This window comes from Leopardus geoffroyi, chromosome C3, assembly GCF_018350155.1.
Source record: "Leopardus geoffroyi isolate Oge1 chromosome C3, O.geoffroyi_Oge1_pat1.0, whole genome shotgun sequence".
Classification (NCBI taxonomy): Eukaryota; Metazoa; Chordata; class Mammalia; order Carnivora; family Felidae; genus Leopardus; species Leopardus geoffroyi.
Genome location: NC_059338.1, coordinates 125,599,942 through 125,744,120, shown reverse-complemented (window position 1 = coordinate 125,744,120; position 144,179 = coordinate 125,599,942). Strand labels below are relative to the sequence as shown.

Genomic DNA, 144,179 nt, shown 5'->3' with positions numbered 1-144,179 from the left:
CTGTGTTAATTCTGGTCTCACTCTCCCTCCATCTCCCTAGTTCTCTTCCATCTGACTTCTTCAGGGCCATCTGTTGATTGATGCCATTTCTTTTTTTTTTTAATATTTATTTATTTTGTGGAGCGTGAAAGTAGGAGAGGGGCAGAGAGTGGGGGACAGAGGACCTGCACTGACAGGTTGACAGCAGCAAGCCCAATATGGGGCTCGAACTCACAAACCCTGAGATCATGACCTGAGCTGAAGTCAGATGATCAACCTATTGAGCCTTTCAGGTGCCCCGATGCCATTTCTAAACTAAAAACTTCTTTGTATCAGAGCTGATATACCAGCTGCAAAAATTTCCCTCATGTGCCTACCATGACTCAAATTTAAGTCCTGTAGTTCATCACCTATCCACTTTTAAGAAGGAGACAATATGAAGTAGAGGTTAAGAGCACGGACTTTGGAGTCAGTTCCCTGGGCCTGAATCCATGTGACTGTGTGTTGTGGAGCACATTAATATAGCTCTGCCTCGGTTCTATTTAGTCTGTAAAATAAAATGATAATAGTCACTTTAGAGCTTATTGTGAGGATTGAATGAAATGGCTACTATCTTTAGCTAATCGCTAGCACTCATTAGTTCTAAGCTAACGTTTCTTTCCCTATGTGCTACCACCCAGATTCATGTAAATGTGAATGCTTGAGTAGGGGCTGCAAGAGACACAATACACGTTTATAAACGTACATTTTGGAGTTCAGGGAGGAAGTCTAAAGACTAAAAGATGAAGGTTATGTATTTTCTATGAAGTGGCCCCTTCATATTACAGTTTGTATTTGAAAACTGGCATTTGAAATTTGCAACCTTGACATTGCTTATTACAATTTTAGAAGATTCATTTAAGCCAAGAATATTATAATCATGTAGGCAGACAAAATAATTAGGCTATACCACTTCTTTATTTTTTTTTAACGTTTATTTATTTTTGAGACAGAGAGACAGAGCATGAACGGGGGAGGGTCAGAGAGAGAGGGAGACACAGAATCCAAAATAGGCTCCAGGCTCTGAGCAGTCAGCACAGAGCCGGATGCAGGGCTCGAACTCACACACCTCGAGATCGTGACCTGAGCCGAAGTCGGACGCCCAACCGACTGAGCCACCCAGGCGCCCCCCACTTCTTTAATTCTAAGATGGAGTGAAAAAACTGGTCCAACCAGAATTGGAGAAGTGGAATGGTCACAGTGAAGCATCATCCATTGCAAACACATTATATATACAAGCAAAATTAGAAAGTAATCAAAACCCAGCCCTGGACACCACTGCACCATATAAAGTTTCTCATCTTTTTTAGTGCCAATCATCACGAAACCAGGTCATGTATGTGCTTTTGAGTACAGGTTCTGCGAGGAAGCCATTTCCAGGAGGGTAAGAGATGTTGGTTTATTTCAACAAGCAGGGATCCTTTAAAAAATTAGGTGTCAAGCTACGTTGTGCCCCCATTTTACCAAAACAGTGACAAAAGGCAAATGAAGAAGAATAAAAGCATGTCCATATTTGCCAAGGAGGTGGAAAAAGAAATCAGAAAGGAATTTTTTTCTCTCCAGTCCCCTTAAAAAATAAATTAGGAAAAATAGAGAAAGAGAATTTTTGTTTCTTTGTTTACTTCACTGAAAGCCAGAGGCGTGTTCCCAGTCATTTGACAATGAATCTAGAGAGAAATCTAGAGATGGGTTGAATCCATAGGTAACCCTTATATTGGACAAAGTGCAAACTCAAATCCTGTTAGTCATCAGTCATGTGAGGTACGTGAGTGAAAGTGCTGGATCTGAGTCTACAGGAGTGATGGGGACTGTAGGCTGGAGAAGGCATGCTCCATCTGAAGGTGGCAATCACCCTTTAGCTCCAACTCTTCATTGCTTTGTTATGATACTTTATAAGTATCTCCTGACATTCAAAGTGTTTTAAGAGAAGCTAGAAATCTAGATTTCCATTGAAATTCTCTGACATTTTTTAATGATGGCACCACTGATATCTTTTTAGAATATTGTAAGGGCCGAGATACTGAAAGACAAATAAAAGGCCTGTGGGTCATGAGTTCACGACCTGTGGTGCCTATGCTAAATAACCTCAAAATTAATTGACATTTATGCATAAAAAATCAGTTATAAAGGGTTACTTTCTTTTCTTCTTTGCAAATATAACAGAAATGGTTATTCTAGATATGTTTAAATATAACAATTTTCAGCAATAAACCAGGGTGCCTCTCTACCTTGCAATGATAGTGAAGAAAAGGTATGTAAGAAAGTTATTTAAATAAGTACCTAAATAGGAGTTCCTGCATGGCTCAGTAAGTTAAGCATCCAACTCTTAATTTCGGCTCGGATCACGATCTCACGGTTCGTGGGATGGAGCCCCGTGTTGGGCTCCGTGCTGACAGCACAAAACCTGCTTGGGATTCTCTCTCTCGTCCTCTCTGCCCCTCTTCCCCTTTTCCTCAAAATAAATAAATAAACTTTAAAAATAAGTAACTAAATAGATTTTCTTTCCAAACAAATAATTTTCAAAATGTGCATGCATTTCTTCATGTCACCATATATATAACATTTTTTTAAATTATGAATAAAAATAACAACTAAACTATCAAAATTAGCTTATATGAGAATTTCTCCTTCTAGTCATGATGGAGTAACAGGGACAGAATTTTCCATCTTGCCTGAAAAAACTTAAAATACTGACAAATTATATGAAACAGTGGTTTTTCAAGTCAGTGAACAGCAGGCAATGGAAAACAGTGATTTCTGAGAGATAGAAGAAAAAAATGAGTTACAGCTCTACTACCTAGAGAGAGTTACCAGGTCACAAAACACAGAGAAGAAACCCGGGAAGAGCCCAGGGAATTCTGAAAGGTGAAGAGATGGAACCAGAAGTCATGAGAATCCAAGATATATCAACCGTGACATACAATATAAATAACCTAATACCCCAGTTAAAAGGCAAAGACTGTCAGATTGCATACAAAAGCAACATCGAACTATATGCTGCCGAAAACAAACCCACTTTAAATATAAACATACAAATAGATTTAAAGTAAACCATGCCCTATCTGTATACGATAGAATGTAGCCAGCAATAAAAAAGAATGAAATCTTGCCATTTGCAACAACATGGATGGAGCTAAGGAGCATGATACTAAGTGAAATAAATCAGTCAGAAAAAGACAAATTCATGGAGCACCTGGGTGGCTCAGTCGGTTAAGCATCGGGCTCCTGATTTCAGCTCAGGTCATGATTGCATGGTTCATGAGATCAAGCCCTGTGTTGGGCTCTGTGCTGACAGCAGAGAACCTGCTTGAGATTCTCTCTCTCTCTCCCCCTCTCTCTGCCCCTCATCTGCCCATGTACACATGCTCTCTGTCCCTCTCAAAATAAATAAATAAACATTAAAAAAGAAAGAAAAAAACAAATACCATATGATTTCACTCATGTGTGGAATTTAAGAAACAAAACAAATGAGCAAAGGAAAACAAAAAAGAGAGACATGAAAACCAAGAAACAGACTCTTAACTATAGAGAGCAAAGTGATGGTTACCAGAGGGCAGGTGGGTAGGGATATGAGTGAAATAAGTGATAGTGATTAAAGAGTGCACCTACCATGATGAGTACGAAGTAATGTATAGAACTGTTGAATCACCATATTGTACACCGGAAACTAATATAACACTCTATGTTAACTATATTGGAATCAAAATTTTTAAATAAATAAACTATGCTCACACTAATCAAAACAAAGCAGAAGTAGCTATATTAATATCATAGTATATATTAGTATATCATTACCCAGTCGGGATAAATAATATCCTAAATACTAACATCTTACATCTTACTAATGTAATATGGATATGTTAAGATGAAAAATATAAACTTTAGAACACAGAATATTATCAGTGTTTAAAAGGGCCATTTCACAATATAAAGGTGTCAATTCATCTGAGCAACATAACAATTGTGAACATCTATCTACCTAATAACAAGATTTCAAAATACCTTATACAGGGGCACCTGGGTGGCTCAGTCAGTTATGCATCCAACTCTTGGATCTCAGCATCCAACTCTTGATTTTGATCTCATCTTGAAATCACGGTTTGTAAGTTCTAGCCCGACATCAGGCTCTGTGCTGATGGCACAGAACCTGCTTTGGATTCTGTCTCTCCTTCTCTTTGCCCCTCCTGTTTGTGCTCTCTCTCTCTCAAAAAATAAATAAATAAACTTAAAAAGTGCATTATAGAAATGCAAGTAGATAAATGCAAAATAATAGTATGAGATTTCAACATTCCTGTCTCAATAATTGATGTAAGTAGACAGAACATCAATAAGGAGATAGAAGTCCTGACCAATACTGTCAACTAACTTGACCTAAATAACATTTATAGAACACTCACTGAACAACAGGATATATTCTTTCCAAGTACACACAAAGCATTAACCTATATATACCATAAACTGTGACACAAAACATGTTTGAATACACTTAAAAGCAATTAAATCATGTAAAGTATATAATTGATCACAGTAAAATTTCATTTCATTTTATTTTTTTTAATGTTTTATTTATTTTTGAGAGAGAGAGAGCATGAGCAGGCAGAGGGCGGAGGAGAGGGAGACACAGAATCTGAAGCAGGCTCCAGGCTCTGAGCTGTCAGCACAGATTCTGACACGGGGCTTGAACCCATGAACAGTGAGATCATGATGTGAGCCTAAGTCAGACACTTAACCGACAGAGCCACCCAGGCACTGTAAAATTTCATTTTAAATCAATAATAGAAATATACTGAAAGATCCCCAAATATTTGTAACTAAATTGCACATTTCCAAATTTACATTTAGAAAGTATCTTGAACTGAATGAAAATAAAAATATAACATATCAAAATTTGTGGGATACAGCTAAAGCAAAAGGGAAAGGGAAATAGAGATTTAAAAAAAACCCATATTAGAAAAAAAAAGATCTCAAATCAACTACTTCAGTTTTAATCACAAGAAACTAGAAGAAAAAAAAAGGACAAATGAAAATTGAAGCAGAAGAAAGGAAATAATAAAGATTATAGCAGAAACAAATAAAATAGAAAACAAAACCAATATGATTTTCTTCCAGAAGACTGAAGAGGAGGGAATACTTACCAACTTGGTATATGATGCCATTACTTTTATACCAAAACCTGAGAAAGACATTCCAAGAAAATAAAACTATAGACAAATATCCCTTGACAACCTTAAAATAAAATAAGCAGTTGGTTTACTAGCAAATGAGTTTATTCAGAAATAGCAGAGAAATTGCAATTCAGAACATGCAAATTATGCCAAGCTACAAGCAAGTCCAGAGAACAAAGAGGAGTGTTCTTTTAAGAGGAAAAGAGGCAGATGAAGGAGCTGTTTAGAATGACATGTTATTAGAAGAGAACTAGATTTCAGGGTTATGGCAACTTCTCATTGGCTGAGTTACGATGGTTCTTATTGGCTGGGTTGTTGCTGGTCAAGAAGAAAATCTCTTTTCCTCCTGCTGGGGTAGTAAAGTAAGCTTTTTCCTGCTGGGGTATGTAAAAGAAGCTGCAAATGTGGTACATGCATGAAAATACCCCATTCAGACTTCCTGACTCCATTTTGAAGGAGGTTTCCCTTTACTAATTTTCACACCCTCTTAAACCTAGATGGTAATTCCTTAACAAAATTTTGTCAAATGGCTGAGGTAGATTTATTTCAGGAATGAAAGTTGGTGTAACATTAAAAAATCAATCAATATAATATAATGTATTAACAGATTAAAAAAGAAAAACCATATGACTATCTCAATAAATGTGGAAAAATATTTGACGAAATTGGAGATCAATTCCTAACAAAAACTCTCTGCAAACTAAGAATAGGACTTCCTCAAATAAAAATACCTACACAGAGATTATAGCTCACATCGTACACAGTGGTAAAACACTACATGCAAAAATGAAGGAAAGAGCAAAGATGTCAGCTCTCACCATTCCACTCAACCATGTGCTAGATATTGTCATCAGTGTAATCAATCAAAATAAAGAATATGTTTTGATAAAAAAATTAAAACTGTATTTGTTCACAGACAGGTACATAAGAAAACTTTTGGGAGATAGATATGTTCATTATATTGATTGTGTGATTTCACATTAGGTGCAAATGCCAAAACTTCCCAAACTGTACACCTTAAAGTACAGTTTATTGTATGTTAATAATACTTTAATAATGTTTTAAATTTTTTGTATATAATAAGGTAAATTTATTAACTCACATAATAGGAAGTCCCAAAGTAGAGCATCCATTAAATCAGCTTTTCTGATATCAAGATTGCTCTATTTCAACAACTGTAGGCTTCACCTGTCATTGTATTAGGATGACTACAGTATCTATAGCCATTGTGTTCCTACATAACAAAATCCAAATGTAAAACAAAACAAAACAAAACAAAACAAAACAAAATCAGGGAGGGACATGTGTTGTCCTAAGTATCTTTTTAAGAGTGGAGATCATTTTTCTAAGAAACTGCTCTTCACCTGTGAATCAGCCAGAATTTCATAAATGCCCAATCTAGCAAGGACAACGGAAATATATATATTGGCTTAAAGTATTTATTTCATCTCCTAAAATATATGGATCCTCCAATTTCTGAATAAAATCAGAGTTCTGATAACAAGAAGATGAATACAAATGTCTTTTAAGAGAGCTATATCATCAGTGACTGACAATCATTAAGTGGCTACTTAGGATATTGCATCATCTCGTTGGTTGGGCTAAAAGAATTCTTGCTAACAAAAGATATATGCATTTTTGAAACTCTGGGGGAAAATGTTAGAATGGCACAGTTTTTGAGAATTCCTAATTTATTCAAAATTATTTTTAGTGGGGATCTAATGAATTTTGAGCAGCTTTTTTCCACACTCCAAAGATGAATCACTGCTTACATACTATTTGTATATCCTCCTGATGTCTAATATTAATTGGAATTATGGGATGTCTCAAAAATATAAATATGCACTAACCCAAAATAGTTGAAAATAGAAACAATGGAAACTCACGTTTAGAATATTCTTTTGTGCATCGAATGCATCTATTAGATCAAATGTCATAACCAGGAAAAATACAAAGAGTCAAGAGAATTTGATGAGTATGCTTTGGAGGGTATTCATAAATTACAAAAGGTTCCCACTAAGCAAATTTGAAGAAAATACAGAGATATTTATCAGACAAACTTTAGGAAGCAAATAAATTCCCAAAGTGGAAGGTCTGAGAATTAGTAATAACATTAATGGATATACTGTCAAATATGGGACAATTTCCAGTTTTCAGCACAAATCCTAGATTAGAAACTGGCAAATGTTTAATCCAGCTTCCATCTCTGACCTCAACAAAGCAGAAAAAAATCAGGCGACAAAATCTCTGTGTTAAATCCAGTGGGCAGGGCCAGGCAGTTGGGATCTCACCAACCTGTGGAGATAAGAGCCATTCCCATCTCATCCTCCTTCATTTCCCCCATGAGACAAATATCTTGGAAGATCCAGAAACCATCAGGTGACAAGAGGATCTAACGAGACCGATGTCAACACCTTTTCCTCAATTAGCAAGTATGAAAACCTCAACAGACCCTCCTGACTCTTTCTTTTCAAAATAAGGACTACTAAGTCTCAGAGCTGGAGAACAAGAGAACGTATTGCATGTCTTGTTTTGATCATAGTAACCCAAACAAGTGAGTTTCTCTTCTTTCATACTCTTTTACTTCTTCAAATATAAACTGCTCTTTTAATTTCAAAAAGAAGCTGTTGATTTGGAATGAATATATCTGAATAATTGCTCTGATTCTGCACTTCTCTTTGCTCTGCATTCTTCATGCTATTTGATTGAGTACCTATCTCTGCAGAGTGCTATGATTGGTGAGACAGGTTAGGCAGCGGGTAGAGGAGAGCAGGTAATACATAGTGTCTATCTTTAGGAAGCTTCACATAATGAGAAATGATGCTTTAAGTTTCTGCTAATAGAAAGCATTCCACAGAGAGGAAAATATCTGAATATCTCTAGTTTAACCTCAGATGACCTTGAATGAGGGGTTCCATGGCCTCCTTTGTTCAAATAAACATGTTATTCCTGGGTTTGACATGGTAGAGATTCTTTTTCCAGATTTGCTACTTTATCCCCTTCTTTTGAAAAGGAGTTGAAAAGGACTATAATATATCCAAATTTTAAGAAGTTTGCACTGAGACCCACTGAATTCATATGTCCTTCAGAGGTATAAGTACTTTAATTTGCTTTTAAATTACCACACAGCACTCTGAAATCACTGCGTGGACAGGAACCAACAGCTCTTGGCTGGTTAGAGCCTGAAACCATCTGCTTCCCTAGTTCTCCCATGTTGCTATCCTCGACACTTTCTAGTTTCCTGGTCAGAGGGGACAAATTCTTCTTTATATTCCAATATTCCTCCCACATACTCCACACGTCTTCAAAATGCCTTCTGTCAAATGCAGGCATTATTGAAATGACTTATCAAGTGAGGTGGGCAGGGGAAGCTAGTATCCCAACTCTCGTGCCTGGCTAATGGGAATGTGCTCACCAATTCCACTCACTGGTTTAATAATAGACGTTACAATGCTCCCTCCCCTCATGCTAAATCCCCATCTTCTCCATCTTGAGTTCACAGTTATTGAAGAGACGTCTATTTCCCTTTCACTCACTTACCCCTCCTCTTCAAAAATTTCACCTCCCTAACATATATGTGTTTGTGACAAAAAGTCTTCAAATCAGTCCTTGATTCTCATTCATTTTTCTAAAGGATGCACCATATAGTATAATGCATGGATACTTATTATTAAACAATAAACACTTAAGCAATTCTAAGCATTCTATGGTTCAAAATATAACTTTGTGTAATAAAAATTTAGCTTGTAATTTGTTTGGGAATTCACCATTTAACTGTCTGGGAATGACATCCATTCTCCAGATGTCCTCATCCCCATTGGTCACAGCTTATTATAAATGACCATCAGTGGAATACTCATCAAGGCAGTTCTCCTCCAGCTTTGTAAAAATTTTAAATAAATAAATAAATAAATAAGAATTATTCTCCCTCTTCTGGGAGATTGTAAAGAATGGAATATTTCAGTTGCACATGTCTTCAGCATTAAATTCTTCCCCCAAAAAGTGTCATGATATAAATCAACCCACAATAGTAAGAAACTTCTGACTACTCCTAGAAACTACAAGATAATAACTTTTTTTAATTTTATTTTTTTTAATTTACATCCAAATTAGTTAGCATATAGTGCAACAATGATTTCAGGAGTAGATTTATTAGTGCCCCTTACCCATTTATCCCATCCCCCCTCCCACACCCCCTCCAGTAACCTTCTGTTTGTTCTCCATTTTTATGAGTCTCTTATGTTTTGTCCCCCTCCCTGTTTTTATATAATTTTTGTTTCCCTTCCCTTATGTTCATCTGTTTTGTCTCTTAAAGTCCTCATATGAGTGAAGTCATATGATATTTGTCTTTCTCTGACTAATTTCACTTAGCATAATACCATCCAGTTCCATCCATGTAATTGCAAATGGCAAGATTTCATTCTTTTTGATTGCCAAGTAATACTCCATTGTGTGTGTGTGTGTGTGTGTGTGTGTGTGTGTGTGTGTGTGTATATATATATATATATATATATATCACATCTTCTTTATCCATTCAAGATAATAACTTTTATAAATGTATTCATTCAAGAGAGCTAGAGTAGGTGAGAACCCACCATTTGCTGTCCATTAGACAATGTCCATAAAGCTGTTTTTTGTTACTGTTTTTATGAAAGCATAGGAAAATGCAAAAGACAACATGCATTAGGAGACAACGTACATTTGACATCATACCATGTATTGTGAAGAATATTTTTCTTATGTTATATATATTATACACATATATTCTATTACTTATATTTTACTTATGGTTATCTTATTTAGTCTTTATAAGAAGCCTGAGAGGTTGGTAATAATGCACACTTTACAGAAAGGAAACAAGCTCAGCAAGCTCAGGTAACCTACCAACATCACACAACCAGGGGTGACTCCAGTCTATCTATTCCACAGTGCACATGCTTTCCACTGTATGGTGGAAGAGGACATGATCCCTGGAGAAATTTATCTAGTGAAGATCAGTTAAACATGTTCTACTAGAGTCATTTCATTGGCCACATCTGAGTTGACTCAGACTCTGGGGGTGTTCGAAAGACTTTAGCTCTCTGCCAACTATGGTTGAGTCAGAAACAAACAAGCAAACAAAGGAGGAAAAGTCTCAAGTATGGGGAGTGAATTAACATCCAGCAGCTCTAAGAATGGGTTAACATGACTACACATCAGTCTGTCCGATACAAGATATTTGCAAAAATAATTAGCCTAACCTCCAAATTAAAGGAGGAACATCACCATTACTTAAGTGTGCCTATAAAAGATCCAGTACGGTGTTTTCCTTGCAAAAGAAAATCTTAGCAACCTCTGCAGTATCCTGGGTGTTTACCCACAATATGTTGAGGAAAGTAGGAGCTTAACTAAATGTAAATATCTATAAATCATCTCCTCCAAATGACAAACAACAAAGATAATTTACTCTATTTTTCTGCTGAAGTGGAATGTCCACCAACAATAAAATATCAAGTAGTACAGAAAAACTCTGAAAGAAAGATATCTTAGAACATAGTTACTGCTAAAGCCGTAAGAAAAGCAACGGCAATCAATGCAAAGCGATAATTATAGCATTCTTTCAAATCACCCTTAATGACAGAAAACACAGCCTAGCCTCATTAGTAAACCACGAGCTACAGTCCAACTAATGGAACCCACTGGCAATCTCAATAGATATTCCATTTCTGAGAGCCTTTGTAGAGAAAATGGTTTAAAGGAGAGGAAGGGGAGAAATAATCAATGTTCTTTAAAGACTCTTGCTGCTTATAAAATTATAAATCAATCATCTATGTGTTGCTTAAGAGGCTAAGACAATGGAAACAAATGGAAGAAAATACTGTTTCGAAGACATACGTCTATTGTTGACTTAAGACAACAGATCATTTAAGTAATCTGAACCACTGCAATTTTTCCCAAATGCATAAAAACATCAGAGCTAATCAACTGTCATATTGTCAAGCTCAATCATACACAATCCTATCTTCACTACTTAAGCCATTTTCTTTCTCTCCTGTTATTTCAAACATTTCCTTTGAAGTTAAAAAAGGAATAAAATCATTTTTGAAGGGTGCCGAATGTATGGGCCTTTTAACAGAAGGACATTTGCAAAAGGGAAAAAAGCATGTGGCACATCGAAGGAGAAATAACTGACTCACAATCTCTTACCAAGTTAGAATTTTTAGGAAAAAAAAAAAGTTTTAAATTAAAGTCACAGTAACATGGTTCAGATAGAAAGGGCCTCCATTACATTTCCAGGATATTTCTTTTCTGAATCATCTGAAATCTAGTATACTTTCATCTTACCCTATGGCCTTCTTCTGGAAAAGACATAAAATAAAACCCTGCAATTAGCTTAAAAAATATGACAAACTCAATATCATGAAATATAAATAAGAACTAACTGGCAGAGCATGACAAAACAAAAAGCTTCAAAGACAAAAACTCAGCAGAAAGATAGAAATTTATCTTCTTATGTGGTCAGACATTAATTAGTTTTACTTATTTCAATGCCTCTCTGAAAATATCTATGATCTAGGTTGAAATAGACTATGCAATTAACTCATCAAAAAGAAATGTACATCTTATTCTTTTTAGGCTTCCACTGATTCTGATTTACATATGCTTAGTACATAAAAAGTGTTGCAAAAGTATTTTTTCCTAATACATATAACATATTCTGAAATGCTCAATACCTAGCAGGCTAGATAGCTCAGAATTCTGTTCCAGTGTTTTGCAAACATAAGACATATGGTCCATGAAGTTTCTTCCGCACATTTTGGACCAAAGCTGTTAAAGAAAGCAACTTAAATAAATTCTCTAAAATAACTTTTCAAGTGATTCCGAAATTTGTGAAAAATAACCCAATGCAACTGGTTTCAGATTTCAGAATTAATTTTAAATTGAAGAGTTTGATCAGGTATGGAATTATCTCTCATTAAACTTTTTAATCCTGATTAAAGTTAGCTAAACCTATAGACATAAAACCAATAATTTACATTTGGTTTCAAACTGGCTTCAAATTCCATTAGATTTAAAATTCATAGTAAAACTTGTTTAGTAGATGCATTAATTTTCTGTTGCTATATAGCAAACTACTACAAATTCAGTAGCTTATAACAATATCCACTTCCTATCTCAGTTTCAGAAGACTTAGAATCTCTGGGTTCTCTGCTCAGGGTCTCCCTAGACTGAAATCCAGGTGGTGAATGGGGGTGTAGACTCATCTGTATCTCAAGATCCTCCTCCAAATTCATTCAAGTTTTGGCCAGCATTGGGATCCTTGCAATTGTAGGAATGAGGTTCCTGTGTTCTTGCTGCTATCAACTGGAGGCTATTCTCAATTCCTGGAGTCTACCAGCTGTTCCCAACCACACAGCTACCTTCACAACACAGAGGTTTGCTCCTTCAAGGCCAGCATAAGAATCTCCTTTACTTATGGGACACCTGGGTGTCTCAGTCGGTTAAGCATCTGACTTCAACTCAGGTCGTGATCTCACAGTTTGTGGGTTTGAGCTCCAAATCGGGCTCTGTGCTGACAGCTCAGAGCCTGGAGCCTGCTTCAGATTCTGTCTCCCTCTCTCTCTCTCTCCCTCCCCACTTGCATTCCCTCTCTCTCTCTCTCTCTCTCTCTCTCTCTCTCTCACTCTCTCTCAAAAATAAATAAACATTAAAAAGATATTTTTAAAAAGAAAAGAATCTCCCTTACTTTTCATATCTTTACCTCTTTGAAGGACCCACCTTATTAGATCAGGTCCACTCCAATAATCTTTTCGGTAATTCAAAGCCATTAGAGACCTTAATTATATCTGCAAAATTCATTCTGCTATATAACATAATATAATCATGGGAATGACATTCTATCATATTCACAAGTCCCAATAATAGTCAGTGGGGGAGAATTTTATACATTGTATACACAGGGGGTGGGTATATTCGAATTCTGTTTACCATAGATGCTTGTAAAAATAACACTACCATAAAATGCTACTATTTTTATGAGAAGTTAGATTGTTTTTGTTTCTTGAAACAACAAGGTTATTTCAATAGAATTTACTCATACATACAAACAGTACAAATCGTTGCAGTTCATTTCCACAAGCCTTTGGATGTCACAGAATTTGGTGAAGCTTCTGTAGCCTTCCTGCTATGAAAATGTTTTTAATGTATAGAATGTTACTCCACCAGGACAAAAAGAAATCAGCTGTGGTTAGGTTAGCCTTTCCCTCCCAGGCTAGCTCAACCACAGGTTCTAAAGCTGCACACTCAAAATATCTAGGTCCTTCGTTAGTCTGGAATAGATGGGGAAATCAGTGGGAGACTTAGTCCATCATAGGGTGGAAACGGGGATTCAGTTCGGATCCTATATATAGATCCAATACCTGGTGTGGATTGGATCCACAATGCCTACTCTCTTCCCAACGCTTCTACATGTGCTTGGTCCATTTAACTGGATTTCTGACACATTTCTTTGGTAAGATCTATGTTTTGCCTTCGAACAAGCTTATTGGCGTGAGTGTCTGACCACCTGTCTCAGATTCTGCCAGGCCCTCACTGGGCCTTGTCCTCCATGTCCTTGGCTGCTGGACACATGCTCTTTCCCTGGTGGTAGAAAAACTAGAACCCCTCTTTAACTATCACCTCTTATCTGAGGATTTCTGTTATCTTACTCTTCTCCTGGAACTGAACCTTAGTTAAAAATACCAATCAGAATAGCAAAGTAGCCACGATTCATTTAGTGTCTGCCATATGCCAGGTTTTCAGATGGCTACTTTACATTTATATAAGCTTTTCAACAACTTTCAAATGAATTATTATTTCCACTTACTGATAAAGACCACAGCTCAAAGGGATTATGTAATTTGCACTAGGTCATCGATCTGGTAAACATCAAAGTTGGGATTAAAACCAAGATCTCTCTAGTCCCAAACCCCATATTCTTGCTCTTCACATTTTTTTTAACGTTTATTCATTCCTGAGAGAGAGAGAGAGAGAGAGAGAGAGAGAGAGAATGAGCGGGGGAGGAGCAGAGAGAGAGGGAGACATAGAATCCTAAGCAGGCTCCAGGTTCCAAGCCGGCAGCCCAGAGCCTGATGCGGGGCCCAAACTCACTGGCGAGATCATGACCTGAGCTGAAGTCGGATGCCCAACCGACTGAACCACCCAGGCGCCCCATATTCTTTCCTCTTTAAATAGAGGAGAATATTATTTATTTTACAAACTAGGTCACTTCTGAGACTAAAAGAGAGTCCTATTAATAATTACAATTAATAAAAATTATCGAAATTAATAATTATTATTACAATAATAATAATAATCAACAACATAGACACAAGCCAAGCCTGTACCAGACACATCAAAAGGTAAAATTTCTTTAACTTTAGCTTTCATATCCTTTACATCTTAAGGCCTGATTTTATGGTAAGTTGCCTCTTAGTAGCCAGTCCAACAATGGGAGTGACTTCTCCAAGTGGTATCAGCTTTCTCCCCTTCCCTGTTGATCAGTGATGCACACAGGTCAGAGCATGCTTCAAGGCTATGCCTACCAAGCTATTTCCTGTTAGTCTAACAAAAAGAGGAGTCTGAACTTCCGGGTTGTAAAGCCTGACAAGTCGATTTCACATTCTTCAATTCGTTTACATGTAACTCCTCTTCCTGATCATTAACAAGATTTCTCAGTTGTATCTTTAGAGACCAAAGAAGCCTCAAAGTAACTGAGATTTTTCTCAATTAAATCTATATACTCAGTTCCCAGAACAGTAATAAACACAAAAGAGGTTTTCAAAATGTTTACTGATTATGATAAATATGGATATCTACACAACTACAATATTTTGGAATATGCAGATGAGGGCATGTACATGTAGGTGGTTTTTACACAGACTCTCTCCTATCTCATTCATCTGTAGCGTGTATCTTTCTATATTTCCTTTTTAAAATCCTCCAGTATTGAATAGAAGCCTCATGAATGGAGGCTCTGGTACAATCTACACAAAGCTCAGTATGTAGTGAGAACACAATGAAGCATACTAAAAAACTGATTTCAATTAACATGGTGTCCCAAAGTCTACAGTTTTCCACAAAACCCATAATTATATCCACAATTAATTTTTAACTTTCATATTCATTAAATAACTTTAGAAAGGAATTCTGTGGATCCCTAATCCTTTCAGATTCTCTTCAGAAGAAGTGTTATGTAGCCTTTTAACTTAGATAATTCTCATTCAAGTCTTTGCACTTTCAGACTCCTGTGCGGACACATACAAATGACTCTGAGACACTTCTTATTGATCTGGCCCTGCCTTCCTGAGAGGGCAAGAACAAGGTGATCGAATTGTCTTCATAAACTCTGGCGTGAAAATATAAATTTGCCATACCATTTCCCAACATATTATTGTAAGTAAGTGTTGCTTAAAATTCTCCCATGAGAAGATAACCTATATTTAAATAAATTTGAGAAACACTATACTTTCCATTTCATCTCTCAATACTTATTAGCATCTCAAAGACTGTAGCCTGTGGCTATGTCTCCTACCATGAACAAGGAGACCTAAAGACAAAGACATGCCCAGGTACATTTATAACTAAAGATCTCCTCCTAGCTAACCCCTAAGGGGGAAAGTTGGGCCACAGACTATAGACTGAGGAGCAAGTTACTAACTACCCTGAAGTCTCCTTACATTGAAAACTCCTTTCTGGTGAAGTATGGGTAATCCCATAAAGATATTTTCCAGCTCTTCTGGGGACTGGCATCCTCAAGTAGACACTTTAATATCAATTCCCCATTCTTTGAAAGTAGAGCTAGAACCAGAAGCCCTGTGTGGACTTTCCCACTTCTCTAAAAGGCAATCAGAAACAATTCAGCAAAATGGCTATGGTAATATTAATTTATGTAAACATTATGGGGGAATATGGAGAAGTTTGTTTTCAGTATAATACTGAAAGAGAAACTTTGTGCCAACCAGTAGTGATAGTGATGAAGCAAACATAGGTTGGTAAAAGACATATTAAGTGGGTCAGAACTTCTAGCTCTGTCCATTCATTGACATGTACCTTAGCCAGGAAACCCAGCAGCCAAGAAGTGAGCATTCATAAGTCAAAATAGAAATAAGTCATCAGAAAGATAGATAAGAAGTTCACAAAGGACGTTTCTAGGCTTAACCACAATGTGTCATTTGGTACTGAATCTATTTAGAACCAAGAGAAATCAACATCCTCTCTTTCCGAGAATCCACCTTGAGGAGGGACTTGCCAAACTGTAAACAATAGGCTACGTTTTCCATGCTTGGCACTTGGCGGCCACTTGCATTTGAATTGGACTTCCAAACGTGGTGCCTCTGTTCATTTAAAAGAGAAAGGTCTAGAGCAGGACTTCTGAACCTCAGCACTTCTGTGGGCTCTATCATGGGTTCTATATAAGAGCAGTGGCAGTTCTATCTTAACCTCTGTCCCATGGGAATCCCAGTTAATGTCCAGGTGACATTCCACACATTTGTAGAATCCTGTCTGGCTTCTCTCCTTGGAAGGTATTTGGAGAAGCTATAGTGAGCTGAACTATAGTGAGAACGCACACGTCTGCAGGATCATCCAATCATCACACTCCTTCCCTCCTCATATTCTTAAGGAGAATTTGCAAGTTTCCTAGTGCTCTTTCTTGGCCTGTAAAATGTAATGAACTCTCAGACATTTCAATATTGCAAAAAAAGAATCCAAAAGAAATGGAAAACCTCTTGTGTTTCCCCGATTGATGGACTAACTCTGCTAAATGATACTTTATCAGGTTAATTTTGAGAGACAACCCCTTTATTGATACAAAAAAATCTTCTGTCTCCACTGATTCACTTAATTATTGACTAAATTCAAGATGCTTGGGAATGAGAAGTAGATTTACAAATACTGGAGTCTTTTTCATACAATTAAAAGCACACTTAATGGTACCACGAAAAGTCTTCTCTGTGAGCCAAGTGACCGCATAATGTGCATTAGGTGAAATTCCAGAGGTTTAACGATTGATTTTCCCTACAAATTGTGCAAAGTGAGTGCAACACTAAAAGCAAGGAGTGCTGTCAAGTAAGGACTATAATTAACAAAACAAGCTTATGAAAAAATAAAAAAGATGAAAATGAATCCAGTTCACCTTGAGAGAAGCCCCTGAGTAACAGGTTAAGTAATATATTCAGTAACTTAGTACAGTTGCTAAGGAAACAATTGTTTGCAAAAGAGGATTAATGGTAAGAAGGAACCAGACTCAAATACCAGACTTAATCTCATGTTTTCATTATGCAGGAAAGATCACAACTCGATAAGGGCCTGTCAGTTGAATCTGCAACATCCAAGCAATGCTACACCTAATTGTATAATACGTATAACAGATGTGGATTCCCACTGGAAAACAAAAATACACCAGATACACGTAGAGAAATGTACGGGCTTAAATGGACATTAAATGACATGTTAAGATGACCTGGAAAATGATGCCATATACCCAATATATATAAAATGTAGATAAGACTAAAGTAAACATAAGTTCGTCTAATGAAATTCTTTTTTTTTTTTAATTTTTTTTAACGTTTATTTATTTTTGAGACAGAGAGAGACAGAGCATGAATGGGGGAGGGTCAGAGAGAGGGAGACACAGAATCTGAAACAGGCTCCAGGCTCTGAGCTGTCAGCACAGAACCCGACGCGGGGCTCGAACTCACGGACCGCAAGATCGTGACCTGAGCTGAAGTCGGCCGCTTAACCGACTGAGCCACCCAGGCGCCCCAGTCTAATGAAATTCTAACACCTTGCAGAAAGAGTTTTTATTTTTCTAATTTTATCTTCTTATATTTTGGAATACTTAAAATTCTCATTTAGGAATGTCATTAAAGGGTGAAACTTAGAAAAAAAGCTAATGCTTTAACTTCCAATTCTTTCAAACAACAAGCAACAAAAATTCTGACTTGTAGAATCACCCTGGTCCATCGGACACCTTCATCTTTGGCAAAGACAGTGGAGGGTAGGTTTCTATGAAATACAATGTGCAAGGAATGCCTTTTTACCTTAAAGGATAGATCAATGTGTATCATCAGCCCATTTCTGGAGGGGGAGTTTATGAAATGGGCTTTACCATCTCTCTGGGGTTGTTTGCTGGTCAATATCCTCAGCCTGGTAACCCAGCAGGAGTTAAGAAGGACAAGGAGCCCTGACCTTGACCTCTGACAGAGGTTTGAATAGTCTTACAGAAAGATCAAGTAAGCATCTTAAAAGACTCTAAAATAAGACCAGGAGTGGTAACCTTATTTAATTAACTCATTCCCCTGAACCAAGAAAAAGCATCAGAAAATGCAGCTCTTCCATCCAGGCCTTTGGAGGACCTCTTACCCCATGGGAATTATCTTGTTCCCTAACCCTACATTCCCAGAGGCCCCATTCCTTTCCCACTGTGACACTTTGATCCTTTCTTCCCTTGGAAAACTCACCTTTCCTCGGACTCCCTCCCCTTCGCCCCTAGGAAAATTCTACTTCTCTCCCATGAAAAGTCTATGGATATCTTCATCTCCTTCTGCATTACCGCCAAGTCTGCTACCTCAGACTTCAGCAAACTTGGAATAGATGTTTTTCTTTGCTCAGGCTTTTGCTGGTTCTGAGGGGAACCATCGGCTGTGCACCCATGAGTAGAAGGAGCCAGTAGAAGCTGTTTAGCAATAATGGCTGAGCCATGTCCCTCTAGAACCATCTAAGAAAGGGGAGTATAATCATATAGAAGAAAGCACATTCTTCGCATTCATGGGGTCTTCCTCCTACTCTTTGAGAAATAAGACCTTGGTGTTCAGAGACTCTTGCTTCTTTCCTGCCTTGCAAAGCACTCACCTTTCACATGAAAGAATAATGGCTCTGCCTGAGCCGTCATCATAGATTGTGCAGTTATTGAATGCATTCTGTCTCAGATCCCATTTGCTTCCCTGGTGGTGAGGAGGGCGTAGTGGTTAATTTTTCTATACACAGAGAGTCCTCTTTCTGGGGTCTAAGATCATGTTTTTGGAAATACAAAAATACCTCCACAGAGCTACTTGGCCTACAGTCATTTTTATTGACTAGGTTTTGTCTGACCATCTTAGCTAACTGTTACACAATTTTATGACAATTGGACATTAAAAAAAAAACCTATCAGGACTATAGATGACAAAAAAAAAATAGACAAAATGCTTATCATACCATTATTGCCAATAACTTAATTACTAAAGTAACTGTAGTCAAAACGATTACACCCCCAAATATTTATTCATTCCTTCAACACATATTTAATGGACACCAGCCACATGTTAAGGGTGGGGTATCGGGAAAGAAAAGCCACCAGACAGAGACACAGCAGCCCGCCCTTGGTCGATGGAGCCTTTCCTCTGGTCTCCCACCACTGCCCCACCTCTTTCTCCTTCCTCATCTGTTTTATTGCTCCCCAATGTGGGAAACGCAGCACAGGAGCTCTATCTGTCTGGAGCAGATAAGTACTGAGTTGGCTTCTTCACACAGACAAAGCTGCAGCCTGGGATCCTGAGTAGCACATGCCTCTCCTCCCTCCCTGTGTCCTCCCCGGCACTCGCCACCCACCACTCCACTGTTCTAAGTGGCGCTGGGCTTCAGCTTTCTAGACAAGCATCGACCTTAGACGTAACCAGCCTGGGATGATTTCCTCTCCGAATGCAGGTGGTGCGGAACACTATCCACAGGTCTTCTCCATGACAGCGTGACCACAACGCACCAAGCGCCCATTACCTTCACCGGTAGAATGGCAGCCAGTTCCCATGGTGAACACATGGCCAGCTTGACTGGATGGGAAGCAAGGCACTTTCCACTGAGGGCTTTCGTTTTTGTTTGTGCGTCTGTTTGTTTGTTTTTCACTTGAGTATAGTTGACACAGGTTGCATTAGTTTCAGAGGTACGACCGTTGTAATTCAACTTCTCTGTGTTATCCCATGTTCACCACAATTGTAGCTACCATCTGTCCCCATGCAACGCTATTACACCAGTGATTATACTCCCTAGGCTGTACCTTTTATTCCCATGACTTACGTATTCCATAACTGGAAGCCTGTATCGCCCACTCCCCTTCACCCATTTTGCCCATCCCCTCCCCCTCCTTCCTCTAGCACCCATCAGTTTGTTCTCTGCATTTATAGGTCTGATTCTGCTTTTTGGTTATTCATTTGTTTTGTTTCTTAAATTCTCAATTTAAATTATTAAATGCTTAATTTCTTAAATCCTCAAATTTCGTATAGGTGAAATTGTACGATATTTGCCTTTCTCTGCCCGACTTATTTCACTTAGCATAATACACTCTAGGTACATCCATGTTGTTCAACAATAAAATGGACCAGGAACCTGTTCCACCTTGGAACAGGGAGGGTGGGGCACCCAAAGATAACAGAATGATTCTCTCTTTCATGACAGCAATGACTTCTGTTGCTCTGAGTATAGAAACGGTGCCCTTGTGCTGCCCTCTGGCTAAGCTGCCAGTAACACAGGAGCAGAGCAGCAAGGGTGAGGTTTCCATGTAAAAGAATCTACCTCAACAAAGGAAAAAAAAAAGCTTTTAAAAATCTTACAGAATTCTCAGCTCTCCAGGGAGTTAGACATTGCTCCCGAGTGCTCACAGGTCCACATAAAGCACCTGTATAAGGCATATATTTGACTCAGTACAATCTTCCACGAAACATATTCCCCCTGGCAGGGGAAATGACAGATAAGCAAACTAGTATACATTTTCCACAAGAAAATTGTGGCCACACTTCCACTTTTTCCCTTCTCTCCAACTAAATCCTTAAGTCTTTTCCACCTTTCCTATATTTTCTCCATCCCTTTCCTCTCTCTACGTGTTTGATATCTGTTCACTAAGCTATAAAGACTCTGCATCCTTACCCCCCAGAATAACTTGGGCCACAGAAGACAAGGCAAGTGGTTTTGGGAGCTGACAGAACTTCTGATGCCTTCATAATCCTGTGAGAAATGGGTGTTATCTGACATCTGTCTGAGGGTGTCCGCAGACATATTTCTAGGTTTGGTATTGTCTGCTTTGTCTCTGGGGCAAGCAATAGAGAAGAACGATATTGATGAACAAATTAGGGAAAGATAGAAGTAAACCAGAGGAACAGAAATGCTTCCATCACAGATACCCCGATGTGGTAAGGTAAGAAGGAGAGAGAAGGAGAAAGAAAATCCCCTTCTTCCCTAAAGGTACCTCATCTCCAAACCTGCATCCCACACAAATATTGAGAACGCTACTGTGATGAGCACAAACTTTAGGCAAAAAAATTAATGTGAAGAACTGGGGCGTTATTTTTTCAACTCAGTTTATACTTTGAATCCTCATTCTCCTGAGTTGAAAACCAAATTTTTTATCAGTTCTGCGCCCTTCCTATTCTGAGGTAACACGACAATTCTGGAGCATTGGCGGAGTGCCAGGCTTGGAGCTATGGCCTGGGAGAACAGACATCTGAGTCAGATGAGTCTGTTCCTATCGGCCCACCAGCCAGGTGTCATCCCTGCCTCTCGACTGCAGGTGCCCTTAGTCCAGCTCAGCCTCAGCTGTCTCCAACTGCTCATCCTGCAGCCTCCACACCAGTTTGGGCCATGGAGACTATGCTACCTACAGCATGATCTAACCTCTGTGCCGCCGCAGGCAACCGGAATTGCTCTTTGGCGCTATATCACCCTGGGGAAGTGAAGGTCTCCCTGGCCAACTAAACCTCCTCTGCCTAAATCCACTTGAAGACATTAAGTCCTTCTACGGAGTTCTGCTATCCTCCCAACTCTGTCTGAGAATCACGGCCCAGCCTATCTCTGCTCTGGGTCCCCTAAACGTTATCTGGTCTTTTATTACCCTTCTGAGCCTTGGCCTCTCAGAAGCACAGGAAATAGCCCCTCACCCACTTTATCAAGGGCCCAGTGCTCTTCTCACTTGCCTTCTGACGCTCTGTCCTATGGATCAGAGGACATTTATCCAATCAGATCATCAGGGGAGACAGGTTTGTTTTCTTTATTAGGATCTCCCAAACTTAACGTTCATGCCTTTTCTCCTCTGAAGGTTATGTTTGGTTTTTGAAATTCAAAACCAAAAGGAAAATTCTGGGTTTGTTTCTCTCTCTTTCTACTGCCTTAGCCCTTCTCTAAGGAGGTAATAAACTGGAAATAGCATCAAGAAATACTAGGGGAACACACACCCATACCCACATATATATATATATATATATATATATATATATATATAGACAAATATATATGGGTGTGTGTGTGTATGTTATATATGTATTTCTATGCATCATATAATATATATTTAGTTATGGTTATAATGTTTGCTTGACACACTAGTTTTCTGATATGACACCAGCATATTCTCAATAAACCTAAATTGCCAGACAGGGCACCTGAGTGGTTCCCTTGTCTATTGTCTCTCTGTCATGGGGGCAGGCTAGGAAAGTAGCAGTAGTAGGTAGCAGAGAATACATTTTATTTGTATTTCTTAAAGTTTATTTATTTATTTTGAGAGAGAATGAGTGAGAGAGAGAGGGGAGTCAGGGGAGGAGTAGAGAGAGAAAGGGAGAGAGAGAGTCCCAAGCAGGTTCTGCACTGGCAGCACAGAGCCTGATGTGGGGCTTGATCTCACAACTATGAGATCATGACCTGAGCCAAAATCAAGAGTCACATGCTTAACTGACTGACCCACCCAAGTGCCTCAAAGAAGACATTTTTAAAAACCAAACTACTTCACATGTGTTCATTTCTTCAAATAAAAAATGTTTGGGAGTTCCCTGGGAGACCCTTGAGAGAGAGCCGGTTACAGCTCCCTGCACCAGGGGAGAAGCATGGGCTTCAGTGTATAATTAAACAGTAGGTGCGTCTAAAAGCTTCAGAAAGGAATCTTGAGAAGTCTGGATAATATTTGAATCAAGGTTTCCAAACGCCTCTTCACAAATAACCTACTGCTCTTCTGGATTCGTATGTTTATCTAATCATGGTAAATAATTTTTACAAATCCCACCTGACTGGCCATTGTATTTAAAGCCAGTGCCCCAAGGTTTTGCCGTCCTGCTTTTCTTTGCATCTGCATATTCTAATAATTACACATATTCCGTTAACATCAGAAATTTCTCTCTAACATTTCAAAAGCGCTTTTTTTTTTTTCAACGTTTATTTATTTTTGGGACAGAGAGAGACAGAGCATGAACGGGGGAGGGGCAGAGAGAGAGGGAGACACAGAATCGGAAACAGGCTCCAGGCTCTGAGCCATCAGCCCAGAGCCTGACGTGGGGCTCGAACTCACGGACCACGAGATCGTGACCTGGCTGAAGTCGGACGCTTAACCGACTGCGCCACCCAGGCGCCCCATAACATTTCAAAAGCTTCTAATGTGTGGCCATCTGGCACATGGACTCCAATAGATGGCTCTGCTGTATGTTCTCGTTCTATCGATGTATCTTTCTACGTATCAACTATCTATCATCTCCCAATCTCTCAACTGTCTATCTACCTACCTAACTGCCTATCTATCTTTGTAAGATTCATGCCTCTCTTCCTATAAGATTCATTGGACAGTCATACTTGTTAACGTATGACAGTCATGCTGCCTCCCCTGAGAGCCCGTAGGTTCTGTTGGGACATGGACTGTGTCTGTGGTGGGCACCACTGCTCCCTGGGGTCTAGCCGAGGAGGTAGCATATGCAAGGGATGAGTAAATATGTGTTCAATGAGTACATGGTCCTCTCTGAGAGCAGATACCTGTTACCGTTGGTTATCAATTACCTGGGATTCTGACTCTGCGAGTCAGTCACCTCTCTCAGTCACAAAGCACGTGCCTCCCCCCACGGGATCCCATCACAATCGCTCAGATATTTGCAATGTGGCATTGCACATCCCTATCTCTACAGACCCACCTCGATGCTTCTCCTTTCACTCAGGAAATGCACATGAATTTGAGTGCCGGTACCGTGTGAAATAGTTCACATTTGCTCTTTTTCTTTAAATTGTTCAGCAAAGTGTGTACTTGATCATTACTAATGATGTATTTGCATTCACCTCGCAGCTCATCTTGACCCATCGGCCCGCTGAGACCTAAAAATTGAGGGCAGCTGCTCTAGACCTGTGCTTTCAAACCACTATGCATACAAATCACCCGGGGTTTTGTTAAAATGCAGATTCTAACTCAGTAAACCTAGAGTGGGGCCTGAAAGTCAGCATTTCTAACACACATACCCCAAGAACCTGCCCCTCCCCTGGTCCATGGACCACACTTTGAGCTGGAAGGATATGATTACTGCTCATCCAACCGACTGAAATAAAGCTTAAAAAGTGTACAGCCTAACAAAATATTTACATCTGTCTTAAAGATTTTTTTCTTTTTCACACTTTTGTATTGTTTACTTTTTTTTCTCTCCTCATTTCATACACATCTAGCCGTGGAAAGTAAGTTTGACACAAATGTTTTTAACAATAAAAATAATTTCTAACTAAGTAATTTTTATTGCTTCCAACAATGCTGCAATGAAATGGACATGTCTCCCTGTGCAAACCAGCAAGATTTGCTCTGGGCTTACACCCTGCAGTAGAATCCCTCCTTCGTGGCAGAGCTACATCGCCAACTTCATGCAGCATGGCCAACCTGCTCTACTGAGCCGTTTACCAAGCTGCAAACCTGACGGCGACATATGTAGGATTCTCTTTGCTCATGAAGTTCCCGCATGGGAAACTTAAACATAAAATTCATGAGAACCGTTTTTATCTTTGGGGAGAGAGGGGATGGGATCACAGTAAGGTAGCCAAGAGTCTTAACCTTCTCTGTAATTTATGATTTGAAGAAAAAAGAAGAGAAGGTAAAATGTTAATATTTTAAAATACTGGGTGATGGCTAAGTATCAGTTTCTTATATTATTCTCTGTACTTTTCTGTCAGTTTCATATAGTCCAGAATTTTTGACAGCTTTATTGAAGTGTAATTTATATACCAAAAACAAAAACAAAAACAAAACCCCTGCACATATTTCATGCACTATTTCATGAGTTTGGGCATATGCAAACATTCAGGATACCATCGCCACAATAAAGACAACGGACATATCTATCACCTCCAAAAGTTTCCTTGTGTCCCTTTGTTTTTGTTTTTTTTTTTTAATAGAACTCTAGAATGTATTCATCTTGCATAATTAAAACTTTATTGGACAACAGCTGTCCATTTCTCCCACCCTCCAGCTCCAGCAACCACTATTACATTCTCTGCCTATGTGAGTTTGACTATGTTAGATCCCTCCTAGAAGTAGAATCATGAGGTATTTGTCCTTCTATGACTGGCTTATTTTACTCAGCATAATGTCCTCCGGGTTCATCTATGTTGCCACAAATGGCAGGATTTCTTTCTTTTTTGAGCCTGAATAGCAGTCTATTGAATACATATACTACATTTTCTTTATCCATTCGTCTGTCAGTGGACACTTGAGTTGTTTCCATGTCTTGGCTATTGTGAATAATGCTGCGATGAATGTAGGACTGCAGATATTTCTTCTAGAGTCTGATTTCCCTTGGATTTATGCCTAGAAGGGGGATCACTGGATCATACGGTAGTTCTAATTTTAACTTCTCAAGGAACCTGCACACTGTTTTCCACAGCTGCTGTACCATTTTTCTGGGATATGACACCAAAACCACAGGTAACAAAAGCAAAAATAGACAAGTGGGACGATATTAAACTAAAAGGCTTCTGCACAGAAAAAAATCAACAAAATGAAAAGTCAACCTACTGAATGGGAATAAATATTTGCAAAACCATATGTGTAATAAAGAATCGATTTCCAGGGGTGCCTGGGTGGCTCAGTCGGTTAAGCGTCCGACTTCGGCTCAGGTCCATGATCTTGCAGTCTGTGAATTTGAGCCCCGCCTCGGGCTCTGTGCTGACAGCTCGGAGCCCGGAGCCTGTTTCAGATTCTGTGTCTCCCTCTCTCTCTGACCCTCCCCCTGTTCAAGGTCTGTCTCTCTCTGTCTCAAAAATAAATAAACGTTAAAAAAAAATGTTTAAAAAAAAAGAATTGATTTCCAAAATATATGAAGAACACCAACAACTCAATAATAAAAAAATAATAACTGGATCAAATACTCTATAATATCTTTAAAAGCCTAAAACCATTACCATACTGTAAGTGACGTCTTCTTGTTCTTTTGTTTTTGATCAAATTCCCGTGGTGAAATGAGAAACAAAGGGAAGGAAGAGGCCACAGAAAAACATGAAATATGAAAATTTTACAAGCAAAATAAATTCTATTATCCTTCGGATTTTTACATTTACATTCAATATTTGGGGGGGATTATCTCACATATTTTAGATTTTCTGTTCCCTAAAAACTTACAAGTTCTCTACTCTAGAATGAAAGAAAAAAAAATCAAGAGAGTGGATCCTTTCACAAAGTGCCTTAATCTGGGAATTTTTCTAGAAGGAAATAAAATCAAACCCAAAGGAGGAAGGTGTCTCCTGGCAAACACCATATTTCGAACACATCCTTGGTGCGAAGCTCTAATTATGTTATCACTGACTTGCCCTTGGTACTAAGGGGAAAACTGATTTAATTCTGAGACTCTGAAGTTTACTAGCAAGTGACTCACCTTTCTTAATTCCTTCTGCATATTTCTCCCTTTTTACTTCCTATCCCTAAACTTAGAAAACTGTTTTCTTTTACCTATTTTAAATTCACTAGAGAACAAACTGTGTTTTAGAATAAATTGTTCTAGAGAATGGAACATCTAGAAGTCACATTATATATTCTCGCACTGAACTAAAAAACCCACAAATGAAAGGAAACTGAAATAGCTCCTATTTAGAAGCAATGAGTCACTTTTCCAGCTTTCACTGCTTCAGCCGGTATAGGAACACCCTTTCTTCTATGATATCTGCCTTCCAGTAATCTACGAGCACAGTGTAGTTAGCAGAGTTGTAGCTGGGGAACACACGAAGAATTTTCCTGCTAAATCCACAATATGTCACCTCATCTTCTCCACATTTCTCTTTAACTTAAAATTGTTCATCCTGATTTCTAAGCATTAGAAATCCAATTACGTCTACGTTTAAACTTTGGGAAATCGTTCCCTTGATGTTTTAGAATTTGAAATGGTCTAAAGAGTCAAAAAAGGTCATCAGTGAGCACAATCAGAATCCATTAAACCGTAAAGACATATTCTAATGCAAAAGTAATTTTAAAAATCACATCTGAGGATCAAATTAAATGTTTATTTTCCATTTAATTCCAAACTTTCAATGATATAACCCTCTTGGGCCAATTTCACACTCTTGGTTATACAGTAAGTTAAGCCTTCTGGACGCACTAGTTTTCTTTGCTTTTCATGTAGTTTAGTATTCATCGCCATCCTGCTCTTCCTTTCTACTCATTTATCCATATGGAAAATGTGTTGACATAAAAAAAAATTGTATCATGGAAGAAAAATCTTTGCACGATTCCTTCTTCTCCTGCAGCTATGAGAGGTACATGTTCTATTGTTACACTCCATTTCTCATATGTTCACTCATTGCCTAGGAAACCCCCAGATTATATTTCTTCATTCTGAAGTATCAGAGCCTCTGTTTCCGTTAAAAATTCACAAATGCGGGTGCTCCTGGGTGGCTCAGTTGGTTAAGCGACCAGCTCTTCACTTGGACTCAGGTCATGATCTCACAGTTTGTGGGTTCAAGTCCCACAGAGGGCTCTGCAACAGCAATATGGAGCCTGCTTGGGATTCTCTCTCCGCCCCCCCCCCCCCCGCCCCGTCTCTGCCCCTCCCCCACTTGTGTGTGCACACTTTCTCTCTCTCTTTCAAAACAAATAAACTTTTTTAAAAATTTCACAAATACAGACTGAGTTATAACACTAGTAGAGTAGATTCGAGAAAATTAATAAATTAGATCATGGAGTCATAAGCTGTCCTAAAAAAAGCCTGAAACTTGTTACTCCCTTTTCTTTTTGATTTGTTTTGGCAGCTTTTCATTCCCTCTCCTCTGTACAGAAGTCGCGCCATCGCCACCAGCATTCCAGTTGGACCTCAGGAGCCTAAAGGTATGAGAAATACTTCTTCCTTTCCCGGTATGAGAAATACCTCTCGGCACTCAATGTCAGCCATTGTCTTCCACTGTACTTCGTACCCTGTTTGTCGCTAAATAAAATCTGTGATGTTGCCCTCATATTCTTGACATCCGAATACTATATAGAAAACATGCCCTGCGTCAGGCATTCAGAAAAGAAAACATCACGAAAGCTGCAGCCCTCCAAGTATGTTTGGGTGACTCTTTAATTCACAGCTTTCGAGCTTTCAGATGGAGAGAATGCAGTGCAGCAATGAGAGCATGGGTGGGGGACCAAGAAGGATCTGGATTCAAACCCAGTCTGCACCTAATTTTTTGACCTTGAGAAAGTCATTTACCTTCTTGGGTCCTCTCTATTAACTGAAGATGATTAAATGAGAGGGGATAGGAAAAATACCCAGCATGTACTAGACACATAAGCCACGTTCTATTGCCTTCATGCCTCCATAATGTACTTTATAAGAACGTGTAAATAGTGTTTCCTTTTTTTCTCATTACCCACAACTCTCGTTTCTTCAGTTGCCCTATTCCCCGAAGGCTTTCTATTCACTGTGAAGGCACAGTTTTAAATCCTCTGACATACCTTTTAGCTTGGGTTCTAAATTTACGTTCTGGTAAAAATATGTGTCCAAAGTAAATGAAATACAAAATAACTGAGACAGAGAAGTAGACATGTATGTGTCTCATTTGTGCTCTTGGGATTTAAATTTATGGAAGTGACTGAGTAATAACACCGAGGCCAATGGTACTGAAAGAAGAATTCATTATTTCTATTTCCCTAGAGAAGGAGGCACATCATGTTATGCAGGGCCACGTGGAAAGCACCAGGGTTTGGGCAGGAGGCAGAAGAGGGGAAAGCCTGGGCTGTAGCCTTTTTTCGTGTTTCCACATGAAAGACCAGGCAAGGCTGGGAAACAATTTAAGATTGTCTATTTTGAATAATTCTGGAGGTTTTAAGCTATAGGAGCAGTCTCTAGCTGCCTGGTACCCAACCCTGGGATGATTTAGGGCAGGAGAAATATTGGCTTGATGTGTAAGTTAATAGAATTTGTTGGGTGAATACATTTCCCAGATTGGTTGATTTGCATTTGAAAGGTACACTGCCTGCCAAGCTGTCTCTAAGAATTGGCTAGCCCTGGGAGGGGCAGTCTCTCAGCAGCCAGAAAGATTTTTTAAGATGGCAAAACATCATAAGATAATAAAAATTTAAAAATATGATTAATACAATAGGGAAAAGAAAAAGGATATCAGTTATATGACATTAAAGGGAAACATTTCAAAAATGCAAAAAAATTAACTCCACTTTTAATAGAGAAATATATTTCAGCCGTGAGGCTTTTTTTTTAAGCATAGTGAAAATACTAAATACATATATTTTTAAATTCTAGTGGTTTTTTTTTTTTTTTTTTTTTTAATTTTTTTTTTTTTTTCAACGTTTATTCATTTTTGGGACAGAGAGAGACAGAGCATGAACGGGGGAGGGGCAGAGAGAGAGGGAGACACAGAATCGGAAACAGGCTCCAGGCTCTGAGCCATCAGCCCAGAGCCTGATGCGGGGCTCGAACTCACGGACCGCGAGATCGTGACCTGGCTGAAGTCGGACGCCTAACCGACTGCGCCACCCAGGCGCCCCTCTAGTGGTTTTTTTTAAGGTTATTTATTTTCGAGAGAGTGAGTGTGCATGTGTGAGTGGGGGAGGGGCAGAGAGAGGGAGAGAGAGAATCCCAAACAGGTTCCATACTGTCAGCACAGAGCCTGACATGGGGCTCAATCCCCTGAATCATGAGGTCATGACCTGAGCCAAAATCAAGAGTCCAATGCTTAACCAACTGAGCCACCCAGACCCTCCAAAAATGCTAAATATTTTTAAAGAACGTTTTCATCAGTGGCTCCAAGCAACTTTATTTATACCAATTCCTTGTCTGTGAATATTTGATATAAATATGAGGATGAAAGGAATACTGTTCACTTTTTTTAGTCACATTTGCTTCAATGGGGATAGTCGGAGCTATTCAGTCTCCTAAGTCAGAACTGAGTCAAGCTAAGAAGTATACACCTTTCTTTTCCTTCCCACACATACCTCCACGTCTCAAACGTAAGGACAGGCCCCAAATCAGCATTCTCTGCTTCACCTGTAACAATCATTTTTTTTGAAGACTGAACTTCTGTTAGAAACTCTGCCATGCCCTAGAGCTTTGAACATCAGTAAAACCAGGGCATCTTCCTACGAGTCAAAGTCACTGAAAAGGCTAATATGTTACAATGGAATAAGAAGATTAGGAAAGTTTCTTTAAGTAAGTAGATTAACAAAAGTCGATTAGCAGTAAGTAGATAAGTAAAAGTATACCCAAGTCTGTGCTGTCCAACAGAATAGCCACTGGCTAGCACATGTCACTAATGTGCACTTGAAATATGGCTGGTCCCAACTGAAGTATTCTGTTAAGTATAAAGTACACACTGGCTTCATAGACTTGGATAAGAAAAAAATGAATGAAAGTATCTCGTCAATATTATACTGATTACATGTTGACATTATAACATTTTTGATATTTGACTTAAAAATTATTAAAATTAAACTTACATTTTTCTTTTTTTGTCAATGTGGCTATTAAATTTTTATTGCATATACGGGTTGCATTTATGAGTTTAATTACATATTACATTTCTATTGAATAGTGATGATCTAACTCCTACAAGCGCCCCTTTAGACACCAAGCATCAAAAAACAAAACAAAATTAAAAAAAAAAAACACCTGAGGGCTCCAGGTTATGCCCAAAGTCTTCAATGCCAACCTGCTCCTTATCTCACCCTTCCATATTCACAATGACTGACCTAAGGAAAGCTTCTGTTACCTCCAATATGAATGAACCAGCAGATCCCAAATGAACTCTCTTTTTCTGTTTAAGCAATTCATGCTCGCCATCGTTTCTCGAGTTGTTTATCTTAAACAACAAACTTAAAACCACATCCCCTATATAAGAACTTGAGGGGCGCCTGGGTGGCTCAGTCGGTTGAGCGTCCGACTTCGGCCCAGGTCATGATCTCGCTGTCCGTGGGTTCGAGCCCCGCATTGAGCTCTGTGCTGACTTGGAGCCCGGAGCCTGTTTCGGATTCTGTGTCTCCCTCTCTCTCTCTGACCCTCCCCTGTTCATGCTCTGTCTCTCTCTGTCTCAAAAATAAATAAACATTAAAAAAAAAAAAAAAAAAAGAACACTTGATTCATAGGGCACCTGCATGGTTCCGTCAGTTAAGCATCCAACTCTTGATTTCAGCTCAGGTCATGAGCTCACAATTCCCGAGTTCAAGCCCTACACCTGGCTCTGTGCTGACCGTGTAGAGCCTGCTTGGGGTTCTCTCACTCCCTCTCTCTCTGCCCCGCCCCTGTTCGTGCTCTCTCTCTCTCTCTCAAAATAAATAAATAAACTTTAAAAGAAAAAAGAAAGAAAATCAGTGAAATACATCATTTAAAAACAAGAACATTTGATTTGTCACACAATAATGCCCAAATTTTTGTCTAAACACTAACTCTAACATAAATGCCCAGTGTCCTATAACCATTCAAATCCGACCAGTTCAGATTACTTATCATCCTCCAGAAACTTCTCTCTGCTGCTATGCTTTTACTCTCTATTTTCTTTGCTTGGAAAGCCCTCTCCACAAAATGTACCTATGACTATCCTACTCAGACTACAACATATCACTCCAATTCTCTTCTCTCTTCCGTAATTTCCAGCTCAGAATTAATCTTTCTCACTTTAAGTTCCTTGAGGCCTTTGTTGGCCTCGCTTTTCTGGCACGCACAAGATGATATTTTGTGGTACAGCTGATGGTGTACATTTTCTTTCCCTTCTCCAAACTGTAAGTATCTTGAAGGCAGGATACATTTATACAGCCCTCAGGACAAAATCTTACACCCAGTAAATGTTTGAAAGTAGAAGTAATTTGAAGTTTGCAAGGCTATCAGAAGAGAGAGGGTCATTCTGTGACACCCACAGTTTGACCCAGAGCTCAGAACAACCTGAAATGATTTCCAGGCAACCAGGAGTCTTAGCCAATCCACCTGCAGATGATGTATGGTAACACAGCATTAAGGAACTCACACAGCAGTCATTTTTCATCTTGGCTTTTCAGTGAAAAGCATTCACAGGCTGATCATGAGTGACACAGAAGGTAATACAGAGATCATGACTAGCAGGGCAATCCCAACATCTCTCAACACCTGCTTGTTTATTCGGCTGGACTGTATCACACTTGAAGAAGTGACCCATTCGATACGTACAACAAAGCAAATTGGAGCAATCAATCAATTAAGCAACAACATGTTAGAAAACTAACTCAGAAGAAATATTCTAGAAAAGCTGACTATAAAGAAGGCATTTTGAGGTCATGAATCACAACTAGTTTTAATCATAGAGCAAGGATGCATTGAGTGTTTTTGCGTGTCATGTCTTCAAGCAGACTATCCACTCCAAGAGGCATGAAACCGTGCCTAACATGTCTCTTTGCTTAAGTACCCATCACACGGATGGGTACACAGTAGGGTGTACAAGACTTTTTGAACAGGGAAAATATATTTCCATCCAGCTGGTGGCCATCTGAAATTACTTGAGATGTCACACTTAGGTGTACAGAATAAATGAATTTAAATCAATTTTAGTTGATTTAAATAAACATTTGCCTTAATAGAGTGTGGATTATGAACCATCATAACCTCAGAAATCTTTTTAAGGCAAAGATATTCTTTTATTTGTTGAGATAGGATGAGATGTCAAAGGCCAGCTATGGAAAAGTAGAAAAAAATGTAAAAAGACAGATTGATTTTTATTTTTTTTTTTAATTTTTTTTTCAACGTTTATTTATTTTTGGGACAGAGAGAGACAGAGCATGAACAGGGGAGGGGCAGAGAGAGAGAGGGAGACACAGAATCGGAAACAGGCTCCAGGCTCCGAGCCACCGAGCCACCAGCCCAGAGCCCGACGCGGGGCTCGAACTCACGGACCGCGAGATCGTGACCTGGCTGAAGTCGGACGCTTAGCCGACTGCGCCACCCAGGCGCCCCTGGATTGATTTTTAAAAAGAGGGTCAACTGGTTCAAGTTGCAGTCTCCATAGAGCTGATACAGGTTGGTTTATATTTCTGAGAGTCCAGTCTTATGATGGAGGCATTGCCTCCTGAGTCTGATGGGGATGATAGACAGTTGAAAAAAATAGTCTTGATTCTAGGGCTCTCATGTGTATCTGTCTTTCATGATAGAAGCCAGTGGCTTAATACAGAGGTCAGTGAGGGGAAAGTAACAAAAAGGGTTCACCCAGGTATATGCCTTCACTAAGTATTATTGGATTTGAGGCAGGCTTCTGTCTCGGCAGAAATTTCAAAACAAATCGGGAATGACATAGAACCCTTTCTTATAACCTCAATGAAAAGAGTAAGGGTTAGAGGAGTATCTGCCTCCGTCGGCTGAAAGATAGACAGAGGAAGGATGTGATGAAAGGCTCTCAAAAGAGTATATATTTTAGTGGGAACTCACAAAAGATGGAATAATTCTACATATAAGGATCAGAGAAAGCTTCATAGAAGGAGCACAGCAGGTATCTAGTACAGCAAAGCTGTCTTATTCTTAGCTCTAGTCACTTGTCTGAATAAAGCTTGGCACTCATTAGTCAAGGACAAATCCAGGATTTGGGTAAAGTCTTCAGAGCCAGGGTAGGCCAGTACTCATGATGGGATTCCTTCTTGACAGAGTAAGAAATCTGCCCTCACAAATACGTGAGAAGAAGCACATGTCCTTCAATTCAAGCTTTGCATGGAAATTGCATTTTCTCTTAAAGAAGTAGAAAAAGAGGTTGAAGTTCTTCCCAGTCAACCAGGCAACACTTGTAATGTCTGTCTACCAGGACTGGCTATTGTGAGAAGGGCCTTGAAGGGATTGTTATGCCCTGTAGAACAAAAATACTCTTTACCAAACAAAAAGCATAGAGATTGGAAAAGAAGAAATACAACTGTCTCTATTTGCAGATGACATGATTGGCTATGTAGAAAATACCAATGAATCTACCAAAAAAAAAAAAAAAAAAACCTCCTAAAATAAAATTTGTCAAGGTTACAGAATGCAAGATCAATCATAATTCTATATACAGGCAACAAATAGGTAGAAAGCAAAACTTAAAACACAATGTCATTCACAATCACTCCCCAAAAATGAATTAGGTAAGTGAAGCCTAAAAAGAGGAAATGTAAAAAAGTATATACAAGATCCACATGCTAAAAATTACAATATACTGATTCAATAAATCAAAGCTCTAAATAAATGGACGTGTTGTGTACATGGATTGGAAGATTCAACATAGTAAAGATGAAAACTTTCCCTAAATTGCTATGTAGGTTTAATGCAAGTTCTATGAAATCCCAAGATCTTTACACATATAGAAAGTCTCAAAGTTTATATGGAAAGGCAAACAAGAAAATAGCAAACAATTCTGAAAAAGCTACAGTAGCCAAGACAGTATAGAGGAATGTAGATCGATGGAAATAGACCCACAGAAATATGCCCAACCGAATTTGGACCAAGTGCAAGAAAATTCAGTGAAGGAAGGATACGCTTTTCAGCAAATGGATGTTAGAGGATAAAATGATAAGTTACAGGCTGAGAGAAAATACTTGCAATCCACATATCTGGCAAAAATGTATCTGGAATATATAAAGAACTCTCAAAACTCAACAATTAAAAAAAAAACTTTTCATCTGGCAAATGGCCAAAGACATGAACAGAGATGAATGGCAAATGAGCATATAAAAAGATGGTCATCATCATTAGCCATTAGGGAAATGCAAAAATTAAAACCACAATGAGAAATAACTATACTCCTATTAGAAAGGCTCCAGTGAAAAATGGTGTGGGAGGTTGTGACAGGAGCAAATCAAGACACAAGATGGCAGAAGAGGAATTTCCAGCACTCACCTCTTCCCAGAAACATCAGTCTGAACAACTATTTACTTCTGAAAATATGATTAAGAAGCTAAGGATTCCAGGTGACAGATTACAGGACCTGGGTAGAGCACAGAAGTTAGAAAAGACGCAATCAAATGGGCAGGAGAGAAAGTGTCACATTACCCCTGTCATTCTTCCCCCAACACCCCACACCCCAGCATGGACAGGGAAACCCTCCTTCTGGGGGAGAGGGGGGAAGGAAAATGAAGCAAGTACTGTTTCCCCAGGTGGCTCCTGTGGCCCCAAGCTCAAGGCAGGCTGATGCAGACTCTCTCTCTGGGCCCACTCCAACGCCACCAGTCTCCAGGCAGCTTTCCAGGGCTTTCCCAGCCCACCCAACACCAGGCTAGCCCAGGCAGCCCCAACCTCCTGGCCAGCAGCCATAAACCACATGGCAGGCCCACCCCAGTTGTCCTAGGTCCTCAGCACCTGGGCCTCCCACAGACCCAGAACTCAACCTTGCCCTGTGGACCATTTGGATTCCAGGTAAAATTCCACATAACAATTGACTGTTATGCTGACTTTCTTTGCTAAATATTTCTCTCTGAGACCCTAGAGGGAGGCATTGCTATGTTTGGGATTACATTTATATATTCTGGGCTTCCCTGGTCACAAGACAGACATAACAGCATTGTGATTTCATCCCAATTCTAATGCAATCACTTGTCCTGTTTAAACAAACCCATGTTGAACTGTTCAGAAGAACAATTGTTAGGTGGAATTTTACCTGAAACCCAAGAGAAAGGAACTCTGGTAAACCAGGCTGGGCCATAGAGAGCAGACGGTTTTCCTAAGTCATTTGCATTTTACTTCAGGGCTTCTATCTCCTAAGTATAATTATAACAATTTCTTGGAATATGTCTGTCAAATTAGTGTTTCTCCATCTTGGAAAGAAGCAAGAAAGAATAGAATTAAGAATTTGATAGTATTTGCTCAAGAACCTACAGAATTTTCTATTTGAGATTTTATTTTAAAATGAAAGGAGGGGCGCCTGGGTGGCGCAGTCGGTTAAGCGTCCGACTTCAGCCAGGTCACGATCTCGCGGTCCGTGAGTTCGAGCCCCGCTTCGGGCTCTGGGCTGATGGCTCAGAACCTGGAGCCTGTTTCCGATTCTGTGTCTCCCTCTCTCTCTGCCCCTTCCCCGTTCATGCTCTGTCTCTCTCTGTCCCAAAAATAAATAAACGTTGAAAAAAAAATAAAATAAAATAAAATAAAAGGAAAATAATTACTTGAGAATAGTTTACTCTGCATTATGAACTGTCTTCTTTTACTCTCTGCTCATCAATTGCAGCTAACGATCATTTCTCTCTAAAACTAAGCCCAGTTGGGGTCTGCTTCCTTCTCATCACTCTTGCTCTGAGTCATTGTTTTTGATCTGCTTTTGGGTCCTATGCTGATCTGTGTCCCAAGCTGACCCACGGTGGTTCATTTAAGTGAATCGGTGTTGTGCTTTTTGGAAACACTTCTTGTTTCTTCTTTTCTTCTTGCTCAACATGCAATCCTTAAATTCTCATGTCTTGTTCTGCATTATTCCTTCTGTGTTTCCTATGATCTCTGCAATGTTGCAGTGATGAGGCACATCTACATCACTGCATGTTCCCCTCTGGTAATGTCCACTATGAAATGCTGCATGTCCTGATGGGGGGCAAAGGGGGGATAATTATGAGTCCCTAGATGTAGGGAAAGAAAAATTACTTCGGATGCTACTTAGAAAACTATCCAAGGCCTTTAGATACAATGCCCTCCTCCTACCTGACCCTGACTCATTCACTGGGTAGAGACAAGGGAAGAAAATTAAGGAAGTTTTTTTATTTTATTTGAGACCTATTTTTTATTTGGGACACTCTTACCTCTGTGCAATTCTTAAGTTGTTGAAGACTGACTCTACCTTGTCTCGTCTCCACTCCAGAAGCTGGAGAAATATGTGCTACTCTTAAGACATCAGGTAATTCTATGCACATCATCTGCTCTGGCCCCTATGGTTGGTTGATGTTTGATATTTACCACTAAACTAAGGATAATATTAGTGATATTGACAAAAAAGTGAAATCCTGAATCTAACAGGGATTGAGGTCAAATGAAAGGCAAACACACACGACTTGTAAGTCGGAGATGAATGACAACTATAGTCTTAATCAGAGTTTCAGAAAAGATTTTGTGTGACTTCTGACTCAGTCAATGGAAGGCAATTTACATTTCATGTCTGAGACAGAACAATCTGTCACTTAGAAATATTTGGGTCAGTAATATTGGCTGAGAATGAAATCATGATGAGAATATGAGAATGATCCTGAATAAACTGGATAACCAGAAAAATTCCAAGACCAGAAATACATGTATATTTTGTTGTATTTATATATTTATATATGTATTTATATATTGTATTTATATAATTTTATTGTATTATGTAATATTATTATCATTTATTATATTATATCATACACTGCCACTATGAGACTGACAGATGATTACAAACTGATAGATTGAAGCTTACAAACTTCATCTGGATTAGAAAATAATTAGATTCTCTGCATCTTTACCATATGATGGAGTTTTACTTACAAACATGTAGAATTGTTAGCAGGAAAAAAAATATGGTTTCTTAAGGAAATATATTGTGACAAGGAGAAAAGATAATTTAGGCATATACACGCATGAAGAAAAAGAGAATAAGTTGAAATACCGCATGTTTCAACAAAATGACTACAGATGTGCCTTTCAAAGGATTTTCTGTTTAAACCTATCATTTAAAAAAATAATATACTTTATAGATCTTTGGGCTCAAAAATAATGGTTGTTGCTATATTCAACCATTTTGTGATAAAAATTAAAATCACATGTGTGTAAACATCGAAGCCTGGTTATTGGTGGCACAGCTGTCTCTGCTCACCATAAAGCTCAGACTCAGATTCTTACAAATTCCATTTGTGCTAAAAAAGGATGTCACACTTCAGTTCATTACATCCTTACAGTGTGGCTAACAGAGATTTTTGCCCATGACCTCTGCTGCATTGTCTAAGCAATGCTTTGTTGTATCCTAAAGCATCCCTCCTACAGAAAAAGAAAAAAAAAAAAAAACTGAGCTGCCTCATTTTTCCTCTGGAAACTGCTCAGCGGTCCCGCAGTTTTCTATTTGCACTCTAGGCTGGGGATGTTGCTAAGCAGCAAGTGCTTCTCTGCTCTGAGACCCGCTGTTTCAGGAGCTCTTTGCTCTAGATTTTTTGTTTCATGATAAAGAGAATTCATAAAGCAGTACTGGTCAAGCTGTTGTTTCAAGTCTGTCCAATGTCCTTGATATAGTGACCGTTTTAGTAACAGCACTTCATTTGTGTTAGGATCATAACATGTTAGATTTCCAGTGTTATTCAATAATTATCATCTCCACATTCCCAGCTCACAGATGAAGACACTAGACCTCAGAGAACCAAACTGAAATACTCAATTTGTGGGAAAATACATTTTTCATTCTCTTTAGAACCCAGACTCCAAGTATTAACTCCTCTGTCAGGAAAATTATCAGGGAAAGTGAGTTGCTGAGAGCAGATCAGCAGTGGAGAAAGGGCTCCCTTGGATGTAACCCCAAAAAGCCCTTCTAAACAGCCCTTCTTTTTTTTTCTTGGTCTCAGATCAAGAAAGGGATGAACATCAGAAATACAGGAAAATGCACATAACACATATGCATTTAAATTCATTTACACTCAGAGTGCATAGGTTCTCTGAAGCTCATCTAAAAATACTGTTCATGGGGCACCTGGGTGACTCAGTCAGTTGAGCATCCGACTTCGGCTCAGGTCATGATCTCGCACTCCATGAGTTTGAGCCCCACATCAGGCTCTGTGCTGACAGCTCAGAGCCTGGAGCCTGCTTCCGATTCTGTGTCTCCCTCTCTCTCTGTCCCTCCCCTGCTCACGCTCTGTCTCCCTGTCTCTCAAAAATAAACATTTAAAAAAAAATAAAAAAAATAATAATAATAAAAATACTGTTCGTTAGGAATCCCTATTCTAAGTGGTCTAGATATCAAGACTATTCTAATATATTCTGAACTAATCATTGCTTTGTCCTTGTTAATATTCATGAAGTACTTACTATGTTCTAGAAGCTTTACATATGTTGAGATATTCAATCCTCTTCAAAATCCTATAGATCATTACTATTAAAATCCTCATCTTACAAATAAGAAAATTGAAACACAGAGACAGCAAGTAATTTGACTAAGGTCAAAGAGCTAATAACTGGTAATATCAAGATCCCAAGATTCTAATTCGCATGGTCTGACTCCAGAGCTGGAACATGCTTTTAACCACTGAGTAATGTGATTGATCAAGCATCTATAACATCCCAATCGCTTTTGCTGACTATTTTAAGTTTTCCAAACTTTCGGAAGGAGGTTAACGTTATTTCCATTTTCTAGATGAGGAAACTGCAGTTTATAGATATAAAATCCAATATTGTTAAAGCTAGTAAGTTATAGAATTGAGAAATGGACCCAGCTCTTCTAACATAAGTGCAGTATTACTTTCTTTACAGCAGCACTGTCCAATAGAACTTTCTACATTAATAGAAATGTCCAGTATGGCAGACATACAAACAAAAGACCTGATTTTGTATGAGCAATTGAAGCATGAACTCCAATCATTAAAATAATATCAACTGAGCTGTTACCATAAACATCATTATTCTAAATAAATCAAAAACAAAATAAATCAAAGACAAAAAAAACACAAAAATTTAAAAAAATTAAAAGGGTCAGATCTACTGCTACATTTTCCAAACATAAGAGAAATAAAGTGATGTTCTTTCCTGATTGTATGTGCTCTATACATTTTTTTCTTGGAATCTTTTATTTTCCCCCAAGTTAGACCTCAGGACACCCTAGTTGATACTTTCTTTTAGATCTATTGCTCAGGTCTGCTCTCTCAGCGTTCACAAGTCAGCTATCAGGGCAGCTCAGCTTTGTGATTACCACTGCACAGACTTCTGAATCGGCCATGTTGTATATAAAATGTGTGTGTTCTCCATCTTCAACTGAATGCTGAGACCCTAACCCTCAATGTGCCTGTACTTGGAGATGGAGCCTCCAAGGAGGTAATTAGGGTTAAACGAGGTCATAAGAGTAGGGGCCTGATCTGATAGGGTTACTGTCCTTATAAGAAGAGACAATGGAGAGAGCTTGCTCTCTGTTTCTTCTCTCTCTCTCTCTCTCTCTCTCTCTCCCTCTTTCTCTCTCTGTCACACACACACACACACACACACACACACACACACACACACACAAGCTCAGAGGAAAGATTATGTGAGGACAAAGCAGCCATCTCCTAGCCAGGAAAATGAGCCTCACCGGGAATGGAACACTGTTGGCACCTTGATCTTATACTTCCCAGACTCCAGAACAGTGAGAAAATATATGTCTGTTGTTTTAGCCATGCAGTCTATAGTATTTTGTTATGGTAGCCAGGTAGCATAAGATAGGCCCCTCTCTGGCTTGGGCAGAAAGTGGTTGACATGAACTCTCAAGGAACAGAGATCAGGGACCAGTCCTCTTCACTTTTCACGTCTGGAAGATTGGAAGAAATGGACTGATTGTCAACCAAGCCAACGAACAGAAAGAGGTCACCCACAACTCTGAACCCTTAGAGCAGACGATCAGGAGCGGGCACTCACTGTGCTGCTCACAAAGTTAATAAGCCTCTAGAAAAAGCTCGATGAGGACCAGCACCTGGTGGAGGAGTAAGAAGCTGCAATAAGGGTCCAGGTCATTGGGGTGGACATGGCACATCTAGAGTGGGAAAGGCTCACTACCATATGTCGATATTTGAACCCAGTTTTAACCAGACACAGGTTACCAATATCCCCAAGAGAAATTAAGGAGAATAAGCAATGCTAATTCAATTCCACACATATTTATTGATATTAACCCTGTACCAGAACAGCTCATAGCTACTACAATAATATATATATATATATATATATATATATATATATGCACAGAGTATTTATTATTGGCTCACAGAAGAGAAACAACTATGGTAGTTGTGGAGGAAGGAGTTAAGAGATGCTCTTGAAGGAGGTGACATCAGAATTCAAAATGCAAAGGTATAGAGAGATAGCTACCATACCAGACTGCTATGTTCGTTTCCCTTTTTAAGCTTATCTTCATATTGTCATCTCTGCCTGCCCTTTTTACTTTAACCTCAGGCAAATTGATATCACTGAAGGCTACATCGTAACATGGAGATTAGTGATCTCCATAACATGCAGATCTAGGTAAAAGATCATGAAGAGATGCATGTGTCCTGCTAAGAAAGTTGGATGTTATCTTATTGGTAATGGACATCTTTAAAGAACATTAAGCAGATGAGTTACATATTACATAGAGTTGGTTCCAGTGGGAGTATGAAGAAGGTACTGGTTCAGAGACCTACCCAAAAGTTTTTTACCAAACCAGGCAAGAGATAATGAGTGGTAACTAATAAGAATATTAAAAGTATTGAGAAACAATGTAGTAGTGGTTAGAATAGAGCATAGGGAACAAGTTCAAGAACTATTTATAGAAAGAATGGACAGCATTACATGATTGAATGTGGAAGACAAGAAAGAGAGAAGATCAAAAATAAGGTGACTAGCTTGAGTGACTACATAGGTTATTGCCTCCAGGGGACATGGAATATAGGAGGTGGTCACACATGTAAGTTCAGCTTAGAAATACTGAATTTTAATTGCCTTTTGCATTGGTTGGAGGACATACAAGCAGCAACTGGATATACAAGTTTAAATTTTATTAGACATATTTTGGGCTAGAAGATGTAACTTTTGGGATCAACAAGGTTTAGGAGAATACTGAGATAGATAATAGCAGTCAGGAAGAACATGCAAAGTGGAAAGAATTTTCCCGACATTTTAAAGAGGTTGTGGAGGAAGAAGAGAAGCCTGGCAACGAGCAGCTACAGTACAAGGAGCATGTGGGATCTTACAAGCCAAGAGAGTGGTTTGGAGTGATTGGCAGCATCAGCTGAAACAAAGACGCCAAAAAGACCATTTTAGTTTTGCAATTACTTGGTCACAGAACAGTTTCAATGGAGTGGCTGGGATGGAAACCAGAGGCTGAAGAATAAAAAAGTAAATGAGAAGTAAGGAAATTGGGGCAATGAGTAGAGAGACTCTTCTTTGCCAAGGTTTATATAATTCTACACCAAGTATTACAGATCAAGGAGATTAAGAGAAACAGGCAAACAGCCCAATTAGCCAAGCTCTGTCATCTCCAAGGGAAAAGCAACATTCTACTTATTTGTGAATAGCCCTTGTACTGGCACTGCATGGAAAGGGAGATCAAAACTAAATCAGACCAAAAGCAGCAGGTTTGAACACTGCAGAACAAAGCTGTATCCTGAGTGGTGGATGAGATATAAAGAGATGCCAGATGCAATCTGTGGTCCCCCAGGCTTACCATAACATGTAGGGATAAGACCCAAAATAATCAAGAACTAAATGATCAGAAAGCAGCTGAGAGTCAGATCTTAAACACGAATTAGGCACCAGGGAATGTTTACTTCTTTGTTCATATGGAATTTAACGATTCCCACTTGTATCTCTGTTGGAGGGAGTCACTGAGAGGATGTGACCACCGGTTGACCTGTGAGCTGGACCCCCAGCAATCAGAGGCTTCTTGTCCTTGGAATGTATGATCTGCCCACTGTTCTGACACTAGAAGCCATGGCAAGGATGCAGACTTAAAAGAGTAATGAGTTATTGAGACTACCCCACCTGGACTAGATATATAACTGAATCCCACCTTAATGGGTGGGATTCAATTATATATCCTTAAGATCCTGGTGGACAGGTACTGAGATCTATTCATTTTGTGGCCACCAGAGACAAGCTTTGTATGTAATTTCCTTTGCTTATTCAAACTGCTGTCTACTAGTCTGGGATAGCCTGACTCTTCTTCAGTCTCTTTCTGCCCTCCATGTACAGTGGCCAATTCCAGATTGTATCTGAAGAACTCTCCAGGTTTTGAACCAACACTCATTGTTTGAAAACCTGCCTCTTGACAGCTAAACACCCAGTCACACTCCTTTGCAGCCCCTAAACTACTAGGTAGAATCAATACCATTACCTCTGGCTCCAGGGTTTAGAGGCCCTTTGATCTCCCCAGCAGAGACCACTTAGTACTCCCGCAGGACCTGCTCGTTACCATGACTGGGCACCTAAAGAACCCTAGGGCAACAAGAGAGCATAAAGGTCATGTGACCTCTGACCTGCTCCAGTCTTATGCTCACATTTCACTATGATTTGCTTCTGTGATCAAACCCAACCCAGCATACCAAATCAAACATTAGGGCCCCGGACCATTTCCTTTGCAATACTACTTGAGTCTTCACATTAGCACCCTTCCGGGGGCCTGTTTAATCTGAGTCTAGGCTCCTGTCTTGTGTTCACCACAAGATTAGGTTCAGCCCCAAGAAGTTGGAACCAGGAGTTGGTTTAGCTATGAATGTGCCCTTGGATCCCTTCCTGTAGAGAAGCCAGCCACAGCAAGGGGTATCCACAAACATGGGTGTGCCTGGGTGATCTTGAAGCTGACACAAAGACCTAGCATATGTCAGAGGTTCAAATTGTTGTTTGCTTCATGAAGAATGTACATGTATATATCTTTCTGTAAATCAAGAAGTCAGTAGTGTGCATTCTTACATTGCTAATATTCAGGGATCTTTGTGCTTTCTGCAGAGACACCTGCCTAAAAAGGTCTTTGGAAGAAGAATCTATGCAACGTGCAAATACTAGAAAGTTTTAGATTTTATCCATTATTGATCATAATATCATGGAAGGAAGATTTATCCTTCAAGGCTGTAGGCAAGTCACTTAAGGACTCTTAGGTTTGGTTTCTTTAACTTTAATTGTAGTAACAATACCTGCCTTAGGTCACTATTGCCATAGGGTTGTTGTAAAGTTAAAAGAATATATTACTTATATTACTTAACTTCTCTGTGCCTCACTTTCTTTACCTAAAAAACAGGAATCATAAAAGCACCTACGTCATAAAGTTGTGTTGAAAAAATTACTTGAGGGGCACCTGAGTGGCTCAGTCGGTTAAGCATCCAACTTCGGCTCGGGTCATGATCTCGCGGTTTGTGGGTTTGAGCCCTGTGTCAGGCTCTGTGCTGACAACTCAGAGCCTGGAGCCCGTTTCTGATTCTGTGTCTCCTCCTCTCTCTCTGCCCCCTCCCCCATGCTCATGCTCTATCTCTCTCTGTCTGTCAATAATAAACATTAAAAAAATTAAAATAAATAAATAAATAAACTGCTTGAGTATATAAAATACCAAAATACTTCTAATATCCAAGGATATTTTTCCAAGAAGATATACAAATGGCCATCAAACATATGAAACTAGGTTCAACATACTAACGACCAAAGAAAATACAAATAAAAACACAATGAGATACCTCTTACCTTCCAAAATGGTTACTGTAAAAAGGAAAAAAAAAAAAAGACAACAAGTGTCGGCAGTGGACAAGGACATAGAGAAATTGGAATCCTTGTGCACTGTTGGCAGGAATGTAAAATGGCTCAGCAACTGGAGAAGATAGTTTGGAGGTCTCTCAAAAAGTCAAAAATAGAATGTCTATATGATCCATCAGTCTCACTTAGGGTATATATCCAAAAGAATTGAAAACAAGATGTCCAAGAGATGGTTGCACAACTCTGTTCACTGCAACATTATTCACAGTAGGCAAGAGGTAGAAGAACTTAAATATCCATCGGTGGGTGAGAAGATAAGGAAAATGTGGTATATATGTACAATGTGATACTATTCAGCCTTACAAAAAAAAAGGAAATCCTGTCACATGCTACAACATGGATGAACCTGGAAGACGCTGTGCTAAGTGAAATAAGCCAGTTCCAGAAAGACAAATACTTCATTATTCCACTTATATGAAGCATCTAAAATGATCAGACAGAAAGTTGAATGTGTACCAGAGACCAGGGGCAGGGGCAGGTGGGACATTTTTGTGTTGGGTGAGTGTAGAGTGTCAGTCATGCAGGATGGGAAACGGGGGCAGGTTTCTGGGCATCTCTTGCACAATGTGCATGTGGTCAACAATATTGTATTCTACTCTTGGAAATTGTTGGAAGGGTGAATTTTGTGTTATGTGGAGTTTTTGCCACTTTTTAAAAAGTTGAGAGAAGTAAACTCTGTGGCAGAAATTAACACTTGACTATACCTAAATCTCCAGAGCCTAGTCTGAGATTTGGCAAAGAGCAAAGGTTTAAAACAAATGCTTCTTGGAGGAAGAAAGCCAAATGAATGCAAGAATGACCTGAGACTAAAATTTGAAATATATTCAGCAAGTGGATATTTGCTGAGGATACTTGCCTCTCAACCTTGAGCTTGGTATCCATAGTGGTGACTGGAGGATTAATGGTCACCAGAGAATATCCTTGTGATGGAAAAAAAAAAAAAAAAAAAGATCAGAAGTGTCATTTTCAGATAAAGAGCTATGTGGGAAAGGTAGAAAATTTCAGACTCACTGGATGCCCTTTTCCTCCAAGAAACTTTGTCTAAACTGTCCTACTTTCTCAGCTGTTATTGTCAGCAGTTCTTCCTTCCTCAATTCTTCATTTTTATTATCTTGGCTTTCTGAAAACTGATGTTTCCCTATACTGAGATAATTTCTCTTCCTATTACACATTTGAGTTTAATTCTTGAATTATAAAGTGATTCTGAATGTAGGTCACTTCTGTCACATACTGCAGAAGCTAGAAGGATCTTAAGCAAGAGCAGTCAGAAGCTGAGTCATGCAAAGCTGGCCTCCTCGGTGCAGGAAGGTCTCCCCAGCAAGTTCACCCAGTGTCCTTGGACCAGAAGTCGGGGGAGCTGTCCTCTTCTTGGTCCAATCAAAAGGGGTAGCAAGAGACAAAATATATTTGTTCATTCAAAAAATGCGAAGCAAGCCTCAGCATCAGACACTCAAGTACTAGGATAGGCCAGAGAGACAGAAAAATCAATGATTAGTCCCCGAGGGATAAGCATAGAATCCCATACAGGCTGCAAGATAACAGCAGAGTTGCCACTATCTCCACTAAGAATGGTTGAAATTGCTCAGTAAACGCTTTCCACAGAAGAACTGGTCTAGATAAGGTGACCAAGAGTTAGCCAGGCTGAAGGGGCAAGGAGTTGGGTGGGGGCCAGGGAAGGAAGCAAGAACATTAGAGGGGGAGGCAGCAGCTAGCTCATATCATTTTGCTACAGGAGAATTGCTACGTCCGGAGAAAAGAGTCCAGGTGGAAAGACTGCAGGAGATGACAGGAGAAGGCAAGGGCTTAACGCAAAAATAAGACCAAGAAGGTGCTCGTGTGCTTTCTGATAAATTTGAAACTGCTCTTGAAGCTTATGGGAAATGAAGTGCCACAAAGAGACTGGCTCTTCAGAAAGACAACTTAGCAACTGTGTGCAGGGTGGATTAGAGAGAAGGAGGTACAAATGTGGAGGAAGCTAGTTACATGGCTATTGTTACTCTTCAAGAGAGACGTTATTAAAGTCTGAACTGGGAGAAAGGTAGTGGGAATGAAGAAGGTAGAAAAGATTCAGAAGCCTTTTGTTAGGGAGGTGGTAAAAGGATGCATTTAAGACTATATACTCTCAAGTTAGACTTCCTGAATTTACCACTTACGTGTTTTGTGGAAATGTAACTTCATCGCTATTTTTTATAATTTCATTTAATGTTGTAATGATTATTATTCAAAGCATGAAGGGAAAAATACCTACCTATAAAATACTACCATCCCAAAATAACACACCATTAACATATCACTGAGTATTTTTTTGTACCTTATATGTTTTGTTTTACAAAGTCAACAATGCTCTATGCATTTGTTCTACAACCCCCTGAAATTTTTTAAAGAAATTTCAAAACTACAACTAATTTAATTAAAACTTAAACAAGCACCATTTATGACTGACAATTGTTTTCTTATATGGCTTCAAGTTTCTTTTTTTTTTTTTAATTTTTTTTTTAACGTTTATTTATTTTTGGGACAGAGAGAGACAGAGCATGAACGGGGGAGGGGCAGAGAGAGAGGGAGACACAGAATCGGAAACAGGCTCCAGGCTCTGAGTCATCAGCCCAGAGCCTGACGCGGGGCTCGAACTCACGGACCGCAAGATCGTGACCTGGCTGAAGTCGGACGCCTAACCGACTGCGCCACCCAGGCGCCCCTCAAGTTTCTTTTTTTATAGAACAAAACAGCAAATACGTTCAAAGCCCCACTTGCTTGGCGAGCCTAAGCACCACACCTCTTTGTAGGCATCCACTATCATAAATTTAGTATATATAGTTCCATGTTTCGTACACCTAGAAACATGTATTTTAGCTGTGAATAATATATAACAATGCTCAGTATGTGTGTCTTTAATTTTATAAAAGTGTGAACTATGAGAGCACAGCATAGCTTCATAGCTAATGCTTGGACTCCAAAATCAGACTGCCATTCAACTGAGGAAATATTAAAAGTGATGTATAGGAAAAAAAGTCACAAAATCCTTAAACGTCAAACTCAATAGGGCCTGGCTGTGAGTTAAAGAACTGGAGAAGTGAAAAATGTGGGGAACAAGGGACACGTGGTCTACACGCTCGGAACATGGATGACTTATGTGGTTGGAACATTGTCAAATGAGGTAAAACATTTATAGGAAAACAGTTAGCTTTAGAGAGCAGAATACTGAATTTGGCAGTAATTATTACATTACAGTCATCCAAGAGGCGTGCTGGTTACATTGGCCGATAGGAAACTAGATACTCAAGTCTGAGAGTCCTTAGAACCTTTAGACCCAAGAAATCAATTTGCAAGTTGTCAGTAGGTAAAGCAGTTAAGTCTCTAGGACTAGAGGCGATCACCCAAGAGAGTGTACTGATGGACAGAAGAAACTTGCCCAGATCTAAGGAGAAAAGTGGAAGAAGGAAAACTAGAAGGTGAAGGAAGATACAAGGAAGGTAAATGGCAGCATCAGCTGGGACAGAATGTCCAGAAAAACATCCCTTGGATTTCACAATTTGGAAGCTGAAGGTAATTTACCGACTAAAGTTTGAGCCTAGATGCTAGAATAGAAGCCAGATTGTGATGAGCTACTGAGTGAATGAGACGGAATTGGGACCTGGGTGTAGGCAATCTAATTGAGAAAATAATATCTAAGAGCCACTCAAATGTCTCTTGTCAATGAAGAGACAAAGTCAACAGTCCAACATTAAGGTTCAAACTCCTAGTCCATGAGCTTAGCTTGGTTCACTAGCCTCAGTGCCTCACGGAGTCTTGCACGGACTTTGTGAACTTATTCCCATAGATGACCTCAAGTTCTCACAAATTTGTCATCTTCTGACCACTAAGCACAGAGTGGTTGCCAGGGAGCTTGGAAACTAAGCTCCCCCAACCTTACAACCAAGGAGGCTGAGCACCCCCAACAGGCTTAGTGCTGCCTCCAGTCCTGTGACCATCCTGTTTGTTCTAAATGGATGACTGTTTCCACTAGAGGGTCTGCTAGGACAGTTCTAGCTTCACGCTCACTCTAGCAACTGGGCCCCTTCCATGCTCCTACCGTGGAGCCTTTCCCAAGAGCCAGACGCAATCCTGTTTCCCCATGGTTCCTGCCTGACAGTCTTATGTTAGTAAGTTTCCCAGTCAGGACTTAATGCTCACCAGGCTTCCCAGGGCTTGCCTCTAATCCCTTGAATGATTCTTATAGGAAGTGAGACCATAAAATGTACCTTCTGACCTCTGTAATCTGAAAAGCTGCTTGGATCTGTTTTCTGCCTACATCCCATCTTCCTATCGCTATATTTCTTTATTTCTACCTTCTGGTCTTTCTGCGACCCTCTGCTTGCTCTGACAAAGCTTGTGAAAATGGAGATCTGTGCTCTGGGTCACGCTCATGGCACAGCCACTGAGTTCTGATTGTTCAGGTATTCTCTTAATTAGTGAAGGTGTCTTTTTTCTTTTCTTTTCTTTTCTTTTCTGTTCTTTTCTTTTCTTTTCTTTTCTTTTTTACTGACCACCAAGTCCCAAAGACTATGTATGATTATATTGGTATGGCCACTATCAATTATTTCAAAAGGCAATTAACTAATTAAGATGTATATTGACACACACTATATGTTTGTGTCGTTCTGCCTAATATGAGAGTTACAGAGCCAAGAGAAAAAAGACTTGAAAACATAATGACAAAAAATTGAATAAAACACGTAAGATTTTGTAACAATAGCCAAAGGCTCACCTGAGTCACATATTTCCCAACGAGGGATACAAACTATAATAAAAATTCTTGGCTGTAAACAACTTTAAAGTATGCAAGAGAATTTTAGATCATTTTATTTGAGCTTCACAATGAGAATGCCAGATGGAAATCAGGAATTACCATCAAGGGAATTTTTACAAATGAGGATATTTCAGTGTACATAGTTCAACTCAACTGCAAAATTGCACTTGAACCTTTATGTTGTTTCTAAACCCCAAATGTGATTCCAGTCTGGATAAAGTCCAGGCTGCTAACCTGACGTAAAGGCCCTGTACATTTGTTGGCTGCCCCAAATTCTGCAGCCATGCCCGCTGACCTTTTCAAGCCTTTGTAAACATTATTCTTTATTTCTGCAATGCCCTTCCCTCCTTCCTCCCCAATTAAATGCAATAAATATTAACCTTTCTGTCTTTTTCATCAAAATCTGTTGCACCCTTTTCTGCGCTTAGGCAGCATTTTTGTGATATCTTCATTAAACTATTATGTTTTTGTTGTTTTGTTTTTTCTTTGGTCCTTTTGCTTTTTTTTTTTGTTTGTTTGTTTTTTGGTTTGTTTGTTTTGCTTTGCTTTGTTTTTGCTTTTTCAAATGTACAATTGTCACATGTGACCTTTTTCTCCTCAAAGGAACTTAGTATAAGAACTGGCGAAGAAATGAGCTCAGGGCAATATTTGTTGAATGAGCTAACGTTTAAAGACGAGTCATGAGTGGAAGTTTGTTCAACTACTGGATATTTTCTGGAAAAGTCTTGCACTTCAAAATCAGTCTTCATTCTGTAGAGCTTGGGCCCACTATCTACAGTGAATGAAGAGTTAGTGGCAACGGCGAAATCCTTTATGAGCCCTTGTGCCTGAGACTCTGAGGAAAGAGGGTGGATCATAGACAATATACCTACGCTTGGTGATATTTCATGCTCCTTTTCCTTTCCAGCTGTTTCGAACACAACAGCCCTCCACGTGACATTGGGAGCCTGGGTTAGATGGTGGAGCTACAAGTAGGAAGGAGCCTGCATTCCTGAATCATTACTTGCAGAAACACCCAACCAGAAACATTTCCATTACACCATTGTGTGATCAAAACATTTTATTGAGTTTGGTCACTAAAACTCTGGGGGTTATCTGTCATTGCTACTAAATTACTGTAACTTAGCACAATAACCTAATACTACTTAGATACATTAAAAATACATGCACAAAACAAGGCACATTTTATAAAACACATACAAACAAAAAAAGTCGATGTGTACTAAATAGAATGGTTGCCCAGGAGAAAAGATGGGGAAATGAAATTAGACCTGGAGCGGCAGAGACCAGCAGCGATGAGGCACCCTCTGAAGCACCAGTTGGGGAGTGTAGCTCTGGTCCTGAGGTCCAAAGAAAGGGTAAATACTGTAATTGTGCAAGAAAAGTGAAGGAATTTGAAACTTGTTTGATCAAGCAGTGGAGGTAAAGGAGCCAGCCCTATAGTTTGCATTAGGTGGGGTGAGATGGCTCCATTGCTGAAATGCCTTCTCTCAGATCACATAATGGTGAGGAACTGTGGTACTCTCTGGAACTGGGCTGAGCTGGGTGGTAAGGAGCCACAGGCCCAGATCGCAGCTAGGAACACTAGTGAAGCAGGTGATGACTCTGAGATGCCGGGAAGCTAGGTCTTAATCTTAACTGTCATAAATTTCTGGTGCGTTTTGGGGAAATTCACTGTATGATCAATAACATAAGTGGAATCTCTACTTTATCTATTCTAGTAGAGTGCATGACACAGCATAAATGAATCTAAAGTATTTCTGTTCAGGTATGGGCACCTCATACTGATGGCGAGGTGTGTATATCTGTATTTGAGGACAGAAAGCAGCCTACAAGTCCACATGGATAAGAGTGCTTAGCAGCTGCAAGAATCTGGCCACCTACTGATTTAATTATCTCACCCATGCAACATCTGTTTCTTGAAAGCAAATCTAATATCCCTTTGCAGAACTAAACCTAGTGAGGAAGCCTCAAGTAAGTGCGGTGTAAATAGTTCGTGATGTTTCTGCTGTAAATTACCTAGAAGACATGGTGTCCAGGTGATCACAAGATATAAGAGATTCAAGAACACTCAGGAAATGAAAGCAAGCCCAAAACCGACATTTTCAGAACAAGAAGAACTGGCCTGGAGAATGTTCCATTAATAGACTCCCTTTCTGTGGCCAGTTACCTAAGTGGGTAATATCTCTAATTCATGGCTTCTAAATATGGGGTCCTTGGATCCCTAAAATCCATGAAATGGTAAGCAAAATTGTGTGTATATGTATTTATGTGCATTTTCTTGGGGAGAAAATGACTGTCCTCAGATTTTCGAAAATAATTACTAAATTCAAAAAGCCCTCAAATAATGGGGTTTAGTTTCTAGCTAGCAATTTACACGTGTACTTAGCATGCCAAACACCGAATGGGAAAAACAAGTCGTCTTGAATCAAGGGCAATACCGGGCAGGAAAAGATGTCAAGGTCAGGCTGGAAGAGTAATTAAGTTAACCTCTGAGTGGCATTTATCATCCTGGATTTGTCTACAAGACTACTTTTCTGTTTAAGGAATATATTGCTGCTCTGACCCTCCTTTGGCCTTTTTGGAGAAAAACATTCTTTTAAAACTGGAATCATTGCATTGAATACTAAGTCCATCCTTCTGTCCTTCAAAAACTTGTTACCAAAATCCGTACCTATGAACCTAGTTAAGCAGCCCCTTTGGGAATGATGGTCACATTCCATGTCAAATTTTTGGACTGGTGATCAATTTACTCATTTCTGCCTTAAATCATTTAGTCACTCAGGAACAAGTTGAGATTGGGATTTAGGTGAGGGTCAGGAGTAAGGGCAGGGTTACTAGATATTAAAATTTAAGAAAAGTGATAAACGTCAGAAAGATGGATTATGTTAAAGGATGGGGTAAGTCTTGGGTGCCTGGGTGGCTCAGCCAGTTGAGTTTCTGATTCTTGATTTTGGTTCAGGTCATGATCCCAGGTCATGAGATAAAGCCCCATGCCAGGCTCCACACTGAGTGTGGAGCATGCTTAAGGTTTTCTCTCTCTCTCTCTCTCTTCCCCCCCCCTTTTGCCCCCTCCCTTACTCACTCTGTCTCTCTCGCTCTCTCTCTAAAAATTAAAAAATGGGGGGCGCCTGGGTGGCTCAGTCGGTTAAGCACCTGACTTCAGCTCAGGTCATGATCTCACGGTCCGTGAGTTCAAGCCCCGCGTCGGGCTCTGTGCTTTCAGCTCAGAGCCTGGAGCCTGTTTCAGATTTTGTGTCTCCCTCTCTCTCTGCCCCTCCCCCACTTGTGCTCTGTCTCTCTCTATCTCTCAAAAATAAATAAAAACTTCAAAAAAATTTTTTAAAAATGGGGTAAATTTCAGAGTTAGGTGAAACTCAGATGTGTGTCATTGGGGATGTGTGTGCCTGTTGCAATAAACTACTTTCTAATATACAAAAATGGAAATTTATTGGGTAATTAAGTCAAGAAAGAAGATAGGATTGCCCAAATGTCTTGGATATTAAATCGTCATCCCCATTAAATTGATAGATGCCCCATTTGAGGCAGAAGAGGTAGGCAACACTAATACAAAAAAGCTAAAAGACATTAAAAAACTGGCCTTATTTTGAGAAGTATATTACAACTGAAGGATAGGATAAATGTGGAGAAGACCAGGCTTTTAGAAAGAGGATTTATCACAAAGTCTTTAATATTCTGAAGATCTTTATCTTGATGGTGATGGCAGTGAAAATTACCACAAAGGGTTCCCCATCTTCCACCTCTAGAGTCTGCAGCCCTTTGGAAACCAAAGTGGGTGATATGGAGGTGATATGGACCAAAGTGGGTGATATGGACCTCTAGTCCTCCTAGATACCCAAAGAGACTTGGCAGCATCAGAGATCCTGTGGCATGTGACCTTTCTCTCAGCCCCACAGCTGCCTTCAGGAGCATCTCAACTGACAGGAGACAGGTGCCCTGCATAATCTGTCATGTATTTAATAAATAATATGTACTTATTAAAATATAAATTTAATAAATTCTAAAAGCACCTGAATCTACCTGAATTAGGCAGTTGTGCTCACTGGAGCTAAAAGAACCAGGCCCACAATAGGAATATGAGTGTAGAGTGGAATTGTGTCATGACCAAAGCACTATCTCCTTGGAGGGGAGAGCAGCAAAGTCCATGGAGCAACAGCAGCTGTTTTGGGCCAAGGCAGGCAGGAAGAGAAACAAACACCTAATAGGGAGTGTGAAGCAATATGGAGGGTGACCATTAGGTATTTGTACGCTATATTTCTGTTCCATTTATTCAACAAATAGATAATATATGGATTTATAGACAAATACCATATTCTAAGTCTGGGGATACATTGGTAAACAAAATAGGCAAAATCCCTGCTCACACGGAACTCTCGGTTGTCTTAACAGCAGTGGCAGGTACTTTCAAGAGCTACCTAGAGAGAGAAATGGCTCCTTAAGTGTTATGATGCTCAAAGATGACACACACTTCTGCAAGGCAAGAAATTGCCTGAACATTTTTCATGGATGATGCTCCCCTATGAGCCAATTAGTGAATGCTGAGTATCTTCCATTTGCCCCTCTAGATCCACACTCCACACTTCTCTATCTTGTTGTCTCCTGTGAGAGTTTAACTTCTGTAGGCTCAGTCAATGGGTACGTACATGTGCCTAATGGCTTCCAGTTGGCTTTAGCTGATGCGAAACCAGATTGGAGAGAAGAAGGGTGGCATCAGGATGTAATTCCCCTGACTCCTCCCTTTAAAATTTGCCTCAAGCCAGTGGTGCTCCTTAAAGGGTGGTAGGGAGTGGGGGGATAGAGGGAGCACTCTGTTTCTCTCAAGGAGTCTGGTCTCCATGACTCTGTCCTCCCAGGTCCCAGTAACCACACCTCTTCTTGCCCCTTCAGGCCTAAAGGTTGAAGCAGAGGCTCTAATCCTGACCAGTGGTTTCTAGACTACCCCGTGTGGTTCTCCTACCAGACCTTGCCTGCTTTGTAAATACAGTAAAACCTTGAATTGTAACTTGTCCTTCGAGTGTTCCTCAAGACAAGCAAACGTTTCTAATAAATCTTGAACAAGCGATGTCTCGCAATATAAGTAGTATGTTACGCCGAATGTCGCATGATCACAACTAAGCCAATACTTCTCTTCTCTCTCTCTCTCTCTCTCTCTCTCTCTCTCTGCAGGATTTTGGATGATCGTCTCCCATGCTCAGATGCTTGGCCTCAGGCCTCAGTGTTTGACAGAAATCAGTGATTTTTCAGAGAACTGGAAGGTGCCCACAACTGACACTAGTGTATTTTTTGTTACTTCATAACACCCATGGACAGTCCTCTGCTTTTCCATACAAGAGTAAGCTCAGGAATGCTTTGCTTCATTCTAGGTCAGGCTGCCTGCAGATAGAGACCCTTTCCTCTGCTGCCTTATTGCCAGTTACGTTAAATACAGTAGATGACAAGAGTTTATTAATACTGTACTGTAGTCAACATCTGTGCGAGTGCATACAATGACCTTCATGCAGAAAAAGATTCCATTGAGCCTATAGATAGCAGTGATTCCCTTAGTGATAGTGAAAGTCATCCTACACAATAAGCCTCCTGTCTCTTGTCTCCCTCACACCAGCCATGAAGGTTTTCAAAGGTAAGTGCAGGTTAACTTGTTTATTTTTTTTTATTTTGGATTGTCTTTATTATTTTGTGTTGTATTACACTATTTTTTAATGTTTATTTATTTTTGAGAGACAGAGCACAAATTGAGAAGGGGCAGAGAGAGAGAGAGAGACACAGAATCCAAAGCAGGCTCCAGGCTCTGTGCTGACAGCAGAGAGCTAGACGCGGGGCTCGGACTCGTGAACTGTGAGGTCATGACCTGAGCCGAAGTCAGACACTTTACCGATGGAGCCACCCAGGTGCCCCTTATAATACAGTACTGTAATCATTTCTATATAAATACCTTTGGGTTATAGAACAAATCATCTGAGTTTCCATTATTTCTTGTGCGGAAATTCGTTTTGATACACAAGGGAATGTGAAGCATGTTTCTGAAACAAATTATCCTCACAAACCAAGGTTTTACTGTAGTTCCTTTGTGTAGTAGCCTGAATAATGGCTACCCAAAGACATCCCTGAAACCAGTAAATGTTATCTTATAAGGAAAAAGTGCCTGCAAATGTGATTGAGTGAAGGATCTTGAGATGGAAGGATGGTCCTGGATTATCCAGGTGGGCCTGAATATCGTCACACGTGTCCTTATGACAGACAGGAGAAGAGGAAGCAACGTGACCACTGAGGCAGAGACTGCAGCGATACACCCATTAGCCAAGGAATGGCAGCGGCCATCTCGGAGAAGACAACCGATTCTTCCTCAGAGCCTACGGAGAGAAAGTTGGCCTGCCAAAAACCCTGATTTCAGTCCGGAGATACTGATTTGGACTTCTGACCTTGAAAACCATGAGAATAAATTCTTCTTATGAGGCACCAAGGTTGGGTAGTTTGTTTTCTTGGTCATTCCAATATAATACACTTTGCTAATAAATTCTCCTAAATGTTCCTGATTATCCTAATGAGGTATTATCCTGTTAATATTCGGTACAGAGCTCTTACCATGATGGTTTGTAGAAAAACAAAGTCCCTGATATTGCATACAAAATTGTGGGCATACCTAGAAAAATCTTTTGCTAAAAAGAGGCTCTCTAATTTTCATCAGACTCTCAGAACAATAAGTGTCTCAATAGGTTAAAAATCAAATTACTGAGCCAAACGATAGCAGTTAGCCACTGTACCACTGAAAAAGAACCAGATACCTTGATTCCATAGGGTATGTTGATAAGACACAGCCCACAGGGCCAGCCTTGAAGAACAAGTTGGATTTTAATGACATTTATCATCTTGAATTTTATGCAAAGCCACTCTTGTGTTTCAGAATTCTTTATTACTCTGACCTTCATAAGATGTTGTCCTGTTTCAAGGAAACAATCTCTTATACTCTAGAAAATACTTTGTTTAAAGTTCAAGCTGTGTCTTTCCTGCAAAATTTGAGCCAAACCTACTGTATCTAAGCAGGCCAGAAGGGGCAGCTCAGTTACACACAGTCACACACTCACCTTTAAAACATTTGGGGTATCTTTTCTAGAAGTGTTCACGCATTTATCTGTTTATTCTTGTAGTTCAAGAAATGGAAGCAAAGACAAATAGGATACAGTTTTTGTCAGTTACTCAATTTAATAAGTGGGCTCTAAAGCAGTGGTCCAAAGCAAGCAAAAATAAGGACGCCGGAGTGGCTCAGTCGGTTAAGCATCCGACTTCGGTCCAGATCATGATCTTATGGTCCATGAGTTTGAGCCCCGCGTTGGGCTGTGTTGACAGCCCTGAGCCTGGAGCCTGCTTCAGATTCTGTGTCTCCCTCTCTCTCTGCCCACTTGTGCTTGTCTCTCTCTATCTCTCAAGAATAAGTCAATGTTAAAAAAAATTTTAAAGCAATAATAATATTTATTATGAGATCAAGAAGTGGGGACATTGCCAAAGAGAGACGCCAAAAGCAGGATCTCAGAGCATAAGAGTTTGCAGGTTGCAGGAACACATCAGGTCAGCTGCAAGAGAAATATCCCGTACTTAAGCTGTCACCTTTGGGTTGTTTTTGACCAAGTCATTTAAATCTGTATTGTTGGGGTATTTTTTTTAAGTTTTAGGTCATGAAATCACTAGTGGGGAATGTATGAATATACAATATATAATGTGTCTACCCATTTACATATCGATGGACATTGGGGTTGTTTCCACTTTCTGTCTATTACAAATAAAGCTGTTCTAAAGAGTCATGTACAAGTCTTTGAATGAGTATATGAAATTTTCTTGGGTAAATACATAGGAGTGGAATAGATATAAGTCTTATTATTATTGAGCAGCTAAGTGTTCTTTGCATGTTCTATATATGTGTGTGTTCTATATATGCCTTGCAAAGATTTGCTTCTTTATTTTCTTAACAGTGTATTTTGAAAAGAAAGGTTTTAAATGTTGATTAAATTGTATGTGTTTGTGTGTGTGTGTGTGTGTGTGTGTGTGTGTGTGTGTGTGTTCGGTAGAAGTTAGTAAGAAGAAGACAGGATAGACAATATCTTCATCAATTCAGGAGAGAAATGGTCAAAATAACGGTAGCTAGAGGGGCACCTGAGTAAGCAACCGACTTCAGCTCAGGTCCTGATCTCATGTCCGTGAGTGCAAGCCCCACATGAGACTCACTGCAGTCAGCCTGTCAGTGCAGAGCCAGCTTCAGATCCTCTGCCCCCTCTCTCTCTGTGCCTCTCCCACTTACATGCTCTCTCTATCTCAAAAAGTATATAAAAAAACATAAAAATAAATGTTTATAAAAAAGTAAACGTAGTCGTGTATGGTGGCATGAAGGTATAGGAGAAATTAAAATACCACGAGTGCAGCCTAAATTGTTTCTGTGTAATAGGATATGAAATTATGCCGCTGTAAGGAATGGAGATGGGCGCGAGGCAAAATTACAGATATCATAAGAATAATAATAACTGGCATTTTGATATATTTACATATATGTGTGTGTGTGTGTGTGTATACTTAATACTCCCTTGATTGCAGAATGATGAACTGAGCAATTTAAATGGTTGCTATAAAAAGGGAGTTCTTACAATTTTTTAAATTTAAAAAAAAAATTTGAGAGGGGTGCCTGGGTGTCTCCATCGGTTAAGCGTCTGACCCTGACTCTCAGGTCATGATCTCAGGGTTCACAAGTTAGAGCCCTGCATCTGGTTCTGTGATGACAGCTCAAGCTTGGAGCCTGCTTCGGATTCTGTGTCTCCCTCTCTCTCTGCCTCCTCCCTCCACTTACATACTGCCTCTCTTTCTCTCAAAAATAAACATTAAAAAATATTTTTTAACTTTTTTTGAGAGACAGTGCACATGTGAGTGGGGGAGGGGCAGAGGGAGACAGAGAGAGAGAGAGAGAGAGAGAGAGGATCTTAAGCTGGCTCTACATTCAGCCTGTGGATTGACATGGGGCTCAATCCCATGATGGTGAGATCATGACCTGAGCGGAGATCAAGAGTCAGATGCTTAGCACTCCTAATTTTTTTTTTTTAAATCAGTGTCTAAGGGGCACCTGAGTGGCTCAGTTGGTTGAGTGCCTGACTGTTGATTTAGGCTCAGGTCATGATCTCATGGTTTGTGGAATCCAGCCCCACGTCGGGCTCTGTGATGACAGCCTTGGTTTGAATTCTCTGTCTCCCTCTCTGCCCTTCCCCTGCTTGTGTACACACTGTCTTTTTCTCTCTCAAAAGTAAATAAATATTTAAACATAAATAAATAAATCCATTTCTATGGATGAAAACTTCCCAATCAAAATTCCAAAAAGACCTTTTTTTTTAATACAAACTGAGGAAATGATTCTTAAATTTATATAAAATTGCAAAGGACGGGAAAATCAAAAACAACCTTAAAAAATAATTCAGTGGGGGCGCCTGGGTGGCGCAGTCGGTTAAGCGTCCGACTTCAGCCAGGTCACGATCTCGCGGTCCGTGAGTTCGAGTCCCGCATCAGGCTCTGGGCTGATGGCTCAGAGCCTGGAGCCTGTTTCCGATTCTGTGTCTCCCTCTCTCTCTGCCCCTCCCCCGTTCATGCTCTGTCTCTCTCTGTCCCAAAAACAAATAAACGTTGAAAAAAAAATTTAAAAAAAAAATAATTCAGTGGAATTATACTGTTCGATTCTAAGACAGAGATGTAAACTTACAGTAATCAAGTCAATGTTGTATTTGACTATAAAGACAGACAAATATATCAATGGAACAGACTAGGGTGTCAAGAAATAGACTAATACATAGACAGCTAATTGGTTTTGATAGCACAATTCAATGGTACTGGAACAATTGGATAAACAAATAAAAAAAAGAAGTGAATTTCTACCACTATTTCATATAATAAAATTAATAATGCAACAATTTGAGACGGAGTATACTACAAATGGAAAATTTTAATCTATAAAGCTTTTAGAACTATGTTGTCCAATACGATAGCTACTAACCACGTATGGCCATGCAAAATTTAATTTAAATTGATTAAAATTTAAGTTAAAATTTGATTTCCCATTCACACTAGTTATATTGCAAGTGCTGCACCACCAATAGAGATAGCTAAAGGCTACAATATTGGATAGGACAAATAGAAATTCTATTGGAAAGTGCTGTTCTAGAAGACAACATGAGAGAATATCTTCACAAGTTGAAAGACAGCAAATATTTCTTAAGTCGGACACAGAAATCAGCAACAAAACTTAAAAATCAATATATTGGATTTCCTCAAAACTAAAATATCTGCTCATCAAAAAAACCCTGTCAAGAAAAATGAATAGATGAAGCACAGACTGGAAGAAAATATTTATAGCACAGGTATCTGAAGAAGGGCTCTGTCTGCAGAATACATAAAGAACTCCTATGATGTTATAAAAAATGGCAAACAAGCCAATAAAAATTGAGGAAAGACTTGAACAGCTAGAAAATAAAGGAAAATATACAAATGACCGATAAGGACACACACAAAAAAGTGCTTAACATTATCAGTCATCAGGAAAATGCAAATGAAAACCACAAAGACATCACTGGACATCACTCCTGTGGCTGAATTGAAAAAGAATGACACATCTCTTACTGATGAGGATCTGAAGCGTTCAGAACTCTTAAAGGTTACTGTTGAAAGTCTGAAATGGTCCAGTCATTTTGGAAAACTTCCAAAAATTATTTTGTCAGTGTCTTATGAAGTCAAACATATACGTTTATGGTATAAAATTGTGATAGCCTGGCAACGTCACTCGGATGAAAGAAAAACAAAGTCACATTGCCACACAGGCGTTGGCACATAAATGCTCCTCAGCAACTTGATTAATGTTAGTCCCAAATTGGAAATAACCCAAAGAACAAATAATCAAATTTTGGTATATCCAGAAAATGAAGTACTATTCAGCAGTCAAGTAGGACAACCTACTTACACACAGAAGAACATGGATTAATCTCAAAATTTTTTTGCTGAGATAAAGAAGCTGTATCTAAAGAATAAACTTGGTACGATTTCATTTACATGAAGTTCTAGAAGAGGCAAAACTAATCTATGCCTCTAGAAGAAGGAAACTTCCTGGAAAGGGGCACGAGGGAATTTTATGGAACAATGGAAATGTTCTCTATTTTGAGATGATGTGTTCATAAACATGCATTTGTCAAAAATCACTGAACTACATTTAACATATTTGCATGTCACTGTAAAGTTATCTCGATTTTTTTTTAAGTAGGGATACTACTGGAAGGATAAAAAGAGTCCATGTGTGTAAAGGGGTATTCTAGATGCCACTTTCCTCTCAATGTCTGCAATGACTGCAACTGTAGATGTGCCCCCTGCCCACCCACACCGATTTGGTGTCTCATAAGACATTCATTATGTAATGTTCCATTATCAAGTTTCAGAGCGGAAATAGAGACCTTGCCTCCTATGGTCTCCAAAGCCTCAACTAGCAGAGTCCAGCCTGTTCTTCATGCTTCTGCCTTTGGTTTATTGAACATAACTCATCACAGAGTCTAATAAACTCAATATGTCATAGACAACTAGAGTTTTTCTCATTCTGGCAGTACAAGTCACCTATTACTTATCTCAGAGATCAAAAGTCTACTGTTCCGTTCCAAGCTCGTGAACCTGAGCCCAGATCTCTGCAGACATCTTAAAGCCTGCTGTCCACAGATTTTTTTCCTCTTATATTCTATACACTAACAATAAATAAATAATAACACTCCAATATCCACTTTGCATTTGCTTTTATTATTGCAGTTAGACACATCTTTTGGTTTTCAAGTGACCTGAATATGCTGAAACATATACTGACATCAAGCATGTTGCCATGGGAACTGAATGCAGTTACACATTGAGATTTACAGGCAGGTAACTTAAGAAGTCCTGGAGCAAAGTATGAGTGCTTCATAGTGTCCTAAAACCCTCATACCAGGGCATATGAAAATTAAATAAAGCACCAAGTCTTGAAGTAAGGGGTGACCATTATATAGTGAACAGTAACTGAAAGAATAAAGCATTTCCCCCTAAACATCAGGTTATTAAAATATGCATTATTATATTCATTTGATGAGAAAAATCAGGTCTAGATTCGCTCTGTGCTTACTCACTATGTCAAAAAACATGATGGTTTGAAAATCATTGAGTATGTGCTTTATTAACAATATTATTTGTCCTCAAAAATGGATTAATCGTAAATATATAAAGAGAGAACCATAAACTTAGAATTAAAGGAATCCTTAAAAGTAATTCACAGATTAGGGTTCAGTGACCCGATGCCCTGACTCCAGAGAAGGGTCCGATCCTGTATAACATTGACAGCCCCAGTTTGGAAACTACTGATACTGTTACTCTTCCTAAACAACAAAAATACATCCATGCCAAATCATGAATAAGTTGTTTCCTGACCTCTTTATAATCACATCCAGTCGCATGATGCTCATAGCCTCACAAACTTAATAGTTGTAAAATATAATTCTTGCAAGAGACCTAAATATTGGGAGGTTTGATCTTCAATCACTATCTCTTCTGCAGATCAGCAAAACTGAGGGAAAAGTGAATTTTATCTTCTTTACCTTCCTACCTACTTACTAGCATGGCCATTTTCCTAATGTTAGTTTAAAACACTCAGGTTGTCAAAATCAAAATTCTTAGGGTGTCTGCGTGGCTCAGTTGGTTAAACTTCCACCTCAGTTTTGGCTCAGGTCATGATCTCACAGTTTGTGGGATCGAGCATAGCATTGGGCTCCACTCTGACAGCATAGAGCCTGCTTGGGATTCTCTTTCTCCCTCTCTCTCTCTGTCCTCCTCTCTCTCTCTCTGTCTCTCTCTATCTTTCTCTTTCTCGTTCTCTCAAACTAAATAAATTTTTTTAAAAAAATCAAAATTCTTAATAATGACAAATTCCTCATACTCTGTAAAATGTTTCCTATAAATTGTCTGATTTGGGGGAAAAGAAGTGTTTGATTGCAAAATGTCCCTGATTCTACAAAAAATTTAATACTTTCTACAAGTAAATTGATAATTAAATGATACACTAGAAAGAACACAAGATTTTAAGATTTCAAGTCAGAAGAACTCATCTTGAGTCTTGAGCTTGCTACATACCAACTGTGTGATATTGGCCAAGACTTTTAATTTCTCTATATCAAAATTTCTCTCTTTGGAAAGTGGTGACGATAATCATGCTTAGCTCCCAAGGTTAATGATTAGATTCCAAATGATAATGCACATAAAAGTTTTTAAGACCATAAAATAATAGACAATTATAATATTTGATATTTTGAAGCTGAAAATTATTACTTGTTCCCACCATTTCTTCCCTGACAATGGGGAGTAAGCTTAGATAACATAATTGTAATATGGGATTATAAAGATAAAGATCACAATTCAGTGATGAAGGAAGCTTGCACAGTTAACACAGCTCAAGTAATAATAACGGTTATCATTTGTTGAATGCCAATCAAATGCCAAGAAGTCTACATTCTATCATTCAATCCTACTAACAACACTATGAGATAGATCTTAGCTCCGTTCTGGAGATATTACAATTGGGTATTGTGAGCATATTGTTTTTATCCACCAGCATCACATTCTTGAGGGAACCACTCATCTCCATTCCATGATGTCCTGGAGAAGTCTTCCATTGCAGCTTCCTGGCTTCCCGTGGCTTTAGGAGTGGAAATATGCAAAATGAGACCAATAAGTCATCTCTGTGGATAGCTATACGAACTTTGGGAGGAAATCGCCCTGAGTTGCTAAAGGATTAGAGTCCGAAAGTTTGATCTGGTGGTCACCTTGCCTACTGTGTGCCACAAACCTCCATGCAGAATAAAGTTGAGCAGAGACAAACAGGTGAAGCCCTCGTAGCATCTTTATAACCTGATTTAACCAAATGGAATCTGGATGGACCTTTCTCTCAGACCCAAGTTATAGTAGTAATGAATTCCATTTCGGTTGAGTTTATATGAATTACTGTGAAAGGGTCCTGGAAGGAAATAGAATTTCCTTGTGGCATAGTAAAGCTCTCATGCCTGAAGCTCTGCCCAGCTCATGAAGTAGACATTGATCTTTGCTATCTAATACTTTACTAGCCTTGGTGATATTCTATCATTCTGGCTTCATCTTCGGGGTGACACTGTGAGTCTGCTGACTCGCCAAGGCATCAGATAACACAAACCAGTCACACCTCTCTCTTCACCACATCAAGGAAGCAACATTGTATCATTCAATTCCACATTTCTTTCTGAGTGAACTAAGTTCCCAAATAGTTTGGTATTGTTTGGGGACAAAAAGAGGAATCTAAATGCAACATGGGCAGAAGAAACCTTTAAAAAGCACATTGAACATCAGAATAAAATGGGAAATGTAAATATAGAAGGCTTAAACTAAAAACTGTGCTATGAAAATGCATTTGAGTTTAAGATTACTAATGGCAGAGGTTTGAAATAAAGGATGCCATTTTGGAGATGATGTATTACAATGTATACTTAGAGGCAAGACTGGGCTTTATGTCTTCAGAGGAATGAAGTATGGCCACAGTTGTTCTTTTAATTCATACGACAAATGGTTATCGAGCCCCTATTATGTGCTAGGCACTGACTTTCCTGCCTGTGTACAAATCAACCTCATCCTACAGAGGATTACTCTTACAATGTTAAACCTACAAAAAAATTGGGGTCACTTTTGAAAGAATGTTGGGGATAAAGTGTCAAGAATCAAGGATAGAAAGATTTTAAAGGACTCTAAAATATTTCTCAAATTTGGGACAGGATGCATTTCATGAACTTCACAAGAAATTCTGACAATAGGCCATGATTTTTCCTCATGCTATGACATGCACTTAGACAGAAAGAAGAGAAATAGAAACCCCATTGGAAAACCAGATTATGCAACTGTGGGCAACTTCAAGAGTTCCAGATAAGACTTTCTGAAAAAAGGTAGTAGATGTTTAAAGAGCATTAGAACAAAGGCTAATCTGAGTGACTGAAGGCAGAATCCGTGATTAAACTTCAGAGAATAAGCTGGAACTTGGTGGGAGGAGGAGAAAAGGCAACAATTACTAATATGTGTGAGGTTGTCCAGTTCAAAAAACATTTTGATCCCAAGTCTGTGTAAAGTCAGTATACATTTAGCCTTAATTTATAGGAAAGGAAATTTGTGTTGAAATATATTGAAATTTTCTTTTAAGCTCTTCAATAAAATGTTTTTCCTTCAGTGTTTACCAGCGCTAACATGGGTAAGAGTCCCTGAACTACAAAAGGCAGGGTTTCAAACATCAAACATTTTGTATCCTATTTTTATTCACACGTTTTTTGCCCTAATTTCTAAGTATAGTTGAGAAATTTACTTTAATTATCTCTGTTCTCCTCTCTGTTATTGTCAGCCCCACGCTATTCTGCAGTGTGAAATTGATAATGAGAAGAAAGCTGATAAAATATGTAGGAACAGAGGCTGAAATCAAACTCAAGATGTTGAACTATTTTTGCAAGTAAAATAACATAGATTTTTAGGGAATTTTGGATTTGTTTTATTTTTAGGATTTTTTAAAAAATTAATTTCTATTCATGCTAGAACCAGAAGAGAGTACTAAATCAAGGTAACAAAGTCAAAGCTGAACTAACAAGTCTTGTAATTCTGTAAGAGTCAATAAATAAGACATCTCTCTGTTGCTACCTGGTATACCATGGCAGATTGTGTCTGGAATGGCCTAGAAAGATGGGCTCTTTTATACAAATTCGAAACAAAATCCTCTAGACTACTTAACCCAAGAAGAGGCATCATCTTTACACCAAGTTTATGATTTCTCACTGGGCACAATTTTTTTCCATTTTTGTTTAAATCCAGACCTTAGACACTGACGAAGTCAAGGGCTGGGTTCTGCCTCTGATGCACATAATAAAAATCTCTTTTGGATAAGAAGAGACAGTTAACATAAATTTGTTCTGACATCCTCCAGTCTGCCACAGTAAACAATCCAAATATGTGCATAACAGGATCATTTTTTTAAATATTAACATATCTTCCCAAGTGTATTCCCTTATTTGACCTTCAAACTTCCCCACATCCCACATGCTTGCAGGCAGAGTGAGGCTGCTTCTGCTGCATGATTTGTCTTAGTCTTCCCAGGCTGTTATAATAGAAGACCATAGATTGAGAGGCTTATAAACAACAGAAATCTGTTTCTCACAGCTCTGAAGGCTAGGAAGCCCAAGATAAAGGTACCAGAAAATTCACCGTCTAGGGAGATCCTGCTTCCTGGCTTACGGATGCCCATCCTCAGCCATCTCTTCACCCATACTTCACGTGGTAGAAAGGGGCAAGGGAGCTCTCTAGGGTCTCTCTTATAAGGACACTAATCTCAGGGTGCCTGGGTGGCTCGGTTAAGCGTCTGACTTTGGCTCAGGTAATGATCTCACAGCTCACGAGTTCAAGACCCATATCAGGCTCTGTGCTGACAGCTCAGAGCCTGGAGCCTGTTTCAGATTCTGTGTTTCCCTCTCTCTCTGCCCCTCCCCCGCTCACTCTTTGTCTCTCTCTCTCTCTCTCTCTCTCTCTCTCCTTCAAAAATAAATAAACATTAAAAAAAATGTATAAGGATACTAATCTCATTATGAGAGCGGCAACCTCATGACCTAACCATCTCCTTAAGGCCTCACTTCCTAATGCCATCACACTGGGGATTAGAATTTCAATGCGTGCATTTGGGGGGACATATATATCCAGTCCATCGCAATGGTTGCCATAGAAAAGAAGCATCAAGGCAAAAGGTCTGAAAGAGCCTGCAGACTTTTTGGCTTTGACCTCCAAAATGGAAACAGAAAGAACTTGGGACTGAGGCCTCACTTTTGAAAAAAGTGAAGATTAGAGAGAGGGACACTTACCTTTGAGTCTCCACAACGTTCTCCCAGAGTGCGAAGGGAATTTGGGGAAAGGAACAGGAAGAGAGGGAAGAGAGGGAAGGAAAATGGATACACTGGAGATATTGGAGGTTGGAGGAAGTGCTAAAATAAAAGGCTCCTCAGAAAGGCGTAGTTGAGCAACCAGAAGCTGTGCAGGACAAGTTAATCATCATTTGCATGCTTCCTGTCACTACTCAAGTGAGTGTGAACATAACAAATAACTGCCTTTCTTACTGGCTTTCTGATGGGACTTCCCTCTGACAACTGCCAGTACTTTAGAAGATGAACCATCAGGAAGAAGACCACCTCCAGTGTCCTGAGAATTTGCTCAGTCCCCATCTAACTTACTCCATATGGACCAAACGCTAAATGCATGCTTTGCTACATATCAGAACAGAGTAAGTCAGAAAGAAAGAAGGAGAGTAGTGTCCCAAATGCAGAGTGACCTGGTGAGAGGAAGGTTTTGGGAAGTACCATGAGATACTCATCTGGCAGGAGCAAGGTCTAGAAAGAATAAGTTCCTTTCTCCCCACTGGGATCCCTACCAATACCACTCCTCCTATCCAGCCACTCCCAACGCTGCTCCCCTCCCTGGCCTTGCTTACCTGTGCCAAGAAGAAACGGTTATGACAACACCACGTTTCATAGTGTACCAAAGGCTCTTTCATACACAGCTTCATCTATCTGCACAACTCTACAAGATGGACAGGTCCATTCGCATTGTTGTCTCTAATTTACAGATGAGTGAAGGTAAGACCTTGGAAGGTTATGTAACTTACCCAAGAGCACACAGGCGCTAGAACATGACAGAACTAGGACTCACCTGGTCTCAGTGTGTCCATTCTCTGTGGTTACATTGCTCCTTTGCTACTGCTTTGGCTCTGCTCCAGGATAGGGCAGGCGTCCCTACGGTTGAAGAAGCACTGGAAAGCCTTTCTTCCCAAATGTTCCTTCCCAGACCTTCTTCAGTCCCAGAATACCCGGCCTTACAGACATTCCTCTAAGTTTAGGCAAAGTCTCCAGGAGCCCCTTGGTAAAATAAGACAATACATTAAGCCATTCATTCAATCCAGGCTCCCTTGCCTAAGACTTCTATGGGACAGAGGGCTGCTTAAGAAAGTTAAATGGAAGTCACCAGGCAACGTGACTAGTATGGACTAGGTGCTCAATAAATTCGGGGGAATTTTTTTCTAGTTAAAAAAATTTCAGGAACGTTTTGACCCCATGAGATAATCCCCATGCTTTTCCCAAAAATAAACAAACAGCATAGCCGTGGGTAATATAACTTCTTATAACTCTAATAAGAAAATGAAATCTCAGAAAAAAAAATTAATCTCAACAAATCCGAATCTCTCTGAACATAACAAGCACGTGAAATTAGAATCCTAAGGGAAAACAGTTAATTTACCTTAACTCTGTTATCTGTAGTAAAATACTAAAAATTGTTTTCATGGAAATTGCTGCATTTATCAGGACCCCCAGCTCTTTGGCATATAAGCATAAAGAATAATGCACCCTGGGAATATGCAAAAACCTAGATTAATATTGAATGAACAGCAAAGGATAAACAGGACTTTCTGCTCTGCTCTCACTAAAGATAAACACAAACAGTAAGCCAAGAAGCAAGCATGAATCAAACCAGTGAATGCATGCATCGGCTACTGCAATACCAACAGGGCTTTTAAAATGTCAAAAGAAAAGTATACTTTAATAAAAATACATAAAAACTGTGCTGAAAAATTAATGTAACACACTGTGTGCAAATAAACCCTGCATGAATAGAAAGTCAAGATTAACTTCAGGCATCAGTGAACTTAAGGTAATAAATCACTGATGGCAATTTCACTCCCCCTTTCAGATATGATTAGAGGTGTTTGGGGGATAGTTGATACAAAACGCTGCTCAAAAATTCTAATGCACACCACTTGGATAGGCAGAGAAAATGTTTTGTTGTTGTTTATAGTTATACACATGAGACCCCATCCTCTGGCTGGGGAAAATTTTTAAATACGTCTCTAACCCAGTTTAAGCCTAGTCTGATTTGATTATTTCAATAATCTCTTAAGGCAATAGTCTTCCTAAGAGTAGAAAGAAAGTTCAGTGTCTCAGTTTTCCTCTGCCTTCTCCTACTCAGCTCTGAAAGAAGGCAGTTGGGTGTATGAAATGGGAGGCAAGGAAGGGAGTGTGTAATGGAGAGACATAGAGACCTTGAGCATGGTGTTCTTCTCTCCTGGATGATGTTGTCTTGTCCATCTGGCTGCTGTCTTGCCATTCGTGGCTAGAGTCTCTAACTGGTCTTATTCTCCCAATTTGGTTACAGCCAGTTCACTCTCTGGCCAATTCGGTCTCACTTTGGCACCTGCCGGCCCTGAATGCTGAGGTTCCTGGCCGGTCTCTGCTGCAAAAAGACTTCCCTGTGCCTCAGCAGACTCCAGGCCAACTCCAACGCCCGGACCCCAATCACCTTGGGAAGCTGAGGGAAGCAAGTCCTCGGGCTCTGGCTCACGACAACACTGCACAACTAGAGGAATGAAGGTGTGTTCAGTGTAGGAAGAGTTGGAGTTCTGCCTTTGTGAGCCTCAGAAGGGAGTCAGGACCGACAGCCTCCTCCCTTTACCTCCCTCGCAACCAGGGTCCTGCATCTACTCGCAGTCCAGAGAGTTGGAGTGGAGGCACACATCTGACCAACACGCTCCTTCCTTCTCTTCCTCTCTCTCCCCTTCCCACTATCCTCCTCCAGGCCTGGGAAAGATGTAGGCTTTGCTTCTCTTTCTCCTACATTTCATCTCTGTCAAGAGCAGGGTTTTGCTGTCGTGGATGGAAGGGTACTTTCTCTGCTATGGGATCCTCCGGGTTGAGTACCTGATATGTTAGAGGGCAAAAAACAAAAATATTTGGGAAACTGACTCTCGGGATCATTGTCTGGTTTGTAATGCTTTTATGTTGCCTTATCCCTGCTTTTCATGCCAGGAATTATATATTGTTCTGTTTTTCTCTTCATCATTTATATAATAAATTCTTTTCCCCTGTCAGGCAGATTTGCTGTCTCAGATTGACTGGGCCAAAGGTCATGGACTCTGAAAGGTAGATGCATTAGTAATTTCCAAAAATGATACCACACACCCCCATTTCCATAGATAGATAGGTAGATAGATGATAGATATGGTTGGCTGTTCTTATATGTCAACATTACATGTTTAAGACAACATAGATGGGTATGCAAAGCTTTCATATGAAAATTTTGTTATGTAATATTTATTAAAAAGTGTTTCTTCTATTGTTTGTTTTTAACATATGGCATCTATAGGAGATGATTTTAATGACTATCATTTCTGTGGCATTACCGTGAAGAAAGACAAGTTCTTAATTTTATGGCAGATATGATAAACTTATGTGTTAACAAACATTTGTTTTACAGGTGACTGGAGTGAATGGAAAATTTATCCTGATAAGGAAACGTTGGGGGTGGAAAAAGTGTATGGGAGAATAATACAGCTGCCTTCAAATGTATAAGGGGTTTAGAAGTAGAGAAACTAACTTTGTTACACATGACTCCAAGAGACAAATTTAAGATTAAGGAAGAAGTAAACGGGTAATACAATGTGGTTTGGCTTTCTAATGATCAAAGCTGTCTAAATATGGAGTGGGTTGGTGCCTGGAGATTCAATTATTATACAATTGGGATTGTTCAAGGTGGGCCAGGTGACCATTTAGCGAGAATGTCATGTCAATTATTTAAGGATGTTAAGCTTGTTTCCAACACCCTGAATTTCTATACTTAGAATCTTCAAGTCTGAGAACTACAGAAGTTAAATAAAAGAATAAAAGAAAGATTCATAGGAGCATACATGGCACTGGCAGAAAAATTGACCGTGGCCATTTGGTGATGATAATCACTCAGTAAATAGGAAAAAGTCCAAATTGCCTATTTAAAACAGAATCCAAGTTTAAATTACAGATTATGGCAAAATTGGTGAAAGTAAGCCCATAGAAGAAAAACCAGAATGTTTTGGCAATGGATAGTTCAAAGAATTGAAAGAAACTGAATACAACTGATTTCCTGGTTTGGTAAAACAAGAGAGAAAAGTTGTCACTAATAAGGGTTCTATAAATAGGGAAAGAAAGAGTAAAAGGTGCAAAACTAAAATGGTGTTGCTGTTAAATTTAAGATGATGCCATTTTTGAAGATTTTATTTATTTTAGCAAGTTTCAAGACATCTCAGCTTATATCTTTATGGATTCTTTCCTGTCCTCCTTTGGTGTTCTGCCAAGAGAAATAATGGTAGAAAGGATAGGTGTGTAACTGATAACTGTCAACAGGTAGTTAACCAAAAACAGGTAGACAGGTGTTAGGAAGAAGTGTGGAAGGAGAGGACAATTTGAAGGCTATGGATAGGTAGCCGCATCATCGGTCATCCTTGTCATAATGTCATGACCCACAAGCCCACCGTCATCAGAAAGAAGGCTGGGAAAAGGAAAGAGTCAAACTGGCCAGACAGGTCTCTAGTGCCTGGAAAGTCAGTGAGTTTGGCCAGCGCAGGAGGAAGCATGGCCAGTGCAGGAGGAAGTATACATGTCTCTGGGAGTGGAGGTCAGGAGAAAGGAAGTATATAGGCATCGAGCTTGTGGTGGGTACCAGCCACTGTGATAAAAACTGTATACTGTTAAGTTATGAATTCTTCACTTGTATCCTAATAGGAAAGTATTAATATTCTTTTTTTATATTTAATGAAAATGAAACTGAAGCTCAAAGAGCTTACGTATCCCAGGTCACACAGCTAGTAACTAGTCACTGGTATTTCAAATCCCAAAGCTCACAGTCTTTCCACTAGATCACACTAGCAAAATGTGCTTAGGCATGAGCAGATAAAGATAAGTGACAAGTGATACCAGGGGCAGGAGCCAGGTGGCAAAAATAAATCAAGCTGGAATGAATAAAAACAATGAGGCACGGGGTGGGGAGGGTAGAGGCATAGGGAGGGCTGGAATGTCTAAGATTCACAGCCACTATTTGAGTCAATTTGAAATAAGCAAGAATTCTACCCAAGAGTCAGAAAGATACCAAACATGGAAGATGGTGGGGGGTTGAAAAAGCAAGGATGTTTTTAAAAAGGAACCCCACACAAAATACTCCTAAACATTTGGGTATTGTTACTACAGTCTTGTCTTTTATTAATTCTTCATTCTCCTTTATTAGGGGTTTCCATATGCTGAACTGAGGGGAAGAAGGAACTTTTGGCTTCCTCATATCATCCTTCATTCTTACTTGATCAGCACTGTAATCTGTGATTATGAGCTATTCAAGGTCAAACTGCAACAAGAGGTAAGAATTGAAATGGAAAGACTTTGGAGAGATTTCAGAAAGGAGTCACCACAGTGTTTCTTGTTCTCAAATTTTGGGGATTCATTTTTCCATAGAATCCATGAATTTCCTCATCATGAGTAGTTCACAAGTCACCAGTATCATCTGAACAACAAGAAAGAGGAACAGAGGCAAAATGAGCAAGAGGAAAAATCCTGCCATTTTATAGGCTGCAGCTTGCGTGTCAGATTTAGCAATTTTTATCAACCGGAAGAAGCCCTTTTTGCATTTGGACAACAAAAGTCCTTGTTTAGTCATTTTCCAAGTGGAAGCATGAAAAAGAATGTCTTAAAACTAAACAAGTCAAAGGATATACTATGTGAGACACTCTCAAAGAATGCAGTAATTACCACAAATATAATAAACTACAATTATGTTCTCAGAAAGAGGTCTATTCAAAGAAGTCATTCGAATATGTGATAATGCATGACAGCAAAGTGAAGGCGGCGTTAGCAAGCGCTGTCGATATGCAAATGCTTTGTTGCTACCAGGCCCTTCTGATATTGTTTATCAAATGGAATGAAACACTGGAAAAGAAATAGACTTCTCTTATTTCCCTAACACACAGCAAACGTCTCTATTTCCAGACACGTGAAATAGTCTCTTCCTTTATCGCAATACCTTGCTAATAACTAGACTCATCTTCTTTGGATTTTATTTTTAAGGGTAAAATTTTTCATAGTTACTAGATTTTATTACAATCTAAAAACAACTCATTTAGAAGTTTTGTATTACTGGGAAAGTAGTATTACCAGTTAGAAATTGCTTTGCTGGCCCAAGGAGTATATTTTCAGACATACCAATCCCAAATTAGCTCCTATGAAAACATCTAGGTGCACACATATGTACAAATACACACAGATACATCTACCCGCACACTTTCTCTCTCTCCCCATCTTCCAGAGGAAATCCATAACATCTTTTACTAGCTACCCATTATAATTTAGCTCCATATGATTGAAATATAAACTTAACCATTGTGTAAGATCTCCTACAGACATCATTTGAAAGCTTCAGGCTAAGGGCCCCGTGGCATATTTGTACAGATGTTACCTTTGCTGGCTTTTCACAAATGGCTCCATCAAAGCATAACATGTGACTCCCATAACTGAATGCTAGTAATATCACAAGGAAAAGGGGTTGTGTAACCATAACATTGCTGAGGCCCATGATTTTTGTGTTAGTGACTAAAGAAAACTCTTCTGTTTCCAGGAAAGTCGTCTCCTGGTTAGTCCTGGATTTGATTAGCGATCCCACTCATGGGTGGGTAAAGCCAGAGAGCGTTCCGTGTGCCCAAGCATAGGCATCACTTAAAAGCAAGAGGAAGAGGGGCGCCTGGGTGGCGCAGTCGGTTAAGCGTCCGACTTCAGCCAGGTCACGATCTCACGGTCCGTGAGTTCGAGCCCCGCGTCGGGCTCTGGGCTGATGGCTCCCAGCCTGGAGCCTGTTTCCGATTCTGTGTCTCCCTCTCTCTCTGCCCCTCCCCCGTTCATGCTCTGTCTCTCTCTGTCTCAAAAATGAATAAAACATTAAAAAAAAAAAAAAAAAAGCAAGAGGAAGAAAGAAGTCTGGAGCTTGGACCTTAGCGACATCCGCATCCCACCCCTACAGAGGGGCAGACCCCGTGCTGTAAGTGCCAGCCACGTGAGACTCTTGAGGCATGTAAATGGGGGTGAGTGCACAGGTCCAGGAATAGGAAAGTAGAATCATATAGCAACAGCTTGTAAATGAGCACAGGAGAAAATTTTATATCCGGGCCATGGACTCCCCCTCCCAGGTTTCCAGAGTCAATGTGAGGCGCACACAGGGCCATACAAGAGGAAAGCCAAAAACAAACCAAAATCTTAAAGGAACAACTCTCACATGCTCACAAGGGGCCCAGCACCTTCTAGAGGGAATCCATTTTGCCCAAAATTTGGGGTATTCCTCAAAGCCAGGAACTATAGTTTCTTCGTATCCATTTGTCTGCCATAGCAAATTGAAATGTGCTAGCTTCAGAACCTTGTGGGAGCAACTTCCTTTGCATTACCCATTATGTCTGTCTCTGTCTGCCTCTCAGTTTCATTCAGTAAGTATTTGTGGAACACCTGTTATATTCCATACCTCTGTACTAGGTAGTATGAGGACACCCCAGATGAATAAAACCTAGTCTCTGGCTTCATAGAACAGACTGCTTGGTAAGAGAGACAATCCTGTAGAGAACCAGTCTAATCCAGTCTAGTAAGAGAGATATATATTTTTATAACCGTTTATAGTACAATAAGGAGCAGCTTGATTGCTTAGGAGAGGCGACAGATTTCCAGTAAAGAACATCAAACCCCTGGTTCCATCAAAGCTCAATCCCTGATGTGTAATATAGGGAAAATCACTAATATCTGTTGCTTTTTCTCAAAAATGGAAATGATCACACCCACCTTCCTTTTTCCCTCATTGTCTTTGGGATCAAATGAAATGTATTGACAGAGTCTTTAGAGATTGGACAGTGATTCACAGGCCTAGAAAAGCTAATATTAATTAATTTATCTGTGCCCCACACTGTGTTCAATAATTTAAATATTTTCTGTTCTAATCTTCATAACAACCCAGAAGCTTAAGGAACATGCTTGAGTTCACAAACTGACTCCTAACCACACTGTTATACAATTTGTTCTCTGCTACTGACAAGCTCAATGACTTTGGACGACTCCTTTAACACTTCTGATTCTCAAAAGGTTTCATCAGTAGAATAAAACTGGTCTCAATGAAATTGTCTGTTTTAAAATGTGGTGCATATAAAATGAGATCTACTCTTTTAACAATTGTTTAAGTACACAATACAGTATGGTTCACTATAGGTACAACGTTGTATAGCAAAGACTAAGTATAGAACTTACTCTTCTTTCCCAACTGAAATTTTATGCCTGTTGAACTGCAACTTCCCATTTCCCTCTTCCCCAGGCCCTGGCAATCACCATTCTACCTTCTGTTTCTATGGTTTTCATCATTTCAGAGACCTCGTGTACATGGAATCATGCCATCTTTGTCCTTCTGTGACTGGCTTCTTCTACTTAGCATAACGTCCTCCAGGTTCATCCACGTTATCGCATATGGCATATGGTTGTCACCTATTTCCTTTTTTAAGGCTGAACAATATTCCATTATGTGTATGTACCACATTTTCAAGGAAGTTTCTTAGACTGAACAGTACTAAATGCTACAGTAAAGGTTTATCTTTTAATGTATATTTATTTGGGGGGAGGGGGGCAGAGAGAAAGAGAGAGAATCCCAAGCAGGCTCCGCTCTGTCAGCACAAAGCCTGACATGAGGCTAGATCTCACAAACCGTGAGATCATGACCTGAGCCAAAATCAAAAGTTGGACACTTAACCGACTAAGCCACCCAGGCGCCCCTACCTCTATGAGGTTTAAACGGTTTGGGGAGCACACAAAGTCCCTATTAGTCAAGGGTTTATTGGTGTGACATAAACCCCAACTCATTACCCCACTTTTGATGTGCCTGCTTGATCACAGCATCCTTTTATGGTTTTACTGACAGTCTGAGTCCTACTGGCAGCTAAGCCTTATTCATTGTTATCACCTTCCTGAGACCCATGCAGATGTTTGTTGAAATGACTAGATGAATAAGTGGGTAGCTGGATCATACCTGATAACCTGGCCAATGTTGGTCTTCATTATCTTTCTTTTTCTGATCCCTTCTTTACCTTCCTAAACTTCCGGACCAGGTAAAGTTCCCTTGCTATGTATCCCTATAACTTTTTGTACATTAATGTGATTGCCTATGGATGTTTGTCTCCTCTACCAGATTTTAAGTTTGCTGAGATGAACACCATCTGTCATGTTTACCACTGTGGCTCCAATGCCTAGCTCATAGCAGGTAATCATTAAATATTTAAAAAGCAGTGAATGACTGAATGAATTTTCCAAAGCCCATCTTTTTCAGTGACCTAGTTTTTGGCCATCCAAAAATAAATCTTACTCTTAAAAAACCTTACTGGCCTGGTATTGCTGCTCTATTTAAGATAAAATACTTAGCATACTTTATTCAATACTTGTAAATATCAGAAGACTAGATATAAGTTATCCTTTTAAAATATATTTTCATGATAAAATACATATACACACGCAAACACACCACATACACCAGACTGATAAAAGGATGGTTTTTAAGAACTGCCTCAAAGTTGCAAACTGAAGATGAATTATATTTTAGTCCAACTATCTGCAGATTCTATTTTAATATCTCGATACTAGATACCCCGAGAAACACTACAAGAATCTAAAGCATCAGAAGAAGTAAACAAAATTCAGTCTTGTTTACTAATGCAGGAGAAAAGAAAGAGACATTTCAGAAAGACTTTTAAAGATTTTAGTGTTTTCTAGATACCCTTGAGTTAAGCAGAATGTATCTGAAGCGGAGTGTTGCTCAAGCCCCATGTTTTTACTAGAAAAAGCTAAATAACGTTAAATTTTTGAATCGTGCAACCAAACTGCCCTTTATCTTATTCCCTGCCTATTCCATCATTCAAGGTCCAACCAGGAAAACAGAAGACAATACAAGGCATTCAAAACACAAGGGTATTTGATGCAGAGTCCTGGTTGCACAGATGTTAGAATTGCCGAGAAGCTGGGGAGGAGTTGGAAAGGCAGATGGAGGGATTGACAATAGCAGGAAGCTGCAAACACTGCTCGGCTAAAGAGACAAAGGGAAGAGAGCCTGGTGCTGGAGCGTGAGGGCCAGGACACTTCACGGAAACTGGAACCAGGCAGGAGACAGCCACCACCAGCGAAGCCACCTATGGCAGAGATAGATGAGGAAACAGAACTTTAACTTTTTCCCCCTCCTGACCTCTGATGTGAGGAGTCAGCTCCTCTGTGACACGGAGAAGAGAAAGAGAAGGCCAAGGAAGCTGCGAGGGCCCGAAACCAGAGCTCCAGTCTCCTGGTGATGTGCTTATCTAGTTGCAGAGTCACGGAAACAAATATCAGGTTGACAATTGATTTCCCATTAATATTAACAAACTGACATTCTGATTTAAAATATTGTATTATTGCTCAAAAAACCCTCTTCTGGAACTGTTGTTCTTAAATTCTTTTCTTTTATATTCATTTCACATTTAATGTTTCTGTTTCAAAAGACAACATTAACCTGCACATTATTATGTAAAAGACACATTACCAAAAAAAAAAAAAAAAAAAAAAGCACAACTATTCAATGTTAAGGATTACTGATAATAAGAGCAGAGGAAATCTGCCATGAGGAGAGGCATAATAACATTGAAAGAGCTAGAATACTAAAAAAAAATTCTGACAAATTTCTGATGTCAATAAGAATCGTTTTGGAAAACAAAATCTTTTGTCTTTAATTTATTTTAGAAAAGGAGCACGTGCAAGTTGGGGAGAGGGGCAGAAGGAGAGAAAGAATCTTAAGCAGGCTCCACGGTCACCATGGAGCCAGACACAAGGCTGGATCCCTGGACCCTGGGATCATGACCTGAGCTGAAATCAAGAGCTGGACATTCAACCAACTGAACCGCCCAGGCACCCCAACAAAATCTTTTTTAAAGCATGCCTAAAGTCGTCATTGTCAAAGAGGTCTTATAGAAATTTGGGGTACCTGGATGGCTCAGTCAGTTAGGCATCCTACTTCAGCTCAGGTTATGATCTCACAGTTCCTGGGTTCCTGAGTTCAAGCCCTGCATCAGGCTCTCTGCTGTCAGCACAGAGCCTGCTTCGGATCCTCTGTCTCCCTCTTTCTCTCTGCCCCTCCCCCTCTCTCACAAGTGCTCTATTTCTCTCTCAAGAGCAAACACTAAAAAAAAAAAAAGGTCTTACAAAAATTTAAATCACTTGACTATTCAGAAAACATATCTTGGAATATACAACTTGCACAAGACTTGCCCAGCTCATATTAAATATCCGTTTTGATTGGCGAGCTCAGTCACTCCACTCGCTCCAGACTTGCTCGTGATGAATTTCTTTGGTCCGTGACCTCATCAGATCTTACAAGCCAAATGATGGCCAGGTGTTGCCAGCACCGTTTGGGTGGGGTCTTTCCTACCCATGTAAACCATGGTACAGCTTGATCCTGAAGAGTCTATAAGACGACCAGATTTGGTGTCAGTGCTTTCTCATTCCCCACTACGGCTGACTCTTCCAATCTCAAGACCAATTTTCTTTTCAAAACAAAACAGAGCATGTGTTGTCATTAAAATCACCAGGAAGCCTGCGTAGACGTGCCCAGTCCCCACTCTGCTGAGACGAGCGCAGTCTTGTGAGGCGTGTGAAATTCAGAGCTCTAAACCACTAGTGACCATTAAGGATTTTCTGGCAATTTTCATATGATTAGGAATGGCCAAACTGCAGCTGGGGAAATTACATTTTCACTCCTCCCAACCCCCCTGCGGTTTTAAATACATTAGATCTTTTCTGCTTTTCCTGCTTTAGAAAGGTAAATTAAGTAGTGCGGTTGTGCACTACTAACCAGCTACTGTACTCTTTCCCAGGAGGGCAGAGTAGAAGGGGAAAGAGTCTCATTAATTCAGCACAATTCTTAGCCATTACTTGTCCCTATCACAACAAACCAAGGAGCACGGTTTACCTCCTTAGAACCACTTCCTTCAGAAATTTTGACTACTTAGATGAGGTCAAGAACAAATGAATTTTTGTCCTAAAATGTGCCAAAATGCCTCAATGATATAGTTTCATTATTTAATGTACCTTTAAACAAAGGGGTGGCTGGATGGCTCAGTCGGTTAAGCACCCAACTTCAGCTCAGGCCATGATCTCACAGTTCATGGGTTTGAGCCCTGCGTTCAGCTCTGTGCTGACAGCCCAGAGCCCAGAGTCTGGAGCCTGCTTCAGATTCTGTGTCTCCCTCTCTCTCTGCCCCTCTGCCCCTCCCCCATTCATGCATGTGTATGTGTGCGCTTTCTCTCCTCTCTCTCTCTCTCTCTCACTCTCTCAAAAATAAACATTGAGGGGCGCCTGGGTGGCGCAGTCAGTTAAGCGTCCGACTTCAGCCAGGTCACGATCTCGCGGTCCGTGAGTTCAAGCCCTGCGTCGGGCTCTGGGCTGATGGCTCCGAGCCTGGAGCCTGTTTCCGATTCTGTGTCTCCCTCTCTCTCTGCCCCTCCCCCGTTCATGCTCTGTCTCTCTCTGTCCCAAAAATAAATAAACGTTGAAAAAAAAATTAAAAATAAATAAATAAATAAATAAACATTGAAAAAATTTAATATGCCTTTAAGCAGAAACAAAGGTGAGAAATGCACACCATGGATGAGAAAAGACTCAGATATGTCAACATAGAGATCAGTTTTAAATCAGGCCAAATGATGAAAAGAAAATAGAACTGAGAGGAAAAATGAAAATTTTTACCCTAGCAGTAAACACAGATGTGCGTATCAGAAGATGTTCTTTCTACTAGTTTTAGAATGATCCCTACAAATTTTTCAACTTTGATAAAAATTGAAAACCCAAGGCAAAAAAACATAGGGGCTGTTATTATTGGTATCCTGTGGTCTCCCCCCTCTGCTTAAGGGTAGACAAAATTTTTTTGCACATTTTTCACAAACTTAATAAAACCAGACCCTGATCCCACATCAAGAAAATATTGTTACTGAAGTCACTACTCTTTCTTAGTCAGCACCAGGCCTTGCATCTACCTGACACACATACACTAATCTAAACTCTTCAGCATGAGTGATGATAACGATCGAGTAACTTGGACTTCCTACTGGCCAGTCTAGGTATGTGCAATAGCCAATATCTCTGGCTACACCTGGATTAATGGCATATTTAACTGGGTTTGCTCTAGCTATGAAGCCTGGCTATATTTATTTTCCAAGGAGTCCCTGGTTACTGTACTGCAATCATAGTCATAATCAGACTCCTCAGATGTCACCTAAAACAAACAGATTTGGCCCAAGCACCGATTGTATTGTATTGGCATAAGGATAAGCAATCGATGGAACCGAATGGATAATCTAGAAATAGATCCACCCATATCAGTTGTTTTTTGACAAATGTGGCTGGGTATTTCAATGGAAAAATGATTGGCTTTTCAATAAATACGTGACATCTATGTGAAAAAAAGAGAACTTCATCCTTCACTTCATACCATATATAAAAGTCAACTCAAACGTAAACCTTAATACTTATACTATAAAACTTCCAGAATTAACCATAGTAATATATTTTTTCAAATGTGGGCTAAATAAACATTTATTAAGAAACCAAAAGCACAAACCATAAAAGAAAAAAAGTTGATGAATCTTGATCCTCACCAAAACTAAAAGCATCTACTCTTTAAAAAATAGCCAAGAAATAAAAAAAAAAAAAAAAAAGGCAGAGTGTGGAACAAAATATTTGCAAAACACATATCTCATGAAGGACTGTGTCCAGAATATATAAAGAAAGCTTGCAAAACAATAATAAAACAAAAATCCAATTTAAAAATCTGCAAAAGAAAAAAATAAATTAAAAATAAAAATATGCAAAAGAGTTTGACACTTTACCAAAAAAAAGAGATAAGGATAAAAGCAACACATAAAAAGATGCTTGCCATCATTAGTCATTAGAGAAGTTCCTAAGAGCCACAATGAAAATCAAAATTCAAATGTGCAAGAATTTTCAAACAGTGGTGGTTGGACTGTTTGGTTGGTTATTCTCAAAAGAGAATAGCTGTTTAGAAAACACACGTCCACACAAAGACTTGTACTCAAATGTTCTTAGCAGCTTTTTTCAAGATAGCTGGGAAGTGGAAACAACCCAAACATCTACCAACAGGTAAACAGAATTTAGTAAATTCATGCAATGGACCACTACTGAGCAATAAAAAGGCAGAGAAACACTGATATATGTGAGATGGGAAAATCTGAAAATCATTATGCTGAGTGAAAGAAACTAGACATCGAAAAACACATACTATATTTTTTTCATTTATATAATGTTCTAGAAAGTTGCAAACAAATCTAGAGTGACAAAAACAGATCAGTGCTTGTCTGGGGTAAGGGTAAAAGGAAAGATGGACTGCAAAGGGGTCCAGATTTCTATCTTCTGGCATGATGGAAATGTTCTGCATCATAATTGGAGCCGTGATTTAATGAGTATATGCATATATATGATTTCTTGTATATTGTAAAAATTCATCAAATTGTAAACCTTAAACGGATTTTACATAAATTATGCTTCAATAAAAATGATTTTTAAAAAGCCCAATTGTAAAGGGAGGCTTAAGTTAACATGATTAACTCAAGGTCTCCGAAGAAGTTTCTGAGTTTCAACCCAATAGATTTCTCTTTTCTGAGTTGGGAGGATGTTACGAGATCAACACCCAAAAAGCTAATAGTCCAACTGCTACTTACAAAGGATTCGCTGAAAAGGGCAATACTCTTGATGAAAGCAACATCACTTCTGCATGAGGAGAAGGACAAAAGCAAAGTCTAGCAGCACGTCGTCTTTCCCATACCGGTGGTGCAGCACCCACAATGGCTCCTGAGGCCCTGAGCTCAGCATGGCAGAAAGTGCCACCTGTAAAAGGCTTCTGAAGCCCAAACAGTTCCACTATTCCGCAAGGTCGTCCCTCAAACATCCAAATATGCCAACCTAGAACTGCAATATACTGCCATCATTTCGCTTTTGAGCGGTTGAAATCAAAGAACTTGCACAAGTCCAAAATTTGTCTCCTAAGATGGCCTCCATTTCAAGTCAATACTTCAGTAAGTTCAGTATTCTAGATGAAAGCGCACAAAAGAAATTCAGTACAGAGGTGCCCTAAAAGTTCTCTCCTTCCCTAAAATCAAGAGCAACTTTTCAAAACCTTCTTTTAAAAAATGAACTGCCTAACTTTGGTGCAGATATATAGAGATTTGGCTTTTCCATCTTTATGGTCTTTATGAAACCAAAACATCCTGACAGAAAACAAGCTAATTCAATTATTCAATTATTCATAAACTGGAACAGAGTTTCTGGATTTTCCTCCCAAATACCCAGAATTCTGTTATCCTAGGAGAGGAAAAGTGTTCTAAATGATTTATTTTCACTTTAAGAAGAAAATGATTTATTTTCTCTTTAAGAGCAGCTTCTGTATATTGTAGATACGGTCATGTAGCAATGTATCTTCTTAGTAAAATGCCCCACATTGAAGAGCATCTTCCTGCAGGATGTGGTTTGTTTTCCTAATCGTCCATCATAGTGATAACCCTCTCCTCCACTGCTTCCCAATGTGGTCCCCCGCATGGCTAAAATAACAATGCAGTTGAAGCAGTCTGTTGGCTGCAGGAGCCCGTTTTGAAAACTTAACAATTGGTCTAAGTTTTAGTTTAAGTAAAAATGACTTAAACATTGAAATGGTTTTCTTCTTACTATTTGAGGATCTAACTAGACTAGACTACAAAAAGATTAGGGAACAAAGTGCTAAAGGAAGCACGCGTTTTCTGTGAGGGAGAAAGACAGAGATGGAAGTTCTCGCACTGCCTGGATGAGGAAGGATGACAAGTGGTAGGAGATTGATGAGCTGGCCGGCGTTCCCTGTTCTAGATTTGCAAACAAATCCTTAAAAAAGAAAGATTTTTGATTCAAAATTCAAGTAATAGCTACCTAGGGAGACATAGGTATGTGGTATGTATGCCCCCCAAAATGGAAAAAATAGTATGAAAGAATATTAAGTGAAAATGATTTGACAAGAGACAGAGATCAAGAAATGGTACTTTCACAGGTCCAGAATATTTGAATTATTCATCTTCTTCTTTTAAATGTGTCCGTTGTAGTGAACTTCACCAGAGCTTTTCACACCAAAGCTTTTTACATCAAAGTAATTAATGGGGCATTATACTGAGAATAAAAAGTAAAATTAATACCCTTTAAACAAAAGTGTGTTTTCCTTTAAATTATTAATTTTAGAGCGCCTGGGTGGCCCAGTCGGTTAAGCATCCGACTTCAGCCAGGTCACGATCTCGCGGTCCGTGAGTTCCAGCCCCGCGTCAGGCTCTGGGCTGATGGCTCAGAGCCTGGAGCCTGTTTCCGATTCTGTGTCTCCCTCTCTCTCTGCCCCTCCCCTGTTCATGCTCTGTCTCTCTCTGTCCCAAAAATAAATAAATAAATAAATAAATAAATAAATAAAACGAAAAAAATTATTATTTTTAAAAGAAAATAAATTAGATATTTAAATTAATGAATCCAACATCTTAAACAATTTAGCCATCCATGTGTCTATCAGTTCTTTTAATAAAACATGGAAATAAACATATTGTCCAGTAACAAAATAATAAGAAGTTGAGGGGAAAAGGAGCCCCTGGGTGGCTCAGTCAGTTAAGCATCCGACTTCAGCTCAGGTCATGATCTTACTGTTGGTGGGTTCAAGCCCCACGTCATCAGGCTCTGTGCTGACAGCTCAGAGCCTGGTGCCTGCTTCAGATTCTGTGTCTTCCTCTCTCTCTGCACCTCTCCCCTCGTACTGTGTCTCTCTGTCTCTTGAAAATAAATAAATGTTAAAGAAAAAAAATTTTTAAAAAGAAGCAAAGTGGAAAAGCATAGACTGGACTGCAAACAAACAGCGTAAGTCTAAAAATGTCCCCTTGTAAAATTCAGAAGCTGGGCCAAACATCTGTTTGGCTGGCTAGTGGCCATCCTAAGCAATGATCCATGCCTTTTACTTCCTGGGAAAATAATTAAGCAGTGAATCCAACAGTTCCTTCCAGCTCCCCCAAGAGCTGAAAGTGCCAATGACTCAGGAGTTTGTTATAAAAAAAATGTTTAACTATGGACCTTGAGTAACAAGGCTGCTCAGAATCAGAAACAAGGCAGAGATGTAGGCATGGCACAGAGCCCAGCCCAGTGACTTGTGGGTTCTGTTTTTGGTGTTTTGGGTTGTCACGAAGCCTCCCCAAGGCCTGCATGAATGACCTACCATCGTAGGCTTCTCTCCTTTCTTTCAATCCTTCCTCTCCTCCAAAGGGATCTAGATGAAGCAGAGACCTGCAAGGACCAGTCCTGACTCTGTGAAGCCCAATTTCCTCTATGAAAACAAAACATGTGTCCACAGGAGCTGAGGACGTAAGAAGAACAAATTCATCTGCTTTTGCTTAGATTATCTTAATCAATAAGACAAAACACACCGATATAGTTCCAGCTCGTAAGAAAAGAAGGGAAGGAAGGCCACAGTTCTATGGTACCTAATTAAGCTTTCAGTGAGTAAAGTAGGGAAAGTCTCCTATCTATGCTATGCACTAATATATTAGGGATGTTACTCCATTAATGCATAATGTAAAAGAGAATTAAACCTGTTAAGAGAAAGATTTATTCTACATTATCATTTAATTACCAACAGGTCTCTATATTCAATTATAGGACTATCGTTTCATTAGGCACATGAGCTAAGATTTTCTAATTAAAACCTTCCCAGATAACCTGATGCTTCAGCAGATTTGATTAGCATTTTTATCTTTCTTTTCCTCATTGAAAGCAAAATAACCTATCTTTGTGTTTAAGTCAAAAATAGCAACCTTCTTCCTAGGTCTCTTTTGCACAGACACTATTCACCACAATTTCATGCAGGTTGTCTCTAGGGACAATCTCACCTTGCACGATTCTTTTAGAGGAGGCTATGACTTTATGGAACAGAATACTGAGTCTCCCTGCACTAGTACGGGTTAAAAATTTAAAGGCTTTAGGGGCATGTGGGTGGCTCAGTCAGTTGAGCATCTGACTTGATTTTGGCTCAGATCATGATCTCATGGTTCCTGAGGTTGATCCCTGCATCTGTCAGTGCAAAGCCTGCCTGGGGTTCTCTCTCTCTCTCTCTCTCTCTCTCTTTCTCTTTTGCTCCCTCTTCTCTGCTTTTACTCTTTCTGTCTCTTAAAATAAAAACAAATAAACATTAAAAAAATAAAGTACAAAATTAAAAGGCTTGGTAATCACCTCCACCACTAACCTGTTACACTTCTTTCAAATTACTTGATTTCTGCAACAGTTCCACATTTGTAAATTGGGGAGTGTTATGAGGGAAAAACAACAAAATACGTGACATATTTAGCTCAGCATCTGGCACATAGTAAGTGGTAATTTTTACTGTTGCTATGGTCATTTTCGTTGTTGCTGCTGCTACAAAGTATGGATAAGGAAAATATTCAGAGATATCAATTATGGTGTATGTTCTCAGGCAACTTAGTTTCTGAAAGTCTATATTATAAGCATCTTGCTCCATAGACTGATTGGCACCCATCCATTTAGTATTAAGGTTTGAGCAAGTTATTTGTTCTGGTTATTCTCTGTACCACCTATTCGTTTCTCTGCCCCTCCTGGCTCTGTTTTGTATCCCTGGGGACTGACCCACACAGTTTTCATCACCAGAGCTCTCCTGCCTCTGGCTTCTGGTTGGATCCAGCCATTATGAGGCATCAACTGGAAGTCTGAGAGTGAGAAGACAGGTCAGGAAGATCTTCCTTCACTGCGACCCTGGGGCCATTGTTCTAGCAAGGGTCACATTCCTCTGCACCCATCACCCAAGGCCCTTCCACATCTCCAGCTCTCGCTAGACTCTGCTAACAACCCTGTTTCTTCCCGTTGTTCCTTCAGACCCACAGCGGTGTTTGCTTCATCTCTTACTAGTACTTGGGTTCGGAACACTCCTCACTGGTTTATCTATACTTTGTAAATAGTCTCTTCATTAAATTCTCATTAGAACTTCACCCAAGTATGCTTCTGTTTCCTGTTGGAATCATAAATAAAAGTGGCCCTTGCTTAACATATTTTCCTGTAGCCAACAAGATTAAGGTTAATCTTAAAGCATTCAATTAAGCCCTTACTATGTGCTAAGCACTTGGCTAAGTACAAAGTGCCAGGGAACAGTAATATATCTATACATTTAAATGTGCACGTGTGTGTGTGTGTGTGTGTGTGTGTGCATGCCATAGTCTTTCTTTTCAAAGACTTCAGTCTTCACAAGAAGCTAGATCTATAAGCTATAAGTCATAATCCAGTATAACAAATGTGGTATGTGTATATACAGAGTACTATGAGTACATAAAGATTTATATTCTAACTTATTGTAAGGATGGAGGGGCAGTCAGGAAGAATAATACAAAAAATCTTTCAGTTTGACCCACAGGAGAACAATTTAAGGGGCAAAATCATGAGAAAGTGGTATTTGAGGCATAGAGAATGTTTAAAAGTCACGAGGACATGAATATACACAGCGCGTTTAGTGGAAAGCAAAGTCATGCAGGGTAAGCAGAACATAGTGCTAAGATTGGAAATGTAGCAAGGTGGGTGGAAGTCATCATGAAGTATAGTGAAGTGGCTGGAGATCGCCAGGTTTTGAAGGACATTACCGCAACAGGAGCAAAAGAGTTAAGGCTGTGGAATGATTTGACCCTAACTAAAATTTGAATTGATAATTTTGAAGATAATGAAAATAGGGTGAACAGTTCAATGGATTGTAATAATACAGATGGAAGATAAAAGTCTAAAACAGTAGCCACTGGAGGACATACTGAACAAATATTTCAGAGAAAATTAGCAAGATTTCAAGACCTTTGAATAGAGGAGGCAGAGGGGGATTAGCTGAGATGTCTTGTTTAAACCATGTCATAAACAGTGACTTTGTTAACTGAAATAGGAAAGAGAGGAAAGGGAGAAGATTAGGCAGAGGTAGATGAGTTCCTTTTGAAAGAAAAAGTATCACCTGTGGGGGTTACAATAATTGGTTTAAAAAAAAGATATGAGTGTCACTTTAAGAGAAAAGGAAATAATCTCACGATTTAAAAAAAAATATTCATCGGGCACCCAGATGGCTCATTCGGTTGCGCATCCAACGCTTGGTTTCAGCTCAGGTCATAATCTCACGGTTCGTGGGTTGGAGCCCCACCTTGGGCTCCACTCTGAAGCTGCTTGGGATTCTCTTTCTCCCTGCCCCTTCCCTGCTTGCTCTCTCTGTCTCTCTTTTAAAATAAATAAATAAACTTGGAAAAAATAATAAAATCAAAATCACCCTAGAACTGCACCAAATGCCTCTCAAGTGCAAGGGATTTCAAAAGTAAATGCTTTAGAAGTTTTGAGTCAGACATTCACTCTACTTTGAGACCCTCCTTGTATACCAAGCACAGTTAGCCTCCGTCTATGCTGCCCTTCCACAGCATCACCACATTGTACTCGTTTGTTACCCATATCTTTCTGTCTCCCTAGCTTACTTTGACATATACCCATAGTGACCTATGCAGGGCTTGGCAAGTGGTAAGGGCACTTAATAATCAGTTTTTAGAGGCACCTGGCTGGCTCACTTGGTAGGGCATGCAACCTTTGACCTCAGGGTTATGATTTCAAGCCCCAGTTTGGGCATGGAGCTTACTTTTAAAAAATAAAATAAGGGAGGTGGCAGGGGTGCAGGGGTGTGGCTGGGTGGCTCAGTCAGTGAAGTGCCTGACTCTTGGTTTCAGTTCAGGGCATGATCTCGCAATTTCTTGAGTTCGAGCCCCACACTGGGCTCTGCCCTGGCAGTGCAGAGTCTGCTTGGGATTCTCTCTTTCCCTCTCTCTCTCTGCTCCTCCCCAACTCATGCTGTCTCTGTCTCTCTCAAAATAAATAAATATACTTTAAAAAATAATCAGTTTTTAGTATCATACTTTGGTAAATGCCAAAATTATGACACCTTCCTGTGTTTTAACATTAAATTCCAAAATAATAGGAGACATGTTATTTTTTTCTCATCAAGTATTCTAGTCATCAGTAATTTTTTAAACTACACGGATGCTTCCTCCCACTTATTACAAAAATAGTTATATAAGACAGATATTTTACTGAAGTACAATTAAGCTTTTGAAAACAAGATCACCTATGACAGTAAATCTCAATCTGAAAACCCAATAATTTGCTCAAATAGTTCCCTTAGCAAAATTTTTTACAGTTAAAACTGTCAGGCTTTAGAATCTACACACATTATAATTATTGTTTTCTCCCCTCACATTACCATGTTAAGAAATATCACTGGATTTTTGAGACTGGCAATATGAATATTAAACCCCACTTTATTCAAGTGAAGAGTGTGGACACACACACACACACACACACACACACCGTAATACATTCCAGTATAGCGATCATGTCACCACATCTTGGATCTTACGCAGAAACATCCAGGACTTTACCTCCAGGTATTAGAAGTGTGTTCAAGTAATTTCAAACACAAAGTATCTCTCTGTACTCTATCAGAGATAATTAAGTGATCCATATGATGGAAATGTTGATTGCTAAATTAGGATAATACATCACTTCTCTAGGGGGACCTATAGAAGGGGAATAAAAGGCTAAATGGATTCATTATTCTTGGTTGTTCTTATTCTTTTAATTAAAACCAAAACTAAAAATGAAATTATATTTGACTCTGCTTTGCCATTAAATTCATTCACAATTTTACTTTCCAATTTGCCTTTTTAGAAGAGTCTAAACATTCTGTTTTTGTGATGTCTTGCTAAAGGAAGTAGAATCTAGTGAGAAAACCTTGAACTCAGTGCTTAAAGACCTGGATTTACTTGAAGACTAGTAGCGGGGAAAGGGAGTTGCTAGCCCAACCAGATATAAACATATCCTAAGGCCTCTATAATTAAAACAATGTGGTATTGACATACGACTAGCCAGGTAGAACAACAACAACAAAAAGAACCCAGAAATACACATGATTAATTGTAGTATTCAATGAAAGTGAAATCACGAATCAAGTGGGAAACATGGGCATTTTAATAAGTGGTACAAAAATAAGTGGACAGTAATAGGAAAAAATAAACATGGGATTTATTTCTTACACCCCAAACTAGTGAAAATTCCAAAAAAAAAAAAACCCTAGAAATTTAAGTGTAAAATATGAAACTACACAAGTACAAACATTCGTGAATTTCTCTATAACCCAGAAGTGAAGAAAACTCTCTGACTCAAAATCTTAAAGCAATAAAAAAAAATAATTAATAAATCTGACTACATAAAGGTTAAAAATGCATGGCAAGTACAATTTCATTAGCCAAGTTAAAAGATCAACAATGCTATTAAAAAAAACAGTCTAGAGATATGAACAGTTTCTAGAAAAGAACATACAGGGACACTTGGTTGGTTCGATCTGTTAAGCAACCGACTCAGTCTCACTCAGGCCATGATCTCGCGAAGTGTGAGATCGAGCCCTACATGGGGTTGCATGCTGACAGCTTTGAGCCTGCTTGGGATTCTCTCTTTCTATCCCTCCCTCTTTTGTGCACGTGCATGTGCACGCACACCCTCCCTCCCAAAATAAATAAAATAAACTTTAAAAAAAAGAAAATGCAAATGGTCCTCACATGTTTGGGACTCTCAAGTACATGAGGCTAGCTCATACAGAAATATAAATTAGTATCACACAGATATATTTATCTTATTTATCAAATTGACAGAAAAACGAAAGCTTGACCACATACTTAGTTGGAAAGCATAAGGGGAAATAAATACATCTGCATTATTAAAAAGAATGCAAAATGTTACAAATGTTATGGAGAACAATTTGACACTATTTAGCAAAATTGCCTATTATGTATGTTTACCTCTTCTCTAGGAATCTAGCTCAAAGATAAAACAATAAAATGTGAAAAGATATACATACATAGACATTTATTGTAAATTTTAAAATGGTAAAAATCCAGAAACAACTTAAATTTTCATCAAAACAGATGAATTAGATTAATTCTGGTATACTTACAATGGAACGCTATACAACTGTAAAAAAAAAAAATTACTTTCTCATGTGTGATCCTCAGTATACACCATTAAATGAAAACAGCAAGTTGTAGAAGCAATATGTACATATACACCGTATTACCATTTATCTAGGAAAGGGAGGATATGTCTGTGTAGGTATCTGGACATACACACAATGGGATATTACACTATAGTTACATGAAATTATCACATGTGATACCAGAAAACATAAATCAGATATAAAATTCCGGAGCAGGAAATTTATAAAATTAATCTGAATACTTTGCTATTCCATAAAGCAAAGAAGTTATCAGTATCTGAATATTGTCAGAAGGATTCATGAGCCATCTTGAAGCAGCTCCCACTGTTCAAAGATGAGTCATTTGCAGCATCAACAAGAGTAATAACATCAGAGGATATAATGAATCAAATATGTTAAAATCCAGGAATTTGCAATGATCATTTTGAAAAAAAAAATTGACCACCTTTGGAGGATGCTGGGAAAACCAGCTCATTATTCTAAATACTAGTAAATATTATTGGCCTATTAAATATTTTTACATGTATGATTTTTTACCTTACCTATTTTCAGTCAGAATTAGACACCATTAATCATTCTGGATATTCCCAACCTATCAGTATTGAGGGCAAATGGCCATTAAAATAAATAAATAAATAAATAAATAAATAAATAATAAATAGGTAGATAGATAAAGTAAAACTTTATTTACAGTAAATAAATAACCTTATTACAGTAAAAACTGTAACACAGGGTATTCAAAATGTTGATGAGAAAAAAAATTCCTTCTACAGAAGTATTCCAGCTAGCATGTAAGGATGTAATAAAATAATTGGAATGTCACCATTTTGCAAACACCTAAGTATACTCTGAATCTGGGGAATGATTCTTAATGGCAGTTAACATCACAGCAGAAGACAGCTGGACGTTATGCATCTCTTGATGGCAATTCACAACACCACCTAAGAAATAGTCTTGCCAAAAAATATAACCTAAATACGACCAAGCCTTTTGATCTAACCCACAGGACAGGAGACTATGGGGAATGGAGAAGCAGATTTGGGGGGTGGGGTTGTTTTTTGGCTTTTGGTTTTTAAGTGAGAATGCAATCAGCAATATACAGAATGTAGGAAAGTTCACAAGACAAATTACTCAGTTTCTTCAACAAACCAATTTCAACTAAAAAATTTGAAAAATAAAAGTTAAGTAACTTATGAAATAAAAAAATCTGTAAGAGACCTTCCAACAGAATGCAGTGTGCAGCCTGTTGGATACCAGTGCAAACAAATCAGTAATATAAAATCTTTAGACAAACAAACAAATAAAACTGTGTATGAGAAAATACCGACTGGATATTTGATGATGTGAAGACATTACTAGAATTTTTTTATGTATGAACATGGCACTATGACTGCACTCTTTAACAGAAGTTATTTTTTGTTAGAGGCACATACTCAAATATTTATGGATGAAATACGCCTGGGAACTTGTTTCAAAAGAATTCTGGGGGCAGAGACACTAATGGTGTGCAAATGAATGCAAGTATGACTGTGAACAAGTGTAACTATGTTAAGTCTGAATAACGGGTACAGGCAGATGCCTCGTTCCTTTCTCGCCACAGTGTGTGTTCAAAATTGTCCAAATACACTACTGGTGGGAATGTAATATGATGCAGCTGTTATGGAAAGCATCATGAAGTTCCCCCCAAAATTAAAAATGGAATTACCATATCCAGCAATCTGACTTCTGGGTATCTTTCCAAGAGAATTGAAATCGGGATCTCAAAGACATATGTGCACTATACATCCATTGTAGCATTATTCAAGAGCCAAAACATGGAAATAACCTAAATGGCCAGTGGTAGATGAATGGATACATAAAACGTGGTATATACATACAATGGAACATTATTCAACTTTAAAAAAAAAAAAGACATCCTACTATATGCAGCAATATAAATGAACCTGGAGGACATTATGCTAAGTGAAATAAACCAGTCACAGGAGGACAAATACTGCATGATTTTACTTACATAAAAAAATTGAAAAAAAAGTGATCACCTTTAGAGGATGCTGGGAAAACCAGCTCATTATTCTAAACACTAGTAAATAAAGGGAATTTTACAGATAACTTATGTTTCCAGTAAAAACTGTACCTCAGGTATTCAAAACGTTGATGAGAAAAAAAAATTCTTTCTACAGAAGTATTCCAGCTAGCATATAAGGATGTAATAAAATAATTGGACTGTCACCATTCCAATTGGGGATTGGGGATTATGAGGGAAAAGAGGAGGTGGGAATCAGGAATTACCTCACTCAAGAGGTATAAATTTCATCTATGCAAGATGAATTAGTTCTAGAGATCTGTACAACACTGTGCCTATACTTAACAAGACTGTATTGTGCCCTTCAAATGTTTGTTAAGAGGGTATATCTCATGTTAAATGTTCATAGTACAGTTTTTAAAAAAGAAAAAAGTAAAAAAAATTAAAAATAAAATAAAAATAAAAAGGGGCGCCTGGGTGGCGCAGTCGGTTAAGCGTCCGACTTCAGCCAGGTCACGATCTCACGGTCCGTGAGTTCGAGCCCCGCGTCAGGCTCTGGGCTGATGGCTCAGAGCCTGGAGCCTGTTTCCGATTCTGTGTCTCCCTCTCTCTCTGCCCCTCCCCCGTTCATGCTCTGTCTCTCTCTGTCCCAAAAATAAATAAAACGTTGAAAAAAAAATTAAAAAAAAAAAAAAGAAAAAAGTATCCATAATAATAATAAAAATATTAAAAAGGACCTAAGTACAAATCCTGGATCCACCACTTGTTGTCTATTTAATACAAACCAGGCCACTTATACATTCTGAGCCACCATTTTCTCATATGTAAAACAGGATATAATGCTAACAATCTTATAGATTGGTTTGGCACCTCTCCTCTTGGAGCTTGATAATGGTTAATTGAAAAAAACGAAGAGGTTTGAGAGTCAAAGATGACCCCCACTATGATATTATCCTTCTATGACGTTAGGCAAGTACCTGGCTTCCCTGAGCCTTATTTTCTTTCTCGTTAAAATGGGGATCATACCAGCATCATACCATTTTTATGAGAACTATGTAAAGTTGGCACCATATAAATAGCGCTTTCTCTCCTCCATGAATCCAGTTTGACTCCCAGTTGGAAATACTCTCTTGACAAATATACTTTGGTTATTATTATACCATTAATCTCCTTTGACTTATTACTTAATAATTTTTTATTACAAGGCTCTGGGCCCCTTAAAAACAGAAACTATTCATATCTTCCCCCTCATGCAAAGTATATCGTACATAGTTGGAGATCAATAAATTCCGATGAATTAAATCCCTTAAATAGATTAGATGCTACCTTCACAAACTGATTAATCCCCTGAAACTCCTGACCCTAAATGCCGTTGCCAAGTATTACTTAACAATTGTAAGATGTACATAAGAACCTGGGAAAATGTCAGATAATTTCTTGGACAAACCATGAATGTGATAGGTGAAAAACAGGGTAGGATTTGTAGTCCACGTTGATCAACACGGTGACCTGGGCAATTTATTGACAGGTGACAAGCTATAGGATGACTGTCCGCCCCAGGTTTGTCAGCTCCTACATGCCATACAAATGTGTCGTGGATCCAGTAGAATATTGTTTGCAGCATAAAGTGTCAGCTTTGTTCCAAAACTTGTGTGGCTGTGAAGAATCACCTCGCACAGCTCCCTGCCGTCACAATGGGCAGTGGGAATGGAGCAGTGGAGTTTCATACATGTGCCATTCCCCTCAGATCAGGTCAATAATGAACGGGAAAATGAATGGGGTCTCCAAAACACAACAGATTCCAAAAGGACCTAAGGTTGGTGATAAAACAACCAACCTTAAATGTAGTTTAAACGTATTTCCACTGGGGGCTAAAACTCAATTCCAGCACTTTGACAACGTCTTGACAACATAGTTTTTACTTCTGAGAATTGTTAAGGCCGTTTGCTCATAAAACCTGAAGAAAGCCAAAAGCAGTTCAATTAAAATGTCTAAATGCGGTCATCTGTTACCTACAGCTCAGTGGGACAGCTCAGCTCAGCTGAGGCCAATGGAGTGAAGCTGTGCACTCTTCCCAGAGTACTCCCGAAAGATTCTCTGAAACTATTAATTGTGCAGGTCACTGTAGCAAAACTCACTCTTCATTGCTCTCCCTTGATGTTCACAACCAAATACTTGCGTATCGCGGAGATAAATGGAGGCTTTCTCTCTAATTAAAGGAAAGATCGTGATCTATAATTTCAAAGCCCGTCAAACATAATCCTATAAAAATATATGAGCTATGCATTAAGCAATGGGGTCTATATCCCCCCCCAAAAAAAGATAATAAAATTAAAACAAGCTTAGTTTACACCTTACAACATAAGACATTTGACAGGAGATCATTGCAACATCATTAGTTCACCATAAAGCAATGTTTTGTAAGACCAGGACTCTACTAAAATCTTTAAAGTCTCCATGTAGTTGTGTCAAAGCATGTTTGATGCCGTAACTCACAATTTTATTAACGTTTTTAATTTACATCAAATATTTTACATAGTGTGATATGGGGATTTTATTTCACTTCCTGGAAAATATTATGCTTAAGAAGGGATGTGGAGCACTTGCAATATATCGCGTAGAGTTTTCCTCAATTTACATTATTACATTCTGGAGTGAGTTGAAATATGCCAAGACTTTATGTAACTGAAATTGTCTATTATTTTCATGACTTGAAATGGGAAAGGGAGTGAAAAATCAGTCTGTAGAAGAACAAGACATAAATCCATTGTGGTCACGTGTTGCCATAATCAGGAAAACCCTGTAGAATTGCTTAAGAAAGAATCTGAGCAAATGACTGCATATATTTCGCAGAGGCTGTACTCGTGACAACAAACTAGAGTTTAATTTCTCCTTTAAAAAAAATCTGTTAAAAGTCAAGATAAGATTCATTATCCATGAACCAGAAATCATAACTCCTTTCATACATGTCACAGAAAATGTTTGTGACATTAAAAAATGAGCTAATATACATGGGAATGGAGAAGCTTTGTAAAAAGCAAAGGAGCAGACGCATATAAGTGATAACCAAGAGGATGATCGTTACCTGCTTATTTGACAAAAATAGATGATATTACACCCAGCGTGTAGCAAAGTACTTAGCACAGAGTGTCTACTATGTTTTTTTAACTGAAATATTAATAGATGTTGGGCAGGCACATTGTCAAACATACTTCTTTAAGTAAAATTAAACACAAAACGAATCTGGAGCATCTTGCAATGCCAGAATGTAAGGACATACTAAAAAAATAAAAACAAAAAAAAAAAAACCACCCCACAATGACATGACATAGCATGCCAAGGGAACTCCGGAACCAGAGAAACAACTTCCAGTGGCCAAAGCTGCAACAATCTGAGCATCAAAATAAATAAAATAGAATTGGACTATAACCCAATATAACCCCAAATATAAGATAAAATCAGTCAGCCCATAGTGTAATTAATAAACAAATTTAAAAATGAATGGGGGAGAATTAACAAACTCTTAGGCAAAAGAATTCCAAATAATTTATGTAGATATTTCAACCTCAAAGAGAGGTAGAATAACTCCCTACTCATTAAGTGTGGGCTGTGGACAGTGTGGGAAACAAAGGCGAGAAGGAGGAACTTTCCAGTGGAGAAATCTGACACCACCTCAGCCCTCGATCAAGGTTAACATTAACAGTGATGAGTCATGTTGGTGGTGTATACCCCTGATATGATGTGATGAGAATGGCATTTTGCCTCAGTGGTCTTCCACCCCAAAACCCATAACCCCAGTCTAATCACGAAGAAAACATCAAACAAATCCCAATTAAAGAACATTAGATATGGAGGGTGGAGTGTCAAGGAGTATATGGGAATTTTCTGTACTATCTGCTCATGTCTTCTATAAATCTAAAATTTTAACTTAGAAAGAGACCTATCAAATATGCCTTTTTCTTTTCTTTATAGGTGGTGCAAGAGACAGCAGCAACTTGCCTTCCAACTTGAAGAAGATATCGCAATGTGTTCCTGAGCATTGGATTTCCAGAAACTTCACTAAGACGACAGTCTTCTGAAAGATGGTAGGATTTTATCTCCCTGCTCCTGGTTGACACATGTCTTTCTAAGACATAAAAAGTACTTTATTAACAAACACGCTAAGGAGGAAAGAGTCTGGGTAGTGTGGACACCAACACTCTGGGAGGTCATGGGGGGAGGAGGGGTGGGTGGCCTTAGTCTGCAGCCTAGGAATCCCCGATGATCTTTGTCCTGTGCTGGTGCTGGTGCTGGTGCTGGAGGGCTGAGGGGCGGCAGAGCTGGTGCAGGGGGTGTAGTCCTCACAGCAGAGCATGCGGATGTGGTAGTTGAGGGAAAGAGAGAGTGTTATATTACACAGCCCTAAAAAAAGACTGGGATCATGTCATTTGTGACAACATGGATAGACGTAGCAGGGATTATGCTAAGTGAAATAATTCAGCCTGAGAAAAACAGGGACACCTGGGTGGCTCAGTTGGTTGAGCAGATCATGATCTCACAGTTCGGGAGTTCAAGCCCCAGGTAGGGCTCTGTGCTAACAGCCTGGAGTCTGCAGCCTGCTTCAGATTCTGTGTCTCCCTCTCTACCTGCCTCTCTCTCTCTCTCTCTGTCTCTCAAAAATAAATAAACATAAAAAAATTTTTTTAATTCCATATGATTTCACTCATAAGTGGAATCAAAAAAAAAAAAAAAAGAACAAAAGAACAAATGAATTGAATAAACAAACAAAAAGCAGAATCAGACCTCTATATACAGAGAACAAACCGATGGTTGCCAGAGGGGACGAGGTAGAAGATTAGGCAAAACGGGTGAAGGGGAGTGGGAGATACATGCTCCCAGTTATGGAATGAGTAAGTCATGGGGATAAAAGGCACAGCATAAGGAACAGAGCCAATGATATCACAATCGTGATGTGGGTGACGGATGGTAGGTACACTCATGGCGAACACAGCATAATGCATATACTTGTCCCACCACCATGCTCTACACCTGAAACTAATGTAACATCGTGTGTCGACGATACTCAAATTTTTATAAAAAGGCAGTCTCAGGGGGTGCCTGGGTGGTTCAGTCAGTTAAGCATCTGACTCTTGATCTTGGCTCAGGCCATGATCTCACGATTCGTGAGGTGGAGCCCCACCTGGGGCTCTGCGCGAACACTGTGCTGACAGCAGGGAACCTGCTTGGGGTCCTCTCTCTCCCTCTCTCTCTGCCCCTCCCCTGCTTGCACGCGGTCTCGCTCTCTTTCAAAATAAATAACAACTTAAAAAAAATTTTAAGGCAGAATCAGACCTATAAATACAGAGAACAAACTGATAGCTGCCAGAGGAGAAGAGGGTAGGAGGATGGCAAAACGGGTGAAGGGCAGCGGGAGGAAAAGAAGGTACTTGACCACGTGTTGCATTATATCCGAACAGCATGATGTCCTCAATGTAGTGACCCCAGTGACATTTGGTCAAATTTCAAAGCAATAATGATCTCTGAAGGCTATATTGCAGCAGAGAGCAGGTAGGCTGACAGGCAAAGCAGTGAAGGTGTAATACTAGCTCAGGTTAAAGCAAATGCCTTTGGTGACCCTTACAATATGAAGAAAAGAACACCGACCAGGTCAATAACTGCATATCCAGTGCCAGAAGCTATGCTAATTTTCTTCAGTAAAGATGCTCTATCTTGAACAACAACTGCTGTCTCCATCTGATAAAATTTACAATAATCCACAGTCATTCTCTAAAATCTATCCAACTCCTACATAGGCCAAGTAAGCAAGTTAAAAAAGAATGTGATAGGTATTACCCGCCCCCCCTCACTTTTTGCCTTTGATGGTACCACTAATATGTGAAAATCCTCCCAGAGATGTGGTATTGCTTCTGGCTTACTACTGTGGTGAGAAGCAGAAAAGTTCAGAAGCTTCCATTAGCCCTTCCTACCATGATGGCCCTTAACCCATGGGTCACAGGCCAATGCGGGGATTCTTCCAAGTGCCAAGTATTTCCAATCCAATTCAGAAATTAGTGAAATGATAACAAAGTGGGCCTATGAACTAGCTGGTTATACTGTGGGTCACACCTGGGTTGACTCCTTGTGTCACCTGATCACAACTACACTGGGGTCACCAGGAATTAGCAACAATTTAGAGACAGTGTTTAGCAATTCCCAAAGGTCTGAGAATTTTTCCCTGATGCAGAGTCACTCTAGTATATGTATGCAAGCTTGAAGATAGATTCATAGTTTATACTTATGGCAATGTTTCAGGATTCTTCCTGAAAAGAACCTGACTTTCCCTTCAATTAAGAAGCTCTGGATCTATGAACAGGCTTAGGTCTGGACACCTAGGGAAAGGCCATGACCTTCCTCAAGCATTTAATCACTAGTCCTAAAGGGTTTTCTGTTATAATTAAGCCATTTTCTCATAGACTTCCCATCTACTCCATTCCTAGGAAAACTGTGATCAATTTTCTGTAAGTTCTGATTATTGTTATGTCCCTGCTGACCTTTCTAATAAATGTGACAACTTGTCTTTCCTCAACTGGTCACTTGACTTCTGATACTCTAAGATCCTATCATCTCTATTAAAATCAAGGAATCTATGCCAATGATAACATTATCTGCATTCATGCTTGGCTACAAAGGACAGTGAGCCCAGATCTTTTTTAAGGATGCAGGTGATCCCCTCCTTAATGTATTTGTCATCACCTGGGTAAAGAGATTGAATTCTGGGCATTTTAATTCCTAATATCATGCCATATAAGCACTGGTATCTCAGCATCAGTAAACATAAGCCACCACTGAGTTTAGAGTTTGGTCAACCAACCAAAGAAATTGTTAGAGTCACTTCCAGCTCCATGAGCTAGCACAGTCAATGCAAAATTTCAGCAATTGCACCTATATCAATGTACTTAGTCCCACCCTTCCAGTGTCGTTTCCGTCCTTCTTGGTCTAACACCCCCAGAATCCACTTCCACATACATTCCCCATGTTATGGATTATAATCAGCAAACTTTGCAATTCTATTTCTTCTTGACTTCTATACCTGAGTTCTGAAGCATATTGAGATTTGGCCCCAGTTATAGGTCAAGTGGCAACAAGGGGTGGATATGAAAAAGCATGAACATCCCCCTTGCAAGACCTGTGCCCAAGGTAAGTTTGTCATGATTTTCCAGCAAAGAAATTCTCATACCCTTAGACACAGGAGGGAAAGCTATTTCCACTGGCAAGAAAGACTCAGAGTAACGTGGGGAGTTCAAGACTGTTTCCATACGATTCCAACCAGATGTCCTGATTTTAGTTTTTAGGGTCTCATTTTTTATAGTTAATTATGTAAATTTCACATGAGAAAAGGTTGACGCTTTTGGTTCAGCTGATGCTGTAATTCTGCAATGCTTAAAATTAATTTTGTGTTTGATTTTCAGCCATGAAATTTCTCTGGTTCTGAGATCATGACATAAGCAGAGAATTTAAAGAAGGACCTTAGCTTATCACTTGTTTTTTTTCTGCAAGTGATCCAATTTCCTTATGAAAAACACCATAGTTCTTGCAGTCACCACTGCTGCTTTAACAGTCAAGTACAGCAGCCACTTGGGCTCTCAAGGCATTTGGTTCAAATTGGCACTTCATCACAATGACAGATGATGGATGGTTTCATTAATCGTGATGCTACTGTATGTCATGGACTATCATCCCATTTTCTCCTGATAAAAAGTGCAGCACTGCACCAGATCCCAAGGACATGACCAGACCAATCTCTAAAATTCCATCTTTAAAGCTTTTTCTACGAGGACCATTCTCATCATCAGTTCTATAGCCGCTCATGTCCAATCAAAAACCAGAAGCCACACAGTAATTAGAACACAGAAATTTTCATTCAAAAATAATCAACTAGTAAAAGGTGGTTAACTGTTAAAAGGAGGAAATAGGACTATAAAGGGTTCAGAAGTAGCAAATACAGAAAGCAAGAGGAACATGCAGACTGACAATGGCCGGCTGACAGGTGCTTGAGCTGGTCTACAGAAACAGCAGACCCAGGTTTGGAGAACCTTGCCTGAGGGTCCAAGTAAGGCAGAGGACTGGTGTCTATTTTTAAAGGGTGAGCTGTATAGGCAAGAAAGCAGAGACCTGGAACTAAACAGGTACACAAACTTGGGCAGGAATTATACATGGTAGTTGCATCCTCTGGGATGTACACCAAGATGGACTTAGAAGTACATATATGCTGGGAGCAAAACCTGTGAAAGATGAAGGAAAACTGGGGCAAGGTAGGCAGAGAAAGGCTTAAGACCATGATGCAGGTCCAACACAGTTGACAGGGAAAAGGAAAGGAGAAATGGCAGGAAAAGACTCAGACTGTGGTGAAAGTCTCATTTATCCCAATGGTTGTCCACAGAGGAGTTCCTCACAGGCCAGATATAGTGGGCATTTTTGTCACCACCATGTTCAGTCATTAGTTGAGGGTTGCCTTGAAAGCCCAAGACTTCAACTCAAAGCAGAAGATCCTAAAAGCACCTACAGTCAGGGGTTTTTGGCTAACTGCGCTCCCCACAGTAAGATCTGAGCACAGTCCTCCATGACTATCACCTAAGTTACGTCCAGTTGCTACCAAGAGGATAAGTGTGACCATAGTAGATGGAGTAGGCTGGGACTAGAGAGAGGGAAGAGAGGCACACAGGTGCAAAATTCAAAGAGGCACTTGCTCGCAGGGGCCCGCCATGTACTTGCACGAGTCTAAAGTGAGTGTCTCCAATTTTGCAAGCTGTGTGCCTCCCTTGCCTCTCCTGAGTCCCAGCCCTGCACAAATTCACTATTCAGATACTACAGTTCACTTTATTATATTTGCTTTTTCATATTTTTATCCAGCCAACAATTCATCTTTTTTAAAAAAAAATTTTTAACATTTATTTATATTTGAGAGACAGAGAGAGAGACAGAGCATAGGCGGGTAGGGCAGAGAGAGGGGGAGACACAGAATCCGAAGCAGGCTTCAGGTTCCGAGCTGTCAGCACAGAGCCTGATGCGGGGCTCAAACTTACAAACCGCAAGATCATGACCCGAGTGGAAGCTGGACGCTTAACCAACTGAGCCACCCATGCACCCCTCACCCAACAATTCATTTTAATTTTTTTATGTTTTTTGAACTATGCTTATTTCTGAATATTTCTCCTTTTGTTTTATTAACTAGAGTTTACCATTTTTATGGTTTCATTTTTGAGATAAAATTATATACATTTACAGCAAAATGTAAAAATTTTCATTGGATGTTTACTGAGTTGTAAAAAATGTAAACATCAATGTAGCATAAACCTCTGTCAAGATACATAACAAGATAGCTCCCAGACAGTCCCCACACACCCCTTGCCAGTGAGTGTCCACCTCCCCCACAAGAGGCAGCCACTGTTTTAAGTCTTTTTTTATTATTATTGTTAGGGACTCGTTTTACCTCTTCTAGAAATTCGTATAATGGAGTCTATGCTATGTAGAGATGGCATGTTTGTGATTCTGTACAGTTAGAGTTTTTTGAGCAAATTTTGCTGAAACTTGGTACCTGGGTTAAGAGTTTGTCATTACAAAGGAATTTATACCAGTTTACCTAGAAAGATTGGCCCTACTCCAGAGGTATTTGTCTACATTTCACAGGGGATGAGGCCCAGACCTTTAGAGTCACTGGATTCTGTTATTTTCCTCAAAAGAATAATGGTTAGTTGGTTCGTTGATTGGCTGTTTGATTGGTCTGTGTTAGCAAACAGTTTAGCTGGACTAAAATCCCTTTGATGAGTGGAAGACGAAATCTGTGTTAAAGTGTTTGTTTGGTTCGTTGGTTGGTTTTAAATCCTTAGTTGGTTTGCTTATCATCCACCCCTACATACGGAGCTCAGAGGTCAGCCAGAGAATTGAAAAGAGTTTATATGTAGAATGTAAATCTTCAGCTCTCTGGCTCTCCTCTTCCTGAGATTGAATTCCATTCTACTTTCAGTCTGCTGTGGTCATCCAAACCTTATCCTCTGGTTTACCAAGCCAGTATGACTGCACATTTCTACCAGAGTGTCAGTTATTTTTTATGATGCTGACAGGGCTCTGTACTCAGGCAAAGGGCCAACCAGTGTCATTCCCTTCTTCAAACAGTTGTTTTTTACCCTTTGAAGAGAGTTTATAACTGTTATCTGTAGAATACAAAACCTCCTCCACACTGAGTTTTTTAAAAGCTCAGAAAAAAATAGCATATGACAAATCTATTTTTCATATCATTTGCGCAGCATATTGTGTTTTCCTAAATGACTGCAACATTACCCAACCCCCCCCCCCTCCGCCGCGCCCCAGCCCTCGTTTCTTTTTCAAAGTGACTTTAGCAGTCCTCACACCAAGAGCTTTCATCTATGGGGATGGGGCTTGTGCCCACTCTGACCACTACAGTACAGTGAAAGTAAGGCTGTCTAACTTCAAGTCTAGGTCTTTACAAGGATATGCATCCACATGTCTTTCTCTTGGGCTGTTAGGTCTGGGGGACTGAACCAGCCAAAACCCCTGATCTACCACCAAATAAGTGAGTGAATGAGCCTTTGGATGATACCAAATTCCAGCCTTCGAGGCTTCCAGCTGACCCTAGACATCACGGAGCTGGAACAAGCTGTCTCATTGTGTTCTCTCCAAACTACTGACCCATAAAATTCTTGGCTGGTTTTTACTAGTAAGTTTTGGGGTAATTTATTACAGAACATAAATGACCACAATGACTTAGATGTTAGGATTATCCAGGTATGACATCTGTAACACCAATGATTTCCAGATTTATTTGGGTTGATATGGATGCTAAAAAAGATGCTCCTTTTTCCTCTCCCAATTTCCTCTTAAAGTGGCAAGTTAAGAAAACAAAGTTAAATTTTCCAGATAAGAGAGGACTGTTGTTGACTGAAATGTATTCCTTCATTGGGATTTCCTGCCCCTTGAAAATTTTAAATGATTTGAACCTGAATTCTCTGTTTCTAGGAATCAATAATTCAATTTTTATTTGGAGTATTTATGATTAATTGTAACACTTCCTGTAATATCATATATGCAAGGTCAATCTTTTACTATACAAGCCAGCGTTATTAAATCTTAAACAGGACATGAATGCTTTTAGAACAAATTCAACAAAGGAAGAGTTTAGTAAATTCTATCTTTTGTCAAATAATAAACTGCATATTAGTAAACAATTGCAAATAATAATAAAGTATACATACATAGCTCCATACCCAGGGGGGAAAAGGCAAAGTTATAGATAAACCCCTTTTTAGAGGAAAAAAATTGACAATGGATTCAACATCAAGGGGAATTATGTAAAATCTGTTGTATAAAAGTGGATTAATGTTTTGAAAGAAAACAATTTCCATGCTACATTTCTTTTGATTCATTCACATTTTCTTCAAAAGTTATTGATATACATGATCTAAAATCTATCTAAAATCTATCACGTACAATTACAGGAGAAAACAAGAGAGGTAGATAATGGGATATTAATGCTAGATTGTTAAAGACAAACTCATTTATCACTAATGGCAACATAAACTGGTACAATGCTTTTGGAGAGCCATTTGGCAACGTCTATCAGGAGGAATAAAACTGTTCATACCCGATGACTCAGTGGTCCCACTGCTGAGATATAAAAGCTATAAGTATGAAGGTTTCTATTACATAAAACTTCTAAACTAAAAAATGACAACAATCTAAATGTTGAGCAATTAGGGAATGATTTTTAAAAGCCAGTGGACTTTTATGTAGTTATTAAAACTAATAATTTTAAAGGCTATGTAATGCCTGGAAAATATACTAGTTTATGATAAAACATTAAATGATAATATAATAATACAAAGACAGAACATTATTAAATTAAAAAATAAATATAAAGGTAGACAAGTACTAGAAGAGAAAACATAAAAATAAAAATGTATTGGTTTTTAGGAGTTGTGAGCATCTTCAGTTAATTTTACCTTTTAAAATTCTGGTACTGTTTAACTTAGAAGCAATGCTGATTGTACAATCAATTATAATAGACTCATACTCTTTATTTTGTTTTTTAAAAAAAAAACGTTTATTTATTTTTGAGACAGGGAGAGACAGAGCATGAACGGGGGAGGGGCAGAGAGAGAGGGAGACACAGAATCGGAAACAGGCTCCAGGCTCTGAGCCATCAGCCCAGAGCCCGACACGGGGCTCAAAATCACGGACCGCGAGATCATGACCTGGGCCGAAGTCGGATGCTTAACCGACTGAGCCACCCAGGCACCCCTAGACTCATACTCTTTAAAACACTGTTGGCTATTTACTTAAACCTCTGTCATTTCTGACAGCATTAATAAAAAATTATGCTAATCATTCAACATGATATCTCATTGTGGTTTTGATTTTCATTTCCCTGATAACTTGTGATATTAAACATCTTTTCATGTACCTGTTGGCCATTTGTATGTCTTCTTTGGAAAAATGTCTATACAGTTCCTCTGCTCATTTTTTAATTTGATTGGCTTTTTATGTTAATGAGTCATGAGTTCTTTATATATTTTGAATATTACCCGCTTATCAGACGTATGACTTGCAAATATTTTCTTCCACTCTTTAAGTTGTTTTTTCATTTTGTTGATTGTTTCTTTTGCTATGCAGAAGCTTTTTCATTTAACATACTTCCTGTTAGAATGACTATCATCAAAAAGACAAGAGATTACAAGTGTTGATAATGACGTAAAGAAAAGGGAACACACTGTGCACCGTTGGTGAGAATATAAACCGGTACAGCCATGATGGAAACCAGGAGGGAGGTTTCTCAAAAAATTAACAACAGGACTATCATATGATCCAGAAATCCCACTTCTAGGCATATATATAAATGAAATGAAAACAGGATATCAAAAAGATATCTGTACTCTCATGTTTTTTATTGTCGCAGTATCCACAATAACAAAGAAATCGAAATTGTCTGTTGATGGGTGAAAATGCACCTTATATGCATATATACACACACTGTATATACCCAATATGGTGTGTGTGTGTGTGTGAGTGTGTGTATATATATATATATATATACACACATACATACACATATATATACATATATATATATATACATACACACACTGTATATACCCAATGTGGTGTGTGTGTGTGTGTGTGTGTATATAATATATACACACATATATATATACCACATATACATATACACATATATATATACCCCATATATATATATATATATATATATACACACACACACACACTGTATATACCCAATATGGTGTATATATATACACACACATATGTACACATATATACACACACATATGTACACATATATACTCACACATATGTATATATATATATATACACCCAATATGGTGTATATATATATACACACACATATATATGCATACATATATATACACACACATACACACACACACACACACATATATATGTGTGTGTGTATATATATGTATATATATGTGTGTGTATATACAATGTATACAATATACATATACATATACATAATATACAATATATACAATACATATATGTGTGTGTGTGTATATATGTATATGTGTGTGTGTGTGTGTGTGTGTGTGTGTGTGTGTGTATACAATGTAATATTATTCAGCCATGGAAAAGGAACTCCTGCCATTTGGGACAACATATATGGACCTTGAGGAAATCATGCTAAGTGAAATTATGCTTAGTCAGACAGAGAAAGACAAATACCATATGATATCATTTTTTTTAAAACGTTTATTTATTTTTGGGACAGAGAGAGACAGAGCATGAACAGGGGAGGAGCAGAGAGAAAGGGAGACACAGAATCTGAAACAGGCTCCAGGTTCTGAGCTGTCAGCACAGAGCCCGACGCGGGGCTCGAACCCACAGACCGTGAGATCATGACCTGAGCCGAAGTCAGATGCTTAACCGACCAAGCCACCCAGGCACCCCCATATGATATCATTTTTATGTGGAATCTAAAAAGACTGAATTCATAGAAATAGAGAATAGAATGATGGTTAACAGGGGTTGGGGCTGGGGGAAGTGGGGAGATGTTGGTCAAAGGAACAAACTTTTAGTTAGAAAATGAGTAAGTTCTGGGAATCTACGGCATAGTGTTGTCATTTTAGTTAACAATACTGTATTGTATACTTGAAAAGTGCTAAGAGAGTAAGTCTTAAATGTTCTCACCACTAAAAAAAGGTAATCATGTGATGCGATGGAAGTGTAGTTAATGCTATCGCAGTAATCTTATTGCAATATAAAAGAGTATCAAATCAACACATTGTGTATCTTAAATTTGCACAATGTTATAGGTTAATTGTATCTCAATAAAACTCGAAAAAAATGTATGCAGCATCTCAGACATAGCTGTGAAGGGAGTGAACTGTTTAAGGAGCCGAAATTTCCTAAAGCTGAAAGTTTTCAGCTTAAATAGATAATACATATACACATGGCAGCCCTTGCCTCTTTGAAGCCCTATGATTTGAGTAGATTACTCTAGTAAATGAAAAATACTTTGTTCCATAGTCCTCACTCTGCTCCAGATTTTACAAGCTTTTTCCAATTTTTTTCAGAATCTGCATTTTGTTTTAACATAGCGTTAACTAAAGCTATCCTGGTTTGACAAGAGATTTTTCAGGGAGAAGTAAAAACACAAGTGGCTTGGAGTTACAGGTAAAAGACACAGTTAAGCAAATATTTAATAAAAAGGAGACTAAGTTTCACCTACTTGATAATTTTGTTTGAGAAGGACCCATTGATGGTCCCATAGTACAGGGGTTCTTAAACTTCACTATATTTAGGAACAGCTTGAGGTATGGAGTTTTTAAAATATAACTTGTACACCAGTCCACATGCCTAAAGAAGGTGCTTGAATTTATGAAAACTGGCCCAGGATCTGCGTTGTAACCAAGTTCCAAAGTGATTCTGATACAAGTGGTCCCAAGACCATGCCTGGGGAACTTTGATATAAAATTTAAATGGATGTGCCTGGCTTTTCTTTTCAGATAGTCCTGGTCTGGTCGAAAAACGGGGGAAAATATACATTATACATACATATATATATATATATATAGAGAGAGAGAGAGAGAGAGCCTCCATGATATTCTTCTTTGTTTAATTTCATTGCTTTGCCCCAAGTGGAAGAGAGCACAGAAAAACAAAATCCATTTTAAGACAGAAAGATGTTACTATTTGCAAAATGTTCTGTTACTGACTAAATCATAATAAGGTTATCTATAGAAAACAGTGGGAATTTACCTGGTAAGCCCCAAGATGGAGGCATGCTGGGAGACAGGCTACTGCCCAGATCTCTCTGTCCTCAGTTCTCCACACTCCCAGATGGACCAGAGTGAAGGCAGCAACACTGCGACCAGTTCTTCGCTCTCTCACCTCCTCTGATTGTGCTTTCCATTTAAGAGTTATCGCTTTGATATATATCAAACCTGATATGTATCAGAAATAGGCCTTCGAAAAGAAAAAAAAAGGAAACCCTGAGAATTCTGGCAAAAAAAAAAAAAAATGGAGTCAACCTATTTAAAAATTCCATAGTCATCAAGGAAAACCAACCAAACTGGTGGACGTCATGGACATTTATGTCTTTCCTGCTCCCCAGTTTCCATGGGTCATTAATACTGAGATTTGTGCACATTCTCACCCGCTAACGAAAATTTCAAAAACCTTAAAACACATGATAGGTTTAGCACTTCCATGTTTTGGCCTTCACATTAGCTGTGTCTGGAGCCATTGAAGCTTAGTACATGCAAAGCCTATAAAAAGAAAGAAAGAAAGAAAGAAAAGAAAAATAAGAAATATTTAAGAATAACCTATGGCAAAAGGAACACTGAAGATGTGATGTGTTGCAGATTGCCAAGAGAGAATTATAAATGTCAAATTGTGTCACACCAAAGCCCTGAACCGCAAAGGGTAAAAAGACTGAGAAGAGTTAAGAAGAGAAATTAACAGAGCGAAGGAAAGGGAAGGGAGTGAAGAGGAACAGAAATGGAAAAGGGAAAAGTCAGGGGCACTGCTACGAACAATGGGGAAGGCTGCTGCGGGTACATAAAAACAGCTGGGCAAAATAAAAGACATGTTTTAGAAGAGAGAAAACTACCAAATAGAACCTGACAGTCTAGAACATTCAAGGAAGAGCAAGTGGCGTGAACTCTCCTCCACAGTCCTCGAGGACGGATTGCATCTTCCGTGAGAAACTACAGAAGAAACATGGCTCCGGTTCAGCAACGGAAAGAGCTGTGTTAAAGGCTATTCTAACCTCTCTGCAGACAAAGCCTGGAAGAAATATAAAAAGGTTGGTGTCACCTTCTCAGAAAATGGAGACCTACCTGCATTTTGTAACCTAAAATAGGAAAACTTTAAAAGATCAATAAAATATCGATTCAACATTTTATATGACATTGAGAGCCATAAAGGAGATATTACATTCTTTGTAGATTCTGAGGCAAATAAGGTTCATCAGCATGGCCCTTTCATGAAGTCAAACTAATTCAAAACATTCTTTGTTTGGTCTCATTAAAAAAAAATCACTCTGTCCAGCTTTGTCCCAAATGTGCTAAACATGTTGCAGATGATGTTTATGATGGCAATGAAGTGCATATTGGGGTAAAAAAAAAAATATCCTGACATTTAAATTATACCTTCCACATTCCTAAGGTCAAGATGGAGAAATATAAAGAATTCAAGGAGTGCTGGGTGGCTCAGTCAGTTAAGCATCTGGCTTCAATTCAGGTCATGATCTCATGGTTGCTGAGTTCGAGCCCCACATGGGGCTCTCTACTTTCAGCCCAGAGCCCACCTCAGATCCCCTATCCTCCTCTCTCCCTGCCCATCCCCCCATCACGTGCACATGCATTCTCTCCCTCTGTCTCTCTGTCAAAAATAAATAAATTTTTTTTTTAAAAAAAGAATTCAAGAGAAGCTCCTTTAAAGAATAATTGCTTTTGCTGACTCTCAGAAACAAATTTCAAGGGATTCATCTCTGTGTTTTGGGTTTTGTTTTAAAAATATTTCAAAAGGTAAGATAAAATGTGAAAATGGAGTCATTGGCAAAGCATTTCCCATTCAAAATTCTTCACAAATATTTGTAGCAGTCATGTGGCTCTCTGACCTGCCGCGGGGCATATTATAGATCGCAGTTGAGAAAAAGACTTAAAAAGGTAAATGAATTTTTAACACCAGGGTTTTATCAAATTGCCTCAATTTTTGTGTAATTGCCGGACCCTGAGTGCCTTGCAGATGTCTGTAATTAGCAAAGTTATAAAATATTCTAAAAGCCAACAGGAGGTTGACTGCATAATGAAAGTTTTGTGTCCTTCCTGACTTACAACACGGCTGCCCTGAAAATGCCAACTTTGGCTGTGATGTTTTCAGAGATGTCTGAAGCTAAATACTAAAAACATAGGCAAACAGGTTCAGCTCTGGACTAGGCTGACCATATGCTAAATATGCTATCAGCCTTGCCGGGCATGTTTTCACCTTTATATAAGAATTTTTTTTTAACTTAATGGGATTGACTTCTCAACTGCAACTATTCAAATATATCCCCAAGTCTCAGGATATATCCTCTATAACTGGATAATTCCTCCAGTCTTCTTCATATCCACTGTTTGGCAGTGTGTTGGGACATTTGGTTAAAAAGCAGACCTCAGTGGGGGCACCTGGGTAGCTCAGTTGGTTAAGCGTCTGACTTGGGCTCAGGTCGTAATCTTGCAGTTCGTGAGTTCGAGCCAAATATCAGGCTTGCTGATGTCAGCACAGAGCCTGCTTCAGATCCTCTGTTCCCCTCTCTCTCTGCCCCTCCCCTGCCCATGTGTACTCACTCTCTTTCTCTCTCAAAAATAAATAAAAACTTTTTTAAAAAAATAATAAAATCTAAAAAGCAGACCTCAATGCCATGTATGTATACAAAAGGGTTACATTTAAAGAGCAGGACAAATGACCCAGTCTTATCAGCTGGTTAGTGTATACCACAAAACCAGCCTCCTGGAAGATCATAGGTGTTGAAGTTCACAGACTTAGATCTAACCCATCCCGACATGTACTAGCTGAGCGACCTTGATTAAGTTACTTAATTTCCTGGGCCTCAAGTTTCTCATGAATAAAATGGGGCTATATTGTGTAAAGTTGCCGTGAAGATTTAATGAGCCAATGTGCGCGCAAAACAGCCCAGGGACTAGCACCGGACAAGATCTCAATAAGTATTAGATACTAATTTCAACATTTTAACCAGATCGTTGTAAGTTATTTGGGTCCCTTGGGACTACTGTGGTTTAACTGAGCACTTAACTACCAGACAGAACTTCAAACTACAATAAAATATTAGCTCAATATTAAAAATGCTCTAACAGAAATATAAAGTGAGTAGCAGGAAGTGATGTGAATAAATGTACGATTCCATGATGGATGGTGGAGGGGGGAAACTTTCCAAACTGATAGAGTTACCAGATTCAAATTTCAGGTTAGACTCACGCCAGTCAGAGTGGCCAAAATGAACAAATCAGGAGACTATAGATGCTGGCGAGGATGTGGAGAAACTGGAACCCTCTTGCACTGTTGGTGGGAATGCAAACTGGTGCAGCCGCTCTGGAAAGCAGTGTGGAGGTTCCTCAGAAAATTAAAAATAGACCTACCCTATGACCCAGCAATAGCACTGCTAGGAATTTATCCAAGGGATACAGGAGTGCTGATGCATAGGGGCACACGTACCCCAATGTTCAGAGCAGCACTCTCAACAATAGCCAAATTATGGAAAGAGCCTAAATGTCCATCAACTGATGAATGGATAAAGAAATTGTGGTTTATATACACAATGGAGTACTATGTGGCAATGAGAAAGAATGAAACATGGCCTTTTGTAGCAACGTGGATGGAACTGGAGAGTGTGATGCTAAGTGAAATAAGCCATACAGAGAAAGACAGATACCATATGGTTTCACTCTTATGTGGATCCTGAGAAACTTAACAGAAACCCATGGGGGAAGGGAAGGAAAAAAAAAAAAAGAGGTTAGAGTGGGAGAGAGCCAAAACATACGAGACTGTTAAAAACTGAGAACAAACTGAGGGTTGATGGGGGGTGGGAGGGAGGGGAGGGTGGGTGATGGGTATTGAGGAGGGCACCTTTTGGGATGAGCACTGGGTGTTGTATGGAAACCAATTTGACAATAAATTTCATATATTAAAAAAAAAAAAAAGAAATTGTGGTTTATATACACAATGGAGTACTACGTGGCAATGAGAAAGAAAGAAATATGGCCTTTTGTAGCAACGTGGATGGAACTGGAGAGTGTTATGCTAAGTGAAATAAGCCATACAGAGAAAGACAGATACCCTATGTGTTCACTCTTATGTGGATCCTGAGAGACTTAACAGAAACCCATGGGGGAGGGGAAGGAGAAAAAAAAAAAAAAAGGAGGTTAGAGTGGAAGAGAGCCAAAGCATAAGAGACTCTTAAAAGCTGAGAACAAACTGAGGGTTGATGGGGGGTGGGAGGGAAGGGAGAGTGGGTGATGGGCATTGAGGAGGGCACCTTTTGGGATGAGCACTGGGTGTTGTATGGAAACCAATTTGACAATAAATTGCACATATTGAAAACAAAAACAAATTTCAGGTTAGACAATTAGTACCTCTATCTAGAGGGGTTTTTTGTTTGCTCGTTTTAATCTCCAAAAGCTTTCTGAACCAAAAACCTTATAAAGGCATATGTATATTATTTACTTTGTCACTCTCCAAACAATCTTCTGAGGGTTTGAATGGTTATATTAATTTGGCCTCATATAAATCCTTCCTCCACAACTTTTAGGCACCAAGAGATAGTACAATAAAAACTAGAAAGTGATCTCAAAACATAAATGATGCCACTTACAAAGACTCAGATGCTACCTTTGACAGTAAGGACTTGGCCAGTAATTGATAATTCTGCCTTCTCAATGTATTAGCATCTTGAATATTCTGAGCAGTGGCTGTAAAAATGTATCTTGCTGAGCCTCAGGGTTCCTCGGGGGAGACTCACGGGCAACACGGGGGGGTGGGGAGAATGGGTGGATTTCGGGGCTGCCCGTACATGCCCCACTTTCCCAAGCCAGTTCTAGTTCCACTTTTATCGATTTTATATATGACGGTAATTCTCCTTAGTGGAAAAAAATGGTTTTACTCCTATTCAATAGTTTGACATCTCTAAATATTACCATGAAATTCTAAATTAAAAATATTTTCATTCAAGAACCCCAATTCTGGAACTTCTCTTGGCTATACTTCTTCCTGAGTCTTGCCCTTCCAAACAAAAGTGTCTTTTCCAAATGTAGAAAATTGTAAATTTCAAAGTTTTAAGCCTAACTCATGCTTAAAGACATTGCTAAAATCTCTAGGCCACCTTGTACTCTCCCTTCACTGATCTGCTAAAGAAGTGAGTGTCCACACCTCTCCCAGGGCCCCCAGTACTGTCCACACCACTCCTCCAACAGCAGTGTTGGTCTTCTGTTGTTCCCTCTCTCCCGGGTGCATGCTTCCTTCCTCCATTGAGACCACACATTTTCCAATGTCAAGACTATGCTTTAGAACTCTTTAGTAGATTTTACCTTCTCTGCCCATTAGACGTGACGAACCCAAAAAATATTGGCTGAACAAAATTAAAACATTAGCTATAAGTTTGCAGAAAGTCTTCAGTGGGAAAAATAAAAGGCAGAATTCAGTTTTAGGGTTTAAACACACACCCCTGAAAAAAATGAGCAAAAATACAAAAGCATGGAAGCTGGAAGCTTTAATATGTTCTTGAAAGGCAACAAAGTAGCAAATGTAAATCAAACATCAGTCTCCCTGTAGTGCAGTAGGGTGGTAATAGTTTTCAATTTCTAATAAACACACAGGGTTTTTTTTGGCAGACTGTAATAATCGAAAAATTGGGTAAGGCACCCAACTGGGGGAAAATGACAATGTAGGCTTGGTCTTCCCAATTGTTTCTATGATTAATGATTACCATCACATAAACCTCCCAGCAAACTAACCCTAAAACTCTGAGAAGTAAAGACATGACTCAAAAAATATATAAATAATGGAACAAACAGATTGGGGTTGCATTAGTAAACTATTTAATACCAAAAAAAAAAAAGTGTCCAATAAGAATTGGACAAGAGATTTGTTTTTTATTACCTTCTCATTATTCCAGGTTACCAAGCAAAGCTCAACACAAGCAAAATTTTTTCTTCTAGGAATCTCCTCAGTCCCTCTATTTAGGTAAGAGCAGAACTTCCTCTTCCATAAAAAATGCACTTGAATCCAGCTGTGATCTAATTGTCTCCTGTGGCTACACGTGCATAAATGTTTGTGCACATATTCCTATCAACAAAGTTATGAATCAGAAATGTGTTTATGCATTTTTTGAAAATAGTAATAAATGTTTACAGTGGTAAGACTGTATGTCCTAATGATTATAATAATCCTTTCAATTTGTGTTGAGCTTTACAGTTTATAAAGTGGTATTACTTAGTTTCATTTTATTCTCACAGTTACCCTGTAGGTAGGTATAACGCAGTCACTGGCAGATCCACTGGGTAGATGAAGGTGCTGAGACTCGTGGAGCTGGAACCATCTGCACAGTTATAATGGGGACATACACATATGTCCTCAGCACAGTCAGTGAAAAAGATGTATAGACGCACAAGGGAAAGTCAACTCTTCTGAGTACGGATCTGCTGCCACATGACACTTTTAGCTGCCATTATTTTTAAATATATTCTGAATCTACATATCTGATACGACACACAAAATAAAAATTTCAAATACAGTATCTTCCAATGATATTAGAACTATAGTAACAAGCCACTGATTAGAATCAGCAAAGCAAATAAAATAATGAATCTCATTTATCTTCCCTGTTGCATTCTTAACTTTATATACCTATGACATCTTTCTAAAATCTATACGTTTGCTTTCTTTCATTCATCCAGTCACTCGGCAGATGTTTACCTGGTCTTTTATTTTTCCAGCTAGGTGCTTGAGATACAGAGCTGAACAAAACAAAGCCACCCCATCGTCAGGGAGCTGATAGCCTGCTTACAGAGGCAGACATTAAGCCAACAGGCAAATGCAGAAGTTGTGAGATTGGGACAAAGGAAAAGAACAGAATGGTCTGAGATAAGATAGTGAGGGTCTTAGACTGGAAAACAAGCAGCCTTCTCTGGGTATGTAACATTTAAGCTGCTGCCTGAATGGTTTTTCTGTTTCTTTAACACTATTCCCTGCATACATTCACTGTGCCAGCCAGAGTTCCCAACGGTGCAGTCCTACAAATGCTGTGATGTACAAGGCTAAGCAGGACAGCTCTCAGGGAGCTCATTGTGCAAGGGTAACAGTGCAGCCAAACTTGATTTGGAGCTTGGAAAACATATATTTAGCTATTGAGCTCGAAATAATCAACACAGCACATTCTTGCTGGATACATTATTTTAAAACCTAAATCCAGACCTAACTCATTCATCCCATAAGATTGAGCAGATCTTCACCCTTCAGTATCATCACTGAAAGAAATGTTCCATGGGAGAATATTGGGATAAAGCTTTGCAATAAGCAAAGATCACAAGAGACACCATTATCTTACTACCCTTACCCATTCTTTTCTAATTGTAAATGTAATGTCTTAATTTTTTATACTTCTCTGACATAATTTCATATTTTCCAATGAATCATATTTACCTAAATTGGATTAACTAAAATTAGCTGTCATATAAATATCCATGTATCAGTCCACCCAACTGAAGAATATTATCATAAATATGTTGATAATTATAAGTATTGAATCATGAAAACAGTCAATCTTAAAATATATTGCAAACTATGATAATCTATTTTATTTCCATAATTTTTTTCTCCTTTTAGCCTGTCTTTATTATTTAGCTATTTTTATTTAGCTATTTTATTTTTATTTAGCCTGTCTTTATTATTTAGCTATTTTAGCTACTCAAGAATAATGTCTTTGGGGCACCTGGGTGGGTCAGTTGGTTGAGCAACTGACTCTTGATTTTGGCTCAGGTCATGATCTCACAGTTTATGAGATGGAGCCCCCTGTGGGTCTCTGCTCTGACAGTGCAAAACCTGCTTGGGATTCTCTCTCTCCCTCTCTCTGTCCTTCCCCTCTTTGCATGTGCACACACAAGCTCTCTCTGAAACAAACAAACAAAAGAATGTGTCTTAGTCATGAATCAAAATAACAAGAAAAGAGATATATATCTCTAAAGTTATTATGAGAACGGAAGCATAAAAAAAAAAATCACTATGGCAATGCTAGGCTTTCTTGCTCTAACTGTAGAAGTTTACCTGGGCTTCTATTTCCACTCAAGCTTATTCTTCTAATGAAATACGATCTGCATACAAAAATAAAGAATAAAAAATCAGTTATCGGATCCATTACTTATGATTACTGGAGATTTTGTGACTCTTTGTATTCCAAAAGTTTGTTTAATTCTCTTTATATGGCTTGTCTAGAAAAATTAATACACAGTTTTCTGGTAATCAACACTCAGTCTTCAAAAAAAAAACAGAGCACAAATCATAAATTAGGTGTTAAAGGTATTTTGTGTACTTGGGGCACCTGGGTGGCTCAGTCAGTTGGGCATCCGACTTCAGCTCAGGTCATGATCTCATAGTATGTGAGTTCAAGTCCAGTGTCGGGCTCTGTGCTGACAGCTCAGAGCCTGGAGCCTGCTTCAGATTCTGTGTCTCCCTCTCTCTCTGCTCCTCCCCTGCTCATGCTCTGTCTCTCTCTGTCTCAAAAATAAATAAAAACATTTTTTAAAAAAAGATATTTTGTGTACTAAAAAAAAAAAATCAAATATGTTGGAACAAAAAAACTTTAACAAATCCCATCAGGGGCACCTGGGTGGCTCAGTTGGTTAAGCATCCAACTTTGGCTCCGGTCATGATCTCATGTTTGTGGGTTCAAGCCCATAATTAGACTTGCTGCTGTCAGCATAGAGCCCACTTTGAATCCTCTGTCCTCCTCTCTCTCTGTCCCTCCCCAGTTCTCTCTCTCCCAAAAATAAATAAAACGTTTTTTTTAATCCCATCAAAGTTTCATTTTCCAACTTTCAGCACGTGCAATGAAGATTGATGTCTATTTCAGTTTGATTAGAACCTAATCTTGCCTTTTTGTCCTCAAATACCATGTTCCAAATTTATATTTCAGTCTCAAACACTCATGACAAAGCACTTAATTCAAAACATCAATCCTCTTTTTCTTAGTTTTTATAATTATCGATTAGTTTTACAAACCATTGAAAATGTGACCCAAAAGTATGTTGCTTCTCACAATAGGTGGCATCTTTGATTCTGTGAAATGTATCATGTGTTATATACCTTGACGTTTACGAATAATCTAACATAAATTGAGAGCAGAGGGAAATGAATCGAGTTAGAATAGGTATATTAATTTCTCCATCTTAACAACTAGAATTCAAAAGATGTTGTTAAAGCCTTCAACTAAAATAACAAAGCATAAACGTTTATCATTATAAAGTACTAAGAATGAAAAAATTAACTAAAATATAGTGGAGAAAAGAAGAGAAATACACTAGTTTTATGATTGTTCATAGCAGAGAAGTAAAAGATAATGTCTAAAGTATTAGAGAATTAACAAAAATATATAACATAATAGCTATAAGTTAACTACTGGAACAAAAATGCAAATCTTCTTAAATATAGGAATTATTTCCTATTCATAAAGAACTACACAATGAAAGTGAAGAATAGGGACTATATATGATTTTTGAAAGAGTGAAAGCATAAAGTATAAATAATTTCAAAGAACTAGCTTCAAATATACCTATCATATCAATAAATATAAATGGATTAAACTCATATTTTTAAGAAAAGAAAGAAAACTGTGGACAAAGTTATCTAAAGCAAATGTAGAAAAAGAAAGAAAGAAGCGGGAAGAGGAAGAGAAGGGAAAGAGGTAGGAGAGGGAAGATGGGGAAAGGAGGAGAGAAAAGAGAGAGAAAGGAAAGGAGGGAAGAAAGAAAGAATCCATTGTAACCTTAATATCAACCCATTTTAATTCATGTCATAAAACATAAACAAGACAAAATGTCACTGTATAATGTTAAAAGCAGATATTCATAGTAAAGATTTTAAAAGGTCAAGACTATCAATGCATCAAAAGATATATCACAAAACAAGAACTATAGGCATTACAAAGAAAAACACAAAAGTAGAATTTTAGTCACCTCTCTTAGTCTTTGACAGACCAGAAAGAAAAAAAATTAAGGAATAATATAGAAGATCTAAGTGACATAATAAAGTAGGACTAACTATAGATCAAACTCTGTTCCCTGAAATAAAAACTACGATCTATGTTTACATAAAACCATCATAAAATGACCAACAGCCCCAATAAAAATCACAATTAATTCCAAAATGTTAAAATAATACAAGCAACATTCTCTGATCATAATGTAAAAACCCCTAGAAATTAATAAATAAAATCAAAAATAAAAATATACTTATTAATTATGTGACTTTGTACAAGTTACTTATCTTTCAAAGCCTTCATTACATCAACTGCAAAATGAAAATAATACTGAAATTATAGGGTAATTTTGACATTTTTTTTAAATTTTAAGACATTATTCAAGTAAAATATTATCCATGAAAAATCATATTCCTCTTCACACTTGAGAAGTGACTTATTTGGCAGCTCTGAACATTTGAGCAACTTGGTCTATACTGTCTACATATGGCTATTTAAATAAATCAAATTAAATTATAAAATTTTAGATTCCAACATTAGCAGCACTTAAAAAACTCATTAAAAACATTATGCGAAATGAAAGAAGCCAATCACAAAAGACCACATATTGTATAATTCCATTGATATGAAATATCCTGAATAGGCAACTCTATAGAGACAGAAAGTACATTAGAAGTTGCCCAGCACTTGGAAGGGGTGTGAGAGAGCAGTGAGGGACTGCTAATGAGTAGAAGTTTTCTTTCTAGAGTGATGGAGCTGTTCTAAAATTAGATTATGGGGATGGAAGCACAAATCTGTATACTGAAAACCATCAAGTGATGCACTTTAAATGGGTGAATCTTCTGGTATATAAATTATATCTCAACAAAGCTGGGGTTTTTTAATTGTGAAAAAAAAAGTTCATTAGCTACATGTGGCTAGTGGCTACCATCTTGGACATCATAATATTTCCGTCATTGCAAACAGTTCTGTTAAATACTACTCACTTAGCTGATACTGAGCAAATCAAACAAATATCCAGAAGTTCACAAAAATTATTTAAGCTTTACTTCAGCAAATTAACAAGGTCCTCCTAACGAGAGCCTCAGATGAATTTTTTTTCTCACTTCACTTACTAATTATACTAAAAGATCATCTCTCACTTAATATAATCCAAATACATTAAGGTGCTAATTGAATATGCTGAATAAGCTGTGCATACTAATTGTCACTAATAAGTTTAATGCTGATTGCTTAAGTTTATAACAGCTACTCACCTACATAGTGGTTCAAGTCAACTTGATATCCCTCACTCTTCATTAAGAAAATGTGTTTCATTAACTTGATGTCATTATATGTGAGCTCAGAGGATTTACACCATGGGTAGTCCTTTTAACGTTCAAAAGTATACTAAATGTGAATCCTGAACAAACTGCTCATGCAGTTGAAGGTGACTCTTACATCATCCTCAGTCTTCCAATGATGCTTAGAGTATTCCAATATGGTAAGCTTTGAATCAATAAGTACTTCTATGTCTATTACAATTCTTTACTCCTTCAGTATATTTTTAAATACCTAGCATTAATTATAGTCTTATGATCCTAGACAATTCTTCTCTGGGCTTCAGATTCCCCTTCTCAAAATTAAGGTGAGGGGGAAGGGTAGAGAAGTTGGTAGCCTAATGACAAGTTTATGTCACCTTTTCCCTCCCAGTTGAGGAAACTCTACCTAAAAAATACTGGAGATTAGAACTTAATTGTTCTCACCATGAGTAGAGAAATGATAATTATATGACATGATAAAGGTGTTAGCTAACACTACAGCAGTAATCATATTATAATATATAAATGTATGAAATCAACACATATACCTGTTATTTACACAATGTTATCTTTTAATTATATATCACCAAAAAAAGTAAGGCTCACCTGGGGAGCTTGGAAAGGTCACAAATATACCTAAGAAATGATTTTTTTTTTAATGACTATGTACCATTGTGAGCAATGTCAGGGAGAAGAAAGGAAAACCAGCTGCTCCTTCCCTGCTTCAGTACGAGGTAAAGACCACATGCCCTGAGACAGCCCAGAAAGAAGAGCATGGATCTTTCTGCAAATGAAGAAGAACTCCCTCAAATGCCAATGTAAGAGAGGTTGGTTGACCCTGCATGGACGGCAGTGCTAAAGGAAAATGACCATCTTGAGCTAATTCAATAAGCACTGAACAAGACTGTAACAATCTGATTGTTCCTTCCCCCTCACAGCTTAGAAACCTAAGAACAGAGATTTTCCATCCCTGACTTGATACAGAGATTCCATCTTGTCTGTCCTTCTGAGGTTGGCGGGACTACTGGAAAATAAATATCTGTCTTACTTTTCACCATCCCTAATCCACATCCATTTCACCTTCCCAGGAGCAAAAAACTACAAGATCTGCCAAAAGCAATAGGAGAAAAGGCCAGGTGAGAGGATTCAGGGACCCAAAAGAGAAAGATTAGGAAAGCCAACCTGTATATGTGTCCCCACTGGGCCAAAGCTAACGGAAGAAACAGAAAAAACCCACTAATGAAGCTTGCAGTAAGAGGATATGTGATCAAAACAATGAGACTCTAAAAAGGGCAAACAAAAAGCTAATAATTGAAAATTAAAATACAATGGAAGAATTAGAATTAGCAAATTACAATTAGAAAACACATTGGCCAAAAAAATAAATAAATAAATAAAGAAGAAGAAGAAGAAGAAGAAGAAGAAGAAGAAGAAGGAAGAGAAGGAAGAGAAAGAGAAAGAGGAATGACAAAACAATTTTATGTCCTGGAAAATCAAGTGAAGTTGTTTCATCACACATAAGGAAAAAAATTTAAATAAAATTATGAATAAAGAATTTAGAGAAAACACCATACACCTATTATAATGGCCAAAATCCAGAACACTGACAATATCAAATGCTGTGAGGATGTGTAGCAACAGGAACTCTCATTCATTGCTGACAGGAATGCAGAATGGTACAGCCACTTTGGAAGACAGTTTGACAGTTCATCAGAAGATTAAACATATTCTTACCACACAATCCAGCAATCACGTGCCTTGGTATTTAAACAAATGAACTGAAAACTTACATCTACACAAAAAACTGCACATGGATGTTTATAGGAAAAACTATATTCATAGTTTCCAAAAATTGGAAGCAGCCAAGATGTCTTTTAGTAGGTCAATACATAAATAAGCTCTGGTATATCCAGAGAATGGAATATTATTCAGCACTAAAAAGAAATGAATTATCAAGCCATGAAAAGACATGAAGGAAACTTAAATGCATATTGTGAAGTGACAGAAGCCAATATGAAAAGGTTACATACTATATGATTCCAAATATGTGACATTCTGGAAGAGTCAAATTATGGAGACAACCACAGCAACAAAAAAATCAGTGGTTTCCAGAGGTTAGAAAGGAGAAAAGGATAAATGGGTAGAGCACAGAAGATTTCTAGGGCAGTGAAAATACTCTGTGTGATACTGTAATGATGGGTACGTGTCATTACAAATTTCTCCAAACTTATAGACTGTACAACACGGAGAGTTAACTCTAATGTAGACCATGGACTTTGGCTAATAATGATATGTCAATGTAGGCTCATCAGTTATGACAAATGTAGAGCTCTGAAGGCAGATGTTGATAATGAGGGAAGCTGCACACGTGAGGGAAGCAGTGGGTATGTGGGAAATCTCTGTCCCTCCTGCTCAATTTTGCTATGAACCCAAAACTGCTCTAAAAATAAAATCTATTAAAAAATAAGTTTGGAGGGGCGCCTGGCTGGCGCAGTTGGTTAAGCGTCCGACTTCAGCCAGGTCACGATCTCGCGGTCCGTGAGTTCGAGCCCCGCGTCGGGCTCTGGGCTGATGGCTCAGAGCCTGGAGCCTGTTTCCGATTCTGTGTCTCCCTCTCTCTCTGCCCCTCCCCCGTTCATGCTCTGTCTCTCTCTGTCCCAAAAATAAATAAACGTTGAAAAAAAAAATTAAAAAAAAAAAATAAGTTTGGAGACACATGAAGAAAACAACTTCTGAAAACATAATATGAAAGAGGTAACAACCAATTAAAGAAATAATAGTACATTTTACTGAATTGAAGAAAAACTTGAACTCAGAGTACAAGAGAATCTCCAGGTAATAGGTGAGTCTAAAGAGAAAAAAAAGATCTATATCTAAATATACCTTTGTGAAATGTCTTAGATTTAACAGTAAAGAGAAAATGATATGACCAGTCCAAAATAAAAACTGGCTTTCAAAGTAAAAAGAATCAGACTTCTCACTGAAACCTTGGATGTCAGGAGACAGAGATATAATCTGTAATATAAAAAAACATCTAGGGGCGCCTGGGTGGCGCAGTCGGTTAAGCGTCCGACTTCAGCCAGGTCACGATCTCGCAGTCCGTGAGTTTGAGCCCCGCGTCAGGCTCTGGGGTGATGGCTCAGAGCCTGGAGCCTGTTTCCGATTCTGTGTCTCCCTCTCTCTCTGCGCCTCCCCCGTTCATGCTCTGTCTCTCTCTGTCCCAAAAATAAATAAACGTTGAAAAAAAAAATTAAAAAAAAAAAAAAAAACCATCTAGGAGTCTTAGTCTTGGGCAAGAAAATGTTTGCAAATAAAATAAAACAACACTATTTTCAGTAATGGTAAGAAATATACCAAAAACAAAAGAAGATAAATGGTTGAACATAAAAGAAACAGGCAAAGTGTATCAAGTAAATGCAAAAATTATATAGAGATAGAGCAAAAGAATATAAAGTGAAATTCAAAATAGTATTTTACGCTTTAAAAATTATAATCTCTGAACAATATGTAAAAACTGCATATTTATGGAATAAAAATGAAAGCAAAATACATAAAACAAAATGAATATTAAAAACAGGACACTGATAAACTATGACAGGAATTTTATATATCTAAGTATTTGAGATCATATAAATGAAAACTATGTAAAAATATGCAGGATTTGAATAATGTAATCCTAAAGTTGGACTAAAAAATACACATTTTTTAAAGAGAGTATTTTACCCTTTAAGAGACAATAAACATCCTTCCTTCATTACTAGAAATATTTGCAAAAATGTGATCATTTACTAGACCAGAGAGAACAACCCTATTTCACTCAAGAAAAAAAAAAAATGTCATTTCTTGGACATTATGCAATAAAACTTAAAATCAGCAATAAAAAACATTACCTATGAGAAAGTTATAGAATCATAAGTATAGGAAAATACATAACTTCACATGCTTTTATATTTAAGAATGAGAGACTGACTATAAATATCATTAATATTAAATTTAGGAAACTAGAAAAATAATAAAACAAAAGGAAATAAAAGAAGGAAATTAATATAAATAAAAGTTAAACTTGATAATATAAGATTGGAGACGTACACCTACAGACTCTGAAGCCAAACCGCTGAGTTCTGCAAGGGAGGCAGAATTCTGCCTCTACCGTTCAAGGTCTTCCAGCTAGAATAAGAATTCAATTACATGAGACAGAGTAACAGGAGAAAAAAAAAAAAACACACACACACACACAAAGTTTTATCACACGTGCACGGAGGCCCAATAGTAAAATTGTGACCCCAAAGAAATGACCAAGGCAAGCAGTTTTTACACACTTTAGACAAAAAGATGATATTTTTTTTGAGGAATTTACAGGATAAGGAAAACAGGTGTTTGGGAGGTTTAATTAGTAAGGAATTCTAAGTAGAATTTGGGCCTAGGCAGTAGTTTAATAAAAAAAAAAAAAAAAAAAAAAAAAGTGACAAGGTTAATTTCTACAGCTTTCTCCAAAATCCTTATCTCTGGTGATAAGGATGTCTTTTTACTCAGTACAAGGAGGGTATTTTTCATATGGGAGATTTGTTTCCTGCTTTCGGGGAGACAGATGAGAGTTTGAGTGTCCTTACAATGGCTATTACCCAAGCAGCTTTAATTCAGAATGATAAAAATATGCCATTGGAGTACATTTGGGGGTAGTCTGCCCTGGGCTCCTGCATATCTAATTGCAGCTGTACAGTTTTTGCTGAGTAACTTGGGCAATAGTTTTAATCTCCCTGTGCCTCATTTCTCTCATATATAAAGTGGGAAAAAAAATAATAACTAAAATATAGAGCTATTAAGAGAATTAAATGAATTCAAAGTTGCAGAGATTTTGGACAATGTCTGACAAATGTGTTTATATGCACATCGTTAAATAAAATCATAAAATAAAATAAAAGTAGCGAATAATGATAAATCAAGCACATTGATGTTTTTAAATATTTAAAAATAAATATCTTTGATATGAATTGGCATATTAAAATAAAGTAATAAAATAGATAAGTTCCTAATAATGTGGTCAGATCTCCGTGTTTTATAGGGCAAAAGTAGGAACTGTGTTTTAAGACTCAGGACAAACAAGAGTACTTGATTCCAAACAGAGTAAGCCTAAGAACAAACAGGCAGTTCAGGCTGGGGAAACCAGATGTCCAGAACCCAAAGACCCTGAAAACCATAGAACCACAGCTCTGGTGAGGGTGAATTTGAACACAGCCCCTCCTAATGCAGTCCCAGATGCTTGGCCAGAGAGAACTCTGGAGTCATGTACAGGACAATCTACTTTATCACCCTCCCGACATCTACCCCACCTTCAATGAGTGAGTAATTACTGTGTGTTTCAACCTATTCCTGCACCTAGAGAAGGACAGAAAGCTTCCCAATTCATTTACAATAGCTTGATAAAAGTACAGAAAAGGAAAGGAAAGGAAAGAAGAGAAAAGAAGAGAAAAGGAGAGAAAAGAAGAAAAAAAAAAACCATAGGTCAATTTCACTTCTGAATATAAAATGTTAAGTAAAATATAACAAATTGAATCAAACAGTGTATTTTAAGAAATAATACATAATGACTGTGCAGGGTTTGCCTTATGACTGAACGGATGAGTAAACATTAGTTGATCAATCAAAATAATTCATTATATTAAAAAGCGAAGGAAGAAAATGTTATGTAAAAAGATGTGAAAACAATCTAATTCCTCAGCTATTCCTCAAAAATTATTAAGTAGCAACACTATGCAAGATGCAAGTTTTTATCAGATACTATCATTAAAATTATTTACATTGTGAAATATTAAGAATATTTCTCCTAGAATCAAGAATTAGATAGAGATGTCTTATGTGACTGGTAGTCAACATTTTTAAAGATCTAATGAAAAAGAAAATATAATTATTTTTATAAATGAAATGCTTATATACATCCAGGAGACTCAGTACCAAACCAGTTAGCACTGAAAAGGATAGAAAAATGAAGGAGGGGAATCTTAATTCACAGCAACAAAAATTATAATATACCCGAGATAATCCAAATCAAAATAACCTATATTTCTAAAACCACAATAGTTTATCAAAGAACAGAATGTAAAACCTGAATAAATGAGGTAAAATAAAAGCAATAATTCTTCCTAAATTAACATAGAAAATTTAGTGCAATTATAAACAAAATTCCATAGTTTTTTTTTTTTTTTTTACTTGTATGTCTAGGTATGTCTAACATGTATATGGAAAAATGAAGGCATGGGGTCTGTCGAAAAAATTTTGATAATGAAGAATAGCGACCAGGGATTACTTACATATTATTAAAACTTACTATGAAACTACAACTACATATTATTAAACTCACTACAAAACTGCAGTATGGTATGAACACAGGAATAAGCAACAACATCAGTGAAGCAAATTCAAAAATCAGGAAGCAATCCAAGTATATGAAAGACCTTCATTTATGATAAAGGTGGCATGTCAATTCATTGGGAAAAAAAATAAATTATTCAATAAACAGTGCTGGAAAAATTGGCCATCGGTGTGGAAGAAAACAATCAAATCTAACACCACAAATAATCTTCAACATCAGGATATTTAAATATACTAATATAAAAGTAAAATAAAATACTAGAAGAAAATATTAAGAAAAGTTTTATAATATTGTGATGTAGATGACCATCCAAACAATATAAGAAATGCTTAGCTATAAAAGAAAAAAATTGACAGATTTGATTAGATAAATATTAAAAAACTTCAGTATTGAAGGGAAAAAAACCTGAACAAAGTCAAAAGATAATATTAATTATAATGGGATAAGAACCTATATGCTATTAAGAAAAATACAAACCACCTAATTTTTAAATGGATAAATTATATGAATAAGCAAAGAGAAAATATGAAAAACTATATATAAAAAAGACATTAAATGTCACTAAAAGTCAGATAACAATAACATAACATTTTCTGCCATCACTTAACAAGATTTAAAATGACTGATAACATCCAGAATATTAAAAACATAGTTTAAAGAATACTTGCTTATATTGCTTATAAAATTAATATTTTAATATATACACCCTTTAACCCAGCAATCCTACCTATGTAAATGTATACTACAGAAAAAAAGCGTTAATACTTAATGCAACATTGATTCATAACAACAATTTAAATGTTAGTCATCCAAGTGATGTGATATATATACATATATATAGCATAAGACAAAGATTTGTTGAGTGTAAGAAGAAAGAAGAGGAGAGAGGAATGGAGGAAGACAGGGAAGAAAGGAGGGAGATGCTAACACAGAAACCAACACAAACAGAATCCATCATTAATATTATTACATATCTTTCTTCATGCTTCAAGGAATTAATGCACCAAATGTAAAAGACATAATTTCCCTGGATTCAGAAGAAAAATCATCCTGTGTTTGCATGTTTGCAATAAATTGAAGCAGAAAATTAGATTTCTTTTTTTTTTTTTAATTTTTTATGTTTATTCATTTTTGAGCTAGAGAGAGAGACAGAGTGTGAGCAGGGAGGGGCAGAGAGAGAGGGAGACACAGAATCTGAAGCAGGCTCCAGGCTCTGAGCTGTCAGCTGTCAGCACAGAGCTGGATGCGGGGCCGAACTCAGGAACAGTGAGTTCATGGTCTGAGCCAAAGTCTCGGATGCTCAACCGACTGAGCCACCCAGACACACCTAGAGAATTAGATTTCTAAGCAGAGAATGAGATTCCTATTCCAGCTGCGGACTCCTGCGGACCTGGGTTTCTGCCTGGGACTATATGTGGAGAAGAGGGGCTCTGCTCCTCCGCGACAAACAAGTCCTCATGTTCTCCACTGCCAGTGCTAGCTAGCTCCCCTCCACATCACTTGAACGTGAAGTTTCAGCCCTGGGCCCTTGTCCCCAGTCCGCAGCAAAGATCACATCCCAAGCCAGAGCCCCTTCCATCTACACAGGAGGGAGTGTGCTCAAGTTTCCTCGGCCACTAGACACAAGAGGAGAAGCATGGCTAACTCATAGAGTCCTTTCCCCTGCAGCTGTAGTTTACTCCAAAGAGTAGAGAATCGGGAATAAGCCCAGATGTTGAAGTTTAAAACAAATAATTTGGGAAGTTTAAAACAATGAATATATTGGAAACAATATAAAATCCCAAATACCAAATTAAGTATAAAAGCAAATACTGATTTAAGGTCTCTTTTTCCTTTTTGTTATCTATTTTTGGGGCTGTGATTTTTTTCCTTAATCTTCATGATTTTAACCATCAGACATTTTGTTTTCTTTGTAGTGTTATAAAAGAGTTTTTGGCATCTTGAAGCTTCTGCCAGATTTATTTTGGTTTGTATTTCCACTGAATTTTTCCATCATGTTTGAATTTTCGTAAGGTTAACAATTCCAGAAAACATACAAATTAATTTGGATTCAGGCATACACGAGAGCAGCTCAAATTGAATTTAAAATCACCATTAAGTTACACTGAACTATAAAATGTGATTAAATCGTTCTATAAAAAATGCATTACTTTCCTGAGGAATACACCCAGGAGTTTTGTCACTGGGACATTTGCTTCTTTAGGCCTTTCTGCTGAGTGTGGTTTTATCTGGAACTGCCAGATTTCATTAGGAAAAGATGCACTGATAAACTTAAGACACAGTGCAATGCACCAAGAGACATAAAACATGCAACTTTACACACAGAGGTACACACTATTTGTAGTAGTCCAAATTGGTACCCTAGAAAGAAGAATTCTGGTAAATTCTGTTTCACACGTCTCTCACCAAATGAAGTTAAAAAACAAAAGGTATTTTCTACAGTAAATTCCTGACAAGAGTGAACTTCTCTTTTACCTAGGCATATCTGAACACCAAATCCTCCACTTTTAATTGTATACATTTGATGATCAGAATATTTTTCTAGACTAGCTTCCAGCCCTGTACAATTTCAAACCTTATTTCTCCTCTAGGTATCCTATGGCCAGAGACAGTAGAACATCACAGATCACGATGCAGCTTCTGGTCTTGCAATTTCTGATGACCCAGGTAAGTTGGCCCAAAATGTCCTAAGAGAATTCCTGGAAGTCACAGCACAACCTGAACACGGATAGATACATGGAACTGACTGCAAATCACATAAATAATCCCACTGAACCCACTGAAATCTATGCCCCCCTGAAGCTCTTATTAGTCAGATCCCAAAAACGCTTTGGCCAGTCCACAGCCACCCAACATAAGGGTAGGTGTGACTGCAAGAAAGTTATGGTGGAACTAGACAGCAGCCCTGATTGTAAATAAAATATTTAACTTTTGCAAATTAAAAAAAAAACTGTATAATCACACAACACATTGCTAGCAAATCTTCCCAGGATCTTGGAAGAGCCCTAGGCAAGTGAGGGTCTTGAAGATTGAGCTTTGTAAGTGTCACAGTGAATCTGCCTCTGGAGAGAAGATAACATATTTTCATATTGACAAACTTGCCCATTCATCAAATCTGCTTACTATTAACTCTTCTATCCTTAGATTCATGTCCCATTATTACCATCCATTACCAATCAGCAGTTGGTTGATATACCAACCAACAGTTCCGTTCTTTCTGAGAGGAAAGCAAAATCTTTAGTTTGATTTCATTATACATGTTTTCGGGTTTGTTTTTTTTTTATTTCACACAGTTGCAAGAGGCAAAGGGTCATTTAAAAATGAAGTATCTGGCCCAGTTCAACTAAGGGCAGTGTCACCCAGTCTGAGGCTCAATGGTAGAAGGCACATAGGGGCCAACTTTGTGGGGACAAGAACAAAGGATGTGTGATGGTAATAGGTCACCGTGAGCCAGAGGATGAAAGAGGCCTCACTGAGTTTAGGCAGAATTGGAGGCTCTGAAGGGAGATAAGCAGCTGCCTCTGCGGGGGGGGGGGGGGGGGGGGGGGGGGGGGCTCTCTCTTCCTGAGATCAAATTGCTGAGGAAGCAGAGAGTGGGTGTGTCTAGCTCCAAGGTGAGGCCACTCCCCAGGCCACTCCATGCCTCATGCCCCAGGCAGGGCTCCATCTGGGTCCAGGTGACCAGAGAGTCCCTGGAAAACATGGTTGAGTGTTCTGTAATTGGTGCCCCTGGTCCCCCACCCATTTTTAGTCATTGTGGGTGTCCTCTCCCTCCTGGGACCCTGAGGCAAAAAGAGGATGGTGGGGAGGCTGGGGAGCTCAGTCGGTTAAGTGTCTGACTTCAGTTCAGCTCATGATCTCATGGTCTGTGAATTCAAGCCCTGTATAGGGCCCTGTGCTGACAGCTCAGAGCCTGGAGACTGTTTCGGATTCTGTATTTCCCTCTGTCTGCCCCTACCAGACTCACGCCTCTGTCTCTCTCTCTTTCTCTCAAAAGTAAATAAACACTAAAAAATTTTAAAAAGGGGGGAGGGGGGAGGGTGGCACCTGGGGATGACAAGGTTTACCCACCTGCAGTGAGCCCAGGGCCATGAGATGCCATGCATCCTTCTACATGGTAAGAAGGAGCCTCTAGGAGCTGTCTTGATAAAAATCCTGAATAGCATGTGGACATGCTTAACATCTCCAGGAGGAAACTGCAGTCACAATTGTGCCAGAGAGTACGCTATGTTCAAGTAGGCACCAACATTTCAGAGTAACTTTATCCAGATCAACAAAAAAGAAGTGATCAATGTGTACACCCAAGTGGGAATGCTAACTCTGAGTGTCACACTCCCCAGGGTCAAGCTTCGTCCTCACCAGCTCCACACTTGGAAAAGAACATGCTAAAGTGGTGGGGCCAACCAAGGCAAAAGCAGCAAGCCTAAGAAGACCTTAGAGCTAACCATGCTGCTTCTCTGGAAGTGGGTAAAGTTATCCACTCATGACCATGAAAAAAAGCTCCACCTGAAGCTTGGCCTGCTTACTCTTCTAACTTAAGCTGTGTGTCCCTTCAGATACAAGAGATCTTTTCATTTATTGGAAAAAAAGTTATTCACCTCCTAAAACCAACAGCAAAGGGTTATGCCAATACTCAGGCCATTTCATCTGGGGACAAAATGGACAGCACTGCCATTAAAAAAGAACAAGCCCAGGGTGCCTGGGTGGCTCAGTCAGTTAAGCTTCTGACTTCAGCTCAGGTCATGATCCCAGGGTTGTGGGATCAAGCCTCACATTGGGCTCTACACTGAGAGTAGAGCCTGCTTAAAATTCTTTCTTTCTTCCTCTGCCCCTCTCCCCACTCTAATGTACTCTCTGTCTCTGAAAGACAGAGAGAGAGAAACAGAGAGAGCTCAAAACAGACTTATTTGCCCCCATGACAGCAAACCAAGACTTAATTACAGTTTCAATTTATCATAGGAAAATGTGACCTTTTAACCAGCAATCTAAAATTTCCTGGCCAGCACTAGTGATGTAATCTGCATGATAAAAACCCCCTTTGTTCCCTTCCCCCCCAAAATGAAGATGTTCTGGCCTGAAACAATCCTTTCTTTTTTGCTATAATGTTTTCAGCCCGTTTTCCTACCTATAAAAACCTTCCATTTTGTACAACTCATTGGAGCATCTCTCTATTTGCTAGATGAAATGCTGCTAGATTCATGAATCACTTGACAAAGCCAACTAGATCTTCAAATATACTCTATTAAATTTTGTTTTATAACACTGTGTTTGAGGCAGAGAGGCATCTAGCAGTTATCTCAAAAGTTGGGCAGGATCCAATCTATGACTAGCTCAGGGTCCTCCATGAGTCCAAGAAAAACTGCCCTTTGTTGAAGAACATTAGAGTCCATTTGACCACAATGACCACAATGTCTAAAAATAAGACACCCAGCAGGACTGATTCTTTATTAAAGAACCTCAAAGCCCACCATGCTTCACATGCTTCAGAGGTGAACATTATGTCTAAGACTGTGGAGGAGAGCAGCATGGCAGAAATCCCTTGTACCATGACACCTGAGACCAAGGAGACAGAAAACTTTGAAGCCCATCAGAAGGACTGAAAGCATAGGAACCAAGCTGTTTCCAGCTTAGTCTCCTTAGTTATAAATAAATAAAATCATACAGTCTGAGAATGAAATGTTATTTTTTTTGAAGTGCTCTCTTTTTAAGTTTACGTATTCCATAGCATAGTAGAGACCTCACAGTGGATTCCATGACATCAACTGTGCTGCAGTCTGACACCCCAGTTTTCTAGTAGAACAGAGCCCTACCTCACACCCATGTCAATAGAGACAGAGGAGTGCCCAATCTGCCTCAACCATTATCTGCCTTTGGTTTCCCCCAGTTATGGCTGAAAGTCATTCTGTGGGCTGAGACGCACCACCACCTCCCTCTCGTATTCCTTGTTTTACCTCTGCAAGTCCCTGAATATAAAATTAAATCCTGTCCACTAATAAAAAAAAAAGAACAGGATTCATGTCCCCTCCAGAATATTCAGGGAAGGGAGGAAGTACACAGCATTTGTGGACAATCAGATTAAGATTACCATCTAGACTCAGCAATTCCATTTTTGGATATAAACCCTCACACATTTACCTTAGAAGACAACTGTGAAATGTTTTTAGCAAAACAATTTATAAGAACAAAACATTGGAAATAGCCCTAATTGTCCATCGCCTGGAAAATGGGATACTATAACAACAATGGCAGCTACATTGGAATGAATGAATCTCACTGTTGAGTATCAAAAGCAAGTCACATAAGAACACCTGTGTTATAGTTCTATCTATAAAATAGTTCAAAATAGACTATTTAAAGCATATAGTTGGCAAAATTAGAGGAACACAGTTATCTGTAGGTGGAAAGGAGGGAGATATCATCAGAGTTTGTATGCAAAAGCTACAATAGTGTTAGGATTGTTCTCCCTGATAAGCAACGAGGAGGGTAGTCAAATATTGCTTAATATTTTCACATTTTGACACTTCTGAAATCAGGAGGATCTTAAAAGATACCTACCATTGTCATAGAAATCTTAACCAATTTCTGTGTTGACAGTATGTGATATTAAATAGAAGTCTGAGAAATATTTGTAATAAGTACAAAATAGAAACTCAAAGGGACAAGATAAGATGTGTCCATAGGTCATGGTCTTAGACTTACAGTTCAACTGAAACATTGGCATTTATTCTGATTCTCACATCAAAGTGGCCACCAAAAGTATTTCCCAAGTTGTTTATAGCTTTGGATGGAAACTTAAGAGTAATCTTCAAAGACATTTTTGAGTATTCTTTTGGCATAAGTAGATAAATAAGCAGTTGAAATATTGCCCATAGTTCTGTGAGATTTACTAAAAATCTAAGTTTAACAAAAGAATTTTTAGTACAGTGGTCACGTAGTTACTAGAAAAATGTAAACCCAGTGACATCCAGCTGAAGGTCACATTTTTTTTTCAGAGCTTCACATACTGCCCAGCAGGGGTAAGTAAATCTCTTTGTGTTTCTGAGAACCTTCAGTTCCTTGGCCACTATCCCAGTATTACAGTAGAGTTCTACTATAAAATATAAATAAAACAATTTCATTCAAGGGTTGCTCTGCACACCAGAGTTAGGGAAAAAGAAAAAGAAGCCCTTTTTTTTCTTTAGCTTTAAGCCACTATGTTGTTTAATGTCTAAAATATAAGCTAAAACTCTCTTTCCATTTAATACCAATTCAAGTATAAAGACCCTCTCTGGCACTTTTAGGTCCACGTTTCATTTATGGGGAAGATTCCTGGAGTAGTAGAAAGCAATTCTTTGTACATTATAAGAAAAGATGAAGAGAGGTGTAGAATTGGTGAAGAGGGATACAATTGGGAAAATAAAAGTGAAAGAAAAAGTAACTAACCATTTTCTTTGTCCACAGAGGCATAAAAAAACAACAACAAATGTACCAGAAGCTAGACAGAGTGAGAGCTCACTAAGAAACACCCAAATAGAGGGGCACCTGGCTGGCTCAGTTCATAAAGAATGTGTCTCTTGATCTCAGGGTTGTGACTTTAAGCCCCATGTAGCGCCTACCTTTAAAAAAAAACCCTCAGCTGAACTGCTGAAATAAACAGAAGAGTTACTTTTGATTTTTTTTTGTAAAATAATTATTTCTATTCCATTCAGAAATAACCTGGGCATAGATCTGGTACCTTCATCCACATGACCCACATCCCTACCTTCCCTAAATAGACTTATAACACATAAACATCAAGGTAAATTGTTAAACTTCAAAACCAATCTGTTCTCATAGGCATGAGGAGGATAATTGTTTGAAAGAAAGAAAGAAAGAAAGAAAGAAAGAAAGAAAGAAAGAAAGAAAGAAAGAAAGAAAGAAAGGAAAGAAAGAAAGAAAGAAAGAGAAAGAAAGAGAGAAAAAGAAAGGAAAGTGATAGACCTTGTTTATAAAAACCAGTGTGGTCACCTGCAGGAAGAGGTGACATCACATGAACATAAGGCAGACAGAAATGCCAGCCAAGTGACCAGCCTTATGTTAGCCAAGAAAAGTCTGGCCACCAGATTTTACAGGAAGAACTAAAACAGAATATGGGAAGTGGACCATCTCTCAGAATCCAACACAGCTCAGCAAAAGGCTTATCCCATCCCTAAGCAGAAAGTGTTTACTGATCTTTTTTCTTGGATTCTACCCTTAACAAGACTCAAGGGTTCCACCTGCCACCACTACTGTGCACTTCTGTCCATTCTCTCTTAGATGGCTTCCACTCCATCACAGTTTCTACCTCGAACTCTCATCTGATTTTTGTGTTGTCTGCTCCTCAGACATCAAGCCACACTATAAAACTGCTACCAAATCACCAATGGTCTCTCTGCATAAATATCAAGCTTCCATTGGCCAAAGTTTCATACCAGAACAATTTAAAGGGTTCTGGTCAGGCTATGGACTGGCTATCCTTGCATCAAATGCCCTCTCTTGGTCAGACCAGCTCTGGACAGAGGCGATGGTGCAGGATGGGGCCTATCAGCTCTATGCCTAAGCAGCCTTTCAGAAGAGAGTTTTGTATGAGGATTGGCCTCTTCAATGCAGAAGACACAGTATACATAGCATCCTCCATCACACAATTTCACATTCTGATATTGTCTGGGGCTCATCACACAAAACTTCAATTTGCTTTTAAGCCTCAATTCTAGCTTAGGTTTTTCTTCTTTTAATATTTTAAAGATCTATTGAATTTCTATGCTAAAGAAAGTAATGTACTAGGTATTGGGCATGAGGGGAGGGAAATAAAACATTCTAGCAAAAAAGACATTACAAAAAAAAAGAAACGAAAGAAAAAGGGAGGGGCAAATGCCAGGTGTGGGAGGTGCAGCGTAGCCTTCAAGAAGGGGTCACAAGTTAGTCTCAGGCTGACCGGGGTTCAAATTCCAGTTTTGACATTTCCTAGCTGTGGATTTTGGATTTTGGACAAGTTGCTTACTGTCTCTGAACTTTAGTATCTTTACTATAAAACAAACATAGTAATAGAACCTATTACAGGAATCCCCAGGATTGGTATTTAAATACTTAAGTGAACACACACACACACACACACATGTATATGCATACATACATAGATCCTGGGATATCACATTCACCCAGAACTTTTTTTTAAAATTTTTTTTAATGTTCATTTAATTTTGAGACAGAGAGAGAGAGACAGAGCATGAACAGGGGAAGGTCAGAGAGAGGGAGACACAGAATCTGAAACAGGCTCCAGGCTCTGAGCTGTCAGCACAGAGCCTGACGCGGGGCTCGAACTCACGGACCGCGAGATCATGACCTGAGCCAAAGTCGGCTGCTTAACCAACTGAGCCACCCAGGTGCCCCACCCAGAACTTTTAAATTATGTTTTGCAAAGAGGAAAAAATGCCTTAGTTCTTGGCCAAGTCCAAAGGGATAATGGAGAAATGTCTCAGCAAAACACGAAGACTACTTCTTTCCTTTTGACAACATTTATTCTTTACTGCCTACATCCTGTACCCACTTATGATCCAATCAGTGAGTGAGTGTCATAGCCCAAACCAACCCTTCCTATAGCCTGAACTCCATCCAAGGAGTGGTTTTACCAATCTCTCGTTACCAACAATTACAGGATCACTTGCAACAAATGCTTAGACCTGTAATCAGTAAGTATTCTGGAGCCATTTGGAGTGTGTGGAAGAGAAGGCAGTGTTAAATATTCCATTTTCTCCTCTACATTTCCTGGCCCTTTTATAGTTAGGTAAGAACATGTTCTAGTTCTGGAGAATTAAATATGAACAAAAGTGACATGCATCACTTCTGGGTTGAGGTAATAAAAAGTTTATGTGCTTTTTTTCTCTGTCTTTTTTCTCTGTCTCTGTCTCTGACTGGCAAAAATCCAATGGGAATAAATCTTTGTTGGGCTAAGCCCCAGCAATTTCAGGCTTAATTTGTTACTAAAGAATAATCTGGCTTCTACTGACTAATAAGAATGGCTTTCAGTACTACAGAAAATTATTACTTTTTATTTTTTTAATGTTCATTTATTTTTGAGAGAGAGAGAGGGAAAGAGACAGCATGAGAAGGGGAAAGGCAGAGAGAGAGGGAGACACAGAATCTGAAGCAGGCTCCAGGCTCCGAGCTGTCAGCACAGAGCCCGGTGTGGGGCTCAAACCCACGAACTGTGCAAATTATTAAACTGATCTAAATAAAGATGCTTTTTGAATTCCAGGAGGCAAATAACGTAAATTTTCTTGTCACCTCACCAAAATCACCAGACTAAGGGCACCTTAAGTCAGTTAAGTGTCCAGCTCTTGATTTCAGTCATGATCTCATGGTTCATGAATTCGAGCCCTGCGCTGGTCATCCCAGAGCCTGCTTGGGATTCTCTGTCTCCCTCTCTCTGTGCCCCTCCCCCACTTGCATACTCACATGCTCTTTCTTTCTCTCTCTCAAAATAAATAAAAATAAGCTTAAAAAAGTTATAAAAATAAAAGATAAAGACACCAGTCTCAATTCCCTTTTTTAGCTGCTTCAAGTCCAGGGGCTGCAGAGGCTGGACCACAGATGGCGATGTAGCAATGTCAAGAAGACAGAAGACAATGTGTCATGCATTCCACAAACCATCAAGGCTAATAACGCACAAAGTATTCTTATTGTGCCAAGTTCTTCTTCGGCCAAAATGTCCATTATTTAGGTTACTTTTGGGTTCAGCGTTTCCATTAACAGCTAATAACCGTAGAGCACTTGTGGTTCTACGCACTTTGCAGGTAATAACTCATTTAATCCTCATAACAACCCTGTAATGTTGATACATTATTATCCCCATTTTCAAGATCAAGAAACTGAGGCAGTGTGGTCTCTCATCGTTTGGAGGAGACAAACTGGTTCATGGTCAAGTCAGAAGCTAATTATGTAGTATTGGGTCTGCAGACAGATTCACTTCACGATGTTGTTGAGATACTAAACAGCATAGCATTTGTAAAAAAAAAAAAAAAAAAAAAAAAAAAACCACCTCAACCACAGTAAACAGCCAACAAGTATTTGCTATGATCATGATGATACTGATGCCAATGACTGAGAATGGAGCCAGTCATCCTTGAGTCTTCAAGAGAGAAATGTGTTCCGTTGCCACTTGGGCACTGTGGTCTGTGCTCCACTGATATGAACAGATATAATTCCAAAGACAGGAACTAAACTCCAATCAAGCTGAAAGAAAAGGCATCGAAGTAAGACTAAAAGTGCCCATAAGTTCTGTGCTATGTACCATTTAGGCAGTTGCTGGTTAATGTATTTCTCATGTTCCTGTCACTAACATAAATAATTTATACTAATAATCACTATAAAGACATTGTTATTATCCAAAATGACAGATAACCATATGGATGCAAGAAGTGTTTCCTGTAAAGGACTGTCTGGTGTCCTGGGCAATGCGTACTTGAATATCAATTCAAAAGTGATGACACATGAAGTTAAGTTTTAATTATTTTACTCAGAACATACAACTTGTCAATCCTAGGGAATATAAATCCCTTGTCAATAAACAAAAGGGAAGCCATGAAATTGAGGGAGGATGTCAGGCAATGAGTGTGATTTTTAGATGTTAGATGTATATCACATAGAGTATTATAAACAGCATCAAGTAAATCTGCACGTTGAATACTGAATGTGGGAATAATATAAGGGCTCCGGTTTGCTGTTCACAAATTATTCTGTGATATTTTAGAAATATTTCATAGACTAGGGGGCTTGGGTGTCCCAGTCAGTTGAGCATCTGACGATCGGTTTCAACCCAGGTCATGATCTCACCGTCATGGGATTGAGCCCAAGTTGGACTCTGCATTGACAATGCCGAGCCTGCTTGTGATTCTCTCTCTCGCTCTTTCTCTGCCTCTCCCCTGCTCTCTCTTTCAAAAATAAACGAATGAACATTTTAAAAGGAGAAATATTTCAGACAATGATTTCTGACACCTGCCACTTACACAGGTACTGTCCTTTACTTTGCCATAAGCACCAACACAAGAAACTAGTCAAAAAGCCAAGAGAATAACCAACGTGGCTTGTGCATCTCTCTGTCTGAGCATTTTGTCATAATTTCTAAAGAAGCTGACTTTTTAAAATATTTATTTATCTTGGGGAGAGAGCAAATGGGGGAGGGGCAGAGAGAGGAGGACAGAAGATCCGAAGCAGGCTCTGTACCGACAGCAGTGAGCCCGATCTGGGGCTCAAACTCATGAAACCTCTTGACATGACCTCATGACCTGAGCTGAAATCAGAAGCTCAACTGACTGAGTCACCCAGGTGCCCCTAAAGAAGCTGACTTTTAATATAAGACTGCATATTATATATCATGCCATCTTAAGTAAAATGGAGTTTTTTAACTTTTCAAATATAAAGATATAGCTTTTAGTTCACAAGTCAACTGGGAAAGGGAGGGGAGGCAGAAGGCCATCGTGGCATCTATTTTAACGCATTTTTTTAGTATATCATAAGCCTTCTTTTATTTCAGTTTATATGTTTCTTTATTTCTTCACTGTTATTATCCAAAGACCCTTATAAGAATTAGTGAGTTAGACCAGAGTTGACCAGATGGCCTAATTATTCTATAAAAGTAATTTCTCATTAAAAAAAAATCGCATTGATCACAATTTGAGGATTCTAGGCAACCACAGAATGAATCTGAAAACTGCTAAAGAGAATGAACACTTACCCTGTTTTTCCTGCATGACCTAAGCATCTGAATAACAAACACTTAATGAGGAAAGTGTGTCTTTAGAGAAGCATTATAGCTAACAAATGAAAAAAGAATGATAGATTTTAAATATGACTATTTTACAAACACTAATGAATTAATGCATCTATGCACTGATCATCAATGACAGCCAACATCACTAAAAGAAAGCAAGATATTTTGTGTGTCCTGTTGTAAGTATACATTACCTATGAAGTAACCTTGTCATGAAAGTCAAACCTGAATTTCATCAAGCCTCTAGATCCTACCACCAACTTACAGAAAAGCAGGGGGTCAGAGGGAAGTGTTAGTTTCACAGGTATGTGATCAGGAAAATCCAGACTGTAGGAAATTCTATAGAACAAAGAAACTCACCCCTTCCACAAATACATTGCAAGTGGAAAAAAGAGATAATGAAGATATAGTTAAAAGACACTTGAGAGCTATATCAAACAATTGCAATGTATTACATTCATTTAGAACTTATTCAAACAAATTGTATATTAAAATAATTTAAGAGGCAGGGAAATCTGAACACAATTATAATTAATTGTAAAACCAAAGTTTACTCTTAAGTGTTACAATGGTATGTAATTATTTTTAAAGCATATCTTAGAGCTAGAGATTTTTAAATGATACAGTGTATAGAATTTGCTTCAAAATAATCTGGGGAATTGGTGAGGATAGAGAGGAAATATGATTGGCTAAGAGCTGGTGATTATTGGAGCCGGGCACAGAGTATATGAAGGTTCCGATGCTATTCCTCCCGTGTTTGTGTGTTTCACATTTTTCATAGTACACGGTTGAAAAACATCTCTCTTTCAAATTTTAAAACTCAAAGGAAATCAGGCTGACCATAAAAGTTTGAAGGTGATCTGGAAGCTCAAATCCATTGCCTAAAAAATGATGAGTTCTTGTTATTTTCCACTGCAAATCATAAGCAAAAGCCCAATTTTGTTTCCATTTCCATTACACCATATGGGTTGGATGTTTGCAGAGGAGGAATTTTTCTCATCCAAACTCAATTTCAAGAAATGTCTTTGATCCATTTTTCTGTAAATTCAAGCAAGAATTTAAAAATTAAAGAAAATATATGCAGTACAACAGGTAGATAGGGAAGTCTGCAATGATAATAGTGATATTCATCTTTTACCATCAAAGGAGATATATATATATATATATATATATATATATATATATATATATGGTGTTTGCCTTCTCCTGAGGAAATAATAATTTTGCCTTGAAGCAGATAATGTGCTATTTCACGTACACGGAGGAGATCTAGATAAGACACAGCCCTGCAGCCTTAGTGGTAATAAGGAAATACAGGTGGATTTTCACTGACCAAAAAGAAAACATTTATTTAATCAAAAAATCAACAAGTTTCTTACACTTACAGTGTACTTTATCTTTTTAGGCAATGATTTTCTATATAAAGCTTCACTGGTTATGTTTATCCTTTGATTCATTGGAAATAAAATAATAATGTTAATCACACTTTTCTCTGCTATGTCAATATTTATAATTTCACTTTTGAATTCTGAAAATTTGGATGGTAGGTAAGCTGCATTTTACCTACACCTAAAAACCTTTCTTCAAAAATCTTTAATTCACTGGTTTATTCATTAAAACAATGAACTAAACGTGGTGTTAGATATACATTGGTGAATAATAAATAGTCTGTGGTTCTTTGAGCTTATGGCATGGTTACAGAGATAAATAACCAAGTAATTAAACTATAAACGCACATTTTAAACTGTGATAAAAGCTTTGAAAGAAATAGTCAAGGTTAAGCGATATATACAATGAGTGAATTCTCTGACATTTATTCATTTACAAATGCTCACTGGGACTTCTGTTTCTTGTCAAGATTGAGTAACAGGGACCAGAGTTTTCCTCCCACCTGGGAAAAAATTAAAAAAAAACATATATACATATAAAAACAGTGATGTTGAAACATTGAATATCAAGAATTCAGGACAGTTGTTTCTGAAAAAAGGGAAACAAATGATGTGAGCCCTCTGATTACCTCAGCTGATTGCTCAGAGATTTCCAGGCAGCAGCAGAGGAAGCTGGAACACAAGTGGATTCCAGGACTCTCCCTGAGTTGAGGAGTCAGAGCCAGGAGCCAAGGAGGCCAAAGCAACTAGAGTTCACAGGGAAGAGTTTCACAGAGATTGAGATCTGCAGACAGAGCTCCTGAGATCTGCAAATGGCACCTAGCCCTTGAGTCTTCAGGTAGTACCGAGCAGTATATCTGAATAAAGACTGTGGGTTGTACCCAAGGCAGGAGAAAAAAACCAAGAGGAGTGGAAGGAAGAAACTCTGTCACTCACCCAAGGCTGAGGATGTCATATGTTCTCACTCAGTAGGGTAGAAACTTCATAGCACACGACACATCAGGTAAAGGAGTCAGAGGCAATTATTCCAATACTGGGAAAAAAAAATTAGGCAAACAATAAAAGCTGCATCATCCCATTTAAAAAAAAGAAATGAAAGCAAGCTTTAAAAAGATCAAGATGTATCCAAGAAACTTACTTGTGTCCCAGAAAGTTCAAGAGAGTTTATAAACCACAAGAACATGTAGAACATAACAAAGTAAAATTCATATTCTATAAAAGGCATATTATGGCATTCAATGTTAAAGTTACAAGGCATGCAAAGAAGCTAGACAATATGACTCTTCAATTGCAATAAACCTAGAAATAACACAGATAATAAAATTAACAAACAAGGACTTTAAAACAATTATCATAACTGTATTCCATAACTTACAAAGGCTAGAGAAATTATTGATGGTGTTAAATAAGGAAATAAAAGATCTAATAATGACTCATCAGACTTGTAAAAATGAAAGATACAATGCTTGAAATGAAAATTACAGTGGATGGGATTAACAGCATATTGGGAAAAGATCAGTGAACTTGAAGACATAACAATAAAAACAAATCAGACAGAATGAAACACAGAGAGAAAAAAGATTGAAATTTAAAAAGTAAACAAAACTCCAGAGATGTGGACAAATACAAGTGACATAACATACATAAAAGAGAGAAGGGAGAGGGGAGAGAAAAAAAAAAGTTTGAAGAAATAATGACTGATGATATTTTTGTAATTTGATGAAAATTGTTAGACCACAGATCCAAGAAGCTAAAGCATGAATAAAACTACATCAAGGGATGTACAGTCATGATCAGATTGCTTTAAACCATAATAAAGAGAAAAATCTTAAAAGCAGCCAGAGGAAAGACCATTACATACAAGAGAGCAAAGAATAATGACAGACTTCTCAAAAACTATGTAAGCCAGCAGACAATGGAGAAAGATTTTTAAAGTACTAAATTCTTAAAATATCACTAACATAAAACAACAGTCACAGAGATGAAGAAAAGATTAAGGGCTCCCAGGGCTAAAGACAGGATGGATTGAAGCATGTGTGTGGCTGTGAAAAGACTGCATGAGGGAGCTTTGTGGTTACATGTGATAAAACTGCATACAATTATATACTCATACAGGTGCGTGCAAAACTTGTGAAAATATTAATCAGGTGTATGGACTGTATCAATGTCAGGTTCCTGATTTTAATATTGTACTATAATATGCAAGATGTTACCTTTAGGAGAAACTGAGTGCAGGGTATAAAGAATCTCTCTACTATTTGCAAGTATCTGCAGTCTATATTTACTTCAAAATAAAAACGTTAAAAAATAAGACAATATAGGGGCGCCTGGGTGGCGCAGTCGGTTAAGTGTCCGACTTCAGCCAGGTCAGATCTCGCGGTCCGTGAGTTCGAGCCCCGCGTCAGGCTCTGGGCTGATGGCTCAGAGCCTGGAGCCTGTTTCAGATTCTGTGTCTCCCTCTCTCTCTGCCCCTCACCCGTTCATGCTCTGTCTCTCTCTGTCCCAAAAATAAATAAACGTTGAAAAAAAAAATTTTTTTTAAATAAATAAATAAAAAATAAAAAAAAATAATAAGACAATATACAAAAATTAAAATAATTCAAAATTAATAGAAAAGCACTTTAAGAAAAGGCAAAAGAAATCATTTTAGCAGAAAGAAAACAATACAAATGGAAATCTAGACCTACACAAAGGAGTGAATAGCCCCAGAAATAGAATATGTGAGTCCATTTTAAATCCATTTCCTATATTTGCATATCTTTAAATAATAATGGTCTGCTTTAAGGAAAAATAAGAACGCTCTATTGTGAGATACGTGACATGAGTTGCATATAAAATGTACATATAAGAACCCCAAAGATGAGGAGGGAGGAAATGGAAATGTATTGCTATAAATTTCTTATACCATACATGACATAATACAATATTACTCAAACATGGTCTGTGGTAAATTAAAGAATTATATTGAAACTTTTTAAATATTGATTTTTAAAAAGAAAGGTTGTAGATGGGGCACCTGGGTGGCTCGTTCAGTTGAGCGTCCAACTTCAGCTCAGGTCATGACCTCGGGGCTCATGAGTTCGAGCCCCATCTTGGGCTCTGTGCTGAGAGCTCAGAGCCTGGAGCCTGCCTTAGATTCTGTCTCTGTCCCTCTCTCTGCCCCTTCCCTGATCACACACTGCCTCTCGCTCTCTCTTTCTCTCTCTCTCTTTCATATAAATAAGCTTTTAAAAAAAACTTTTTAAGTCGTAGAAAATATGCCAAAAGGATAATAAAAGTACGTAGTCCAAAAGAAGGCAAAAGGAAAGGGGGGGGGGGGGGGGGGAGAACATATAGGACAAATAGAAGGGAGTCAGATCTGAAACCGTAAAATAGTAACATTGGCATTAAATGTGCATGCACAAAGACACCTGTTATGGATCGAATGTGTCTCTCTAAAGGATATATTCCAGTTCTAACCCCTAGTGGCTCAGTGTGAGCCTATCCAGAAGTATGATGGTTGCTGAAGTAGTTAAGATGAGGTCATACTGAAGTACAGTGAGTTCTTAATCTCATATGACTGCTATTCCCATAAAATGAGAAAAGATAATGTGAAAACACAGACACACAAGAACACCAGGTCAAGACAGAGGCAGAGATTGGAGTTATGTGGCCACAAGCTAAGGAACACTTGGGGCTACCAGGAGCTAGACGTGGCAGAGGAGGATCCTCTCCTAGAGGGAACAAAGGGAGCATAGCCCTTGTAACACCTGGGTTGGAACCTCTAGTCTCCAGACTGTGAGAAAAGACATCTCTGTGATTTTATGCTTCCAGAATTGTGGCACGTCATTACGGCATCCCTAGAAACCAATACAGTATCCCGATTATAAAGCAGAGAATGGCAGATAGATAGGCAAGTGCCAACTACATTCTGCCTGTAAGAGACCTATTTTAAGTATAAAAACAGAAATCCAAACAGAATTATCCCAAAAAGTTAAACATAGAATTACCATAGAATTGACCCAGCAATTTCCCTTCTGGGTATATACCTAAAGGTATTCAAATCAGGGACTCAAATAGATACAAGTGTTCCCCGCAGCATTATTCACAATAGCAAGAAGGTGGAAACAACCCAGATGTCTATGAAGAGATAAACGGGCATACTAACAATTATGCCAATAAGGGCTTGAGTAGACACTTCACCAAAGATACAAGATGACAAATGAGCATGTGAAAGTATGTTCAACATTATTCGTCATTAGGAAAACACAGATTTTAACTACCATGAGATAAAACTCCTAAGATATTAGAATGGCTAAAATAAACTTTAAAACAGCAGTATCAGGGGCACCTGGGTAGCTGAGTTGGTTAAGCATCCCACTTCAGTTCAGGTCATGATCTCCCAGTTCCTGAGTTCAAGCCCTGCATTGGGCTCTGTGCCGACAACCCAGAGGCTGGAACCTGTTTCAGATTCTCTGTCTCCCTCTCTCTCTCTCTGCTCTTCCCCCCGCCTTCTCTCTCTCTCAAAAATAAATAAAAGTAAAAATGAATAAAAATAAAATGACAATGCCAAGTGCCGGTGAGAACAGAGAGCAATAGGAACTGTAATATAGTGCTGAAGGGAATGTAAATGCAACTGTTGCCTTAGAAGGCAGTTTAGCATTTCTTAAAAAAAAAGGTTAGTGACAGCTCAGAGCCTGGAGCCTGCTTCTGATTCTGTGTCTCCCTCTCTCTGCCCCTCCCCCACTCACGTTCTGTCTCTCTCTCTCTCTCTCTCTCTCAAAAAAAAAAAAAAAGTAAATAAACATTAAAAAAAAAAATTACACACATACCAGGAAAGGATCTCTTCCAGCCATCTCTTGTTAATTTCTCGGCTTTGTGGCCTTTTGGCCATGTAACCTCAATCTTCACGTGTGTCCTCTGCATGTATGTTCATCTGTGTCAAAATTTCCCCTATTTGTAAGGACACTAGTCATGTCACATTAGGGGCCCATCCTCCTCCAGTATGACCTCACCTTAGCTAATTACATCTGTAACAACCCTATTTCCAGATAAGGCCACATTCTGAGGTCCTGGGGGTTAGGACTTTGTGGGGGAAATAATTCAATCCAGAATAGCCCTTATTAGAATGGCCAAAATCTTCTGTTCTTCTGGAGATCTATTTGTTTCGTTTTCAATTAACAAAGAGTGAAAATGAAAAACCTTTTCTGACATTTTTGCTTGGAGTGCTGGATTTAAAAGTAAGTCATTTATGTTCGATACATTTCATTAAATGTTTGGCATGAATTTACAAGGAACTACTATTTATTTTAATCAGTTTCAGATTGCAATAGGTCATTTAAAATTCCACTAGAGATTATTGATGACATTATTATTTTTAAAAAGCACATCTGATAGGATA

The 144,179-nt window shown here is 38.6% G+C and overlaps 1 long non-coding RNA gene across 1 annotated transcript; it reads left to right on the top strand.

The window, feature by feature from the left end:
* Positions 1 to 73,463: 73,463 nt before the first annotated feature.
* On the top strand, positions 73,464 to 135,297 carry LOC123586012. Its single transcript, XR_006706536.1, has 5 exons — positions 73,464 to 73,547; positions 95,662 to 95,774; positions 126,562 to 126,611; positions 127,237 to 127,312; positions 135,195 to 135,297. It is a non-coding gene; the product is annotated as an uncharacterized LOC123586012 (long non-coding RNA).
* The last annotated feature ends 8,882 nt before the right edge of the window (positions 135,298 to 144,179 follow it).